We start from the raw sequence: 144,179 nt of genomic DNA on the forward strand, positions 1-144,179 counted from the left end.
TAGATGGGGGAAACAATACAATTGTCCATTGTTATTTGTGTTTTGCCGTACAGTGAAGTTGTCATGTTAACTTAAAGGGGTTGTCCCGCGCCGAAACGGTTTTTTTTTTTTTCAACCCCCCCCCCCCCCCCGTTCGGCGCGAGACAACCCCGATGCAGGGACGTAAAAAAAAAAACGCTCAGCGCTTACCTTAATCCCGCGCTCCGGTGACTTCTATACTTACCGGCTGAAGATGGCCGCCGGGATCCTCTTCCTCCGTGGACCGCAGCTCTTCTGTGCGGTCCATTGCCGATTCCAGCCTCCTGATTGGCTGGAATCGGCACGTGACGGGGCGGAGCTACACGGATCCGGCATTCTGCACGAGCGGCCCCATTGAAGACAGGAAAAGACCCGGACTGCGCAAGCGCGGCTAATTTGGCCATCGGAGGCCGAAAATTAGTCCGCACCATGGAGACGAGGACGCCAGCAACGGAGCAGGTAAGTATAAAACTTTTGATAACTTCTGTATGGCTCATAATTAATGCACAATGTACATTACAAAGTGCATTAATATGGCCATACAGAAGTGTATAGACCCATTTGCTGCCGCGGGACAACCCCTTTAATTCTGCTTGACAACTTTGAATTTTTTTTATATTTTACAAAATAAAATTTGGCTTTCCACCTTTTATGGTCTCCGATTCATAACTTATTATTTTCCTCAATGGAGCCGTGTGAGGGTTTGTTTTTTGTGAAGCAAGCTGTAGTTTTAATTGGCATGCACAACTTTTTGATGACTTTTTATTCTGCTCTTTTGGGGTGGTAAGGTGACCAAACAAACAGCAATTCTGGCATTGTGTGCTTTACTTATCGGCATTCACCATATGGGGATACATAGCGTGCTATTTCAGTTGTTCAGACTTTATGGGCACAGCGATAGCAATTACGTTTATTTATATTCTCTGCATAACAAATGTAAAAAGGGGTGGGTGGGGTTTGTAACCATTTTGTTTGTTTTTTTAAGCACTATTTTGTAAATATTACATGTATATGTCTTAATCCCAGAGAAGTGGAACATGCAATCAGTTGTATAATACACTGCAATACCTTTGTATTGCAATATATTATGCCTGTCAGCTAGCGGGTGATTGGGTAATAAAGGGAACCACCTCCCTCTGTCTCTGCTTAGATATTGCAGTCGCTCTTGACACTAGTATCTGTGGGCTAACCCTTTCCAATCCAATTTGTATCCTGGTTTTCCTAGGGGGCTTCCTCTTTTTCTGCAATTATACAACAGCGCTATCTGCTGGCCAAAGCCAGTACTGCATGAGGTGATACATTGGGTAGGCTCGAACAGCAGAGAGGCTGGCAATATACAGTAAGAGAACCCCGACGGACGTCTTTTAACATCAGAGCTGTGCAGCCTTAAATCATAATGTCTTAACAGGTCAGACAGTGGATTGGAAAGGGTTAAATGGCCAGGATCAAGCAGGGGTTAGCAGGTGCTGACTGTAATATGCAGTTACCTATGGAGCATGCTCCACTCCTGAGCTCACTCCACATACTTCCCTTCGATATGATGTACATGTTGGGAAGGTGATAAGAGAAGCTCCTTATTAGGTCATATGGACGTCCGTTCATTTGAATGGCCTACATGTAATACTAGTTTTCCCTTTTTTATTTATTTTTTGGTCATACGGTTTTACCTGGGGAACATTGGATCTTGGTGAAATAACCCCTTTAACAAGCAGTTAACCATGTTATTATCCTCCAAAAAGACTACATTAAAGCCAGTCAAACGTAGACCAAAGTTTGCATCTTTTACCCTGATTCTCCAAAGTAAATAGTTCCATTTTGGATTCCCTCTGAATGTCGTATTTGACTAATCAAATGGAACCCTGGGACTGTAAAACAGAGCGTAAAATAAAACAGTCTGAACCCTGAGTGAGTATCGTTGCTTCACAGCCGCATAAAATCCTGACCGCTGATTGCTCAGTGTAAATAGCAGCTGTTCACTACTGAACCACCGCAGTGTTAAGTGAATGGAGAGGGGCGTGGGAGAGTAAGAAGTGAAATCTCTGTTAACAAAATTGTAGATCAATGTATCAGTTAATTATTCTATATTGCATTGTAGACTAGAAAGATATAGCCTGCTGCTAGTATAAGTAGTGAAAGGGTTAAATGAAACCCTTCTATAGGCCTGCATGTCTTCTGAGGAAGAAAGATTAGAAGATAAGACAGTCTATTAAATCACCCATGTATGTTTATAGAATGACATATACAGGGAAAAGTGACTAGACTGTAGGGCGCCTTCCCATGCCTTCCTTTCTCCTGAATTTATGACGGTCTTATTGTATGTAATAGATACACTAAGGGAGGTGTAACTTATGTTTTAGCCTATTATGTATCCTTATTAATCTTGGAGGTATATACTTTTGCTGTGATGTCATTTATGATATATATTAGCTTGACCACCTTAGAATAAATTAGAAATCATCTGATACCGCACAGGCTGGTGTGATGTGTATTTCTCCTGGACCCAGACTTCTGCACGGGATCTGGGATCGTCTTCTCTTTGATAAACACATAAATTCTCCTTACATTTTTGGTCCTTCGAGCCGGAAAGACTCACTGCAGAGGGAGAGGACAGCCTGGCTGTGAAAAGGTGGGTCTGAAGTACTCTCCGATCATTAAAAGACCTCCGTCTTGCTTAGACGTCATTAGAGGCCAGTCGGGCATCCTGTCTGAAACAGTGACGTTTTTCCGAACTAGCCGGAGAATTTGGAAGCCTCCCAGATAACGTGTAGTAAGTATAACAATGGTTAAACTTCTCTTCTCTCTTCCTCTTCTTCTGTATACTTTAGTGTTAGTAGAATTTACAATGTGTATTGTAAATGAGAGGCAAGTATAGACGAATGGGTTGTCAAGGGACAATAGCAGTAGTCTATGTGAAATGTGTAAGGTAAATGAGAAGTATAGACGAATGGGTTGCCAAAGGGGCAATAGCAGTAGTCTATGTGAGACCATAGCCATTGTGAGAAGGCTACAGGAAAGAATTAACTCCGTGCGACACGTAAAAAGTGGTTAGATGACGTCATGGGACACAGGGGTGTCCAGGAACTTTACTTCTTATCTTTCTATTACTTTTTCTTTGATATTGTGTTATAGAGTAACTAAGAATATGAAGAGGGCGGCCGCCTACTAACATAATGTACTATTTGTATTGCTGTCTTATATTGCATGAAGCGAATGTGTGAGTGATTGAGATGAGTGGAATAAATAAATAAATTAAGAGTTCCTAGTTGTAAAGAATTATGTGATAAAATACGGATTATCCGCTGCTGAAGTCTGGTTAAAAGAAGCCCCAAACTGTCACGCCCATATAAAAATAGACCCCCGACAGTTTGATGAACAATAGAATGAAAAATAGAGAGAGCAGATAGAAGAATTCTATGGCCAGATTGGAGTTCTGTAGAAGGAAATTAGAATGGGAGGGGAGGAGATGGTAGACCCCTTCCATAGTATAATCAGGGGGAATGACAGATGATCCTAATGCTGCATATAATCAGCCATTAAGGAACACGTTAGTAAGTACAGTAAAGAAGGAAATAGGAGGTTATATAATGAGATACATGGTTACCCTGAGGATGGGATCCTTGCAGGATGTTTTGCAGAATATGCAAAACATGCAGAAAAGTGTTACAAAGAAAAGGGTGAGAAAGTGAGGTTTTTATATGGGGAGAAGAATGTGATATGATGGTTCAAGAAAGTCAGAGAGGTCATTGGACAGCGAGAGGATGTGAAAGTAGAGACAGAAGAAGAAGCAGAGGTGGGATGCAGCTCGGGGATTTAAATGTGTGTTGGAATTATGGGAAGTCTAGTGATTTTGCCCGAGAGTGCCCTGAGAAACAATGTTCTCAGGCACATTGGGGAAAAATGACTAGGAGGGGTCGATGTACAACACTTGGAGGATCTCATGGCAATTTCCACTGCCTGAGATAGATCTCCAGGTGAATGGGCGGATGATTACTTTCCTGGTGGGCTAAGGAGCCACCAGGACATTAATACATCCCAATATGTAGCCAATGTTAAATGTAGTAATAGTCATATCATGGTAAGAGGGGTTAATGGCAGGACCCACAGGGAATCCCTCTCGGAACCAGTTTTAACAGACCTAGAGACAAATAAGCCTGTGAATGTCAGATTATATAGTCCCGAATATGTCCAGTAAATGTGTTGTAATGAGATATTATGATAAAATTAGGTATACCTTCACCAGAGTACCTCAGGGCTGCTGTGAATCTCCAACAATTTTCTCCCATGCTATGTCAGCACACTTAGCCCAGTTCCAGCCTCTTAGAGGTAGTCAGCTACTACTGTATGTTGGTAGCCAGCAGCAGACAGTGGAGAGAATTGTGGGGGGGACACAGTCGTACTCTTGAGGTTTATTTATGAGCAAGGCCATAAAGTAAACATGTAGAAACTCCAATACGGTCAGCAAACGGTTAAATATTTGGGGTATAACCTGTCAGATGAAGGTAGGCAAGCAATTCTGGAGGTCCCAAAACTATGAGCAAATGATGTCCTCTTGGGGAATGACAATGTTACGTGTGCTGCTGAGATAAGTTGTTCTATTGTGTTTCCAGCAGCACAGCACTCACAGGGTTAATGATTGAGCTGGCTGGGTGTTGTGCTGTCTGCTAGCCAATCCCCTGGTCAGCCTGTATGGCCCCTCAGGTGAGCAGTCATGAATGCTTGTCTGGCGAGGTTTGCAGTGTGATCTGGTTTATGTCCGTTTGTACGTTTATATTCTGTCAGTTTTGTGTTAGTTTGCTGTGTGTCCTGCTATCTGTGTCCTGTCCGGTTGCAGCGTGCGGTGTGAACGGTGTCCGGTTCTGCTGGACTCCTGGTTAGTGTAGGGACTAGCAGTATAACCAGGAGCCGTGAAGTGGCCTGCTAGTTTCAACATATTGTACAACATGTCAACCAATACCTGGTATTTATATTCAGCTTCCAATCTGTTACTAGTGGTTGCATGTTGTGTGCAGTGTATTCTGGGTCTGTCATGTGGCATGTGAATGCATCCTGTTCTGGTGTGTGGCTCTTAGGATCAGCTAGGGCCCAGATCCGAAGACCGCTGGGCTGCCCTTATTAGGGCAATGTCCCCGCTTAGGTAGGGCCACTGTCATCCTCCCTTGTAGCACAGGGTCAGTTGCCTGAAACCGGTGTGAGTCCCGTGTGACCCTGGTGATACCCGTGTGCGTCCCCTTTGGTCATGATCATGTGGGTTCCGTGTTTTGCCTGCCCACACGATCGTAACAGACAAACTTCTGCAGCTCCTGGATCCCAAATTCTGCATCTCTGACAGCTTCTTACGAGACTCTGGTGGGCACATCAGTCTGGGGGGCTGCTGAACTACAGCAAGCCCTTTGTGCTAACTGTTGACTCAGGAGATGGATATATCACCTCTGTGTTAACTCAGGAACACGGTGGGAAGCAGACCGCTGGCATACTACTCTGCAGACTAGATCCAGTGGCCGAACGCTCCCACCCTGTGTACAAGCGGTAGTCAGACCTTCTGCCACTATAGTGCTGTCCCCCCACACACTGAGTACCGCATACAGTTATACTCACATCTTAGTCCTTCTAGACATCCCCCTGCAGGACACTACTGCTCTCACAGCCACACCTGATAACCTAGGGATGTACTACGCTCCATCCATCTACCTTACTGCCTATTTCTTCAGACGGTCCTCCATACAACTGTCTAGGAGAGATGGCACATGAGGTGTTACTCAGACCAGATCTGCAGGAGGTATCTCTTGTGGATGCTGAATACACTCTTTGTAGATGGACTGTACATCTCCGTAGAGAAAAAAAAAACAAAACAAAAAAAAAACAATCTTACCTAAATCGTTCTTCAGATGTGCAGCAGTTTTGAGCCATGGCCTGCGTCATGTCTCAACAGGGGGGATGGTAGCACTCATATGGACAGTATTCACAGCCTAGGGGTTTACAAACTACTCTAAATTTTTTTTTCTGTTTTGTATTATTTGTGCTAAACAATGCAGAAGGGAGTATAAGACCAGCAGGGGACCCGATCCTACACATGGGGGATGCTGGGAGAGCGCGGAGTGTAACTTCTATAGAAGGAGTGACGAGCGCCATACTGGTAGATCTGCTCCCTGACCTACTGACTGCAATCCCTGCTACCCATCATAAACCGCTCCTGCAGTCACACAGTTTCTGCCGTCACACGGCTAAATGTCTGACCATTGTCTATGTGTATAGCATCTCTCACTCTCTACTTCGCCATACCGTGCACATCTCCACCCCACCATACCGTGCACATCTCCACCTTCCCATACCGCGCACATCTCCAGCCCCTTTACCTCCTGTACCCCCCATTACTTGTAGTATGTAAGCTCGTTGGAGCAGGACCCTCACCCCTACTGTTCGCATCAGCTGATTACTATGCAACCGTGGTTCTGTAATGTTTGTCTTTCTGTATCCCCCCTGTCTATGTAAGCGCTGCGGGATATGTTGGCATTATACACAAAGATTATTATAGATGTGTGTCAGATGAGGGACTTGTTGGCATTGCACACAAAGGGGTAAGGCGTGGCTAGATGCTTGCCCGGCTTGATAGTACTCCTAGTCAGGCCACGTCCCTGGCGGCCATCTTAGTGCCAGTCATGGCCTGCAGCCATTTTAGTACCTGCTGTAATACCTTCAGCCGCCGCCCAGGTGCCATCTTGGCTCCTTACATCCCATAGCTGTACCTTCTACCTGGCATCCCAATGCTTGCACTTGTAGTACACAACACCAGTGATTAGTGCCTTCTCTGAACTGCATAGGAATAGTCAGAAGCCTCCATCACTGTCTTCTGTGTGTTGATGATATGTTGTCTACCTTATTAAGTGTGAGCTATAAGATAGGGTCAGTATGATACTGCAGGATAGCGAGGAATATGTACGGTCTCCTTCAGATAAGTGTCAGGTAGTGAGGGAACGGGGTGCTATGGGTGACTGTAGTGAGGCGACAGGTTGCTATGGGTGACGGTAGTGAGGCGACAGGTTGCTATGGGTGACGGTATTGCTGACAAGGATCAGGGATAGTAGGCAGCAGGACAGAAGGGATGATTACATGATGCAGACAGTCCTGGGATCAGACAGTGAGGGAATGGAGGTTTACAGTAGTATTAGATGAAGATGACAACGGCCTGAGTGCTGCTCTGTGTGCTGGGGTCAGCTCACAAATGGTTACATCATCTGTTACACTGGAATGCTTTTTCACCCCCACCTTTCAGCTTTAGAGTTCCGTGAGAAGAAGGGAGGGGGAGTGTGACTGACTAGCAATGCTCTGCTTGCTTGATATGAATAGACCTGTAATGAAGATGATCAGGAATGAAGTTTAGTATAAACCTGTGTGAATAGGGAACGTCCATTCTTGCTGTTATTTGTGTACATGTCCGTTCTGTGATTGGTTTGCAGTGATTTTGATTGTTAAATGGTGTTTTCAATGTGATAATGTCATTAAGAGAAAAATAATAATGAAGTTGTTGATAATGTGAGAGCTGAGTGTCCCTATTACGGGAAGGATAGCACAAGGATGCTGCAGTTATCTGTAGGAGTCCAGACACAGCTAAAGCTCTGTTTATCTTACTCCATCACCTCTCCCTGATAAGAGAAATTCCTGAGGGGGGGTGTTAAGGTTGGAGGATCAAGCGACTGCAGATGATTGGAGTAGTAGTAGTTGTGTGAATCTTAATGTTATGCAGTAAATATTGTGTATAGATAATGTTAATAATTATATGAGGTAGAAAGACTTGATCCCACGATAGATAAAAGTTAATGACAAGTCTTCAAGCTGTGATGAACGTAAAATGTGTGATTAAGCTTCTTAACTGTACCTACACCCCACAGATAAGTGATCCATGTTATACATTGAGTTTGCTGTTTCCACCTGTGAGCAGGGACCAAATACCTGCTGTTGCCTCTGATCCTGGGGTTATACTTGCTTCGCGCTACCTGGTAATGAGACTAAGGCAGACTACGGGAGACTGCCTGAGGGATGCTGTGCGGAGAGGAGAACCGTAAGGGCACGCTGTCTCTGGGATATAGCCTGAGCTACAGAAAGCACGCACAGACGTGTGATGGTTGTGTGGTGACCGGGCCTAGAAAAGGTGCCAGGTACAGCCCCTAACGGGATTGTGCTTGGTACAACTGATAATGCCTATGCACCTCATGACCTCCTAGGGCAACAGCAAGGGCCGTGTCTGGAGAACTAGGAACGCCTTCCCCAAAAGTTCCTCTGACCCATCGGGGTCCCAAGGGGGGTACCGGACGAGTATGGGGCGAGAAATCAGATGGCTGCAGGGGGTTTGAGTCTCTTCTCGTATGGTGGGTAACAGTGAATAAAGATGTAGACTGGATTATATATATATTATAACCAACAGAGATTTGTTAATTATACAAGAGATGCAATCAGGGGCCTAGAGGAACAACTAGGACACACCTTACACTTATTGCATGGCAAAATAGAATGACTCTTGTTATATGTTACTAGCAGAGTTTGTAAAATGATTGGAGGACATTGTTGTACTATCATTCCTAATAACACTGCACCAATGCATAATAAAATGACCTAGCTGATAACTCTGGCATAGACGATCCATTCAGGGACTGGTTGAAAGCTTGTTCGGACATTGGTCACAAGTCATATACTCCACGTTAGTCTCTATGTCAGTATGTGCCTCCATTCTAGTACTCTGTGGTTGCTGCTGTATTCCGTGTATCCGAGGACTGTTACAAAACCTTATTAACACTTCCATCACCAAAACGATGTTCCAAAATATACAAGATGACGAAGAACAAGATGGCTTACTGGGTCAGGTGACCACCTCTGTCTGACAAGTGATGGGTAAAAGCAAGCGCCATTTTACTTTGATGATTTTAAAGTGTGACATTTTGATTCCAGTGTGTCCTGATTGTACCGGAGGATTGCGCTAAATAACTGATTGACACTTCAATGAGTAAGATTTTATATCATGATGGACAATCATTTACATATGAAGAAAGAAGCATCAATTGGATAATAAATCAAGGCCAAGCTTCTCTTGGAGGCGGGCCTAATTGTGGGTACAATTGGTGGAAGAACTTTATAAAGATATATTTGCATCAATGAAATATTTTTATATGAAATAATTACATACTTAGTTTTGAAGTGTGAACCCGGATCTTCTGGCAATAAAGTTTTGGGCCTGATGAAGCCAGGGGGTCTGTGGTAGAGTCATTTTATATGTGTATTTACTATTATTATGAGTTGATGTATTGATCTAAAGTGGGGAATGTTAAGAAAATTGTAGATCAATGTATCAGTTAATTATTCTATATTGCATTGTAGACTAGAAAGATATAGCCTGCTGCTAGTATAAGTAGTGAAAGGGTTAAACGAAACCCTTCTATAGGCCTGCATGTCTTCTGAGGAAGAAAGATTAGAAGATAAGACAGTCTATTAAATCACCCATGTATGTTTATAGAATAACATATACAGGGAAAAGTGACTAGACTGTAGGGCGCCTTCCCATGCCTTCCTTTCTCCTGAATTTATGACGGTCTTATTGTATGTAATAGATACACTAAGGGAGGTGTAACTTATGTTTTAGCCTATTATGTATCCTTATTAATCTTGGAGGTATATACTTTTGCTGTGATGTCATTTATGATATATATTAGCTTGACCACCTTAGAATAAATTAGAAATCATCTGATACCGCACAGGCTGGTGTGATGTGTATTTCTCCTGGGCCCAGACTTCTGCACGGGATCTGGGATCGTCTTCTCTTTGATAAACACATAAATTCTCCTTACAATCTCCTGCCACCCCGCTGTGAAGCAACGATACTCGCTGCTGTGCAAAAGGACGGGAGCTAGTACATGCGGGGACGAGTGTCGGGCATCGTTTGCCCAACAGTCGTTCCGTCTAAATGGGGCTTAATGCAAAGCTAATGTAAATCTATGTATCCACATGGCCTTCGTTTTTTTTTATGCATAATGACTTTTGTTCTCTCCTCTGTGTTGGTATTTTTTTTCTTTTGGGCAAATACAGATCAGTATTTGTCCAGTAAAAACTGAAGCCAATGACCGTAAATACTGCTGACCTACTCCTGCTGATGGAGGGTTGTAATGCCATCTGTAACACAGATCCATATTATGGATGTGTTACAAATCTAACAGCCGATTTCTGATGAGAATATTGTTGTCACTGAGCAGAGCTTTCAGATCAATACATTTCAGCTCAGTCCCCTTATATGACTGCCCAGTGAACTCCAAGCCCACCGTGAAGCAAAGACTTCAATCAATTAATTAAAATGTATACTGAATCTTCTTCCACAAGACTCGGCTCCTTCTCTCTCTGCCAGATATCATGTTTGTTCCCTTTACAGTTAAGAAAGGAAAGCAGAAAAGAACACAAACGAACAGGTTAAAATGTCTGAAATTCAAAAAAGGGACATCAGTCGGTGTTTTCTGTATTACAATGGTGTACAACCCAATATAATTTCTTAGAGCTTATTCCTATGGTCGTGTTGACAAGCTTAAAAAGCGGTTGCAAATCACATCGGCCAGCACCCAGACAGTCTAGTATTTGGGGATCTGTTATAAATTGAATAGGCTCTTTTAATCTGTTAAAAAAATGGACCCGAATAGCACACACTGTCCTGCCCACGGGAGAAAATGGTATTTGCGATTAGCCTATTTGGCTATTGTAGGTCTGGATATGGCAGGCCTTTTACAAAAATATTATGAGCAGCAGGGGCGTAACTAAACGCAGAGGTGTAACTTGCAGCTCCTGGGCCTCAATGCAAAACCTGTAACAGGGCCCCTAACTGTAATTCTTTATTCATAGTACTGGGCTCCCTATATGAAGAGAAGAGGCCTTATGGGCTCCTGGGCCCGGGTGCAACCGCATCCCCTATAGTTATGCCAGTAATGAGCAGAAATGACATTCAGCGCTTCTCATTTCTGAGAAATAACACACAAACTCAGAAAATGGGTGTAACAATTTAAATTTTAGCAAAATTAGCCAGTAATGACTTAAACCAGTAAAGAGGAGAGGGGTTATAGTTGTTAAACTGTTAGGCATGTGGACTGATTGGACCTGGCACTTTATTAATAGGACTTTCTTCGAGTAAACAGATGTACAATGTCCAAAGACAGATTTACCTTTATACAAAAACATGGAATAGTAGTTATAAAACATTTTATTGAAGTCCCCATAGGTCGCCTAGTACTGGATGATGGCTGTTATACAGAGCCACTTCATACAGCTCTTTTTCAGGCTGTGTAAAAAAACACCATGAATTGAAATGTTCATGGTGTTTTTTGTTTTTTTTTATAACATTTTGTACGGGCTTTTCTGGGCCATACGTAGAGTTCAGAGCGTTTTTGAAAAAAAAATCCCACTGACCTCAAAAATGTAACAAAAACACCCAAAACGCTGTGTGTATGTAGGATTTTCAGTATTTTACTGTAGACTTTAAATGTAACATCTGGCTGCAGGGTCTTTAAGCTAAAAGAAAAAAAAATCAAATGCCACAAAAAATGCAGCAAACGCCGTTTGTGAATCCAGGCTTCTACTGCTAGCATTTTATTAAGCTGTTTGAGACTGTTAAATGCATTCAGTAACACAGGAAAGCCTTCCTACTTCTTGTAAAGGCTGAATAAGAAGATTGCCCATGTGTTGCCCGCACTAAGTGTTTCTCTTCTCCACATCTCTGAAAAATATACGTAATAAATCATTGTTTTAAATTGTAAAAATTGTCAGTTTTTGATCTCTCATGCACCTTTTCATCGACCGGGAAGTGCAAACGTTAGTTCTTCTTAAGCCAAACAATACTTCTGTCCGATGTGTAGAAAGGAGGTCCAGTGTCACGAATTCAGGGTTGGAGATTCGTGGTTTTCAGAGTCAGCATCTGCAATATGAAAAAAAGATTAGTAAGAACCCCAAACTAAATCTTACATTCTTAAAGAGGCCCTGTCACCTACTTGTAGCCCCATAAGTAGATCATCTACTTGCAGCCTGTAGGCTTAGTTTATAGGACTAAAAGTGTTATACCTACCTCCCCATCGTTCCCCCAGTGTGATCCCTGGAAGCCGCCGCTACAGTGCATTGAGCGGAGTTGATAAGTAGTCCACCCATTAATTACAATGAGGGGGGGGGGGGGACTATTTAGCATGGGGGTGGGGGACTATTTAGCGCACCACTCAATGCGCTGTGCTTTCAGCAATCACATTGGGGAAACGACAGGGAAGGCAAGTAGAACACCTTACATCCCTGAGCTCAGAGGTTCACCTAATTTCAATCTATACGCTTAACCTACAAGGCTAAAAGTAAGTGACAGATGCCCTTTAAAAGGTGTCTCAGGACAAGCACTTTAATAACAGTAATAATCACTGTAGGTCTGGCTTTGGAAACCTCTAGCTGGGGTCAGCTAAAAACAATGGGTTGCATCCATACTTGTGTGAATGCAGCCTAACGCAGACAAGTACAAGGTCGTTATGTAAGGTTTAAATAAAGAGGTTTTCCTGGAGTTTGATGTTCAAGTCTATCCATTAATATCAGATTAGTAGGGGGTCTGACTCTTTGACCCCTTACCAATCAGCGTATTGTGGGAACTGCAGTGCTTTGCTGAACACTAACATCTCCTTAGCTGTTTACCAACCACAGCTCTGCTGTACCGCAGACTGCTACTGCAGCTGGTTGGAGGAATTATCCCATCAATGAATAAACTGCAAAGCGCCACCTACTGGATGGTAGTTAATCATCTTTTTATACAGATTCTTGAAAAACCTTGAAACAGTTGTTTGAACATGAGTCTTCTGCTTTGGCTTACAGTCCTGGTCATGTTCCAAGGCCTTTTTAAAAGCTCAGATAGGGTAGCTACTATCCAATAAAAGGTGCTGTGAGAGTAATTATTCCAATGTTGATTTGCATAGCTTTTTCCCAGAGAGCATTGCATGGCCTATATAGACCTTCTTACATCCTCCTGGTGTTCTCCACAAGGAGAAACACTACTCCTCTGGACTCATATTAATGGCCTCTTACCCAGCCAATGAAAACTCTACTGCACACTGATGAGGGATTAAAAACGCCCAAACAGCTGTTTGTACATGAGTATTCTGGATTGGTTTGCATCCCTAGTCATGGTGCTCTCCACAATGAGAACCACTATGGCCAACAGACTCCACTTCAACGGAATAGAGCTGCAGTATGATGCTGTGACTTGTAAACAATGGAGACATGGTTATTGGTGATGGTGGCAGGAGGCAGACAAAGCGATCTGATATTGATGACTTATCATAAGGATAGCCCATCAATATCAAAAAACAGGAACCCCCCTTTGAACTTATTTATTTTATGAACATTAATACAAATGTATACATACCACATAATTCCTTATCTCTTGTACTTGGAAAAGCATTATTTAACTTTTCCATGATGTCTTCCAAGTGTAAGCTGACGTCCCTAGTTCCACGGTCTACATCATCTGGAGAGAATTATACAGGGAGATTATAGTAGGCATAGAAATGTTTTAAAGAAGTTTACATCAGAGATATGCAGTGCTACTAAAAGATGTCTCTCAAAGACAACCCATTGTCCATAGGCCCTATTAACCCTTTCCAATCTGCTGTCTGACGTCTAAAGACATTCTGATTGAAGGCTGTACAGCTCTGAAGTCGGAAGACATCCAGCAGGGTATTCTGACTGTATACTACTGGCCACTCTGTTTTCGGGGGCCTCTCCAGTATGTCACATACTGCAGTACTGGCTCTAGCCAGTAGATGGCGCCATTGTATAATGGCAGAAAGAGAAGGCCCCCTAGGAAACCTTGAATCCAAAATTGGATTGCAAAGGGTTAAACCAGCAAAAAATATTCTATTGAAACAGCCCTCCAGAAGTGATCCTAAGAACTACTGTGGCTGTTTATTTTTATAGAATTTATTTATCTAATTACAAACCAGTGCCTAACATACTCGAGAGGGAGGGTCACTGAGGTAGTGCAACATGTGAGTGACCTGGAAGATCGCCAAAACCTCATGCAAGCTACACTCGCTGAAGTGACCTCCTGTCTTTACAGACTCCACCTAAAGATGGAAGACCCAGAGAACAGGCTTCACATGTAACTTGCGATTTGTGGGGACCCTCGAGAGTAGAGAGGTAGAACCTCTCTACATTCCTGGAACACCTTATAACACCATTTCATTGCAACCCATTTTCAGGCGATATTGTGGTTGACAGAGCTCACCGAATTTCACCTAATTTGCATTAGAAGGGGCTCCTCCCAGGACTTTCAGAGCATAATTCTCGAATCACAAGGTTCTGCGTGTTGCCTTTGAACAAGGAACCCTGCAAATCTCCACAGAAAAGCCCAATTTTGAGATGTTAAGACACATCTGCTAACAGTAAACCTAAAATACACAATCCTATAACCTTCTAGAATACTTGTGGTAGAGGGCAGCCAAGTCAGATTCTATGATTTCCCAGAAGAGGTTTCCATTTGTCTAGACTCTCAAGTAGCCTGCTCACCTCCCAAGGATTAAAACTGACATATTGATGACCAGCTATTACAACACAAAAATGTTTACTGCAATCATCATATTCCCCAGTCGTCTCCACGACAGCACCAATTGAGAGATTGCCTCCTCCTGATAGGAAAGGAACATACTGAGAGGTTAAAAGCTCCCCCCCCTTCCCCACTTTCCTCAGTGTCTTCCTGTCCTGCCAGGAGGCAGGATCTCTGAGAGGGGCTGGTGGAGAAGCCAGCCAAAGCAGATCGGGCGGATCGGAGGGCAGTGGGTCAGCCTGCCCTCCCTTCCCAGCCAGACGACTCCCGGGACGCCACATGGGGTGGTAGCCCCCGGGCCAGGTTCCTCCCGCGGCGGCCCATGGGGGGTACAAAGCGGGAGCCTCAGCCCCCCTCCTCCTCCTATAGTCACAGCGTGGCGCTCCAGGAAGCCCTTTGACAACGGGGGGCGGGGTGTCGCGTCACGTGTCCAGCGTGGTGACTTCATCACGCTCGCATCAGGAGACGCATGGAGGGGGCGGGGCTTAGTGCAGGAGCGCAAAAAATTCAAAATAAGGAACCTGAGAGAAGCCAGAAGGTGTACCAGCACTACAGGTCGCAGGGTGTCTGCAGCACCGGTATAGTAATGAGTGCTCCAACCCCAGAGACAGCTGAAACCTCAGCCTCAGCGGCCGTAAGTAGCCAGTGCGGCAAAAAATACAAATGCAAAAATCCAGTGTATTGTGTATGGAAAATTGCATATTTACCAGCAAAAATGCTCTTTTGTCAGGGGGATAAAAAAGATGCCGCCCCCCCCCCCCCCGAACAAAACTCAAAAAAATGCGTGGAGTGCGGGACAAGACTGCCAGCTACGTACCAGGGGCCTCTATGCAAAGCGTACGTAGCTAGGCTAGTCAAAGAGGAATCAGGAGGACGTTAGAAAGCTGGTGAAAGAAGAGGTTCGATCAGCCCTAACGGCGGCCGAGGAGTCCTCAGATGAGGAGGACTACAAAAAGTACCTATTTCATCAGGACAACTTAACGGAACTGATTAAGTCGGTCAGGGCTACCCTAAAAATGGAAGAGCCCAGGGAACCACGCACCCTGCAGGATGAGATATTCGGGGGACTAGGGGAGAGGCGTAAGCATACCTTCCCTGTCCACAAAAACATCACTAGAATTATTCAAAAAAATCGTGGGAGGCAGCGGCAAACATACTCAGGCCAGGTAACGCAGCCACTTGCGTGGCGCTGAGTCTGGTAGTATGGCTAGAACAGCTGGAGCTACATTTAACTAATAAAACACCAAGCGAACAGATCCTAAACTCGCTCCCTATCCTGCAGATGGCAACAAATTTCCTAGCAGATGCAGCAGCCGAAACAGTCAAGCTCTCGGCAAAAGCTACAGTCCGATCTAACTCAGCCAGACAGGTGTTATGGCTGAAGTCGTGGTCAGGCGACCTAGCCTCTAAAAATAAGCTATGCGCCCTCCCGTTCTACGGCCAGTTTCTGTTCGGACCGGACTTAGACAAGATCCTGGAGAAGGCGGCCGACAGAAAGAGGGGGTTCCCGGAAGAAAAGCCACAGAGAGGGAAGACCTTCTTCCGTGCCCCAGTGCAACAGCCCGAGACCTACCGAGGCAAGAGCAAGACGGGACGTTGGAATCACCCTAAGGGGGGCAGAGGAAGGAATATCTTCTTTAACCCCCACCAGGGGGAGCCAAAAAGCAGAGACCCTGACGCCATCCCCGTAGGGGCAAAGCTGGGGAGCTATGCGGATCAATGGGCCGCGATTTGCGAAGGCACATGGATCCCAAAGATCTTACAGCAGGGATACCAGATAGGACTGGTGTCCCTCCTCAGAAGGAAATTCGTTACCACAGAAGGTTCAGGGGAACAGTTACACCTACTAAGGCGAAGTGTTCGGGAGCTACAACAACTAAACGCAATATCCCCCGTACCTCGAAACGAGGAAACCCAGGGCCATTATTCCAGGCTCTTCCTAGTAAGAATACCCTGCGGGAAACAGCGGATGATAGTGAATCTGAAGCCTCTGAATGCCTGCGTCAGATACAGGAAATTCAAAATGGAGTCCCTCTCCTCAGCAATAAAGTTGATTCCCAGAGGGGCCTACAGGGCATCCATCCATCTAAAAGACGCTTATTTCCATGTGCCGATCCACAAGGGGTCCCAGAAATACCTAAGGTTCGCAGTGGATATGGGCAAAGGAATAGAGCACCATCAATTCAGATGCCTGCCTTTCGGGATTTCCTCAGCACCCAGGATTTTCACCAAAATTATGGCAGAGGTAGCCGCCTACCTGAGGAAGAAGTCGATCCTAATAATACCCTACCGGGATGATATTTTGATAATAGCAGAGTCCAGGGAGCTCCTAACAAAATACCAGGAGATAGTGCTAGAACTTCTCCAGTCCCTAGGATGGGTCATAAACTGGGAAAAATCCAGCTTAAACCCCGGCAAGGAAAAAACGTTTCTGGGCATAGCGCTCAACTCAGAATCTCAATGCTCCTGCCTGCCCAAGGAAAAAATCCGACGGCTGGTCAAAATCTTCCTACGGAGTCAATCATGCACAATTCGGGAAGCCATGTCTCTCCTGGGAAGCCTGATGTCATGCATTCCAGGAGTAGCATGGGCCCAGGCTCACACCAGAGCTCTGCAAGCCTCAGTCCTATCCACGTGAGACAAAAAACAGTCCTCTCTAGGGGCAAGAATGTACATCCCAAACACAGTAAAAACATCCCTGCGTTGGTGGACATCCCCAGCGAACCTGCGGAGAGGGGTCCACTGGATACAGAACCTGACCACGCACATCACAACGGACGCAAGCGCTTGGGGATGGGGAGCGCATGTGGGGGACCAGTTCCTTCGGGCCTATGGCCACAGAGGATAAGAGACCAATACTAAAATTACAGGGAACTACAGGCCGTATGGCAGGTCCTACAGCAGTTAGGAAACTCGCTACAGAACCAGCACATAAAGATATTGCCGGACAATACCACCGCGGTCACCCATATTCGGCACTAGGGGAGCACAAGGTCTTCCGCCCTGCAAAACATCGCGCAAAACATTTTTCCGCTGGGCAGCGGGCCAGATCCTTTCAATCACGGCAACACATTTGAAGGGGACACTAAATCAAAAAGTGGATTTTCTCAGCAGGAGGCAGTTAGACCCAGGAGAGTGGTCTCTCTCCCAGGAAGCATTCCGAATCCTGACCAACCGGTGGGGGACCCCACAATTAGAGCTATTCGCAACCAGGGAGAATGCCAAAGTAAGCAACTTCTTCTCCCTCCGGCCAGGAGATCGTCCTACAGCAATAGACGCCCTAGGCCAGGACTAGGGAGAGGGGCTGGCGTACGCCTTTCCTCCGATATAGCTGATCCCCAGGGTCTTACAACATTTCAGAACCCAGGTATGCACACTAATCCTAGTGACCCCCTTCTGGCCCAAGAGAAGTTGGTTCGGTCTCCTAACAACACTGAGCATCCAGGACCCAGTCACCTTTCCTACCTGGACAGACCTGCTATCACAGGGGCCACTGAACCACCCGGGCATAGACAAGCTCCATTTAACAGCATGGCTCTTGAGGAATCCTCACTAAGAGGGAAGGGGTTCTCAGAGAGAGTGGTCGAAACACTAATGTCCAGCAGGAAAAAGACGACCCACCTTATCTACCAGAAGGTTTGGAGAAGGCTTTTCTCATGGAGACAGGGAAGGGATTCCCGGGATTCCATCCCGGATATCCCTCTGATATTAGAGTTCTTGCAGGAGGGTCTAGAAATGGGCCTCTCTCCAAGTACCCTGAGAGTCCAGATCGCAGCCCTTAGCGCTATATGCGACACGAAGTTCGCAGAAAACAGATGGGTCAGCAGGTTCCTGACAGCAGCAGCTGGACTGCGACCCAGGCCCATAAATGTTTGCCCAGACTGGAACCTTAATTCGGCCCTAAAAGCCATGACAACGGAACCATTCGAGCCGATCAAAGCATTACCGATAAAAATGCTTAGGATCAAGACTATTTTCCTAGTAGACATCACCTCCGCAAGGCGAGTTAGCGCATTGCAGGCCCTGTCCATTCGCCACCCGTTCCTGAAAATCTCGGACTCCAAATTAGTATTTAAAATGGACACTGCCTTCATGCCGAAAGTAGTATCACATTTTCATAGGTCACAAGACATAATAATTCCCTCCTTCTTCAGTAAGCCTAAAAACGAAGAAGAAAAAACCCTAAGCTGCCTGGACGTTAGGAGAGCAGTTCTAGGCTACATAGACGCGACAAGCCACTGGAGACGGGACGACAATCTGTTCGTCCAGTTCAGTGGCCCAAACAAAGGGAGCAAAGCAGCAAAAAGCTCCATAGCCAGGTGGATCCGCCTAGCCATCATAGAGTCCTATAAGGCCCTCGGGAAGGAAATCCCCTTAGCTCTTAAAGCCCATTCTACAAGGGCAGTAGCATCCTCATGGGCCGAACATAGCTCAGCTTCCGTCGAGCAGATATGCAAAGCCGCAGTCTGGAAGAAACCCCACACGTTCATTAAACACTATAGGGTAAAAGTGCAGCAAGACGAGGACATGGCCTTCGGCCGCAAAGTCCTCTCGGCAGCAATCCCACCCTAGAAAAAGACTTTAGTTGGTACCTCTCAATCGGTGCTGTCGTGGAGACGACTGGGGAAAAATAGATTATACCTACCCAATAATCAGGTTTCCAGTAGTCTCCACGACAGCACACGTACCTCCCCCCCCCTAAATTGATAGAAAAGAAATTATAGAATATAATTTTCCAAAATAAAGAAATAAATTAAAAAAAAAAAAAAATTATTTAAGCTCCTACCCCGGCAATTTGTTAGAATCCACTGAGGAAAGTGGGGAAGGGGGGGAGCTTTTAACCTCTCAGTATGTTCCTGTCCCACCAGGAGGAGGCAATCTCTCAATTGGTGCTGTCGTGGAGACTACTGGAAACCCGATTATCGGGTAGGTATAATCTATTTTTTTGCCATGCCTTGTGCCTCCTTTACAATTCATGGACTTTCATAAGGCAAAGGCGTCCCCTTAAAGTTTTTATGCACATTTCATCTGATTTCCACAAGCAGCAATTGAACTGATAAATTCAACTTCCTTCCCTTTTAGCGAAGAGGGCTTGCTATTCGTAAAACGTGTTTGCAAAATGCCTGTGTTGATTAACCACTACAGATAGTCCCCTACTTGCGAACAGGTTCCGTTCCAGGAACCTGTTTGCAAGTCCATTTTGTTCGCAAGTCCGAACAAATGCTTGTATGGAGCAGGATCGCGGGTGGATCCCGCTCCATACAACGTCGGGTGCCGGCTGTTCTTACAGCGGGCACCCGCCGGTAGCAGTTCCGACTAGCCGCGCCACTTGTCGGAACTGTTAACACTTTAAATACCACTCTGACAGCGGTATTTAAAGTGTTAACAGTTCTGATGATCAGCGCGGCTCGTCGGAACTGCTGCTGCCGGGTGCCCGCTGTAAGAAACAGCCTGCACCCGACGTTCAGGGGGCCCATACAGCGTCCCATGATGAGATCGCGGGATGCTGTGCGGTTGCTAGGCAGCCGGGGACCTCCTGAAAGGATATCCTTGATTAGGCGCTCTGCATAGACAGCCCTAGGGCCTTTCAGAAGGCCCCCGGCTGCCTAGTAACCGCGCAGTGTCCCGCGATCTGACCGGACAGGCTTCTATCAGGCTTGATAGAAGCCTGCCCGGTCCCTGCACAGTATGATGTAATGTCATAGCATTACATCATACTGTGCAGAACAGATTGTTCGCATCTTGCGAAATTCGTAACTCGAATGTTCGCAAGTCGAGGACTATCTATATTCTTTTTCAGGTTTTAAGTTGGAGTGAAATGCCTCTGCAAGTTCAGAGTGGCAGGAAATGTTGTTTTTTCTAATGCCATGTGCCTATATGCATAGCCTTAAATGTGTTTGCTATGCTACCTGAGCTTGTACAGTCAATGTTTCTCCCTTTGGACATGGCTAAGACAGATCTTATGTTCATTACCTGAAATGCGAGAGGGCATAATTACTTGAGATCTAATAGGTTTGATGTCATATGTCTGCAAGAGGCTTAAATGGTTGCAGAGACCTTGGATCGGTTAAGAGTACCACTCTACCTTCATTTATAATAATAATCTTTATTTATATAGCCCCAAACATATTCCGCAGTGCTTACAAAAATGGGGATACAGAAAGACAAAAGTAGAAAAATACAAAAACCACGGTTACATTCAGTAATCAGTTGATGGAAACAATAGGGGTGAGGGTCCTGCTCCAACGAGCTTACATACTACAGATAATGGGGTGATACAGAAGGTAAAGGGGCTGGAGATGTGCACGGTATGGCGAGGTGGAGAGTGTGGGGTGCTATACACATAGACAATGGTCAGGCTAGTGGCTAGCAGGAATTGCAGTTGGTAGGACAGGGAGCATGTTATCAGGCAGAGTACAGAGGGGTTTGGTTTAGGAGATGTGGTATACCTCCCTAAAGAGGTGCGTTTTTAGAGTTTTGTGAATCAGTGATTGCAGTTTTGGGTAGCACATTCTAGAGGACTGGTGCTGCTCTGGAGAAGTCCTGGAGGCGGGAATTAGAGGTTCAAATTAAAGTGGCACTCAGTCTGATTTCGTTAGCAGAGCGGAGGGCCCAGGCTGGGTGGTGGATTGAGATGAGGGAGCAATGTAGGGTGGCGCGGTGCTATGGAGAGCTTTATGGATGAGGGTAGTGAGTTTAAATCGAATTCTGTATTTGACGGGCAGCCAGTACAGTGACCGACACAGGGCAGAAGCGTCCAAGTAGCGGCTGGACAGGAAGATGAGCCTGGCTGCCGCATTCAGGATGGATTGGAGGGGGAAGAGTCTGGAGCAGAAGAAGCCGATCAGCAGCGAGTTGCAATAATCGAGGCGAGAGTGGATGAGGGCAAGAGTGAGCATTTTTAGCATGTCCACGGTGAGGAAGGGGCGGATTCTTGCGATGTTCTTGAGGTGCAGCTGACATGTTCGGGCCACAGATTGTATGTTGGGGGTAAAGGAGAGATCAGAGTCGAGTATGACCCCGAGGCAGCGGGCATGCTGTCTGAGAGTTATGGTGCTGCTACACACTGAGAGGAAGGTGTCAGGATGAGGTCGGTTAGTAGAGTGCAGGAACACCAGTATTTATAATACTAGAGGGGTCCTGATCCTCGTTGGCAAATCAGTATCTTTTGAACAGTTATCAACTGATAAAGCTGTCCATTATATTTTGATTCACACTGAGTTTTGGGTCACTATTAATTTTGGGATATATGTGTGCCTCCCTCATTCCACTGCAGTATGCTGCAATCTGTTAGATTTATGCCATCTTGTCAGGGTGTACCTGTGGATAGGAGACTTCAACAGTATATGTCAACTTCTTTCTCAGTGCTGTTCCCCTCCTCGCCCACTACTCTTGAGGCTTTTGCGGAAGATTTGGGTCTGGAGGATGAATGAAGACTTATTTACCCTACTAAAAGAGCTTACTCATGTTTCTCTACCTCCCACGATTCCATGAGCTGCACAGATCTTATCTTGCGGACAGCATTATATTGCTTTTCATGGCATCTGCCTCACACTTATCACATTCTATTTCCCTACTAACAATTACAGTTGCCTGGGGTATACACCGTCCTTTCTCCTTTTGTAAACTTAGCCCCTCATGGTTCTCACAATCCCTTCCCCATGTAGTAAAATAACAAATGGTGATATACTCGCCACTTCTGCTATGCCCCCGGGCTGGCGCTCGGTCACCCACTATGGTTTCTACAGCTGCAGTCCTACCCGTCACAGGGGCTGGAGCCAATAACAGAACTCGGCAATCGATCACTGAGCTTTAAATGGACACTGGAGTGTGAGATTGAGTGCCAGCGAGAGGCACAGCGGGAGTGGGGAGAGGTGAGTATATCACCATATGTTATTCTAATGCATGAGGAAGGGGTTTCCAGAGTTCTTATAACTCAGACGATCCCAATAAAGGATATTGGGAGCAGATTCACAAATTTCTATATGAGGCTATGGGAGTTGTCATGCTGGATGACCCTAAACTTTGTCTTCTATTTGTTAAACATTTTTCTTTCCGTATGACAGGGATATAAAAAGCCTAAATATCCCTGTTAAAATGCCATATTTTTGTCATGTTAAAAAATCTGACAAAGTTGAATCATTTCAGATTTCTTTCCACCTTCAATGTAACCTATTATCTGTACAATTTCAGCATGGGAAGTAAAGGCAAGAAAACAAACTGAAATTACTTAGGGTGGAAAAATATAAATAAGAAAACTAAAAAAATATGGTGGCATAAGTGGGAGCACCCTCTTATATTTAGGGGTGTGGTTGTGTTCAGAATTAGCCAATCACATTGAAACTCATGTTGAATAGTAGTCAGTACTCTGCTGCCATGTAAAGTGAATCTGATTTACCCCATATTAAGGTCAGCTTTTCTAGTAGGATTTTCTTGACAAGCCATGGCCCGTAAAGAGCTTACAGCACATCAAAGGGATCTGATTGCTGGAAGGTATCAGTCAGGAGAAGGGGACCAAAACATTTCCAAGGTATCGCATATAACATGGAACACAGTGAAGGTGTCATCAAGAAGTGGATTTAATTAGGCCCAACAGTGATATTACCACAAACTGGGCGTCCCTTAAAAATCGATGAAAAGACCAAAAGAAAAGAGGCCTACAGCAACAGTAAAGGATATGCATGAGTTTCTGGTTGTGCAGTGCATGTGACTGCCAATTCCCATATTCTTAGTATGTCTGGGCTGTGGGGTAGGGGGGCAAGAAGGAAGCCTTTGCTAACAAAAAAACCCATCAAAGCCCAGTTGTGTTTTGCCAAAACTTACATCGTTTGCCAAAAGTATATGGGGCATTATGTTTTGGAATTATGGCCAAAGACTTCAACCTTGGTCACATCATACCATAAGGTATGTTCGGCACAAAGCCAACACTGCGCATCACCAAAAGAGCACCATACCCGCAGTAAAGATGGTGGAGGCAGCATTATGCTTTGGAGTAGTTTTTCTCTCTGCTGGAACCGTAGCTTTAATCAAGGTGGAGGAAATTATGAAAAGTTCCAAATATCAGTCCGTTTTGGCACAAAACCTTCAGGCCTCCGCAAAAAAAAAAAGGTGAAGATAGAGAGGAATTTCACCTTTCGGCACGACAACGACCCAAAGCATGCCTCTAAATGAACAAAAGAATGGCTTCACCAGAAGATACATGTTTTATAATGGCCCAGCAAAAGCCCACACCTGAATACCATTGAAGATTTGTGGGTTGACTTGAAGAGGGCGCTACACATGAGATTCCCTCATAATCTGACAGATTCAGAGCGCTTTTGCAAGGAAGAGTGGGCAAAGATTGCCAAGTCAAGATGTGCCATGCTGATAGACCCCTACCCAAAAAGACTGAATGCCATCATAGGGTACATGAACAAAATATTAGTTTTAGGAAGTGCATATTTATGAAACCACATTTTTTTAGTTTGTTTTTCAATGGAATTGTACAGATAATGCGTCAAATTGAAGGTGCAAATAAATCGGAAATGATTCATCTTTGTCAGATTTTTTAACATTATAAAAACATGGCATTTTAACAGGGGTGTGTAGACTTTTTATATCCACTGTATAATCGAAACTAGAGATGAGCGAGCACATCTTCTCGAGTAACTGCTTACTGGTCCGAGCAGGCTTGGGGGGGGGGGGGCGGCAGAGGGTAGCAAGGGGCAGAGAGAGAGATCTCTCTCACTCTCCCCTCCGCCACCCCCCGCTCAGCAGTTACTCGAGAAGAGCGATGCTCACTCGAGTAGCTGCTTACTGGTCCGAGCAGGCTCGGGAGGCGGCGGTGGGTAGTGGAGGGGGAGATAGATCTGATAACTGCTTTATCCGAGCGTGCTCGCTCATCTCTAATCGAAACCCTTTACCATGTATAGAATCTCTATGGAATGAAATCCATGGAAGGAAAAATAAGGAAATACTTTTAGAGGTTTGGTATAAGGCGCCAATTTTAAACACACAAAAACTTTACTGCTGTGGCAAACAGATGAAGCAGCAGAACACAATGAGGTAGTCATTATGGGCAACTTCAGAAAGGGAACATGTTTCTCCCAATAATTAAAAGGTAATTCCTACTTCCTGACTGTTAGAGAACCCAACTAGAATCAGGGCTCTTTTGGACTTTATATTTACCAACAATCCGGACAGAACAACAAAGCTACAGCTCCGGGTACACCTAGGAAACTGTCACCATTCTGTGTGAATGGAGTGGAGCTTTTATGTCAAGCACAGCCGCTATGAAAAGTATGGCACCAAGCCTGGTATGCAGTGAAGTGCTCACCCAAGTGCCACAGCCACTTCAAAAGGCAAATCTGCAGGGGTACCTACAGGGGAATCCCCACCATTTTGATAGATATTTTAGTCCCACTTTAAGGAGGCATCCCAGACAAGTTCTGCTCATCTACTACGGTAGCTTATGTTAGTCTAATCATTTTTGTAATATACTTGCATAAAAAAAATATATTGTTGCTTTCCCACTGTAAATCACATTTGAAGTGGCTGCCACTAGGGGTCTCCCTTCCAGCTTCTCTGCAATGTACCCTCTGTTAGGTACAGAGCATACTTCATAACAAGGACACAGGGACTTATCCATAGCAGCAGAGGGAGAGGCTATCTTCACAGGTAGCTCCCCTGCACTTGCAGGCTGCAGCATGACAGATCTGCAGACACTGCGATAATAATCTCCACAAACTCTATATTTCCTACTGTTATAGCGTGTGGGTGTACTAACCTTTTGGCCAGAATGTCTTTAAATGCCTGAATTGTCCTGGGAAACAGATAGGTGTGTATTCAGATACTGCCTCCCTACTGATTGGACCACAGGCTGTGCAATGCAGCATAGGAAATGAGGGCAAAGAAGTGCAGCTCACTACTGCAGTTGCAGATCTAAATGTCTTATTACTCAAAAGTCATTTTTGTAATACTTTCTTTATTGAAAGGATTTTCAAACATTTAACAAACTGGAGAGGTAACCCCTTAACGCCATAGGATGTAAAGTTACATCATGTGGATGGTGCGAGATCTATGTAGATTGCGGCATGTAAAGGGTTCAAAGAGGGAAGGCGCTCCCTCGATGACTACATTGTGGAGATCCAATGACATCACGTAGGGCCGACAGGTTGCCATGGCAACAGCACACTAGATACAGGCGTCCTCGCTTGTCATTGCCTGTGATCGCTATTACAATAGAATCATAGATAAAATCATAGAATGGTAGAGTTGGAAGAAACCTCCAGGGTCATCTGGTCCAAAACCCTGCTCAGTGCAGGATCACTAAATCATCCCAATAAAATCATAGAATAGTAGAGTTGGAAGCCCTGCAATTCCTTATAATAGCGATCATAGCTGCTACGGTATAGGTCCCTTATAGCGACATAATGAGTGTAAAAAAAAAAAAAGGTTTAAAAACCCATTTTTTGCTAATTTTCCCCTATTTGTATGAAAAAAGTTAAAAATGTAAGAACAACCCCACATATTTGGCATCATCATGTCTGTAATGATCTGTACTATAATTTGAGCACACGTTTTATCCTGCACAGCAAAAACCGTAATAAAAATGAAAGGCAAAATGCTTGTTTGTTTTACCTCCCAAAAAGCACAATAAAAGTGAATAAAAAAGCCATATGTACCCCAAAATGGTACCAATAAAACCTTCAGCTCGTGATGCAAAAAGCAAGACCTCACAGAGCTCCGTCCATGGAAAAATAAAAAAGTTAATGGCCAAAATAGGCCATGTCCTTAAGGGGTTAAAGGGAACCCGTCACCTCTGAACAGCACCTTAAACTAAGTTATAGTCACAGCATCCTGTGGGATACATGTTTATACTCACCCGCTCCCCCATCCCATGGGGTCTGCCAGTGAGGGCAGTGCATGGTCTGACAATCTGCCTCTTTTCAGACCACCGTCCGATCATTTACGCCAAGTCTGTAGAATCATTGTACATTGTGCCATGTGCCGGCGTGGGGGGTGGCAGGAACTGTATTTAGGGTGGATGGCGACATATCTCAATATCTCTGCTAGGAGTGGTGAGGGTGCGGCGACAGCGGGACGAAAAAAGCATAAAATACATTTATATCTATGAAAAGCTTATTGCCTTCTATAATTGCGTGTTCATGCGGGGCGGATTTACTGTGGAATGTCTGTAGCAGATCCGCAGCTGGAAGGCTGCATCTAAACCCGCAACTATGTCACTTTTCACAGGGGTTTTGTGCAGATTTTTTGGCACATCTTGGGTGCCAACGTGTGACCTTTTTGGTCTTTGTATGCCGCAAAGTGGGTAACGATGCGGCGTGGGACTGGGGGCAGGAAGGTGGGGGTTATACAATAGCGAGCAGAGGTAGTGGAGGGGGGAGGAGTTAGGACAGGAAGTAGAAGGAGTGAGAGCGGGAAAAAGAACACAAACGGCCTAGGAGGGGAAGAAGAAGGACGCAAGGAACAAAGCAGACGAACTGAGGAAGAAATCCAGAGCAGCAGCAAGAGAAAGAACAAAGTAAAGCATCAGTAGCAAAGAAGACAAGAGTTGGGAAAGAAAGAAGCCGTCGGAAGACAAAAGAAGGGCAGAAGAGTCGGGTGGAAGACGCAAGCAGCGGGATAAAGAAGGGAGAAGATGGAAGACCTACGTTCCAGGATTCAAGCAGCGGTGATGCAGGACGGCACCGGATGGCTGGAAGAGGTGCTGGCAAGCTGCAAGACGATCGCCGAAGCCAGGAGGCCAGTCGGGCAGGAGGAGCAGCTGCGGAGGCCAGGAGAAGAGCCAGCAACTACCGAAGATACGCCCCGAGGGAGACCACGCCGACGAAAGCAGCCCCCCGCGAGGCTAAGCCCAAGCCCAGCGCCGAAGAGGGGAGGAGGAAGAAGCAGCCTGGGCAGCGCAGGCCCGAGGAGGGACGGAGGAGCAAGACGGAAGTCGGCGCCGGAACCACGAGGTACGGCGGGAGAGCAAGCAGCAGAGACACATGGGACACTTACCGCCGGGAGTCCGGAGCAAAGGCACGGCGTTCGGCAGTCACAGCGGACTCCGATCAACAGCAGCATCGCGCAGCCGGGCGCAAGGATCGTGAGCATCAGCGAGGTGAGCGCGGCAGGAGCAGTGGAGAGGCGCAGGGGGGCGCGCGGTCAGGCCGCACGTCCTCTCAAGATGGCGGCGCAGCGCAGGCGGGGGCACAGACAGCGTTGGCGGCGCAGCGCAGAGGGAGCACATGTGGCAGAGGGGAGGGGGGAGGGAGGACAGAAGACATGAGGGGGAGAACGGAGCACAGGGGCCCACGCAACCCCCCCCCCCCCCGACATACAGCCAGGGGAGCTCCAGCCTCTCCGACAGTAGCAGGGAGTGGGTAGGCAGCACACGTCACCATCCAGGGGAGGCAAGGGGTACAGGGACAGCGTGCCGCATGAAGGGAAATAGGCCAGGTAGGGGGATACACAGCCCTCACGGTGGATCGGGTAGGCGACACCCAGACCCATGGCACAGCACTTCAGCCCCCCCACTCAGCACATAGCCACATTACAGGGCCGTCAGCCCCCCTCCACCGGGTACCAGCGCCCAACAGCCCAGAGCAGCCAGCATAGGCTTTGTTATATTAACCCACACTACATCCCCCCTGTAGCAGAGCCCGTAGTTTACCCCCCCCCCCCACACACACATAGTCAGGCTACACGTAGGAGCTCTAAAAAACAGGGCCAGGGGGCCAGGCAGAGGCAGAAAGAGCGAGCCAGACAGTTGAGGCAGGATAGAGAGTTTCAAGCTCAGCTAGAATTGTCAAGTGTAGGGCGTAGTGCTGGCAGCAGGGCGCGCGAGTCAAGTGAGGAAGTAGGGAGCAGCGGCCAGGAGGAGTATTACATGCGACAGGATCAGCCACGGAGGCCGGACCCGCAGTCATCCCTTTATCAGAAGGTCCGGGAACGGCGTAGGTGGCAGGAGCACGCGCAGGATCGGTCAGGGCTGGACCAGCCTGGCATGTCTCAGTCAGATAGCGCAAGGAGGGCTCTGCAGTCGAGTAGTCGGCAGCCCGCGTTCGATATGGGCCGGAACCGAGTGAGCAGTACAGCAAGGGCATCACCCTTGGCGACGCCGGAGGTCCGTCCAATTGATGAGTCTACCCAATGCAATGTTTGGAAAAATGTTTCGGATCCCGCATCGGGTGCGGAGAAGGATGATTTAGTATCGGTTCTGAAGTCGCTGCTGAGCAAGATTGATCCAAAAATGGGGCTTTCAGTGTCCTGTGTGGCTCCAGGGGGCGCAGACTGGGAGGACTCCCCTTTCCCATCTTAGCTCCCCCTTATCTATGAAATAAAGAACACGACAACCTGCTGGCGTTTTACGTGGGTAGGCCACAGCTTTATTTCATTTTCTTTTTTACTCCACTTTATACCCATCTTCCATGCCGCTTAACTGCTTTATTAAATTTTAAACTTTTAACGTGAAAACAACCAGGCATAAGAAAGCCCCATGATGGGCCTGTACAGCCCTTCCATCCATTGCTGGCATGGAAAAAAAAATTACCGCCACCAAGGATGCAGCATATCCCTATGCTGCACTCCGCCCCCCACATGCCAGCCACAACGCCTCCTCTACCCCGTCCTGCAGCCCTGACAAAAACGTGTCGGTGCCAATATCACTAAGGTGAACACCGTCACCCCTGAACATACCTATCTCTCTCTTTTCTAACTCCCAGTGTCTAACTGACACCCCCCCAATTGACTGAACAAATTTAGACATCTTAAAATTAACGTTCTTCCTCGCTCTTTCTATCGCCTCCATATTCCTCACTTCCCTCCAGAACCTTCTGGCCACAATATCTGACCAGACTATAATAACGTCGTTAAAGAACTTTTTAAACCGGTATAAATCCTCTTTCATTAACGTCAGCAACTCTCCCACTTTAACTTTCCCCAGATCGTTTCCACCCGCGTGGATTACCAAGATCACTCTATCTGGTGACCGCCTGCTGATTTGCAGCACCTCTTGGAGCAGCCCGGTCCATTTCAAACCTCGTACACCGTGCCATTGCACGCATACGTCTTTTTGTCCCAAATGGGGACCCACCGGCCTTGCTCTGGCCCTCTTTTCGGCCCAAAAAATGTAGGAGTGGCCTACCACCCACACTGTCCAATTTGAACCTGTAAAACAAATCAAGAAAAGAACAGGGGAAGAAATGTCCCCAACATCAACATCATAACCAATTTTACAGTACTCTCAAATCCGGCCTTACATAGGACCGGTATGCCTCCGACTTCCACCTACCCACCCTTTTTACCTCCTCACTTCGCAACCCGCAGGCAAAAGCCGACGTGGCCGCCCCAATTCTAAACGAATGAGACCCAAAATCGTTTGGCGCAAAACCCAGGTTTTTAAGGCATGACCGCATTATCGCCGTGAACTGGTACCTTGTTACCGGAAATCCCGTTGCGTGTACCAATAGCGGGCCGCCACCGCTGTGGCATACCATCACGTCTCTAACTAACCTTACTGGGCACCACTCTGTCCCCAGCGCACGAATCCGCAACCATTCCCCCGCTCCGTATATGTCCGTTTTCGATTTACGTATACAAATTTTAATATCGTCGTCCCCGAGCGAAACATCCGAAAATTGAAGACCTCACGGATTATTTTTACTCGCCGATACTAATTCGCCCAACCGCAACGCCGCAAAAAAGGCCAAGGAAAATGCAGCTCTAAAAAGCGCCGTTTCTTCTACGTTCGCACATACTGATCCCATTATCTTCATCATTGCGCAAAGCAGCTCGAAAGTGATCGGGCGTCTCCCATCCCGAGAAAATTTCTCTTTCTTCCAACCTTTCAGTATTTGCGTAAAAACAAACTCCTTTGTCACGTCGCGACTCCCGTGCAGGCGTAACAAAAATGCTATTGCCGAAACATGTTTCCTCGCCGCATCCGCCGACGCTCCCCGCCCGCGCAGGTTCGCCAATGTGTCTAAAGTAACCGCTCTAGCCTGTTCCGTATTCGGAAAACCACCCCTGGCGACCTCAAACCACTGCTTCCAAATCGCATTGTAGCGCCGCCATGTGGCTTCGGATACCGACTTACGGACCAGATTCAGGAGCTCCTTTCTATTATTTGCCATAAGAAAGCAGGGCAACATACCCCCTCGACGTCCGCCGTCGGGTGAAGCTCCCTGAATTTCGACATCTGGAATCGAGAAAGAGCGTCAGCTTTGTTATTTAAATGTCCTGGTACATGGCTCGCTTTGAACTTTATGTTATGCTGTAAACAATCCAAAATCAAATGGCGTAAAGCCGCCAACACCAATTTGCACGCTGAGGACTGTTTATTTACCGCTCTCACCACCGTCTGGTTATCCGACCAAAAACATATACTTCTATTAGCCAACACCGGGCCCCATAGTTCAATGGCGACCATGATGGGAAAAATTTCCAACAGTGCTATGTTTCTCGTCCATCCTCTCTCGACCCAGGCTTCCGGCCACAAGGCGTTGCACCACCTGTTACCAAAAATCACACCAAAACCGCAGGCTCCGGCTGTATCTGATACCAGTCCTAGCTCCTCACTGTCGACTTCTTCCCTTTGGCATATTACCTGCCCATTGAAAGTTTCGAGAAAAACCTTCCATATGTGCAGGTCCGCCTTCATTTCCTTTGTCACCCTGACAAAATGATGAGGCTCCTTTGCCCCTTTCGTCGCCAAAGACAATCGCCTCGAAAAGGCGCGTCCCATGGGTATGACCCGACACGCGAAATTTAATAGGCCCAGCAGCACCTGCATTTGATGCAGTGTAACTTTCCGTGATGTACTAACGGTCTCTATCATCTGCCGCAGCCGCGCAATCTTTTCCTCTGGTAGCCGAAACACCATATCCTTAGTATCGATCTCGATACCTAAGAACTCCAAAGCTGTCACTGGCCCTACTGTCTTCTCCGCGGACAGGGGGACGCCTGCTCTTTCCATCAGCCTCTGAAAAGATGCCAATAGAAAACCGCATACGCTTGACTCTGGGGGCCCTACGAACAAAAAATCGTCCAGATAGTGTAAAACCGAAGGGATGCCCGTCTCGAATCGAAGTATCCATTCCAAAAATGAACTGAAAACCTCAAAATAATAGCACGAAATAGAGCATCCCATCGGCAAACACATGTCCACGAAATAGCAACCTTCCAATCTACACCCCAACAGATGAAAACAATCAGTGTGTACCGGAAGCAACCTGAAAGCTGATTCAATGTCCGCCTTCGCTAACATTGCGCCAGCTCCCGCCCGACGGACTAGATACACCGCCCGGTCGAAAGACGCATACGACACTGCCGCTTGCTCTTTCGAAATCCCGTCGTTGACCGAATCTCCCGCCGGAAAAGATAAATGATGGATAAGCCGGAACTTGCCCGGTTCCTTCTTCGGGACCAGCCCCAAAGGTGAAACCCGCAAGTTCCCGAATGGGGGTTCCCGAAATGGGCCCGCCATCCGACCCAATTCCACCTCTTTCAGTAACTTCTCCATCACTAACTCTTTGTTTTCTCGAGCCGATTTTAGATTGTCGCAGAGCCTAAGGGAAAATGACGGGTTGTGCGGTATTTGGAAACCTTCCGTAAAGCCTGATCTAATTAGTCTTGACTCCTGCGTCCTGTGGTACCGGACGAGCCACCGCTCCAGGTACCTGACGTTCACTGGGGTTCGCTCCTGCGCTGGGCACCCCTGGTGTAGCTGCTGTCCTCTGTCGCCTAAAACACCGTACCGCGGAGTGTGCTCCTCCGCACACTGAGCACTCGTGCCGAAACTTACACGATGCGTAGAATCGGCAATGACCTTCGTTGAAGGCCCAGCACGATCCGGAGGGTTTTGGTGCCGCAGGTGCCTGCTGTCCACTGGCGCCTGCAGCGGTCCCCTGAAAAAACGGCTTTATCGGTTTTTGTGAAAGAATAAGCTGGATCCACACATCCGTTGCTTTCGTGGCCCAGCTTATGTTCTTCATTCCGGAAATACGACGACGAAAATCCTCGTCGTACCTCCACCACGCCGACCCTCCGTGCAGTTTATACGCACTATGAATGGTGTTCATATACACCAATAATTCGGGACCCTTCTGTGGACTGTGTTGACAAGCTACGTGTGCCAACATTAAAAACGCCTGTAGCCAATTACCAAATGTTTTGGCTACTTTCGCTTTTCTGTCGGTCCCACGTTCCGAAAACCGCTCCTTGTCGACCGCAATATGTTCCACCGACAGTAGTGACCATATGTCAACATATGTCCCATTTTTAATTTTCTCCGTTAATTCTTCCGTCAAGCCCACCCCGAGCGGGGCTACCCCGCAGAAAAGTGTATCTGCGAACCTCAAACCGTCACCGACCAACTCTTCGCCCCTACGACTCGCCCCTTGCGAGCTCTCGGGTGCGTGAGCCAAACCTTTACCAACCTCATAACGATTTACCAGCGCTTTAAGCGCCCCCATAAATTCTTCATCACACAACTCTTCGCCCCTACGACTCGCCCCTTGCGAGCTCTCGGGTGCGTGAGCAAAACCTTTTTCAATTCCAGAACGATTTACCAGCGCTTTAAGCGCACCCATAAAATCTTCGTTGTACTTATCACCAGATGTTACCGATACATCCCAAACATTCTTGTAGTGTGACTCACCCGCCTTGTTCCTCCCTGGTTCCGCCAAGAGGAAGCTCGGGCCGGGTGGCATTGATGCACGATCCCGCCTCTGGCCTGCGTGTCGTTCCGTGCCCAAATCATGGGTGACACCACGGCTCCTCTGGCTCTGCGCACTGGATGCCCTACCGGCCGAAGATGCCATATTGTGCCTGCTACTGCGGGGAGCGTACCTATTATCTGCGGAAGAAGCCGGCGAGAGAGATGAAGTATCGCGTGAAGCCCGAGCGTCCCGCTCCCGGCCGCTGCGCCTATCGTAAGCAACCGCCGCTCCTGCCCTTCTCTGTGCGTCCATTAAAGGGGCCTTCCTTTTCCGACCCTCATCCTCTGGAGACACTGAAGAGCTCGTAGCTACCCGCGCTCTTCTGCCTGCCCTAAACCGTTGCGCCCCTTTTTCGCTTCTGCGCCCCCCCACCCCGCCATACTTACCTTGCCCTGCTGCTTGTTCCTCCCTGGCGCGCCAACTTGCTCGCTCCCTTGCCGAGCTGCCCGGTGAGCGCCCGCTTGTGTGCCGCTCGTGTCGGGCGCTCTGCCATCCGCCGGCTGCCCCTAATGCCACTGTTGCCTGCTGCTGCACAAAACGCCCCCGCCCCTCCCCCCCCTCTCCTCTTCAGGCGGAGGGGCTGTTGCCAACGCCGCAAGCCCACTTCTCCTGTAAACTATGCTGCCTGCACTGTCTCCACTATCCCTACCCTCCCTTCTATTTAGCCTCCTAACGCCTCTCTTTGACATCCGCCCCCCCCTTTCCCTCCCGCTACCTCCGCTTAGCTCTCCCTCCCCCCCGCTAAGCTCCTCCGGGCTGAACAGGGACTCGCTCCCGTAGCCCCTTGTGGCCTCCTTCCGCAGTGCAGGCCTCCCGCCGGTACTACTTCCGGCTCGTAGATCCCTCCGCCTGCTGAGGGAGACACGTGTCCCGCTCTCCCTCTCCTTCGCCATGACCTCCTGCACCGCCACGGGGTTCCCCTTGCCCGCGCTGGACTTACCCGACCTTGGCACCGCTCCTCCGCTCCTGGTGAGTACCACTCCGACTTCCGCTCCGCTCTCGTCCCCACTCCTGCGCTCCCCAGACCTGTATGCCTCTGCCTGGCGCTGCGACCGCGCCGCTCCACTCCTGCTCGCTCCCGCTGCTCTTGGGCTGCTTCTGCCCCCTTTCTTCGGCGCTGGGCTGGGGCTTAACCTTGCCGGTGGTTGCCTTCTTCTTTGCGGCCTCCCACGTGGTTCCGTGCCGCCGCACTCCGCCGGTGGCTCTTCCTCCATTCTCGTCTCCGGTAACGCCGCCGCCGCTGCTGCCGCCGTCCGGAACTCTTCGGCCATCTTCATGAGCCACTGGGGACCCTGGCTGGCCACAGCTTCCCGAATTTGCTGGGTGAGATGCTCCATCTTCAGTCTTGCTTGCAGACCTCTCCTGGTGCGACTTCACTCTTCTTTCTCCTTCTGAGCACTGACTCCTCCTCTTCCTCCTTTCTCTCTCCTATCCCTCTAACCCTTCCCTTGGTCGCTTCCTTCCTCTCCATCTAGCTAGCCCCGCCTCCCAGTCCCCCACAGCTTCGTTATACACTTTGCTGTTTCTCAGGCCCGCCTGTGGGAAATGTCGGTGCTTGCTCGGCAGCGGGTACAGAAAGTGATCCAACGGATGGTTTACAGTACGCTGATTCGTTGTTTTGTGGTGTTGCCCCTTTAGGGGTGGGTCTGCCCGATGACGTGGTTGATAAAATTAAAAATGGTGTGTATATTGATATATGGTCCTTGCTTTCAGCGGACCATGTGATGGTGGATAAAGAGCGGTCAGAGCGAGGTGCTGATAAAAAAACCGAAGATCGCAAAAACTTTTGGAAACTGGCTACAAGCCTTTTTGGTTCTGGTGCATGTGACATGTCAGCATCAGCCACAGAAAGCTCCGGAAATGATGGTATATTTGAATACCATCTATAGCGCGTACCGATTGCACGGAGGTGCAGCGTGGTGGCGCTATGATGAAGATTTTAGGCGTCGGGTGTCGGGGACGCAGACAAGTTGGGCCTCAAAGGCCACTGATGTATGGATTCAGCTGATCCTAGCACAGCGTCCAGCCAGGACTTCCTTTCCCGGGGGAGCCGCGGGAGGGGCATCTCAACCACCCGTGGCATCTCCAAGGCCGAATGGCTCCTGTTGGTTGTACAATGAGGGCCTTTGTCGATTCTATGCCACCTGCAAGTTCCGGCACGAATGCTCGGTATGCGGGGGGCAACATGCGGCAATTCGCTGTTTCCGTAAACAAAGGACGGTACCCGCGGTGGGTAGCACCGGCGGAAATGCAAACCCCAGTGAGAAGCCAGTACCTAGATCCGTGGTTAAACATGTACCACAGGAAACAGGAAGCAGAAATCCTTAGGTCAGGATTTCGGGAAGGCTTCAAAATTCCGTATGCGCATCAGCCTGCCACTATGTTATGCCCCAATTTGAAGTCGGCAAGAGACGATATCGAGTTGGTAAGGGAGAAGGTCCAAAAAGAAGTGGAGTTGGGCCGGATGGCCGGCCCTTTCAGTGATCCTCCTTTCGAGAACTTGCGAGTGTCTCCTTTGGGTCTGGTACCTAAAAAAGAAACCGGGAAGTTCCTCTTGATACATCATTTATCTTTTCCGACGGGGGGATCGGTCAATGATGGCATCTCAAAAGAGGAGGCAGCGGTAGCCTACACGTTGTTCGATTGCGCTGTTCGGTTAGTAAGGTCGGCCGGTAGATTTGCCCAATTGGCAAAAACGGATATCGAATCGGCGTTCCGCCTGCTTCTGGTTCATCCGGAGTGTTTTCATCTTTTGGGATGTAGAATTGAGGATCAGTTTTTCGTCGACATGTGCTTGCCGATGGAATGCTCGATCTCATGCTATTTTTTTGAGTTATTTAGTTCTTTCCTTGAGTGGATGTTAAAGTATGAGACGGGCATCACATCGGTGATCCATTATTTGGACGATTTTTTGTTCGTCGGTTCAAAGACATCGGGCGATTGCGGGTTCCTAATGACGTATTTTAAGAGGCTAATGCGATTAGCGGGGGTCCCATTGTCCGAAGAAAAGACGATGGGCCCAGTTACATGCCTAACGTTTTTGGGGATAGAAATCGATTCGGTGGATATGGTTTTCAGGTTGCCGGCGGACAAAGTGGCAAGGCTGCGGCAAACGGTCGGCGAAGTGTAAAAAAGCGACGTTGTGGCAGGTTCAAGTTTTGTTGGGTCTTTTAAATTTTGCCTGCAAAGTGATCCCCATGGGGCGGCCGTTTGCCAGGAGACTATCATTGGCGACTGTGGGGGTCCGCGAACCACACCATTTCATACGCGTGACGGCGGGCATGAAGGCAGATTTGCATGTATGGACGGTATTCCTGCATTCTTTCAACGGGCAGGTTGTATGCCCGAGGGAAGATGTGGAAGGAACCGACATCAGCTTGTTCGCCGATGCGGCCGGTTCGGGCGGTTTTGGCGTGATTTTCAACAACCATTGGTGCAGGGAGCCTTGGCCAAGGTCATGGAGAGAAAAACGGTGGACGAAGAACATAACGCTGTTGGAGTTTTTCCCGGTGGTGGTAGCGATCGAGTTATGGGGATCAGAGTTACGAGATCGGAGAGTGTGTTTTTGGTCGGATAATGCGGCGGTTGTGCAAACGATAAACAAACAATCGTCTGCCTCCCCGCCGGTTTTGGCCTTGTTGAGGCACGTGGTACTAAGATGTTTACAGGGCAATATGTATTTGCGTGCAAAACATGTCCCGGGTTGTGACAACAGAGCGGCTGACGCACTCTCTCGTTCGCAGATGGAGCTGTTCAGGGAGCGGCACCCGCAGGCGGATGCCGAGGGGGTACGCTGCCCGCCTTCCTTATGGAAGCTGGCAGAGGAGAGTTGTTGAAGCTGGTGGAGTCATCTGTGGCGGTTACAACGTGGAGAAATTACAATTCAGTTTGGTTATCATGGTTAAAGTTTGCTGGTGGAAAAGTGGTAGGAGGTGAAAGGGCAAGGTCGGCGACCTTGGATATGCTGGCGGAGTTGCGAGAAAAACGGTTGTCGGTAGGAGCGGCAAAGAAGCATCTATCGGGAGTGGCGTTTTTGTTAAAACTACACGGGAAACTAGATGTGACTAAGGAATTCGTGTTCCAACAGATAATTCGGGGTTGGAAAAAAGAAAAGGTCCAGACGGATACGCGCCGACCAATTACTTTTTCAGTACTGATGAGCTTGTTGTCAGTTTTGGAGGCGGTATGTGCGGATGAATACGAAACGCTGTTGTTTAGAACGGCCTTTTCGTTGGCGTTTTTTGCGGCCCTACGGATCGGCAAGATGGTCCCGGCAAGTAGAGTTAAGTCGGGTGGCCTACGGGTAAACGACGTTATTGCTAGGGGACCGGCCATACGGATAGGCATAAGGAAGTCAAAAACGGATGTTTATGGGAGAGGTGACTGGCTCACCATTAACCAATTAGGGGCACAATGGTGCCCGGTGGAGGTAACTAGCGAGTATATAAAAAAGCGCCCCCAGAGCGGACAATTTTTAGTGCATGCATCGGGGTCCCCGCTCACACGTTTCCAATTTTCAGCAGTTTTACGTTCGGCATTGAAGAAGTGCGGTTTGGAGCCGGCAGAATTCGGGACACATTCATTTAGGATTGGGGCCGCGACAACGGCGGAAGCCCACGGTATGACGGGAGACGGCTTAAAACGGTTGGGGCGATGGAAATCGCAAGCGTACAAGTCATACGTACGACCGGACCGTACGGTAGAAGTGGCTTTGGTGACGGATTGATGTGCACGGATAAAAAGCTTAGTGTTACGTAGGTTTGTTTCTTGCAATTTGTGGGTATTTGCTATGTCTATTTTGTTTCAGCATCTGACCAATGGCATGTTTGGATCATCGGCCACTCATTCATCTATTGGGCGGAGAGGAGAGCGGCCACTCAACCTATGGGAAGGAATCTGGGTCTGAGTGGCGCACTTGTAAACTGGATTGGTGTGCGGGGGCTTCAATGGCCCAGGATTTTACAATTTGTTCTAAAAATCAGCAGGTGGACCCCCCCGAGAGTTATACTGGTCGTTCACGCCGGGGGGAACGACTTAGGAAAAACAAAAATGAACGAATTGCTAGTACTGATGAAACAAGACATGATGCGGTTTCGAGACTGTTTCCAGGATTGTGTTCTTGTATGGTCGGATATAGTGGCCAGGAGATGCTGGAGGGGTGCCAGAGATGTGGATGCGATCGAACGGGTGAGAAGATTGATAAATCTAAGGATGTCCAGGTTCGTGCAATCATTGGGTGTAGTGGCAGTTCGCCATTGGGAGCTCGAGGACAAAGAAAAAGGAGCACTTAGGTATGATGGAGTGCACCTTAACGATGTCAGTTTGGACACCTTTTTGTCAGGACTTCAGGACGGAGTGGAGATGGCATTGGCTAGGGTTGGCGTGGTGGGGCGGGATGCGCCATAGGAATACGGCGCATACCGCGTGCCGGGAGCTTCCCATGCGGGCTACGGCTTAGAGGAGGGTTTGCAAGCCCTAGGTAACAAGGGGCTTACGAACGTCCTGTGGCCGTTACGGCGTTAAAAGTTCAACAGTTTACGGCATGGGAAAGCGTTAGGAATTTAGACTGAGGAAATTAGGTTAAATTAAAGGTTATAATATATGTTTAAAAATGTTAATAAAGCTGTGGCCAACCCACGTTTTCAGCAAGAAGTTGTAAGTATTTGTTTATTATAAGATATGTTTATTATATGGTAAGTGAGCGTACATTTAGGATTAGGATGCCCCCAGTCTTGTATGCTGCAAAGTGGGTAACGATGCGGCGTGGGACTGGGGGCAGGAAGGTGGGGGTTATACAATAGCGAGCAGAGGTAGTGGAGGGGGGAGGAGTTAGGACAGGAAGTAGAAGGAGTGAGAGCGGGAAAAAGAACACAAACAGCCTAGGAGGGGAAGAAGAAGGACGCAAGGAACAAAGCAGACGCCCACCCACCCGCCCGGGTAAGGGGCAGGGTGCAAGGATGCAAGGTGTTATAAGGACTGTTACGGAAGTTGTCACAGCTGGTGAATGTAGGCCGGGAGCTTCCCATGCGGGCTACGGCTTAGAGGAGGGTTTTCAACCCCTAGGTAACAAGGGGCTTACAAACGTCCTGTGGCCGTTACGGCGTTAAAAGTTCAACAGTTTACGGCATGGGAAAACGTTAGGAATTTAGACTGAGGAAATTAGGTTAAATTAAAGGTTATAATATATGTTTAAAAATGTTAATAAAGCTGTGGCCAACCCACGTTTTCAGCAAGAAGTTGTAAGTATTTGTTTATTATAAGATATGTTTATTATATGGTAAGTGAGCGTACATTTAGGATTAGGATGCCCCCAGTCCTAAAGGGTCATTTACACAAGACGATTATTGCTCAAAATCCGCTCAAAAAATGAAATTGAACGATCATCGTCCCTTGTAGATACAATAAAATCATTTACTATTCTTTTACTTCTTATCCAGCATATAAAACATCGCTGGATCACGAGTTTCTCACTAAGTGTAAATGCTTACCGCTCAGTACTTCACATAGAATGATACGTGCACTTTATATCAGATTGTAAGCTGTTAGGATTAGGACATGTACTGTATATTAGATTGTGAGCTATTAGGGCCAGGGAGTGTAAGGTATATTAGGTTAGACTCTTAAGAGAAAAAACAGCAGTAGAATGTATGATAAGCTCTGTGACATCATTTAACTTGTGATGTTATGACACCATCATTGGCGCAGAATGTGAAAGTTCTAAACCGGAACAATCTGGTGTCACTTCAGCATAACAGCCTGACGAGGACGGGTCCTGGTAAGTAATTCCTCACTTAGTGCTGAGGCCTTGTTCACACATCATGTAGCCCGGGGGCGAGGGGTGAAGTTCAGAACGGCACTATTTTATCTCACAAAAATCTCAGCACAGACACCTGTATGACGTGTTACTGGCTGTGATTATCAGGACAAAACTTTAAAAACATATTTTAAAGAAATGATCTTCGACCTGATTTTATGGATAATGTGCGCATCTGGGCACCGTGAAGTTTGCCTATCCAAAGAGAACAAAATGCGCCATGTGTGAACCCGGACTCACATGGGTTTCTTATAAAGCAATAGTATAAAGAGGCAAAGGGTGGAGGGAGGTCGCCGGAAGCCGGGGCCTGGGGGCCGAGGGAGGTCGCCTGAAGCCGGGGCCTGGGGGCCGAGGGAGGTCGCCTGAAGCCGGGGCCTGGGGGCCGAGGGAGGTCGCCTGAAGCCGGGGCCTGGGGGCCGAGGGAGGTCGCCTGAAGCCGGGGCCTGGGGGCCGAGGGAGGTCGCCTGAAGCCGGGGCCTGGGGGCCGAGGGAGGTCGCCTGAAGCCGGGGCCTGGGGGCCGAGGGAGGTCGCCTGAAGCCGGGGCCTGGGGGCCGAGGGAGGTCGCCTGAAGCCGGGGCCTGGGGGCCGAGGGAGGTCGCCTGAAGCCGGGGCCTGGGGGCCGAGGGAGGTCGCCTGAAGCCGGGGCCTGGGGGCCGAGGGAGGTCGCCTGAAGCCGGGGCCTGGGGGCCGAGGGAGGTCGCCTGAAGCCGGGGCCTGGGGGCCGAGGGAGGTCGCCTGAAGCCGGGGCCTGGGGGCCGAGGGAGGTCGCCTGAAGCCGGGGCCTGGGGGCCGAGGGAGGTCGCCTGAAGCCGGGGCCTGGGGGCCGAGGGAGGTCGCCTGAAGCCGGGGCCTGGGGGCCGAGGGAGGTCGCCTGAAGCCGGGGCCTGGGGGCCGAGGGAGGTCGCCTGAAGCCGGGGCCTGGGGGCCGAGGGAGGTCGCCTGAAGCCGGGGCCTGGGGGCCGAGGGAGGTCGCCTGAAGCCGGGGCCTGGGGGCCGAGGGAGGTCGCCTGAAGCCGGGGCCTGGGGACCCAGGGGGGTTGCCGGAAGTCGGGCCTGGGGGCCCAGGGGGGTCCCCTGAAGCTGGGCCTAAAGGTCCCATGGGGGTCCCCTGATGCCGGGGCCTAAAGGGCCTAGGGGGGTCCCCTGAAACCGGGGCCTAAAGGGCCCAGGGGGGTCCCCTGAAACCGGGGCCTAAAGGGCCCAGGGGGTCCCCTGAAACCGGGGCCTAAAGGGCCCAGGGGGGTCCCTGAAGCCGGGACCTAAAGGGCCCAGGGGGGTCCCCTGAAGCCAAAGCCTAAAGGGCCGAGGGGGGTCCCCTGAAGCCGGGGCCTAAAGGGCCGAGGGGGGTCCCCTGAAGCCGGGGCCTAAAGGGCCGAGGGGGGTCCCCTGAAGCCGGGGCCTAAAGGGCCGAGGGGGGTCCCCTGAAGCCGGGGCCTAAAGGGCCGAGGGGGGTCCCCTGAAGCCGGGGCCTAAAGGGCCGAGGGGGGTCCCCTGAAGCCGGGGCCTAAAGGGCCGAGGGGGGTCCTCTGAAGCCGGGGCTAAAGGGCCGAGGGGCGTTCCCTGAAGCTGGGGCCTGAGGGCCAAGCGAGGCTTCCTGAAGAAGAAGGCAATATGCAGCAGGACAGCTTAGATCCAGAGCAATAGCCGATCGCCACATTTGGGGTCAGGAAGGAATTTTTTCCCCCCTGAGGTAGAACTCTCCAGGGGGTTTTTCGCCTTCCTCTGGATCTTTGGGTCCGGCGACTCTCATGTCAGGACATTGGTGGACTGGTCAGAATGACTGCAGCAAGTTCTGTGGTCTCCAGCTGTCCTAACCCGAGAGTCACTGTGATCATAGTGTAATTTATTAAAAGGCCGGTAATATTTAATTACAATGTTGCTTATTACTCTTCAAATAAAACAGAATTCTAATCGTCTACTTGGTGGTATTTGACTTTTGTCTGGATTTCTCCTTACACAGCAACCAATATTGCTTCAGCCCAATACTCAAGAAGTTGTCTTATCCTCCATATAATATAGTGTATCATGTACCAAAGACATGGCGACAGCTGCTGCAGGGCAGCAATTATAGGCGCTCCATATAGAGATCTGAGAACCTATAACTCCACCTACAGTGATGTCATCATGTCAGCTCCTATCTCCAGGTACGCGTGTTATGGGGTTCAGTCTCTGATGGGGGCGCTAACATGGTCTGTGTCCTCACGTCTACACAACAGACTGCCTGAAAAAGGCTGAAGACTGCGACAAGAAGAGCAACTGAGTACAAAAGAAACGGGAAACGGGGTCTTGTATAAAAATAGGAGACAGAATAAAGAGGTGTCATTCGTAGGGGTGCAAAAACTAGTCATAGTGACCCAATAAAGCATGGAAGGGAGCGCCTCTCAGCAAGGACTGGTATTAGGAAGTAATCGCACACATTTACTAAGCATGCTTTTACACTGAACGATTGGTTCAGTGTAAATACGGCCCAGGATTGAACAATGAATGATCATTCAATCGCTTATCGATCATTGTATGCAAGTATAAAAATCACTGTTGACTCGTTTGCTAGACGTTCAGTTCAAACAGCGCCTGTTCCGCCGTTCTCATTTACTGGTGCAGCGAACTGAACGACTGAAAATCCTGCTTAAAAAAAACAAAAAATACACATTTAGGGCTCAGTCAGATGGGCATTTTTTGCTGCGCATGTTTTTTGCGTTTGCAATTCGCATCTATATACAACTAATGCTTTTCAATGGTAGCGGTCACACGTGGTCACATGATCTTTTTATGCGCGAATAAACGCATGTAAAAAAAACAACCTGACTGAGCTCTTATCTTCATGTTTAAACTGATCGCCCAAGTGAATGAGCAAACTGTAAAAGCACCCAAAAATGGGTAGATTGTATGCTATTCTACAGAAAGAGGATAGTTGGAGTGATTTGCGTACGCCTCATAATAAATATGACACATTTGGTTGTCTGTTTCTGGATTTTTTAAATCCCCATAAGTAATTAGTGTTCATATCACGAGGCGAGGTGCACAATACCGGATTTGTGTATATCTGGCATATAATATGTCTGTCTCATCCATTACAATGTAGTGTGTCTGCGACTATTGCACGGTGCAGTCTGTCTCTCTCCAGCTGTAGTAAGAGGAGGCCGGAGCAGCGGTTGAGCCTCATCCATATCACAATTCACACAGCTCTTTGGATGCACCTCTCACCAGCTTGTTATGTTCCTGCAGGCCGTATCTAGCCGACTGAACGAGGAGGGGAAAGCGAACATATGAACAGACATCATATACATCGAAACATAAACCGAAAGTGCAAACAACAACAGCAGCTGTCAAAATACTTACTAAATGTACTAATACACAAGCAGATTGTAATAGGAATAAGTACGAGGTATTGGTTTGTATTTTGGCCAAAACACGTAAGCTCACAAGCCCACGTCAAGAGTTCTCGTCTTGGGAGTCCATACTCTCACAAGGCAACCCTGCCTACAAAGCTATGCGATCGCCCCAATAAGGATGGCTCCACTCTGGAACCGAGGGAAACCTGGCTCGCCCTAGATGATAACGGTCAGGAACACCAGGCAAGTACTTAACACACAACAAACGTCTGCAGACGTATAGACTAAGGGGAATTCAAACATAGGATATCATTCACATAATGCGCCACCTACAGACAGACAAGACAAAGCCCTAGCATTCACCTACCAATTGAGAAAAGGGAATGAACTGGACATGGTTCGGGCATATGCCCACCAACGGACAGGCAGGACAAACAAACATGGAACAGGCGTCCAACTACCAATGGATGGGTGGATGAGACAGGACAATGTTTAGACAAGGGACATCAGACAAAAAACGAACAGAAACGCATGCATGCAGAATAGAAACTAGACGGACAGAACAAGACAGAAACAACACCATGCATCCTAACACCCAGGATTATTTAGGATATGTAAAGGTATATATCATGACCAGCAACCTCTAGTGAGCTTGGCTGCTATTTACGTGCACAGACCCATGGTGATTGGCTGGCTGGAGCAATCCACACACAGCCAACCAAATCAACCACACCTACATAGTACTACAGGTCCCAGGAGCACAATGTGACACAGCTGTTATACATCACCAGGACTTTACCAGAGTCTCTGGGATTCTTTCTGTAGTGGTTACATCTTCTACTAATCCTGTGTTACATTTTGTATTATACTCCAGAGCTGCACTCACTATTCTGCTGGTGGAGTCACTGTTTACATACATTACTTATCCTGTACTGATCCTGCGTTATAGCCTCTATTATACTACAGAGCTGCACTCACTATTCTGCTGGTGGAGTCACTGTGTGCATACATTACTTATCCTGTACTGATTCTGCGTTATATCCTCTATTATACTACAGAGCTGCACTCACTATTCTGCTGGTGGAGTCACTGTTTACATACATTACTTATCCTGTACTGATTCTGCGTTATATCCTCTATTATACTACAGAGCTGCACTCACTATTCTGCTGGTGGAGTCACCGTTTACATACATTACTTATCCTGTACTGATCCTGCGTTATATCCTGTAGATCTTTTATTATAAAAGTATAAAACACAACAATAAAAGCAAACTGTAACAATAGTAAATAATAATAATACAACCGTATACAGAGATAAGGCCCTTCACCCAGAGTCCATGGTCCACAAACAAAAGAAAACCCCATGTCTGGACTCCCCTCCCCCCTGCCGTACACTCGCACACACACTCGAAACAAAACACAATATACCTAAAAGAAGAGCATCCAGCTATCCAGAAGATAAAACTAAAACTAAAACTCCAGGTCCAGCCGTACCGCACTGAAACCCCATCATAAACAAAATTAGGCAATAACGTAAACATAACATATATATATACCAATAATTAACTAAATATGAAAATAAAGACCAAGCCAACCGGCATACAAAAATAACTAAAGAAATTGTTTTTCAATTTTATTTTTTTTTTTTTTGGGTCCCCAGTGCAGCTCGGGGGCCATGCCTGCTCCACCAGTCCGTGCCCAGAGTTCTTAAGTTCAGGACGTGCCAAGCCACACCGGGGGTTTTTTTTTTTGGTTTTTTTTTATAATATATAAACTGTACAACACTCTGCTGATCCGACTTTGCAGCCAAACCAGCGCCCCCCGTCACATACACAAATTTCTCCTGCACCAAATTCTTTTTTTTCCCTTTTTTTGTCTTGATTTTCACATCCTCTTCTGGTAAATCATCACCAAACTTAAGGCCGCTCATATTGGGGGGGGATTCCAACAGCCTTATCTGCTGCATTATTAAAGCGCCCCCATCGCTTTTATCTTCCTCTGGATCTGAATCCCCGGAGGTTAGAGGCAGCGCAACCTGCTCCGGCCGGAGGCTGCTGGTGGTTGTAGTGCCACTCTGGGTCTGCTCTCCTGAGCAGACAGGCTGCTCCCTCAGGCTATCCTCAAAGGCATCCTCGTCAGTACAGTCACCACCGCTGTCTCCATCGCTGGAGTGATCAGCCTTCTTGTGACCACTGTGTCCTGACGCCATTTTGGAAAATCTATCACCGTTAAGTAACTTTTCCCTAAAGGGACCACTTTGCTCTAGAATCCTGTCCCTCTCTTCCTTGCAGCTCTGTATGCAATCTTTACAGTCCTGTATAGTCTTGCTTATTACATCTTTCTTGCCTTTAGCAGCGGTCTGGTCCTTTAGCGACCTGGCCGACCGCAGCTTCTCCTTCTGCAGGAGGATTTCTCTCCCCGCACGCTCATAGTCCGCCATGCTAGTGGCCAGACGGGAGGCCAGCTCTACCACCGACTCCCCTTTCCTGCGATCACTCCACTGCGGCTTACCTCCTTTGCTGAGCGTTTGGCTGCGAGTTTGACTGCGGGTCATCATTTAGCTTCCGGCGCTGTCAGATGCAGCTGCACCAACCTGCTGGGCCATGTCACTGCGCCTGCGACCCGGACCCTCTCTCTTCGCAGCTTTACTAGCTGCTCCGGCTTTCCTGGTTGTTGCTGCTGAAACCACGTATGCCGCCAGCGCCGCTGATGGTGTTGTCGCTGCCTTCTCAGCATTCCCCCCCTCCGACCGAAGCCGGGGGGGGGGGAATTGCGTGACTCCATAGAACAAGAAGCCCAGATGAGTGCACTGATCCTGGGATCCAAAACAGGCTTCCAGCTGGGACTGCAGCCACACCCTGGTTCTCTGAGGAGCTCCAACAAACCACACCTTACTCCAGAGATGCACTCACTATTCTGCTGGTGAAGTCACCGTTTACATACATTACTTCAGGCCCATTTAGACGGAACGAATGTCGGGCAAACAATGCCAGAAACATGTCCCCGCACATACTAGCTCCCATGCACCTGCACGGGAGCTATTATCGCTGGCTCACAGCGGGCGGCAGGAACAGATTTCTCTCCTTGCGCTCCCCCGCCTCTCTCCATTGCCTTAACATACCGGCCGTTCAGTACTGAACGGCTGCTATTTACACTGAGCGATCAGCTCATCATCCATCGTTTATGCTGCATAAACGATCGCTGATCGCTCAGTGCAAATAGCAGCTGTTCAGTACTGAATGGCCGCTATGTTAAGGCAATGGAGAGGGGCGGGGGAGCGCGAGGAGAAATAAAAAACTCCTCCTGCCGTCCCGCTGTGAGTCAGCGATACTAGCTCCCGTGCAGCAGCACAAGAGCTAGTATGTGCAGTGTCGAGTGCCGGGCATCGTTTGCCAGACACTCGTCCCGTCTAAATGGAGATTTATCCTGTACTGGTCCTCTATTATACTCCAGAGCTGCACTCACTATTCTGCTGGTGGAGTCACTGTGTACATACATTACTTAGGGCTTATTCACATGAGCGTTTTGCATTCTGTTTTTGTATTACATGGATAGCAGAACAGATTTAAAACTGAAACCTTTTTTAACGGATCCGGTAGACAGATGTGCAAAAATAAAAAGAACAGTAAAGTAAAAGCATCATACAATAGAGCATTACACATAAAAAATAATATTCTGCTAACCTTTTTATTCCTTATCTTCTCATCATAAAGCTGACCTGAAGAATATTTCAAAGATGGCGCTGCCGGTGTAGTTCCCATGATGCACTGCTCTCTCTCCTCCTCAGCGTGCACGCTCCCTATGACGCCGGTGACATGACTAGAAGAATCGTGTCATTATGGGAGACACGCTGTGATGGGGAGAGCGATATCAGGCTGTGAGTGACGGTCAGATATAGCTCTCTCAGTCCATGCGAGTCCCTTTACTGCTTTCAATGCAGCCGGCAGCCGCCTGGCCCCATTCAAAACAATGGGAGAGCAGTGCGATCTCCTGCTAGAGCTGTGACAGCTGTAGAAGGAGATTCCTTCATCTCCCTGGCATGTCTGGATACTGTGACAATGATGTGACAGTGCTGTCACAGTGTCCAGTAAAGAGGGGACATGCCAGGGAGATGAAGGAATCTCCTGCTACAGCAGTCAAAGCAGTAGCAGGAGATCGCGATCTTTATCATTACTTTCAATGGCAGAGGATCACCCGTCCCCCCCACAAGTACAGTGACGACACCCCCCACCCATCCCCCCACAAGTACAGTGATGGCACCCTACGAGTACAGTGATGGCACCTCCTGCCCCTCGCCCCACAGTGCACTGACAGCGCCCCTCCCCCCACACAGTACACTGACAGCGCCCCTCCCCCCAAAAGTATAGTGACAGCACACTCTGCCCTTTCCCCCCACAAGTACAGTAACGGCCCCCTACGCCGCTCTACCCACAAGTACGGTGACGGCCCCCTGCCCCTCCCCCCACAAGTACAGTGACGGCCCCCTCCCCTCCCCCCACAAGTACAGTGACAGCCCCCCCGCCCCTACCCCCACAAGTACAGTGACGGCCCCCCACCCCTCTCCCCACAATTACAGTGACGGCACCCCCGCCCCTCCCCCCACAGGTACAGTGGCGGCACCCCCCACAAGTACAGTGACGGCGCCCCCAACAAGTACAGTGACAGCGACCCCACAAGTACAGTGAGAGCACACCCCACCCCTGCCCCCACAATACACTGACAGCACCCTCCACCCCTCCCACCCACAAGTACAGTGACCCCTTTATATAGATAACACAGGACCCACCATTCACAATAGTTACAGCTCACCTCCTCCCCTCCCTGCACAAGCAGGATTACACAGAGGTGACACCTATATGTAGAGAACACATGAGCCACCATTTACAATATTCACAGCTCACCTCCTCTCCTTCCTACACAGGCAGGATTACACCAGGTGTGATAAATTACTGTGACAGCCCCCCGCCCACCCCATGTGCCCAATTACTGTGACAAAACCCCCCTCTTTCCCCAGCAACAAGGCTATGTGATAACATCCCCCCATCCTCAGCGACAAGTCTATGTGACAGCACCCCCACTCCTCAGCAACAAGTCTATGTGACAGCACCCTCCCCAGCGACAAGTCTATGTGACAGCACCCCACAGTTTCAAGTCTATGTGACAGCAGACTTAGGGCAGTGGACTTAGTCTTCATGAGTTGTGAACCTTTAACCCTTTGCAATCCAATTTTGGATTTAGGGTTTCCTAGGGGGCTTTCTCTTTCTGCCATTATACAATGGCGCCACCTGTTGGCTAGAGCCAGTACTGCGGTATGGGACATGCTGGAAAGGCCCCCCGACAACAGAGCGGCCAGTAATATATAGTAAGAATACCTTGTTGGACGTCTTATGACATCACAGCTGTACAGCCTTCAATCAGAATGCCTTTAGATGTCAGACAGAGGATTGGAAAGGGTTAAAAGGAAACCGATCAATGCTAAGCAAAAGTTGACTTTGATCATTCTTGCCTTCATTGAATGCCACAATAGAATCTTGATCATTTTCAAGCTTTGTATTCTTAAAGAAATCTCTATTTGCAACAAGTTTATAAATATTATATACACCCAGCAGGGAAAATATGATGAAACATCATTCGCAAGGCACTTTTATGAAAACAGAAACCCCATTAATGAACTAAACTGGTAGAATGTAGAAGCCAGTATATAAGGAGCAAGGATGGATCCACGAGAGGAAGGGGGAGAGAAAACGGTGCTGAAATTTTTTACAAAATCTGTGACAAAGTACTCTGGATTTGTAGCAGATTACCCCCTCTGCAGGGCACACAAGGCACCATGGCCTAAAATCGGAATATTTCATGTTGTAAACCACAATCTCTAGCATTGTACTGTGCTTTATTGCAAATATCTGTTGCATCTGAATGTGGCCTTCCATCTTTGATCGTCTGATTGTAGATAAACATTTAATCTCAAATGAAAATGGAATTATACCTTATACATCTGTATTTTACCTGCAGCTTCAGTATCCGGGGTTCCCCTCTTATCATCTGTAGGACACTTGTTCTCCGAGATGGAAGAAGTCTTACCATCATCTGCGTTAGGCTAGAAAACACATAAATCACAGTTACAAACACACAAGACAAACACAAGCAACACTGAGGTTCCTATTTGAACCCCTCAGACAGGGGAGCCGGTCAACTCATTTCTAACTAATAACCGACAAAGTCAATGGCAGGAATTCATTATTCTAAAACATAAGCGACTTTATAAACTTTACACAACTTAAAGGGGTTGTCTCATGGCAAGCATCAAAATTTAACATTACCCCATTCCCCCTGTCACCCCCCCCTGGCATAAAATAGCAAATTAAAGCGGTTTTTAAACCGCTTGCTACTCACCGATCCGACGAAATAAGGAGTTTAAAAAATCTTCTCCCTAAGATGGGCGCCGGTCCTTTCCCAGGGATGCACTGCGGTTTTCTCCCATTTTGCACCGCGGGTCTTCTCCCATGGTGCACCATGGGCTCTGTGCATTCCATTGCCGATTCCAGCCTCTTGATTGGCTGGAATCGGCACACGTGACGGGGCGGAGCTACAATGACGACGCGGTGACCAGCTCTCCGGCACGAGCGGCCCCATTCACCAGCCAGAAGACCGCACAGCGCAAGCGCGTCTAAAAAAGCAAGAAGCCAGCGAAATTAGACGGAGCCATGGAGACGGGGACGGTAGCAATGGAGCAGGTAAGTGAATAACTTCTGTATGGCTCATATTTAATGCACGATGTATATTACAAAGTACATTAATATGGCCATACAGAAGTGTATAACCCCACTTGCTTTCGCGAGACAACCCCTTTAAGTTGGCTTCCAAAGAAGGAAACGTGGCTTTTCAGGAGGTGCCCCTCCCCCCTCCCCAACCTGGATTGCCAGATTTAAGTACAATTTATAATTGAAATTAATGTAAATTACACCAGAAATTGACTTCAACTTGTAGATGGTGTAGATTTCTTTTCAGGAGCATGCCCAGCTGCAATGCATCTAATGTAGGAAGAGGCATGTGCTATTAGGTGCATCTTGCGCCTATAAGTATGATATTAAATAAATTCCTCCATTGTTCATAAATTAGATTAGTTTTTTTGTCATATGAACTGAACTCCTCAACTATTAGAGAAATGGAATGAGATGTAGTGATCCCAGTCTGCAGATTCCCGTTTGCTATTGTGTATAGCACTCTCCATTGAAGTCTATGGGAGTTACAAAATGAGCTGAGCATTTGTTCTCCCAATAGGCAGTGATCCCAGAGGGGGGTCCAGCAGCTATGTTAGGTTTGCTGCAGATTGGTGCAGTGGATTTCACATCACAAATCCACAGTAAATTACCCTACAATACATGTGGGTGGAATTTCTGAAATGCCATTCATATACAGTGGAAAAAAATTTGTATTACAATGAGGATGCCGTGGATTTTCAGTTCACAGAATGCTCATTCTGTTGCAATTTCACCCTTTCAGTGTATAGATCTGAAAACGGCTATGAGTCCGCAGCAGAATCCAGATGTATGCAGATTTTGCTGTGAAATCCCATCATATTCTCCATGGATTTGTCTCGAGCTCCACAGCGGAAATATCCTGGATTAAGCCTGTATATTTGTACCCTTCTTGCATTGCTAAATTAGGCCTTAATCACATGGGCATATTTTGCATTAGCATTTTGTAAACCAAAACCAGCAGCGGGTCCAAAATACGGAAGAAATGCTAATTCTCCCATTATAGATTCTCTTGGTAAGTTCCACTCCAGTATTTTACATCAGTATTTTGTGAGCCCAAACCAGATGTGTTAATAAGCCCTTAGGCTTGTAAAACAATGATAAACTCTACACATTGAATAATCTGGTGTTGGTCATAAGACATAGCTGCAGGCCAAATGGTTGTTTAGGAGAGATGCATGTCAGCTAGAGATGAGCGAACGTACTCGTTTAGGGCAATTACTTGATCGAGCATCGCCTTTTTCAAGTAACTGCCTACTCGGGTGAAAAGATTCGGGTGGGGCTGGGGGGCGGCGTGGTGGAGCGGGGGGTAACAGTGGGGAACAGGGGGGAGCTCTCTCACCCCCCCCCCCCACTCCCCTCTGCAACCCCCCGCTCACCCCCGGCGCCCCCGAATCTTTTCGCCCGATTAGGCAGTTACTCGAAAAAAAGCCATGCTCGATCGAGTAATTGCCCTAAACGAGCACGTTCACTCATCTCTAATGTCAGCCAATCTCCCCATATAAATACTTGGCATGTTTACTTTTAAAGGAATGTATAATCTACATGTTTTACTAATGAAAACCGGATACTGATGATTATTATTTATTTTGTGATTGTAGAACTTTTATTCTATTATTTGTATAGGATTATAAGGACAGCCATATTGCCTGAGCTTCTAGTCACATTCAGAGATATACGAGGGTGGATCAATAAGTAATTCCTTTGTGTTTGTAACTTTTTATCCATTTAATTGACTGTGAATGGCCATTAATGATGCTATATGGGTGTCCTTACTCTACTAATGGATGCTTTCCTTTTCTAGCTGAGTGATAAGAACTATGGATCTGAGGCGAATGTAAAAAATTGTCATGGAATTTCGGGTGAAAGAGGGGTGTTCCCCTTAAGGAAATGCAGCTGTTGTGGAATATTCCGTCCTGTGTGACCGGTCCCTAAGGGTAGCTTTAAGAGATTTTCTTTTTTTTTTTTTTAAATCAATTTTATTTGGATTTTATTATATAAGATGAACACAGTCACACAACAAGGAGCCAAATTAAATACAGATCAGCATTGAATAACATAAATTAGCTCCTGGCTGCGCGCCAACAGATCGCATTGGGTAAACTGAAGTTACATTGAAAGGGGGGGCTGGGAAACTTACACTCTAAGTTAGATCCTTGTGTAAGCCCCGCAAAGGAATGCAGTCATTATGAGAAGAAAAAATATAGAACAAACATTTGCATAACAATATCCTAAACACTGGGTGGGGGGGGGGGGAGTAGGAAAGTACTGGGGGAGGAGAAGGGGGGAAGGAGTGGGTATCCTTTTATATCAGCGGGGTGTCATTGAGAAGAATAGAAGAGAAGAAAAAGAGGGACTCACCGTCCTAGAAGGGGGAAAGGATGGGAGACCTCAGCTCACCGGGTCCAGACGTCCGAGTCACTTATGGCTTTCCATGGGTACCACGTCAGCAAGAATTTATCATATGTGTTATTGGACCAACTATCCAGTTCCTCTAGGTTGTAAGGGAGGTCTGTCCTGTCCTTCCATTGTTTCAGTGTGGGTGGTGTGTTTTGTTGCCAGAGAGGGGGAATTAAGGCTTTAGCGATATCAATCAGAGATGCGAGCAACTTGTTCTTCAGCGGGTGAAAGGACTTGGAGGGTCTCCATAGAAAGACTATGTCCGGGGTGAGGGTGAAGTCAGGGGAGATTCTCTGGAGAATCTCTTCTACGTCTCTCCAGAAAGGCATGATGGACGGGCACGCCCACCAAATATGGAGCTAAGAGCCTACGTCGCTTTTGCACCTCCAGCAGAGGCTCTGGGTGGCCAACTTGTGGTCAGAAAGCCACTGAGGGGTCCTGTACCACCTGGCTAATAACTTATAATGGGATTCTTGGGCCAGGATACAAGGCGACCGCCCGAAGGAAGTTTTGAGTATCAAGGAGGACTCGGCTGGGGTGAGCGTGATGCCTAGCTCTTTCTCCCACGAGGATAGGTATGCCGGTTTATAGTCGGAGGGAGGGGTGATGAAGTTTTTGCGGAGGAACGCAATTTTTCTTAGAGAGGGTTTGTTTTCCAGGAAAGTTTTTTCAAAGGTCGATACCGGTCTGGAGGCTTGGTAAGAGTTGAAGAATTCCTCAACAGTGTTTTTAATTTGGGCTTTGTGTAAGAAGGAGAGGTTATTGGCAAAGCCCAATGCCTGAACAATGGAATCCGGGGGAAGGTGTGCTAAAGACTAAGTGTGAAATTGTCAAGGATCCGGATCTCTTCCAGATCGCGGCGGAGCAAGGATCAGAGGGAAGTTTTAATAACCTGCCTATGGAACGTAGAGGGAGGATGGGCGAGGGGTCCGGCGCTAGTATGGGTCTCAGCTTGTTCCACACCTCGCAGGGGCCTCTGAGCAGGGGATTAAAGCCTCGGCCCCTGAGGTGAGTCACTGCAGGGAACCAAAGTTCCCCTCCAGAGAGTCCCCGTCACATCCTTCCGCAAGGATCCGGGGTAGTCTGTCTTTAGCAGGTTTAACTAGACCTATCCAGTATCCCAGCTGGGAGGCCTGGTAGAAATCGTAGAGATTAGGAAGGTCGATCCCGCCCTCTGCCCTCCTCTTTATCAGCAGGCTATGGGCCAGTCTCGGCCCCCTCCGCCTCCACACGAACCCCGAGAAGGCAGCGCTGAGACATTTGAAAAAGCTTTTTGGTAAGTAAATGGGAAGCATTCGTATTTTGTAAATTATGATTGGCAAGATGTATGATTTAATGATGTTTTTCCTGCCAAACCATGAGGCAAAGGGAACATCATATGACCTCAGCAAGTTTTTCACTTGACCAATCAAGGGGGCAAAGTTAGCATTGTATAAGTCTTCTGCTTTCCTTGTGAGTTTGATACCTAAGTAGTCGATAGAGGCGTTTGACCAAGAAAAGGGAGAATTTGTTCGGAGTGCGTCGTAACGGGCCAAGGGAATGGAGATATTCAAAATTGTTGATTTTGAAAAATTAATTTTAAAATTGGAGACCAAACCAAACTCCTCAAGTTGCTCCGTAAGTCTCGGTATCCCCTCCTCTGGATTTGTAATTAGGAACACAATATCATCTGCATAAGCTGCTGAAGATAGAGAATTGCTCCCGCAGTTTAAGCCACTTATGGCTGGGTCCTGTCTGATTTTTAGCAAGAGAGGTTCAAGAGCCAATATAAAGAGGGCTGGAGAAAGAGGGCAGCCTTGACGTGTGCCATTTCTTATATCGAAGGGAGGGGAGAGGACCTCATTTATCTTGAGTCGAGCGTACGGCTGCGAGGAAGAAAATGGACGTAATAAATTCTCTGGGAAAGTTAAAATGTTGCAGGACTCCCTCCATGTAGCTCCAATCTACCCTATCAAAGGCCTTTTTGGCATCTGTGCCTACTAGGGCCAAGGCTATGTTATGAGATTGGGCGTATCGGGCAGCGTGCAAAAGTCTGAGGCAATTGTCTCTCCCCTCCCTTCCCCTAAAGAAGCCCGCCTGTTCCTCTCCGATCAGGATTGGCATGTATGCGCCCAGTCTCTCTGCGAGCAGTTTGGCCCACAGCTTTGCATCCAGGTTGATCAGAGAAATCGGGCGATAACTACCACACAGCTCAGGATCCTTGTTCTCCTTGTGGATCAAGGTAATGTGAGCTTCTAAAGACTGCTTTGGAAGGGGGGTTCCCTTCAGCAGGTCGTTGAAGAGATCCACGAGTCTGGGTGCTAGGGTGGCTTGGAAAGTCTTGTAGTAATGTATGGTTAAACCATCTGGGCCTGGGCTTTTGTTTGGAGGGCATGATGCTATCAGTTTTTGTATTTCAGATAGGGTGACCGGAGAGGTCAGAGCGGAAGTCTCTGCGGAGCTCAACTTAGGGAGATTTATCTGCTGTAGAAACTGGTCTATCAGTAGAGTGGAGTCTTTTTGTCCCTCCGGGGTGGAGTTAGCTTTTAAGTTATAGAGCTTAGAGTAAAACACCCGAAACTCTCTTGCTATGTCAGACGAGGCGGACACCGAGACCCCTTTTTCGGTTTTTATTGATTTGATTAAATTTTTTGTCTTTGTCTTTTTGATAATGGACGACATATATTTGCTCCCTCTATTCCCTTGAGCGAAGAAAATATGTTTTAGGTGGAGCTGTTTTTTATTGAATCTGGAATCTAGACAACGTCTCAGGTCTGTCCTAAGAGCGGCTAGGTTTTCGAGATTCAGTTTGGTTTGAGAGAGTTTGGTTATTTGGCTATCTCTATCAACTTCTCATCTATCTCTTTTTGGATGCGTTTTTTAATACGAGTTCCAAGAGAGATCAGCTGGCCCCGGATGAAGGCTTTGTGAGCCTCCCAAGTTATTGGGATCGAGGTGTCGCCATTACTATTTAACTGGAAATATTCCTCAAGTGATTTATTTAGATGATCTCTGTCTTCAAGAGATTCTAATATGGACGGATTCAATCTCCATCTCCACTCCCTTGGCACACCGTGGGGGGATCGAAGGACCAAATGAATCGGAGCATGGTCCGAAATTGTTATTGTGTCTATTTCTGCCTTCTCGAGGGTCGCGAGGAGAGCGGAGGAGACAAAGAGGTAGTCCAACCTCTGGAACGAGGAATGGACCAGTGAGTAGTAGGAAAAGTCCTTCGTCGAGGGGTGAAGAAGACGCCAGGCGTCAACCACACCCAGGTCGAGCAGGCACCTCCCTAGTTTCTTTAATTTGGTTTGTGAAATTTGTGAGCGGCCCGAGGATGAGTCAAGAAGCGGATTTAAGGTGACATTGAAGTCCCCCGTGATCACTAGATGGCCCACAGCAAAGTGTTTCAAGGTCTCTAGTTGAGGTACAGGCCACTGAGTCTGATTTGAATTTGGGGAGTAGAAATTGGCTAATGTAACTTTAATATTATTTAGCGTTCCTTTTAAAAATAAGACCCTCCCTTCTTCATCACTATATTGAGTTTCTACCGTGAATTGAATATTTTTGTGTATGTAGATAGAGACTCCCTTTGACGCCTATGAAGGGTGGGTGCTGTGGTAAGCTTGGGCGAAGTGTTTGCCTGGCAAATTAAAGGTTCTGTCTCCCTTAAAATGGGATTCCTGGATAAAAAGAATTTTCGTGCCTTACCTTTTGGTGAGGAGCGAGACATTATGTCTTTTGGAAGGCGAATTTAGTCCTCTCACGTTGAAGGAAGTGAGCCGGAGGTCCCCCATCAGATCCTTCCTGTCCAGAAGAGAGAGCAGAAAAAGAAAAGAAGAACAGAAGTTAAACTAGCAGCACAGCACCTCAGTACTGATGGTCGGTAACAATTTGCGGCACCCGGCGATAGAAATAGTAGTTTAGGAGGTAAAAGGATAGAAGAAGGGGGGGGATGTACAGAGTTATGGGGAGGCGGGTAGCGGAGGAAAGGATAGGAAGGCTGAAGGGAATGGGGAGGTGGAAGGTAAATCGAGTAGGTATAAGCGCAGATGATTAGGTCTGCTAACTATTACCAGTAGTACCTTGGGGGGAGATGGGGTACTTGTGATCCCAAATCCCCTCACCAAGATGAGGGCGTACTACTGGGGGGGTGTAGAGCCAGTGACTCAAACGGAATCAAAAAAGCTCAACACAGCCTGGTCTGACAGGCACCCTCATGGGCCCCTTAGGCTGATCATGGGGTATGCAAATAATTATATATTAACGTAACGGCAATGCATTGTTACTTAAGTTCTTGAAATAGGTTTGAAAAAACAGGAACATGGATACGGAACATCTGACATGAAACGCAAGAGCCTCCCTATGGGAGCGAGAGCTCGGGCTGGATTTAATTGCATCCTAACGGGTAAGCGGAACTCGCAACCGAGTCTCTCAGACTCTTCCGATTTGTGAGGCAGCGAGTTTCAGTCGTAGAAGTCATTAGACTCGCCTACTGGCCTGCATCGGCTATGGAGGCCCTCCTCCCATGTCCATGGGGCCACCAGGTGGGAACGCTCAGACAGAGGCCTCCTTTGCTGCCAGTTCTCAAGAAAAGTCTTCTTTTGATTTTTTCTTTTTCCCTCTGGGGGATTTAGTGTTACCGGCGGCTTGACCATCCTCCGGTATCTCCAACGGGTGAAAGTGGGGGAGGTCCGGTAGTGGTTGCAAGCGGGGAAGGGAGATAGGTTCGATTTCTAGTAGCAGCCAGACTTTTTCTAGATCTTCCTGTGAGTGAACGTTGATTCTCTTGCTCTTATATGAGAAACCAAGACCAAACGGGAAAAGCCAGGCATATTTTATATTTCTCTCCCTGAGAGCCTCCAAGAGGGGGCGTAGAAGGCGGCGCTTGGCTAGTGTAGTAGGTGCTAAGTCCTAAAATATAAGAAGGGATGTGTCTGCGTAGGGGACTGACCTACGGGCTCTGGCAGCTTTCAGTAGGGCGAGGGTGTCTGGGAAGGAGAGGAGCTTGCAGATTATATCCCTCGGCGGCTCTGCATCGCTTGGCGGGGGTCTCAATGCCCTGTGTATTCTTTCAATCGCTATGGGGGCGGCTCTCTCAGCACCTAATAGAGACACAAAGATTTCTTTGGCGACTTTGTATAGAGAGTCTCCTGTGAAGGCTTCAGGAAGACCTTTGATACGCAAATTGTTGCGCCTGTTTCTGTTCTCAAGGTCTTCTTGTAACAGTAAAGCTCTGTTTAGATGTGCCTGCTGCTCTTTCAATACTTGCTCTAACTGTTGTGCATGAGAGATAACCGCCGAGGAGGAGGACTCCAGATCTTCCAGTCTGTGCCCCATCTGCTTAAACTCCTCTTTAATCTCTGCAAGGTCTGTGCTGATGGGGCGCAGGGCTTGAGAAATCAGGTTCCTCATGAACCCTTTTGAGATAAATTCACAATCTTCCCCATCTGAGGAAGCTCCCTCCTCCTCCCCCTTACTATGAGATGAGATGAGCTCCCGGGCCGGCGCCATCTTGGAGGGCGGCCGCGGTGAGTGAGCGCTCTTCTCCCTGAAGAAGCGCTGCATATCGGGCTGCACTTTTGCCGGGCGGGGGGTCCCTTGATGTTCCGTGCTCCTGTCTCTTGTTGTTTTCCCCATAATTGCGTCTGATGGCTGCTGTAGGGAGGCCTGAGTGGTGCTGCTTAGACGGAGCGCTTCCCTCACACGGCCATCTTGCTCAGCGTCCAGGCCACGCCCCCGCTTTAAGAGATTCTCTGACCCATGTTAATCTTTCTCTGCTAATATCCACTTCTTTTAAATTCCAGAATTCTAAACATTTCACTTGTTATTTATATGACAAAAATTGTGAATGTAAAGGGATATTCTTATCTCAGACTTTTATGGCATATCCACAGGATGTCATAAAATTCTGATAGATGTGGGTCCCTCCTCTGGGATGTTCACCTATGTCAAGATGAGGCCTCCCCGGCCCAGCTTATGGTTGTTGGAAGTAGACTGTAGTACAGAAACAACTTAGTTGGCCATCTAAGGCGGTCTGCACATGGGCAGGTGGGACCCTGCATGCAGGATTCCCGGTGAGGAGTTTGACCCGGTGCCCGGCCGGTGACGCCAACGTACCTCTCCGCAGTCTTCTCCTCTGCTGCTGATGTGCCGGCCAACGTTCCATCGCTATGGCGATGATGCGGCTGCCGCGAGCATTCTGCAATGATGATTGCAGAATGGTCACAGGATGGACGGCTTCCATTGACTTTAATGTAATCCAGCCATGTGGAGCCCGTACAAAATTTCAGCATGCCGCGATTTCTCGCCCGCGAGCGGAAAAATCGCAATAGCTTTCCGCTCGTGGGCAGGAAATCGCGTATTGCCATAGCATGCTATGGGCTGAATTTGCTGCAGAATCCGGAGAAGCAAATCTGCTCTGGATTTCGCAATGCAACTCTGTCCGTGTGCAAGAGGCCTTACACTATTATTTATCCTGTGCGGGTGGCCTTACGCTATTATTTATCCATGTGCAGGAGGCCTTACGCTATTATTTATCCGTGTGCAGGAGGCCTTACGCTATTATTTATCCGTGTGCAGGAGGCCTTACGCTATTATTTATCCGTGTGCAGGAGGCCTTACGCTATTATTTATCCGTGCGCAGGAAGCCTTACGCTATTATTTATCCGTGTGCAGGAGGCCATATGCTATTATTTATCCGTGTGCAGGAGACCTTACGCTATTATTTATCCATGTGCAGGAGGCCTTACGCTATTATTTATCCATGTGCAGGAGGCCTTACACTATTATTTATCCTATGCAGGAGGCCTTACACTATTATTTATCTGTGTGCAGGAGGCCTTACGCTATTATTTATCCGTGTGCAGGAGGCCTTATGCTATTATTTATCCGTGTGCAGGAGGTCTTACGCTATTATTTATCCGTGTGCAGGAGGCCTTATGCTATTATTTATCCGTGTGCAGGAGGCCTTACGCTATTATTTATCCGTGTGCAGGAGGCCTTACGCTATTATTTATCCATGTGCAGGAAGCCTTACGCTATTATTTATCCATGTGCAGGAGGCCTTACGCTATTATTTATCCGTGTGCAGGAGGCCTTACACTATTATTTATCCTGTGCAGGAGGCCTTACACTATTATTTATCTGTGTGCAGGAGGTCTTACGCTATTATTTATCCTGTGCAGGAGGCCTTACACTATTATTTATCTGTGTGCAGGAGGCCTTACGCTATTATTTATCCGTGTGCAGGAGGTCTTACGCTATTATTTATCCGTGTGCAGGAGGCCTTATGCTATTATTTATCCGTGTGCAGGAGGTCTTACGCTATTATTTATCCGTGTGCAGGAGGCCTTATGCTATTATTTATCCGTGTGCAGGAGGTCTTACGCTATTATTTATCCATGTGCAGGAGGCCTTATGCTATTATTTATCCGTGTGCAGGAGGCCTTACGCTATTATTTATCCGTGTGCAGGAGGCCTTACGCTATTATTTATCCATGTGCAGGAAGCCTTACGCTATAATTTATCCATGTGCAGGAGGCCTTACGCTATTATTTATTCGTGTGCAGGAGACCTTACGCTATTATTTATCCATGTGCAGGAGGCCTTACGCTATTATTTATCCGTGTGCAGGAGGCCTTACGCTATTATTTATCCGTGTGTAGGAGGCCTTACGCTATTATTTATCCGTGTGCAGGAGGCCTTACGCTATTATTTATTTATTTATCCGTGTGCAGGAGGTCTTACGCTATTATTTATCCGTGTGCAGGAGGCCTTACGCTATTATTTATTTTAAAGCACCAATAATTCTGGGAGCTGTATACATACATTATAAATGAAAAATAACAGGAACAATAAACAAACTGACACAGGGGGAGTGAGGACCCTGCCCACGAGGACTTGCAATCTTCCGGAACTTTCAAAGAAATAATTAGTAGTTATGGAAACAGAATAGCACAGCGAGTTACAGAAACAGTGAAGCTACTTCCATAACTCTCCTTCAGTTCTTTGGGGATATGGGAACAGAATATGACAGCCCACTCGGCTGTTTTCCGACCACCCTGGCTATCATGTACAGAGGAGTATTGCCATCTCGCTCATCATTGGTTAAGATGAGAATACCCCTTTAATAGCAGTCTGTTTTCTCCATACCTGTAACAAAAGCTCCCTGAGCAATTGCAGCTGGGATTCAAGTTGCTTGTTGTGATCCTCCAGTATCTGCATACGAGTCTCTAAACGATTTTTGTGATGCCGCAGTATCCGTGCTTCACTTAACAATTCTTCACTCTGTATGTCACCACTGCCGCTGCCCCCAGAATCAGGCGACACTTCCCCGTATAAAGCCGCCTCTCCTACTTCTGCATGCTGCCATTTTAGTCGCTTTAATTCTCCCTGAAGAATTCTGTAAAGAATGTTGTTGAATGCTGTAATCATTGTTTGGTCAAATGGATGCGAATACTTAAAGGGGTTCTGTCATTACAATCTGTATTTTTTTTCTACAGTAAATCCGCCCTGCCGGCACAGGCTGTGGTAAATAACACATACAAAACGTTTTTTTCAGTAGTAGTACTTACCTGGGCTCCATTTTTTACCTCCATGGTCTGTTTACATCTTCAGCCCCTCCTGCTAGAAGGTCATCTCCCAGCACCCCTTGCTGTGCTGACCACTTCCGCCCATCCAGTGATCCAGTGCAGTGATTGGAGCTGTGCAGTCCTGCCTGCAGTCCACCAAAATCTGCTAGTGTTTCTCCCTGCCCTCTGTCCCTGAACACCCAACACTTCCCAAGGGCTTCCAGATCTTCCTTACAATCTTTGGCTGAATTTACATAAGTGAGCACTATTTCAGTCCAAGTAACTCAGACCAACTTTTCGCAAGGCAAATATGCAAGTGCATATATATATATATATACAAATATACATACATACATACATACATATACTCACACACACATAGATATATGTATGTATATGCTTGTATATACACAAGCAGAGAGATGGGTAGCCGCAGAGATGCAGATAGAGATACACACACACTAGATATTTATAAAACACATATATATGAGTACACATACATACATATATGCTGTCCTTGTCTGCAGGGGGGGAGAATGGAAGAGCCAGGAGCAGGAACTGAGCTCCCGCCCCCTCACCACTATTTGCAATGGGAGGGGAGGAGCGGCACGACTTAGCTCCGCCCCCGTCTCGCCCCCTCCTATTGCAAATAGTGCAGAGGGGCGGAGAGGAGGCAGAGAGGGGGCGGGAGCTCAGTTCCTGCTCCTGGCTCTTCCATCCCCCCCCCCCCCTGCAGACAAGGATCTGCCCTGCTGATGCTCTGCTCTCCGTCCCTTGTTGTCATGCTCCCCTGCGGTGCTGTAGCCTCCGCTATTGGTCCACTGCTCCGGCTGTGTCGTTCCCCCGCTGTGAGCCTCCGCTGTTGTACCGCTGCTCTGCCTTCTCCCCTGATGCTCTGGCGCTGAAGGACCCCCACTCTGAAGCTCCTGTGTCGCAGGAGCCTTTGCTGCTGGCCCGCTGTTCTGCCTTGTCCCTTGATGCTCCTCTGCGCTGCTGCTGCTGTGCCTTCAGGTACCCCCCTATCACTGCGCCCAGCCAATGAGGAAGTGGGGGCGTCACCTGGCTGTCAAGCAGCCCAACAGTGGTGTACACCCACTACTTCCCATGGCGAAAGGGACACCAGCCGTGCATACCGCACTTCCTGCCTGGGCAATGAACGCTACGTCAGTAGTGACGTATGCGTACATTGACCTGCAGGAAGCAGAATGTAGCGCAATGTACGTTACATCACCGGATCCAGCTAAATCAGGCAGCTGCAGGTCACGTGACACAGGCTGCTAGACGATCCAGGAGAAGATTTGGGAGGAGAAGAGGAGAGGTAAGGTTGCCTGGGGAGCAATAGGTAAGTATATAGTTTTTTGTTTTTAATGACAGAACCCCTTTAAGTATACCTAATTTACAATTGCTGTTTAGTTGCAATGCAATTATATAGTTAATAGTGCTGGAAAAAAGACACCAAAAAACATCAAGTCCGAGCGATAATCCTACATGCTGAGCCAGAGGAAAGCTAAATATTCTCAGTTGCCCAATATTTGTGGCTAAACAACTTCTTTCTAACTCCAAATACGGCAATCAGAATAAATCCCTGGATCGACCTCCCACCTTCAGAAAACTGGTGATTTTTTTACTTTCAAGAAAATAAAGCATCCAAGCCTTCTTCAACTTGTTTAATGAATGCAGACCTAAACTGAAAAAGAGCAGAGGGCTTCCTTGGGTCAACTTTGCTGTTGGCTGCCAGTTCTACTGTAGGGATGGGCTGCATCTCCATGGGGAGAATAAGGTCGCGCTTGGGGAGAAGATGGCTAGAAGTTTGGAGGAGTGTTAAAACTAGAGACTGGTAGGAGGGTAACCAGAGTGATAGAGGGAAGACCATGTAGACAGTGAGCTGGGGCTAGGTAATGAAACTGAGAGATCACAGTGGTATGTTGAATCTATATATTGTATATAAAGCCCTTCACAGATCTAGATTAAAAAATGATAAATTTTATTAATGAATTATTAAAAACATGGACCAACATAAAGACACTAACAGACGCAAAACGACAGGACAAAAGTGAAATGTCAACCCTCATATGAGGGCCGCTAGTGGCAACTAATCCTCCGATGATGCTCAGGGACGGAGATTCAAGTGCTCCAGCTTAGTGGAACTAAGCGGGGACGAAGGAGTTAACTGCGGGACATTTAAAAAGTGGTTCTGGCCAGAAGCGTCTTTTAAATGCCCTGTTGTAAGCAGCGGGGAATCTGTCCCGTGCGCATGAGTTTCCATTAACTTTTGCTCCTATAGGAGTCAATGGAAACTCCTGCAAAACACGCAGCTATGTCCTATCTTTTTTAGGTGCGAGCTGTTTTGCGCTTCAAATTCCGCGCATATGAACGCTTCTATAGGAACCCATTGGTTCTTTTACAAGCGTGCATTATGCGCGTGCAAAACACATGCTCATCTGAATAAGCCCTTAATGAGTGACATGACGTTAATTTAGTTTTAAAGGGGTTGTCCCGCGGCAGCAAGTGGGTCTATACACTTCTGTATGGCCATATTAATGCACTTTGTAATGTACATTGTGCATTAATTATGAGCCATACAGAAGTTATAAAAAGTTTTTTACTTACCTGCTCCGTTGCTAGCGTCCTCGTTCCCATGGAGCCGACTAATTTTCGCCCTCCGATGGCCAAATTAGCCGCGCTTGCGCAGTCCGGGTCTTCTGCTCTCTTCAATGGAGCCGCTCGTGCAGAATGCCGGCTCCGTGTAGCTCCGCCCCGTCACGTGCCGATTCCAGCCAATCAGGAGGCTGGAATCGGCAATGGACCGCACAGAAGAGCTGCGGTCCACGGAGGGAGCAGACCCCGGCGGCCATCTTCAGCAGGTAAGTATGAAGACGCCGGACCGCCGGGATTCAGGTAAGCGCTGAGCGGTTTGTTTTTTTAACCCCTGCATCGGGGTTGTCTCGCGCCGAACGGGGGGGGGGGGGGGGGGGGGGTTAAAAAAAAAACAAAAAAAACGTTTCGGCGCGGGACAACCCCTTTAAGGACTAGTCATTTTTTTTTCTTCTATATTTAAGCGGTCATAACTCCGAGCTGGAGTACCTTTTTGCCATCCTCTTTACCAGTTTCTGGCATAGATTATAGTAAATGTGATGGACAGCATGCCTTTGCCCCCTAAAGCAGGGGGAGGGGGGGGGGGGGGGCGCAGTCTATATGCCAAAAAGTCATAGTTTTGACACGTGTCAAAATTGTGACTTTTTTGCACCAAACCCCATTGTATTTTATGGAGCAAGTTGTTATCTATATAGGAACCATGTTTGGCTTCCTCTAAAAAAAAATAAAAAAAAATAAAATTATATATATACACACTGCAGATTAAGAATCCGCAGCATGTCTGTTTATGTTGCAGATGTGCAGAGGATTTTTGCCATAGAGATCAATGAAGAACATACATACCCAACACCAAGATCCGCAAATACACTTTTGTTGTGGACTTTGAAGTGTTTCTGCCCCGGAAATGCAGAGAATCTGCTTGGAAATCTGCGTTTGTTGATGTTTGACAATAAAGTCTGCCAGTGTGAACCACTACTGCCATATTGCAAAAAGGCAACACATTCCGCTGCAGAAAATCGGCATGCAAAGAAAACGCTATTGCATATAGAATCGGCAGAAAAGCTAAAGAATATCTGCAGCTCAGACATCCTCTGTGAAGGTTCCTATAGCTTGTTACAATTATTTAGACATTTTTATAGTTTTTGTTTTTTTATATTTACTACTTTTCAATAAAGAAAATACTTTTATATAAAAAAAGTTTTGTTTTTGTGCCACAGCTTTCCAAGACCCATAATAATTATATGCTTCCACCGACTAAAGTAAATGAAGGTTTGCTGTTTGTATTAGGACTAGAGATGAGCGAGCATACTCGTCCGAGCTTGATACTCGTTCGAGTATTAGGGTGTTCGAGATGCTCGTTACTCGTGACGAGTACCACGCGATGTTCGAGTCACTTTCATTTTCTTCCCTGAGAAATTTGCGTGCTTTTCTGGCCAATAGAAAGACAGGGAAGGCATTACAACTTCCCCCTGCGACGTTCAAGCCCTATACCACCCCCCTGCAGTGAGTGGCTGGCGAGATTAGGTGTCACCCGAGTATTAAAATCTGCCCTCCCGCGGCTCGCCACAGATGCCTTCTGACATAAATCAGGGAAAGTGCTGCTGCTGGTGCTGCTGCTATAGGGAGAGCGTTAGGAGTTATTTTAGGCTTCAAGAACCCCAACGGTCCTTCTTAGGCCATAGAAATCGCAGATCGCACCTGTGTGCGAGCTGCGATTCCTGTTCTCTTCTCTATATGCGCTCAATGGGGCCGGCGGCAGCAGCGCTGACCCCATTGAGAACATATAGAAGACAAATCATTCTTCTCTGCCACAACTGTAACAGCTGTGGCAGAGAAGAACGATGTTTGCCCATTGAATTCAATGGAGCCGGCAATACAGCAGGTTCCACTGAAAGCAATGGGCTGCCGGCGAGCGCGAGATGAATTGTCGGGAAGGGCTTAAACATATAAGCCCTTCCCTGCAATTCATCCAGAAATGTGTTACAATAAAAATATATACCGTATATACCGGCGTATAAGGCGACGGGGCGTATAAGACGACCCCCCAACTGTCACCTTATACGCTGGGAATACAGAGGAGCAAAGAATAAAAATCATTACTCACTTCTCCTGGCGTTCTGCGGTGCTGCTGCAGGCTGTCGCTCCCTCCTGGTCCCCGGCAGAGCAATGAACAGCTCTTCTAGCATTGTTTGTTATGGTGTTTTCTGTGAGGGATTAAAAAAAAAACATATTCTCTTTACAGTACTGGTCTTTTTTTTTTTAAAGAAGGGAAAGTTTTTTAACTTTTCTGTGAAACCACTTAGATGCTGCACTCAGCATTGCATGGCATCTGAAGGGTTAAACAGCTTGGTTGAGTAAATACAGTAATTAAACACAGAGAAATGTTTAGATGAGCAAGTGCTCACCCCATATATGCCAATCAGAGGCCAAGTGCGCTTTGTGATTGATAAAGGGCCCTGAACAAAGGTCCATGTCACCTCTCTCCCTGGGATGATCCAAAGCCATGCAGGAACAGAGGGAGAATTTATTAGGGTACGTTTACATGGGCGAGTGCAACATCAGTCCGAAAAACCTGGAACAATATTGCACTTGCAAATCCGCAATTATTATGCAAGTGTGATGCAATTTTTGCGCATCACACTTGCATGAAAGCCACATATATATTTTTTTTCATACTGTGGAGAATGGATAATTCTTCAACAGAATTGCCCAAAAATAAGACTTGCTCCAATTCTTCACTTGCAATGCTTCTCGCAGCGCTGCGAAAGCAAAATCCCACGTGTATATGCACCCATTAAAAACAATGGGTTCTTTTCCCCTGGGATTTCTGTGCATCTCGCAAGACACAGAAATTGTGCTGGAAAATCACCTGTGTAAATGCACCCTTAGGCTCCATTCACACGGGGCAGTTCGGCTGCAACAAAAAATGCACCAAAAAGTGCATTTGCAAAACTGAGTGCGTTTTTTGCCACAGTTTACTACAAACACAGTAAAAACACACATGGTTTTGCCAATGCACTTTTTGGTGCGGCTTTTATTGCAACTGAAATGTGCCATGTAAATGCAGCCTTAGGGCTTGTGCACACGAGGGTATATATATCGGCTGCCGTTTTCATTTGGAGTAAGGCCTTTTTTTTTTTTAGCCAAACTTTTGTATCTACTAACATTGGTTGCCTCTGATAACACCGGCATGTGACGGCCCAGGTGACCTTGCTGCTGAACCCATGTGATCTCCTGCTCGGCATCTCCTCCTCCTGCTACTGCTAGTGCAGCCCACCCTTCTCCATCATCGGCGATGGGTAATACACTGGTACAGTACAATACTGTACAATTGCACTCCAATGTAACAGCACAGAGAACACAGTGATAACGCTGAGGACAGATAATGATGTCACTTGCAGTCCTATGTAATGCCACAGAGAACAGAGTGATAACACTGAGGACAGATAATGATGTCACCTGCAGTCCTATGTAACAGCACAGAGAACACAGTAATAATGCTGAGTACAGATGATGTACTGTAGTACAGCAGATGTCACTTGCAGTCCTATGTAACAGCACAGAGAACACAGTGATAACGCTGAGGACAGATAATGATGTCACCTGCAATCCTATGGCCTGTATCGGCAGTCTATGTATGAAGAATGATCGCGCGGCAATCTCCCTCCATACATCGTGGGCACGGGCTGTTTCTTACAGCCCACACCTAGCGGCAACAGGTGTGATAAACTGCACTGCTCATCGGAGCAGTTAATCAATTCTGACAGCAGCATTTAAATCCCCCACACATCGTCCCGTACGGCCCCCACGATGAAATCACAGGGAGTTGTGCGGGTATCATGGCAGCCTCAGGCCTTCTGAAAGGCCCCAGGGCTGTCATGGCAGAGTGCCTATCAATGTAAATCCAATTAATTTGTTCAAGACATTCCAAAAAACACACCAAACCACATTTTTCTAAAGCATTTAGCGCTGCTTTTTCAGCACTAAACGCTATACAACGCTCCCATTCATTTCAATGGGGCTGTTCACACAAGCGTTTTCGGCCCTGCGTCACCAATTGAAATGAATGGGCAGTGGTTTCAGCGCTGCTAAAAACATGGCGCGACTTGATACCATGTTTTTGGCAGCGCTAAACGCCCTAGATACACTGCCTGAGAGAAAAGAAAAAAAATCAATATACTCACCTAGTGGGTGCCATAGGTGTCTCGGGGGCTCCATGCAGGCTGCTGGGCACTTGTCAAGCCATCAGAGCATCTTGCTAGTGACGGGGGATAGAAATTCCCTGCCTCCAGCAAGAGATTACTCTGATTGGCTGAGTCAGCTGAGTGACAGCTAACTCAGTCAATCACAGACAGAGCTGGATGCATCAATCATAGCCATACATCCATCAGTGGCTGTGATTGGAGCAATTCATAAATGGCTGTGAAATTAGCACCGAGGTCACGTGGGCTGGCAGCGAATCTAGAAGCAAGCGATGGAAGAAGAGGCAAGATTCTGCGATGAAGAATCATCGAAACTGGAAATCGGTGAAAGACGAAGACGACAAAAGTAGAGGTATGACTGTATTAATAATAAAGGAATCTAAGCAATAAAACAAAAATACATATTTGGTATCATTGTGTGATTTGGTATGATCCATAAACCTCAGATCTATCAAAGTAATGCATTATTTACCCGGTGAACGTTGTCAGTAGAGATGAGTGAGCACGCTCGTTTAAGGCTGATGCTCAAGTAACTGCTTACTCAACTGAGCACCATGCGGGGGGGGGGGGGGGGCGCAGTGGTGAGCGGCAGGGAGAGAGAGATCCCTGCTTACTCGAAAAGACTGCATCAGCCTTACACGAGCGTGCTCGCTCATCTCTAGTTGTCAGAAAAAAAAAAAAGAACGCAAGAAATGCTCTTTTTTGTTTACCCCGTCCAAGAAAAAATGCAATAAAAAGCGATCAAAAAGTGTCAACGCAAACTACAGGACATCCTGCAAAAAATGAGCATCACACAACTATGTCAACAAAAAAATAAAAAAGCTATTGGGCGCAGAAGATGGCGGCAGAGGATATTTTTAAAAAATTAAATATCTTTGAAAAAAAAATACAAGTAGTACAGCAAAAACCAGAACTATGCAAGTTTGGTATCATAGTAATCGTACTGACCCATAGAATAAAGTTATCATGTCATTATTGTTGCAGTTTGTGCACCATAGAAATAGGACGTACCGAAAGATGGCAGAATTAATTTTTTTTTTCATTTCTCTCCAATTAGAATTTTTTAAAAGTTTTTCAGTACGTTATATGGTAGATTAAATAACACCAATGAAAAATACAACTCGGCCCACAAAAAACAAGCCCTTAGATTAGACAGTGACGGCGAGGGATAAATAAAGGGGTTATTAAAAGGGGGGAAGGAAAAAACAGAAATAGAAAAAACTAAAAAGCTTTGTCACTAAGGGGTTAACAGTTACCACACCTACTTTACATTGCAATCATTTAAATTTATTTTTTAATAGGGGTCTGTAGAAAAGCACAGTGCCAGTCATTAAAACGTTAATTATGGGTGACTTCAAGTGGATGAGGCCTTGGTGATAAACATCTGCAGTCACCATGGCAACTGTGCTGATGTCATCCACAGCTAGGCCTACGTCATAAAGAGCCTACACAAGAAAACTCCATGCCGGCAGGGAACACGGCCAGATGCAGCGTGGTGCTTGGTGTGTCTGGAGACCTGGAGCTTCACCATCTGTGAGGGAGGAGGGGATGCCCGCCTAGCCAGCCAGATCAGCCATATTTACCTAGCCAGCCCGATCAGCCATAACTGCGCAGCCAGCCAGATCATGTCTATTATCCCTAGCGATCCATGGGGTGACAGATGCTGCAGCCAGATCTCCGTCATATCCAGTATCCGCTGCCCGGAGAGGTCACATTTGGATATCTCCATTAGGCATCACACGGGGCCTCTGCTTTGCCCTCGCCTTGTTTACTAATAACCATCATATGTAATGTTCTGTTATAGGATGTATGACTGTAAGTATGATAAAATGTATCAATTCTGATAAAAGATGCTGTTACATATTGGCATTAACCCCCTAAGCCCGGAGGGAGGGCCGTCCTCCAGCCATGGCTCCCCAGAGGTTTCCTCCACAGGGGGTTTTTCCTCTCCTGAGTGCTGGACGATGACTCTTCGTGAGTCGGAGGTGCGCCATTTTCAGTGTCTACTTATAGCAATTGGTCTGAATTTACATTTGAGACACTGAATAAAAATATAATGTTATTTCAAATAAAATGTTGTCAATTTAACATCAAATGAAAGAGTCTTGTGTATTTGTTTCACAATCTTTGGTTCGGGTGAGGCTGTTTGGGACTCAAGATCCATCACATATGACACAATGATGAAGCCAGACATTGGTGGGGGCATTTTTAATCCAGATATATCTCCTGGTCACCAGCACCACCACTGGCTGTAGATCTCAACTCAAAGCTTCTAAGGACCAGCGGTACAGGTTCTGAGATGTCTACTTGCTTGTGAGATCATGAACAGGGACAATACCGTTAACACCATTGTAGAACACGGCTCTGGTGTTTTTCATGCTGCATGCACTTCCCACCTACCCTCCAACGAACCACAACTCAATATAAAATGTCTTCTCCTACGGGGTCCCCTCCCGACACTCATGAAGCCAGACCACACAAAGCTGTCATCCCGGGCTGCCGGGACCCCCCCCCCCCCCCCCCAGCAATGCGATTGGTACTATCTGATAGCACCGATCACATTAAAGTGAAAAAAAGCTTTAAAAAAGTTAAAGATTCAACTGCCCTCATGGATCAGATCCATAAGGGCAGTTGAGATTACTCACCCACGTCCTCCGTACTGTACCCCGCTGTCCTGGTCCTCCAGGACCTGACACTGGCCTTCTGCATATGCACGCCAGGCGTCATTACATCAGCTGCATGCGCAGAAGGCCGGGAACCCCATCAAATTTAAAATCTTTTGGTTCTGGGCTCCTGAAGGTAGCAGAGGTCACCGGGGACTGCCGTGATCACGGAAAAGTGGAAAAAAAAGTTTTAAAAAGTTAAAGTTGCACCTCCTCCCCTCATGGATCCGATCCATGAGGGGAGATGAAAATACTCACCCCCCTCTTCCATGATGTCCTCCGGCGATTGGGGCCTGCCGTGGGCTTCTGCACATGTGCCAATGTGGCGTGCATGCGCAAAAGGCTGAAGAACCCGTCAAATTCAAAGATATCCGAGTGCCGGGAGATGTCACCGAGGACTGCTATATGCGGTTTCTGGTCACATGATCACCACGGAAAGTTAAAAATTGTAAAAAAAAGTTTAAAAAGATAATCCTTCAAGATTGATCCTCCATGGACCCTTCTGGCTTCTGTGCATGCGCCCACCGGCAAAATGCCAGACACATTCGCAGGAGTCAGGGAGCCCAGGAAATTTCAAATCTCCTTGCTCTTGGCAACCAACAATCGCCGAGTGCCTGGAGCAGTGACTGGTGGCCTCATTCAGTGGTCACTTGATAAAAAAAGTAACGGTCTACTATTAGGACAGACTCACACTACTAGATAGAAATTGCAGATTCCACATGCGTTTGATCAGTGGTATTACGCAGATCAATCAAATGCATTGAATTTTACAATTCCGCTCAAATTAGTGAGTATGCAGTTATGCACAGTACATGGCCGTACGCAGCGCCACGGCCGGGCTCACAACTGGGGTCCGCTGCGGGCCTCCATAAGTGGATTCCACATACAACCATGTAAGTCCGGCATTATTCGGACCGCTACCTGTAATACGTAATTTACAAGAAAATCCAGGAACGCTCGCCTTCCTGCAGTTCCAGGAGCAGCTTGTTGAGCGCCTTCTGTGTGAGACCACCGCACCTCAGCAAGCTTACGAAGTCTCACAGAGCGCCACTTTTTACACCCCATCCCTGCCACTGGGGTCAGGAAATACACCCCAAAAAAGCATGGGAGCAGGAGGGATACCCGGTTTTATTGCCACATGTTCCCATCCCAACCAGTCTCCGTAATTACCCGTCTTCGGACATACCACGCAGTTTACATTATTACTTTTATCTAAGATTTAGGGAGTGGCAAAAAATGGAGATGGGGGATTATTTTTAGGGAGTCAATTTTTTTTCTGCACAAGTGGGCAACGGGCCTAGAATTTATTCAGTTGTGCCCTGAAATCCATCAGGTGTTCTCTCCATTAAAGGCCTAGCCATGTGTCCTATAAGTAGATTGGGGCTGCAGTCAGTATGTTTCTGAACACAGGACAAGCAGGGGTATCTATTTTGGGACGCAGGTCTCCATTCATATGTGTGCTGTACAAACAAAACTGTTTTTAAAACGACACAATTGCCAAAAAAAAAAAAACGTAATTATTTCCTTCTGCTTTGCTTAAATTCATTGAAAAACTGTTATGTCAAAATACGCAGTACACCCCTAGAGGAATTCGTTAAGGGGTCTTGTTTTCAAATTGGGGTCATTTGTGGGGCTTTTTTATTGTTTTGGCCGCTCAAGAACTCTACAAGTGGGCAATGGGGCCTGGAATTTATTCGGTTGTACCCTAAAATCTAACGAGTGTTTTCTCCATTATAGGCCAAGTCATGTGTCCTGTAAGTAGATTAGGGCCACAATGGGTATGTTTCTGCACACAGGACAAACAGGGGTATCCATTTTGGGGTACAAGTCTTCATTTATATGTGTGCTGTACAAAAAAACTCTTTTTAAATTGACACAATTGCCAAAAAATTGAAAATTGTAATTTTTTCCTTCCTTTCCTTCCCCAATATTGTGGGGTCAAAATATGCAGTAAACGCCTTGATGAAGTCGTTAAGGGGTCTAGTTTTCAAAATTGGGTTATTTATTCAGTTGTGCCCTGAAATCCATCAGGTGTTCTCTCCATTAAAGGCCTAGCCATGTGTCCTATAAGTAGATTGGGGCTGCAGTCAGTATGTTTCTGAACACAGGACAAGCAGGGGTATCTATTTTGGGACGCAGGTCTCCATTCATATGTGTGCCTTTGGCCACTTGACTGCTTCTGCGCCGTGAATTCCACTAGCTGAGTCATACGCACCTACGTCACAGTGCAGACGTGCGCAAAATTGTTTGCTGGCTCTGCTGTGCGTTCCGTTACATCACCGCCATCATCCCGCCAGAGGGAAACAGTATACATAATATACGCTGCCTACAATATCTGTCTGCTGTACCAGCTCTGCATTTAAAAAAATAGAAGCAAAATACTTAGGGGCTACTAGTGGCCTTTGGCCACTTGACTGCTTCTGCGCCGTGAATTCCACTAGCTGAGTCATACGCACCTACGTCACAGTGCAGACGTGCGCAAAATTGTTTGCTGGCTCTGCTGTGCGTTCCGTTACATCACCGCCGTCATCCTGCCAGAGGGAAACAGTATGCATAATATACGCTGCCAACAGTATCTGTCTGCTGTACCAGCTCTGCATGTAAAAAAAAAAAAAGCAAAATACTTAGGGCCTAGTAGTGGCCTTTGGCCACTTGACTGCTTCTGCGCTGTGAATTCCACTAGCTGAGTCATACGCACCTACGTCACAGTGCAAGCATGTGCAAAATTGTTTGCTGGCTCTGCTGTGCGTTCCGTTACATCACCGCCGTCATCCTACAAGAGGGAAACAGTATACATAATATATGCTGCCTACAGTATCTGTCTGCTGTACCAGCTCTGCATTTAAAATAGGGCCTACTAGTGGCCTTTGGCCACTTGAGTGCTTCTGCGCTGTGAATTCCACTAGCTGAGTCATACGCACCTACGTCACAGTGCAGGCGTGCGCAAAATTGTTTGCAGGCTCTGCTGTGCGTTCCGTTACATCACCGCTGTCTTCCCGCCAGAGGGAAACAGTATACATAATATACGCTGCCTACAGTATCTGTCTGCTGTACCAGCTCTGCATTTAAAAAAAATAGAAGCAAAATACTTGGGGCCTACTAGTGGCCTTTGGCCAGTTGACTGTTTCTGTGCTGTGAATTCCACTAGCTGAGTCATACGCACCTACGTCACAGTGCAGGCGTGCGCAAAATTGTTAGCAGGCTCTGCTGTGCGTTCCGTTACATCACCGCTGTCTTCCCGCAAGAGGGAAACAGTATACATAATATACGCTGCCTACAGTATCTGTCTGCTGTACCGCTCTGCATTTAAAAAAATAGAAGAAAATTACTTAGGGCCTACTAGTGGCCTTTGGCCACTTGACTGTTTCTGTGCTGTGAATTCCACTAGCTGAGTCATACGCACCTACGTCACAGTGCAGGCGTGCGCAAAATTGTTTGCTGGCTCTGCTGTGCGTTCCGTTACATCACCGACATCATCCCGCCAGAGGGAAACAGTATACATAATATACGCTGCCTACAATATCTGTCTGCTGTATCAGCTCTGCATTTAAAAAAATAGAAGCAAAATACTTAGGGCCTACTAGTGGCCTTTGGCCACTTGACTGCTTCTGCGCCGTGAATTCCACTAGCTGAGTCATACGCACCTACGTCACAGTGCAGACGTGCGCAAAATTGTTTGCTGGCTCTGCTGTGCGTTCCGTTACATCACCGCCGTCATCCTGCCAGAGGGAAACAGTATGCATAATATACGCTGCCTACAGTATCTGTCTGCTGTACCAGCTCTGCATTTAAAAAAAAAAAAGCAAAATACTTAGGGCCTAGTAGTGGCCTTTGGCCACTTGACTGCTTCTGCGCTGTGAATTCCACTAGCTGAGTCATAGGCACCTACGTCACAGTGCAGGCATGTGCAAAATTGTTTGCTGGCTCTGCTGTGCGTTCCGTTACATCACCGCCGTCATCCCACAAGAGGGAAACAGTATACATAATATATGCTGCCTACAGTATCTGTCTGCTGTTTCAGCTCTGCATTTAAAATAGGGCCTACTCGTGGCCTTTGGCCACTTGAGTGCTTCTGCGCTGTGAATTCCACTAGCTGAGTCATACGCACCTACGTCACAGTGCAGACGTGCGCAAAATTGTTTGCTGGCTCTGCTGTGCGTTCCGTTACATCACCGCCGTCATCACGCCAGAGGGAAACAGTATACATAATATACGCTGCCTACAGTATCTGTCTGCTGTACCAGCTCTGCATTTAAAAAAATAGAAGCAAAATACTTAGGGCCTACTAGTGGCCTTTGGCCACTTGACTGCTTCTGCGCTGTGAATTCCACTAGCTGAGTCATACGCACCTACGTCACAGTGCAGGCATGCGCAAAATTGTTTGCAGGCTCTGCTGTGCGTTCCGTTACATCACCGCCGTCATCCCGCCAGAGGGATACAGTATACATAATATACGCTGCCTACAGTATCTGTCTGCTGTACCAGCTCTGCATTTAAAAAAAAAAGCAAAATACTTAGGGCCTACTAGTGACCTTTGGCCACTTGACTGCTTCTGCGTGGTGAATTCCACTAGCTGAGTAATACGCACCTACGTCACAGTGCAGGCGTGTGCAAAATTGTTTGCTGCCTCTGCTGTGCGTTCCGTTACATCACCGCCGTCATCCCGCCAGAGGGAAACAGTATACATAATATATGCTGCCTACAGTATCTGTCTGCTGTACCAGCTCTGCATTTAAAATAGGGCCTACTTGTGGCCTTTGGCCACTTGACTGCTTCTGCGCCGTGAATTCCACTAGCTGAGTCATACGCACCTACGTCACAGTGCAGACGTGCGCAAAATTGTTTGCTGGCTCTGCTGTTCGTTCCCTTACATCACCGACATCATCCCGCTAGAGGGAAACAGTATACATAATATACGCTGCCTACAGTATCTGTCTGCTGTACCAGTTCTGCATTTAAAAAAATAGAAGCAAAATACTTAGGGCCTACTCGTGGCCTTTGGCCACTTGACTGCTTCTGCGCCGTGAATTCCACTAGCTGAGTCATACGCACCTACGTCACAGTGCAGGCATGTGCAAAATTGTTTGCTGGCTCTGCTGTGCGTTCCGTTACATCACCGCCGTCATCCCACAAGAGGGAAACAGTATACATAATATATGCTGCCTACAGTATCTGTCTGCTGTTTCAGCTCTGCATTTAAAATAGGGCCTACTCGTGGCCTTTGGCCACTTGAGTGCTTCTGCGCTGTGAATTCCACTAGCTGAGTCATACGCACCTACGTCACAGTGCAGACGTGCGCAAAATTGTTTGCTGGCTCTGCTGTGCGTTCCGTTACATCACCGCCGTCATCACGCCAGAGGGAAACAGTATACATAATATACGCTGCCTACAGTATCTGTCTGCTGTACCAGCTCTGCATTTAAAAAAATAGAAGCAAAATACTTAGGGCCTACTAGTGGCCTTTGGCCACTTGACTGCTTCTGCGCTGTGAATTCCACTAGCTGAGTCATACGCACCTACGTCACAGTGCAGGCATGCGCAAAATTGTTTGCAGGCTCTGCTGTGCGTTCCGTTACATCACCGCCGTCATCCCGCCAGAGGGATACAGTATACATAATATACGCTGCCTACAGTATCTGTCTGCTGTACCAGCTCTGCATTTAAAAAAAAAAGCAAAATACTTAGGGCCTACTAGTGACCTTTGGCCACTTGACTGCTTCTGCGTGGTGAATTCCACTAGCTGAGTAATACGCACCTACGTCACAGTGCAGGCGTGTGCAAAATTGTTTGCTGCCTCTGCTGTGCGTTCCGTTACATCACCGCCGTCATCCCGCCAGAGGGAAACAGTATACATAATATATGCTGCCTACAGTATCTGTCTGCTGTACCAGCTCTGCATTTAAAATAGGGCCTACTTGTGGCCTTTGGCCACTTGACTGCTTCTGCGCCGTGAATTCCACTAGCTGAGTCATACGCACCTACGTCACAGTGCAGACGTGCGCAAAATTGTTTGCTGGCTCTGCTGTTCGTTCCCTTACATCACCGACATCATCCCGCTAGAGGGAAACAGTATACATAATATACGCTGCCTACAGTATCTGTCTGCTGTACCAGTTCTGCATTTAAAAAAATAGAAGCAAAATACTTAGGGCCTACTCGTGGCCTTTGGCCACTTGACTGCTTCTGCGCCGTGAATTCCACTAGCTGAGTCATACGCACCTACGTCACAGTGCAGGCATGTGCAAAATTGTTTGCTGGCTCTGCTGTGCGTTCCGTTACATCACCGCCGTCATCCCACAAGAGGGAAACAGTATACATAATATATGCTGCCTACAGTATCTGTCTGCTGTTTCAGCTCTGCATTTAAAATAGGGCCTACTCGTGGCCTTTGGCCACTTGAGTGCTTCTGCGCTGTGAATTCCACTAGCTGAGTCATACGCACCTACGTCACAGTGCAGACGTGCGCAAAATTGTTTGCTGGCTCTGCTGTGCGTTCCGTTACATCACCGCCGTCATCACGCCAGAGGGAAACAGTATACATAATATACGCTGCCTACAGTATCTGTCTGCTGTACCAGCTCTGCATTTAAAAAAATAGAAGCAAAATACTTAGGGCCTACTAGTGGCCTTTGGCCACTTGACTGCTTCTGCGCTGTGAATTCCACTAGCTGAGTCATACGCACCTACGTCACAGTGCAGGCATGCGCAAAATTGTTTGCAGGCTCTGCTGTGCGTTCCGTTACATCACCGCCGTCATCCCGCCAGAGGGATACAGTATACATAATATACGCTGCCTACAGTATCTGTCTGCTGTACCAGCTCTGCATTTAAAAAAAAAAGCAAAATACTTAGGGCCTACTAGTGACCTTTGGCCACTTGACTGCTTCTGCGCTGTGAATTCCACTAGCTGAGTAATACGCACCTACGTCACAGTGCAGGCGTGTGCAAAATTGTTTGCTGCCTCTGCTGTGCGTTCCGTTACATCACCGCCGTCATCCCGCCAGAGGGAAACAGTATACATAATATATGCTGCCTACAGTATCTGTCTGCTGTACCAGCTCTGCATTTAAAATAGGGCCTACTTGTGGCCTTTGGCCACTTGACTGCTTCTGCGCCGTGAATTCCACTAGCTGAGTCATACGCACCTACGTCACAGTGCAGACGTGCGCAAAATTGTTTGCTGGCTCTGCTGTTCGTTCCCTTACATCACCGCCATCATCCCGCTAGAGGGAAACAGTATACATAATATACGCTGCCTACAGTATCTGTCTGCTGTACCAGTTCTGCATTTAAAAAAATAGAAGCAAAATACTTAGGGCCTACTCGTGGCCTTTGGCCACTTGACTGCTTCTGCGCCGTGAATTCCACTAGCTGAGTCATACGCACCTACGTCACAGTGCAGGCATGCACAAAATTGTTTGCAGGCTCTGCTGTGCGTTCCGTTACATCACCGCCGTCATCCCGCCAGAGGGAAACAGTATACATAATATATGCTGCCTACAGTATCTGTCTGCTGTACCAGCTCTGCATTTTAAAAAATAGAAGCAAAATACTTAGGGCCTACTAGTGGCCTTTGGCCACTTGACTGTTTCTGTGCTGTGAATTCCACTAGCTGAGTCATACGCACCTACGTCACAGTGCAGGCGTGCGCAAAATTGTTTGCTGGCTCTGCTGTGCATTCCGTTACATCACCGCCGTCATCCCACCAGAGGGAAACAGTATGCATAATATACGCTGTCTACAGTATCTGTCTGCTGTACCAGCTCTGCATTTAAAAAAATAGAACCAAAATACTTAGGGCCTACTAGTGGCCTTTGGCCACTTGACTGCTTCTGCGCCGTGAATTCCACTAGCTGAGTCATACGCACCTACGTCACAGTGCAGACGTGCGCAAAATTGTTTGCTGGCTCTGCTGTTCGTTCCGTTACATCGCCGCCATCATCCCGCCAGAGGGAAACCGTATACATAATATACGCTGCCTACAGTATCTGTCTGCTGTACCAGTTCTGCACTTAAAAAAATAGAAGCAAAATACTTAGGGCCTACTAGTGGCCTTTGGCCACTTGACTGCTTCTGCGCCGTGAATTCCACTAGCTGAGTCATACGCACCTACGTCACAGTGCAGGTATGCAGAAAATTGTTTGCAGGCTCTGCTGTGCGTTCCGTTACATCACCGCCGTCATCCCGCCAGAGGGAAACAGTATACATAATATATGCTGCCTACAGTATCTGTCTGCTGTACCAGCTCTGCATTTAAAAAAATAGAACCAAAATACTTAGGGCCTACTAGTGGCCTTTGGCCACTTGACTGCTTCTGCGCCGTGAATTCCACTAGCTGAGTAATACGCACCTACGTCACAGTGCAGGCGTGTGCAAAATTGTTTGCTGCCTCTGCTGTGCGTTCCGTTACATCACCACCGTCATCCCGCCAGAGGGAAACAGTATACATAATATATGCTGCCTACAGTATCTGTCTGCTGTACCAGCTCTGCATTTAAAATAGGGCCTTCTTGTGGCCTTTGGCCACTTGACTGCTTCTGCGCCGTGAATTCCACTAGCTGAGTCATACGCACCTACGTCACAGTGCAGACGTGCGCAAAATTGTTTGCTGGCTCTGCTGTTCGTTCCCTTACATCACCGACATCATCCCGCTAGAGGGAAACAGTATACATAATATACGCTGCCTACAGTATCTGTCTGCTGTACCAGTTCTGCATTTAAAAAAATAGAAGCAAAACACTTAGGGCCTACTCGTGGCCTTTGGCCACTTGACTGCTTCTGCGCCGTGAATTCCACTAGCTGAGTCATACGCACCTACGTCACAGTGCAGGCATGTGCAAAATTGTTTGCTGGCTCTGCTGTGCGTTCCGTTACATCACCGCCGTCATCCCACAAGAGGGAAACAGTATACATAATATATGCTGCCTACAGTATCTGTCTGCTGTTTCAGCTCTGCATTTAAAATAGGGCCTACTCGTGGCCTTTGGCCACTTGAGTGCTTCTGCGCTGTGAATTCCACTAGCTGAGTCATACGCACCTACGTCACAGTGCAGACGTGCGCAAAATTGTTTGCTGGCTCTGCTGTGCGTTCCGTTACATCACCGCCGTCATCACGCCAGAGGGAAACAGTATACATAATATACGCTGCCTACAGTATCTGTCTGCTGTACCAGCTCTGCATTTAAAAAAATAGAAGCAAAATACTTAGGGCCTACTAGTGGCCTTTGGCCACTTGACTGCTTCTGCGCTGTGAATTCCACTAGCTGAGTCATACGCACCTACGTCACAGTGCAGGCATGCGCAAAATTGTTTGCAGGCTCTGCTGTGCGTTCCGTTACATCACCGCCGTCATCCCGCCAGAGGGATACAGTATACATAATATACGCTGCCTACAGTATCTGTCTGCTGTACCAGCTCTGCATTTAAAAAAAAAAGCAAAATACTTAGGGCCTACTAGTGACCTTTGGCCACTTGACTGCTTCTGCGCTGTGAATTCCACTAGCTGAGTAATACGCACCTACGTCACAGTGCAGGCGTGTGCAAAATTGTTTGCTGCCTCTGCTGTGCGTTCCGTTACATCACCGCCGTCATCCCGCCAGAGGGAAACAGTATACATAATATATGCTGCCTACAGTATCTGTCTGCTGTACCAGCTCTGCATTTAAAATAGGGCCTACTTGTGGCCTTTGGCCACTTGACTGCTTCTGCGCCGTGAATTCCACTAGCTGAGTCATACGCACCTACGTCACAGTGCAGACGTGCGCAAAATTGTTTGCTGGCTCTGCTGTTCGTTCCCTTACATCACCGCCATCATCCCGCTAGAGGGAAACAGTATACATAATATACGCTGCCTACAGTATCTGTCTGCTGTACCAGTTCTGCATTTAAAAAAATAGAAGCAAAATACTTAGGGCCTACTCGTGGCCTTTGGCCACTTGACTGCTTCTGCGCCGTGAATTCCACTAGCTGAGTCATACGCACCTACGTCACAGTGCAGGCATGCACAAAATTGTTTGCAGGCTCTGCTGTGCGTTCCGTTACATCACCGCCGTCATCCCGCCAGAGGGAAACAGTATACATAATATATGCTGCCTACAGTATCTGTCTGCTGTTTCAGCTCTGCATTTAAAATAGGGCCTACTCGTGGCCTTTGGCCACTTGAGTGCTTCTGCGCTGTGAATTCCACTAGCTGAGTCATACGCACCTACGTCACAGTGCAGACGTGCGCAAAATTGTTTGCTGGCTCTGCTGTGCGTTCCGTTACATCACCGCCGTCATCACGCCAGAGGGAAACAGTATACATAATATACGCTGCCTACAGTATCTGTCTGCTGTACCAGCTCTGCATTTAAAAAAATAGAAGCAAAATACTTAGGGCCTACTAGTGGCCTTTGGCCACTTGACTGCTTCTGCGCTGTGAATTCCACTAGCTGAGTCATACGCACCTACGTCACAGTGCAGGCATGCGCAAAATTGTTTGCAGGCTCTGCTGTGCGTTCCGTTACATCACCGCCGTCATCCCGCCAGAGGGATACAGTATACATAATATACGCTGCCTACAGTATCTGTCTGCTGTACCAGCTCTGCATTTAAAAAAAAAAGCAAAATACTTAGGGCCTACTAGTGACCTTTGGCCACTTGACTGCTTCTGCGCTGTGAATTCCACTAGCTGAGTAATACGCACCTACGTCACAGTGCAGGCGTGTGCAAAATTGTTTGCTGCCTCTGCTGTGCGTTCCGTTACATCACCGCCGTCATCCCGCCAGAGGGAAACAGTATACATAATATATGCTGCCTACAGTATCTGTCTGCTGTACCAGCTCTGCATTTAAAATAGGGCCTACTTGTGGCCTTTGGCCACTTGACTGCTTCTGCGCCGTGAATTCCACTAGCTGAGTCATACGCACCTACGTCACAGTGCAGACGTGCGCAAAATTGTTTGCTGGCTCTGCTGTTCGTTCCCTTACATCACCGCCATCATCCCGCTAGAGGGAAACAGTATACATAATATACGCTGCCTACAGTATCTGTCTGCTGTACCAGTTCTGCATTTAAAAAAATAGAAGCAAAATACTTAGGGCCTACTCGTGGCCTTTGGCCACTTGACTGCTTCTGCGCCGTGAATTCCACTAGCTGAGTCATACGCACCTACGTCACAGTGCAGGCATGCACAAAATTGTTTGCAGGCTCTGCTGTGCGTTCCGTTACATCACCGCCGTCATCCCGCCAGAGGGAAACAGTATACATAATATATGCTGCCTACAGTATCTGTCTGCTGTACCAGCTCTGCATTTTAAAAAATAGAAGCAAAATACTTAGGGCCTACTAGTGGCCTTTGGCCACTTGACTGTTTCTGTGCTGTGAATTCCACTAGCTGAGTCATACGCACCTACGTCACAGTGCAGGCGTGCGCAAAATTGTTTGCTGGCTCTGCTGTGCATTCCGTTACATCACCGCCGTCATCCCACCAGAGGGAAACAGTATGCATAATATACGCTGTCTACAGTATCTGTCTGCTGTACCAGCTCTGCATTTAAAAAAATAGAACCAAAATACTTAGGGCCTACTAGTGGCCTTTGGCCACTTGACTGCTTCTGCGCCGTGAATTCCACTAGCTGAGTCATACGCACCTACGTCACAGTGCAGACGTGCGCAAAATTGTTTGCTGGCTCTGCTGTTCGTTCCGTTACATCGCCGCCATCATCCCGCCAGAGGGAAACCGTATACATAATATACGCTGCCTACAGTATCTGTCTGCTGTACCAGTTCTGCACTTAAAAAAATAGAAGCAAAATACTTAGGGCCTACTAGTGGCCTTTGGCCACTTGACTGCTTCTGCGCCGTGAATTCCACTAGCTGAGTCATACGCACCTACGTCACAGTGCAGGTATGCAGAAAATTGTTTGCAGGCTCTGCTGTGCGTTCCGTTACATCACCGCCGTCATCCCGCCAGAGGGAAACAGTATACATAATATATGCTGCCTACAGTATCTGTCTGCTGTACCAGCTCTGCATTTAAAAAAATAGAACCAAAATACTTAGGGCCTACTAGTGGCCTTTGGCCACTTGACTGCTTCTGCGCCGTGAATTCCACTAGCTGAGTAATACGCACCTACGTCACAGTGCAGGCGTGTGCAAAATTGTTTGCTGCCTCTGCTGTGCGTTCCGTTACATCACCACCGTCATCCCGCCAGAGGGAAACAGTATACATAATATATGCTGCCTACAGTATCTGTCTGCTGTACCAGCTCTGCATTTAAAATAGGGCCTTCTTGTGGCCTTTGGCCACTTGACTGCTTCTGCGCCGTGAATTCCACTAGCTGAGTCATACGCACCTACGTCACAGTGCAGACGTGCGCAAAATTGTTTGCTGGCTCTGCTGTTCGTTCCCTTACATCACCGACATCATCCCGCTAGAGGGAAACAGTATACATAATATACGCTGCCTACAGTATCTGTCTGCTGTACCAGTTCTGCATTTAAAAAAATAGAAGCAAAACACTTAGGGCCTACTCGTGGCCTTTGGCCACTTGACTGCTTCTGCGCCGTGAATTCCACTAGCTGAGTCATACGCACCTACGTCACAGTGCAGGCATGTGCAAAATTGTTTGCTGGCTCTGCTGTGCGTTCCGTTACATCACCGCCGTCATCCCACAAGAGGGAAACAGTATACATAATATATGCTGCCTACAGTATCTGTCTGCTGTTTCAGCTCTGCATTTAAAATAGGGCCTACTCGTGGCCTTTGGCCACTTGAGTGCTTCTGCGCTGTGAATTCCACTAGCTGAGTCATACGCACCTACGTCACAGTGCAGACGTGCGCAAAATTGTTTGCTGGCTCTGCTGTGCGTTCCGTTACATCACCGCCGTCATCACGCCAGAGGGAAACAGTATACATAATATACGCTGCCTACAGTATCTGTCTGCTGTACCAGCTCTGCATTTAAAAAAATAGAAGCAAAATACTTAGGGCCTACTAGTGGCCTTTGGCCACTTGACTGCTTCTGCGCTGTGAATTCCACTAGCTGAGTCATACGCACCTACGTCACAGTGCAGGCATGCGCAAAATTGTTTGCAGGCTCTGCTGTGCGTTCCGTTACATCACCGCCGTCATCCCGCCAGAGGGATACAGTATACATAATATACGCTGCCTACAGTATCTGTCTGCTGTACCAGCTCTGCATTTAAAAAAAAAAGCAAAATACTTAGGGCCTACTAGTGACCTTTGGCCACTTGACTGCTTCTGCGCTGTGAATTCCACTAGCTGAGTAATACGCACCTACGTCACAGTGCAGGCGTGTGCAAAATTGTTTGCTGCCTCTGCTGTGCGTTCCGTTACATCACCGCCGTCATCCCGCCAGAGGGAAACAGTATACATAATATATGCTGCCTACAGTATCTGTCTGCTGTACCAGCTCTGCATTTAAAATAGGGCCTACTTGTGGCCTTTGGCCACTTGACTGCTTCTGCGCCGTGAATTCCACTAGCTGAGTCATACGCACCTACGTCACAGTGCAGACGTGCGCAAAATTGTTTGCTGGCTCTGCTGTTCGTTCCCTTACATCACCGCCATCATCCCGCTAGAGGGAAACAGTATACATAATATACGCTGCCTACAGTATCTGTCTGCTGTACCAGTTCTGCATTTAAAAAAATAGAAGCAAAATACTTAGGGCCTACTCGTGGCCTTTGGCCACTTGACTGCTTCTGCGCCGTGAATTCCACTAGCTGAGTCATACGCACCTACGTCACAGTGCAGGCATGCACAAAATTGTTTGCAGGCTCTGCTGTGCGTTCCGTTACATCACCGCCGTCATCCCGCCAGAGGGAAACAGTATACATAATATATGCTGCCTACAGTATCTGTCTGCTGTACCAGCTCTGCATTTTAAAAAATAGAAGCAAAATACTTAGGGCCTACTAGTGGCCTTTGGCCACTTGACTGTTTCTGTGCTGTGAATTCCACTAGCTGAGTCATACGCAGCTACGTCACAGTGCAGGCGTGCGCAAAATTGTTTGCTGGCTCTGCTGTGCATTCCGTTACATCACCGCCGTCATCCCACCAGAGGGAAACAGTATGCATAATATACGCTGTCTACAGTATCTGTCTGCTGTACCAGCTCTGCATTTAAAAAAATAGAACCAAAATACTTAGGGCCTACTAGTGGCCTTTGGCCACTTGACTGCTTCTGCGCCGTGAATTCCACTAGCTGAGTCATACGCACCTACGTCACAGTGCAGACGTGCGCAAAATTGTTTGCTGGCTCTGCTGTTCGTTCCGTTACATCACCGCCATCATCCCGCCAGAGGGAAACCGTATACATAATATACGCTGCCTACAGTATCTGTCTGCTGTACCAGTTCTGCACTTAAAAAAATAGAAGCAAAATACTTAGGGGCTACTAGTGGCCTTTGGCCACTTGACTGCTTCTGCGCCGTGAATTCCACTAGCTGAGTCATACGCACCTACGTCACAGTGCAGGTATGCAGAAAATTGTTTGCAGGCTCTGCTGTGCGTTCCGTTACATCACCGCCGTCATCCCGCCAGAGGGAAACAGTATACATAATATATGCTGCCTACAGTATCTGTCTGCTGTACCAGCTCTGCATTTAAAAAAATAGAACCAAAATACTTAGGGCCTACTAGTGGCCTTTGGCCACTTGACTGCTTCTGCGCCGTGAATTCCACTAGCTGAGTCATACGCACCTACGTCACAGTGCAGGCGTGCGCAAAATTGTTTGCTGGCTCTGCTGTTCGTTCCGTTACATCACCGCCATCATCCCGCCAGAGGGAAACAGTATACATAATATACGCTGCCTACAGTATCTGTCTGCTGTACCAGTTCTGCACTTAAAAAAATAGAAGCAAAATACTTAGGGCCTACTAGTGGCCTTTGGCCACTTGACTGCTTCTGCGCCGTGAATTCCACTAGCTGAGTCATACGCACCTACGTCACAGTGCAGGTATGCAGAAAATTGTTTGCAGGCTCTGCTGTGCGTTCCGTTACATCACCGCCGTCATCCCGCCAGAGGGAAACAGTATACATAATATATGCTGCCTACAGGATCTGTCTGCTGTACCAGCTCTGCATTTTAAAAAATAGAAGCAAAATACTTGGGGCCTACTAGTGGCCTTTGGCCACTTGACTGCTTCTGCGCCGTGAATTCCACTAGCTGAGTCATACGCACCTACGTCACAGTGCAGGCGTGCGCAAAATTGTTTGCTGGCTCTGCTGTGCGTTCCGTTACATCACCGACATCATCCCGCCAGAGGGAAACAGTATACATAATATACGCTGCCTACAATATCTGTCTGCTGTATCAGCTCTGCATTTAAAAAAATAGAAGCAAAATACTTAGGGCCTACTAGTGGCCTTTGGCCACTTGACTGCTTCTGCGCTGTGAATTCCACTAGCTGAGTCATACGCACCTACGTCACAGTGCAGGCGTGCGTAAAATTGTTTGCTGGCTCTGCTGTCTCCGTTACATCACCGCCGTCATCCCGCCAGAGGGAAACCGTATACATAATATACGCTGCCTACAATATCTGTCTGCTGTATCAGCTCTGCATTTAAAAAAATAGAAGCAAAATACTTAGGGCCTACTAGTGGCCTTTGGCCACTTGACTGCTTCTGCGCTGTGAATTCCACTAGCTGAGTCATACGCACCTACGTCACAGTGCTGCCGTGCACAAAATTGTTTGCTGGCTCTGCTGTGCGTTCCGTTACATCACCGCCGTCATCCCGCCAGAGGGAAACGGTATACATAATATACGCTGCCTACAGTATCTGTCTGCTGTACCAGCTCTGCATTTAAAAAAATAGAGGCAAAATACTTAGGGCCTACTAGTGGCCTTTGGCCACTTGACTGCTTCTGCGCTGTGAATTCCACTAGCTGAGTCAAACGCACCTACGTCACAGTGCAGGCGTGCGCAAAATTGTTTGCTGGCTCTGCTGTGCGTTCCGTTACATCACCGCCGTCATCCTGCCAGAGGGAAACAGTATACATAATATACGCTGCCTACAGTATCTGTCTGCCGTACCAGCTCTGTATTTAAAAAAATAGAAGCAAAATACTTAGGGCCTACTATTGGACTTTGGCCACTTGACTGCTTCTGCGCTGTGAATTCCACTAGCTGAGTCATACGCACCTACGTCACAGTGCAGGCGTGCGTAAAATTGTTTGCTGGCTCTGCTGTGCCTTCCGTTACATCACCGCCGTCATCCCGCCAGAGGGAAACAGTATACATAATATACGCTGCCTACAGTATCTGTCTGCTGTACCAGCTCTGCATTTAAAAAAATAGAAGCAAAATACTTGGGGCCTACTAGTGGCCTTTGGCCACTTGACTGCTTCTGCGCTGTGAATTCCACTAGCTGAGTCATACGCACCTACGTCACAGTGCAGGCGTGCGCAAAATTGTTTGCTGGCTCTGCTGTGCGTTCCGTTACATCACCGCCGTCATCCCGCCAGAGGGAAACAGTATACATAATATACGCTGCCTACAATATCTGTCTGCTGTATCAGCTCTGCATTTAAAAAAATAGAAGCAAAATACTTAGGGCCTACTAGTGGCCTTTGGCCACTTGACTGCTTCTGCGCTGTGAATTCCACTAGCTGAGTCATACGCACCTACGTCACAGTGCAGGCGTGCGTAAAATTGTTTGCTGGCTCTGCTGTCTCCGTTACATCACCGCCGTCATCCCGCCAGAGGGAAACCGTATACATAATATACGCTGCCTATAATATCTGTCTGCTGTATCAGCTCTGCATTTAAAAAAATAGAAGCAAAATACTTAGAGCCTACTAGTGGCCTTTGGCCACTTGACTGCTTCTGCGCTGTGAATTCCACTAGCTGAGTCATACGCACCTACGTCACAGTGCAGGCGTGCACAAAATTGTTTGCTGGCTCTGCTGTGCGTTCCGTTACATCACCGCCGTCATCCCGCCAGAGGGAAACGGTATACATAATATACGCTGCCTACAGTATCTGTCTGCTGTACCAGCTCTGCATTTAAAAAAATAGAGGCAAAATACTTAGGGCCTACTAGTGGACTTTGGCCACTTGACTGCTTCTGCGCTGTGAATTCCACTAGCTGAGTCATACGCACCTACGTCACAGTGCAGGCGTGCGCAAAATTGTTTGCTGGCTCTGCTGTGCATTCCGTTACATCACCGCCGTCATCCCGCCAGAGGGAAACAGTATACATAATATACGCTGCCTACAGTATCTGTCTGCTGTACCAGCTCTGCATTTAAAAAAATAGAAGCAAAATACTTGGGGCCTACTAGTGGCCTTTGGCCACTTGACTGCTTCTGCGCTGTGAATTCCACTAGCTGAGTCATACGCACCTACGTCACAGTGCAGGCGTGCGCAAAATTGTTTGCTGGCTCTGCTGTGCGTTCCGTTACATCACCGCCGTCATCCCGCCAGAGGGAAACAGTATACATAATATACGCTGCCTACAATATCTGTCTGCTGTATCAGCTCTGCATTTAAAAAAATAGAAGCAAAATACTTAGGGCCTACTAGTGGCCTTTGGCCACTTGACTGCTTCTGCGCTGTGAATTCCACTAGCTGAGTCATACGCACCTACGTCACAGTGCAGGCGTGCGTAAAATTGTTTGCTGGCTCTGCTGTCTCCGTTACATCACCGCCGTCATCCCGCCAGAGGGAAACCGTATACATAATATACGCTGCCTATAATATCTGTCTGCTGTATCAGCTCTGCATTTAAAAAAATAGAAGCAAAATACTTAGGGCCTACTAGTGGCCTTTGGCCACTTGACTGCTTCTGCGCTGTGAATTCCACTAGCTGAGTCATACGCACCTACGTCACAGTGCAGGCGTGCACAAAATTGTTTGCTGGCTCTGCTGTGCGTTCCGTTACATCACCGCCGTCATCCCGCCAGAGGGAAACGGTATACATAATATACGCTGCCTACAGTATCTGTCTGCTGTACCAGCTCTGCATTTAAAAAAATAGAGGCAAAATACTTAGGGCCTACTAGTGGACTTTGGCCACTTGACTGCTTCTGCGCTGTGAATTCCACTAGCTGAGTCATACGCACCTACGTCACAGTGCAGGCGTGCGCAAAATTGTTTGCTGGCTCTGCTGTGCATTCCGTTACATCACCGCCGTCATCCCGCCAGAGGGAAACAGTATACATAATATACGCTGCCTACAGTATCTGTCTGCTGTACCAGCTCTGCATTTAAAAAAATAGAAGCAAAATACTTGGGGCCTACTAGTGGCCTTTGGCCACTTGACTGCTTCTGCGCTGTGAATTCCACTAGCTGAGTCATACGCACCTACGTCACAGTGCAGGCGTGCGCAAAATTGTTTGCTGGCTCTGCTGTGCGTTCCGTTACATCACCGACATCATCCCGCCAGAGGGAAACAGTATACATAATATACGCTGCCTACAATATCTGTCTGCTGTATCAGCTCTGCATTTAAAAAAATAGAAGCAAAATACTTAGGGCCTACTAGTGGCCTTTGGCCACTTGACTGCTTCTGCGCTGTGAATTCCACTAGCTGAGTCATACGCACCTACGTCACAGTGCAGGCGTGCGTAAAATTGTTTGCTGGCTCTGCTGTCTCCGTTACATCACCGCCGTCATCCCGCCAGAGGGAAACCGTATACATAATATACGCTGCCTATAATATCTGTCTGCTGTATCAGCTCTGCATTTAAAAAAATAGAAGCAAAATACTTAGGGCCTACTAGTGGCCTTTGGCCACTTGACTGCTTCTGCGCTGTGAATTCCACTAGCTGAGTCATACGCACCTACGTCACAGTGCTGGCGTGCACAAAATTGTTTGCTGGCTCTGCTGTGCGTTCCGTTACATTACCGCCGTCATCCCGCCAGAGGGAAACGGTATACATAATATACGCTGCCTACAGTATCTGTCTGCTGTACCAGCTCTGCATTTAAAAAAATAGAAGCAAAATACTTGGGGCCTACTAGTGGCCTTTGGCCACTTGACTGCTTCTGCGCTGTGAATTCCACTAGCTGAGTCATACGCACCTACGTCACAGTGCAGGCGTGCGCAAAATTGTTTGCTGGCTCTGCTGTGCGTTCCGTTACATCACCGACATCATCCCGCCAGAGGGAAACAGTATACATAATATACGCTGCCTACAATATCTGTCTGCTGTATCAGCTCTGCATTTAAAAAAATAGAAGCAAAATACTTAGGGCCTACTAGTGGCCTTTGGCCACTTGACTGCTTCTGCGCTGTGAATTCCACTAGCTGAGTCATACGCACCTACGTCACAGTGCAGGCGTGCGTAAAATTGTTTGCTGGCTCTGCTGTCTCCGTTACATCACCGCCGTCATCCCGCCAGAGGGAAACCGTATACATAATATACGCTGCCTATAATATCTGTCTGCTGTATCAGCTCTGCATTTAAAAAAATAGAAGCAAAATACTTAGGGCCTACTAGTGGCCTTTGGCCACTTGACTGCTTCTGCGCTGTGAATTCCACTAGCTGAGTCATACGCACCTACGTCACAGTGCTGGCGTGCACAAAATTGTTTGCTGGCTCTGCTGTGCGTTCCGTTACATCACCGCCGTCATCCCGCCAGAGGGAAACGGTATACATAATATACGCTGCCTACAGTATCTGTCTGCTGTACCAGCTCTGCATTTAAAAAAATAGAGGCAAAATACTTAGGGCCTACTAGTGGCCTTTGGCCACTTGACTGCTTCTGCGCTGTGAATTCCACTAGCTGAGTCAAACGCACCTACGTCACAGTGCAGGCGTGCGCAAAATTGTTTGCTGGCTCTGCTGTGCGTTCCGTTACATCACCGCCGTCATCCCGCCAGAGGGAAACAGTATACATAATATACGCTGCCTACAGTATCTGTCTGCCGTACCAGCTCTGCATTTAAAAAAATAGAAGCAAAATACTTAGGGCCTACTAGTGGACTTTGGCCACTTGACTGCTTCTGCGCTGTGAATTCCACTAGCTGAGTCATACGCACCTACGTCACAGTGCAGGCGTGCGTAAAATTGTTTGCTGGCTCTGCTGTGCATTCCGTTACATCACCGCCGTCATCCCGCCAGAGGGAAACAGTATACATAATATACGCTGCCTACAGTATCTGTCTGCTGTACCAGCTCTGCATTTAAAAAAATAGAAGCAAAATACTTGGGGCCTACTAGTGGCCTTTGGCCACTTGACTGCTTCTGCGCTGTGAGTTCCACTAGCTGAGTCATACGCACCTACGTCACAGTGCAGGCGTGCGCAAAATTGTTTGCTGGCTCTGCTGTGCGTTCTGTTACATCACCGCCATTATCCCGCCACAGGTAAACAGTATACATAATATACGCTGCCTACAGTATCTGTCGGCTGTACCAGCTCTGCATTTAAAAAAATAGAGGCAAAATACTTAGGGCCTACTAGTGGCCTTTGGCCACTTGACTGCTTCTGCGCTGTGAATTCCAGTAGCTGAGTCAAACGCACCTACGTCACAGTGCAGGCGTGCGCAAAATTGTTTGCTGGCTCTGCTGTGCGTTCCGTTACATCACCCCGTCATCCCGCCAGAGGGAAACAGTATGCATAATATACGCTGCCTACAGTATCTGTCTGCTGTACCAGCTCTGCATTTAAAAAAATAGAAGCAAAATACTTAGGGCCTACTAGTGTCCTTTGGCCACTTGACTGCTTCTGCACTGTGAATTCCACTAGCTGAGTCATACGCACCTACGTCACAGTGCAGGCGTGCACAAAATTGTTTGCTGGCTCTGCTGTGCGTTCCGTAAGTGAAGTAAGCCTCCAACCACAGGCCAATAAGCGGCACATTTAATTACAGCGTTCTGTTTCTGCTCTACTCGTAATACACCATGCTGAGGGGTAGGGGTAGGCCTAGAGGACGTGGACGCGGGCGAGGACGCGGAGGCCCAAGTCAGGGTGTGGGCACAAGCCGAGCTCCTGATCCAGGTGTATCGCAGCTGACTGCTGCGGGATTAGGAGAGAGGCAAATTTCAGGGGTCCCCAGATTCATCTCAAAATTAATGGGTCCACACGGTAGACCTTTATTAGAAAATGAGCAGTGTTAGCAGGTCCTGTCGTGGCTGGCAGAAATGGCATCCAGCAATCTATCGACCACATAGACTTCTACGCCGTCCACTAATGCAACTCTGAATCCTCTGGCTGCTGCTCCTCCTTCCTCCCAGCCTCCTCACTCCATTACAATGACACATTCTGAGGAGCAGGCAGACTCCCAGGAACTGTTCTTGGGCCCCTGCCCAGAATGGGCAGCAATGGTTCCTCTCCCACCACAGGAGTTTGTCGTGACCGATGCCCAACCTTTGGAAAGTTCTCGGGGTACGGGGGATGAGGCTGGGGACTTCCGGCAACTGTCTCAAGAGCTTTCAGTGGGTGAGGAGGACGATGACGATGAGACACAGTTGTCTATCAGTGAGGTAGTAGTAAGGGCAGTAAGTCCGAGGGAGGAGCGCACAGAGGATTCGGAGGAAGAGCAGCAGGACGATGAGGTGACTGACCCCACCTGGTTTGCTAAGCCTACTGAGGACAGGTCTTCAGAGGGGGAGACAAGTGCAGCAGCAGGGCAGGTTGGAAGAGGCAGTGCGGTGTCCAGGGGTAGAGGCAGGGCCAGACCGAATAATCCACCAACTGTTTCCCAAAGCGCCCCCTTGCGCCATGCTACCCTGCAGAGGCCGAGGTGCTCAAAAGTCTGGCAGTTTTTCACTGAGAGTGCAGACGACCGACGAACAGTGGTGTGCAACCTTTGTCGCGCCAAGATCAGCCGGGGAGCCACCACCAGCAGCCTTATCACCACCAGCATGCGCAGACATATGATGGCCAAGCACCCCACAAGGTGGGACGAAGGCCGTTCACCACCTCCGGTTTGCACTGCTGCCTCTCCCCCTGTGCCCCAACCTGCCTCTGAGATCCAACCCCCCCTCTCAGGACACAGGCACTACGGTCTCCTGGCCTGCACCCACATCCTCACCTCCGCTGTCCTCGGCCCCATCCACCAATGTCTCTCAGCGCACCGTCCAGCCGTCGCTAGCACAAGTGTTGGAGCGCAAGCGCAAGTACGCCGCCACGCACCCGCACGCTGAAGCGTTAAACGTGCACATAGCCAAATTTATCAGCCTGGAGATGCTGCCGTATAGGGTTGTGGAAACGGAGGCTTTCAAAGGTATGATGGCGGCGGCCCCGCGCTACTCAGTTCCCAGTCGCCACTACTTTTCCCGATGTGCCGTCCCAGCCCTGCACGACCACGTCTCCCGCAACATTGTACGCGCCCTCACCAACGCGGTTACTGCCAAGGTCCACTTAACAACGGACACGTGGACAAGCACAGGCGGGCAGGGCTACTATATCTCCCTGACGGCCCATTGGGTGAATTTAGTGGAGGCTGGGACAGAGTCAGAGCCGGGGACCGCTCACGTCCTACCCACCCACAGAATTGCGGGCCCCAGCTCGGTGGTGGTATCTGCGGCGATGTATGCTTCCTCCACTAAACCACCCTCCTCCTCCTCCTCCTCCTACGCAACCTCTGTCTCGCAATCAAGATGTGTCAGCAGCAGCACGTCACCAGCAGTCGGAGTCGCGCGGCGTGGCAGCACAGCGGTGGGCAAGCGTCAGCAGGCCGTGCTGAAACTACTCAGCTTAGGAGAGAAGAGGCACACGGCCCACGAACTGCTGCAGGGTCTGACAGAGCAGACCGACCGCTGGCTTGCGCCGCTGAGCTTCCAACCGGGCATGGTCCTGTGTGACAACGGCCGTAACCTGGTGGCGGCTCTGCAGCTCGGCAGCCTCACGCACGTGCCATGCCTGGCCCACATCTTTAATTTGGTGGTTCAGCGCTTTCTGAAAAGCTACCCACGCTTCTCAGACCTGCTCGGAAAGGTGCGCCGGCTCTGCGCACATTTCCGCAAGTCCCACACTGACGCTGCCACCCTGCAACATCGGTTTCATCTGCCAGTGCACCGACTGCTGTGCGATGTGCCCACAAGGTGGAACTCTACGCTCAACATGTTGGCCAGGCTCTATGAGCAGCGTAGAGCTATAGTGGAATACCAACTCTAACATGGGCGGCGCAGTGGGAGTCAGCCTCCTCAATTCTTTACAGAAGAGTGGGCCTGGTTGGCAGACATCTGCCAGGTCCTTGGAAACTTTGAGGAGTCCACCCAGATAGTGAGCGGCGATGCTGCAATCATTAGCGTCACCATTCCTCTGCTATGCCTCTTGAGAAGTTCCCTGCAAAGCATAAAGGCAGACGCTTTGCGCTCGGAAACAGAGGCGGGGGAAGACAGTATGTCGCTGGATAGTCAGAGCACCCTCCTGTCTATATCTCAGCGCGTTCAGGAGGAGGAGGAGGAGCATGAGGAGGATGAGGAGGAGGGGGAAGAGACAGCTTGGCCCACTGCTGGGGGTACCCATGCTGCTTGCCTGTCATCCTTTCAGTGTGTATGGCCTGAGGAGGAGGAGGAGGAGGAGGAGGAGGAGGGGGATCCTGAAAGTGATCTTCCTAGTGAGGACAGCCCTGTGTTGCATACAGGTACTCTGGCACACATGGCTGACTTCATGTTAGGATGCCTTTCTCGCGACCCTCGCTTTACATGCATTCTGGCCACTACGGATTACTGGGTGTACACACTGCTCGACCCACGGTATAAGGAGAACCTTTCCACGCTCATATCCGAAGAGGAAAGGGGTTCGAGAGTGATGCTATACCACAGGACCCTGGCGGACAAACTGATGGTAAAATTCCCATCCAACAGCGCTAGTGGCCGAAGGCACAGTTCCAAGGGCCAGGTAGCAGGGGAGGCACGGAGATCAGGCAGCATGTACAGCACAGGCAGGGGAACACTCTCTAAGGCCTTTGACAGCTTTCTGGCTCCCCAGCAAGACTGTGTCACCGCTCCCCAGTCAAGGCTGAGTTGGCGGTAGCACTATAAAAGGATGGTGAGGGAGTACGTAGCCGATCGCACGACCGTCCTCCGTGACGCCTCTGCCCCCTACATCTACTGGGTGTCGAAGCTGGACACGTGGCCTGAACTCGCGCTGTATGCCCTGGAGGTGCTTGCTTGTCCTGCGGCTAGCATCTTGTCAGAGAGGGTATTTAGTGCGGCTGGGGGAATCATCACAGATAAGCGTACCCGCCTGTCAACCGACAGTGCCGACAGGCTTACACTCATCAAGATGAACAAAGCCTGGATTTCCCCAGACTTCTCTTCTCCACCAGAGGACAGCAGCGATACCTAAACAATACGTAGGCTGCACCCGCGGATGGAAGCATTGTTCTCTATCACCATCAAAAACGTGGACCTTTTAGCTTCATCAATCTGTGTATAATATTCATCCTCCTCCTCCTGCTCCCCCTCCTGAAACCTGATGTAATCACGACGAACGGGCAATTTTTCTTAGGCCCACAAGGCTCAGTCATATAATTTTTGTAAACAATTTTTATACGTTTCAATGCTCATTAAAGCATTGAAACTTGCACCTGAACCAATTTTTAACTGGGCTGCCTCCAGGCCTAGTTACTAATTAAGCCACATTAACCAAAGCGATTAATGGGTTTCACCTGCCCTCTTGGTTGGGCATGGGCAATTTTTCTGACGTACATTAGTACTGTTGGTACACCAATTTTTTGGGGCCCTCGCCTACAGTGTAATCCAATTAATTTTTTGCCCACCTGCATTAAAGCTGACATTACATCAGCTGTGCTGGGCACTGCAATGGGATATATTTATGTACCGCCGGTGGCTTCCTGGCACCCACCCATGCAGTCGGTCCACAGGGAGTCGTAACTGCATGTGTCCACTTCTAAAGAACCCCAGTCTGACTGGGGCATGCAGTGTGGGCCTAATCCCACCTGCATTAAACATGACATTACCTCAGCTGTGCTGGGCACTGCAATGGGATATATTTATGTACCACCGGTGGGTTCCAGGGAGCCACCCATGCTGTCGGTCCACACGGAGTTGTAACTGCATGTGTCCACTTCTAAAGAACCCCGCATGCAGTGTGGGCCGAAGCCCACCTGCATTAAACATGACATTACCTCAGCTGTGATGGGCAATGCAATGGGATATATTTATGTACCGCCGGTGGCTTCCTGGCACCCACCCATGCTGTCGGTCCACACGGAGTTGTAACTGCATGTGTCCACTTCTAAAGAACCCCAGTCTGACTGGGGCATGCAGTGTGGGCCGAAGCCCACCTGCATAAAAACATGACATTACCTCAGCTATGATGGACACTGCAATGGGATATATTTATGTACCGCCGGTGGGTTCCAGGGAGCCACCCATGCTGTCGGTCCACACGGAGTTGTAACTGCATGTGTCCACTTCTAAAGAACCCCAGTCTGACTGGGGCATGCAGTGTGGGCCGAAGCCCACCTGCATTAAACATGACATTACCTCAGCTGTGATGGGCAATGCAATGGATATATTTATGTACCGCCGGTGGCTTCCTGGCACCCACCCATGCTGTCGGTCCACAGGGACTTCCCAATAGGGAGTTGTACCTGCCTGTGTCTATGAATTAAAAACCCCGGTCAGGTTGGGGCATGCAGTGTGGGCCGAAGCCCACCTGCATTAAACATGACATTACCTCAGCTATGATGGGCAATGCAATGGGATATATTTATGTACCGCCGGTGGCTTCCTGGCACCCACCCATGCTGTCGGTCCACACGGAGTTGCAACTGCATGTGTCCACTTCTAAAGAACCCCAGTCTGACTGGGGCATGCAGTGTAGGCCGAAGCCCACCTGCATTAAACATGACATTACCTCAGCTGTGATGGGCACTGCAATGGGATATATTTATGTACCGCCGGTGGGTTCCAGGGAGCCACCCATGCTGTCGGTCCACACGGAGTTGTAACTGCATGTGTCCACTTCTAAAGAACCCCAGTCTGACTGGGGCATGCAGTGTGGGCCGAAGCCCACCTGCATTAAACATGACATTACCTCAGCTGTGATGGGCAATGCAATGGATATATTTATGTACCGCCGGTGGCTTCCTGGCACCCACCCATGCTGTCGGTCCACAGGGACTTCCCAATAGGGAGTTGTACCTGCCTGTGTCTATGAATTTAAAACCCCGGTCAGGTTGGGGCATGCAGTGTGGGCCGAAGCCCACCTGCATTTAATCTGACGTTAGCACTGCTGTCCAGGGCACTGCAATGGGATACATTTATGTACAGCGGGTGGGTTCTAGGGAGCCACCCATGCTGTGGGTGCACACAGAATTCCCATTGCGGAGTTGTACCTGCCTGTGACTATTTATAAAAAAACGCGGTCTGACTGGGGCATGCAGACACCTTGACAGAATGAGTAGTGTGTTGCACATAGGTTCCCCATTGCTATGCCCACGTGTGCAGCTCCTGATGGCGGTGGCACAGGATTAAATTTCTCATTGCTTCTGTACAGCATTGTGGGCTATCGCCCCGCCCCTTTTAAAGAGGGTCACTGCCTAGCCGTGCCAACCCTCTGCAGTCTGTGCCTGCGGTTCCTCCTCATGGCAGATGCACTTATAAATAGACATGAGGGTGGTGTGGCATGAGGGCAGCTGAAGGCTGCGCAGGGAAAATTTGGTGTGCACTGTGGACACTGGGACGTGCAGGGGGGGGTGGGGGGGGTTGGGCAGCATGTAACCCAGGAGAAGTGGCAGCGGAGTGTCATGCAGGCAGTGATTGTGCTTTGTTGGAGGTAGCGTGGTGCTTAGCTAAGGTATGCATTGCTAATGAGGGCTTTTCAGAAGTAAAAGTTGTTGGGAGGGGGGGCCCACTCTTGCCGCTATTGTGGATTAATAGTGGGACCTGGGAACTTGAGATGCAGCCCAACATGTAGCCCATCGCCTGCCCTATCCGTTGCTGTGTCGTTCCCATCACTTTCTTGAATTGCCCAGATTTTCACAAATGGAAACCTTAGCGAGCATCGGCGATATACAAAAAAAGCACGGGTCGCCCATTGACTTCAATGGGGTTCGTTACTCGAAACGAACCCTTGAGCATCGCGAAAATTTCGTCCCAAGTAACGAGCACCCGAGCATTTTGGTGCTCGCTCATCTCTAATCCTGACACCAAACCAGTGGCCACTTTCCAATTCCCATGGTCGCCATGTAAGTATGCACTCAAAATCCAGCTGGCCATCACATACAACTAGGAAAAATAAAACAAGCCAAAAATAAAAACAAATAAAATAAACCATACATATACCTATACGATGTCTCAAGAGTGCCCAGATATCATATATATGGCTGAACATTGCATTCTATTTTAAACCTTTTGGTAACATACTATCTAGCTAAAAGATCCACCATAACTCCTTTTTCTTAAGCAAACTAATTTGATTATTTTCCCTCATAGAACTTGGCACATGGTCAATGACCCTACCATAGGGATGTCAATACCATAGGGATGACAACTCTGATAGTTTAACAGACTATTTCTGTCAGTTGGCTTCACAAAGAAGGTCTGTAGTTAAATCCTCATTCTTCTGCGATACTAAAACATCCAGAAATTTGAATACTATCAAAATAATGTGTCAATGCAAATGTTAACTCTGGATAAACACTATTCATCTCAGATTAAAATGACAAAAGATTCAACAATGAACCCTCCCACATAACAATTATTTAATCAATATATTGCCACCAAGCTTGAACCTCACGCCAGTAAGGTGAAGTGTACACATATTCATCCTCAAAGACTGCCATAGAGATGTTAGCATAGGTCAGAGCCACATCACCAATAATGAAATAATTGTCCTTAAAGGGGTTGTCCCGCGGCGAAATGCAATTTTTTTTTCAACCTACCCCCGCATTCTGCCCCGTTAAAATCAATACCGTTTGTAATTAAAAAAAAAAAAAATCGCTTACCTCCTTCCCAATTCTCGCAGCATCTTCTTTTCTTCTTTTAAAGATGGCCGCCGGTCCTTTCCCAATGATGCACCGCGGTTTTCTCCCATGGTGCACCGCGGGTCTTCTCCCATGGTGCACCATGGGCTCTGTGCGGTCCATTGCCGATTCCAGCCTCCTGATTGGCTGGAATCGGCACACGTGACGGGGCGGAGCTACGCAATGACACGTAGAAGGGGGCAGAGCCAGAACGCCGCTCGTGCCCGGACCGACCAGAAGGGAGAAGACCCTTTTGCGCAAGCGCGTCTAATCGGGCGATTAGACGCTGAAATTAGACAGAGCCATGGAGACGGGGACACCAGCAACGGAGTGAGTAAGTGAATAACTTCTGTATGGCTCATATTTAATGCACGATGTATATTACAAAGTGCATTAATATGGCCATACAGAAGTGTATAACCCCACTTGCTTTCGCGGGACAACCCCTTTAAGGATGAACTCCAGGAATGTAAGGAAGAATTGTGTACACCCCAGCGAGAGGTTCGACCTGGCCACCACACGTTTGCATTGCCTCTAAACCCTAATCATGTATAATAGTGTACAGAGAAACCACACGAAAGGATGTAAAAATGGTCCTATTCATCAGTTTTAGATTATTGATATCTGCAGATGATACAAAACTATGTAAAGTAATTAACCTGCTATCAAGGCAAATAAGATCATGCATAAAAAGATGCATAGGAGCACATGATGAGAACATTTTTCTTTCTCTTTAGAAATCGCTGGTCAGACCACACATGGAATATTGTATACAGTTTTAGGCACTGGTACTCAAGAAGGACATATTAAAGCTTGAGCGGATTCAAAAATGGGCAACTAAAAAAATAAACAAAATGGATGGACTGCAATACCAAGAGAGGTTATCGAAATTTGGGGTTATTTAGTTTAGAAAAATTAGAACTGAGGAGCCACCTAATACCTATGTATAAATATATTAGAAGACAACACAGAGATCTCTCCCATCATCTGTTTGTACAAAGGACTGTGACAGTAGCAAGAGGGCATTCTGGAGGGAGTTCTTTACTGTAACAGCAGTGAGACTCTCAGCCTGAGAACATTGTGATGGCATACTTGATAAAAGATTTTAATCACTTATGACTTCAGAACAGTTGTTGATCCAGGAATTATTTTGATTGCCAGACTTGGAGTCAGGATGGATTTTTTTTCCCTTCAATGGAGAAAATTGGCTTCTACCTCATTGGGGTTTTTTGCCTTCCTCTGGATCAACATTGGGGGTGGAATAGGATGACGTGGATGGACATATGTCTTTTTTGTCCTAGCATACCATCTTGTTACGTGTGCTGCTGGGATCTATAGTTCTAAGCTTCCTAGCAGCACAGCCCTCACAGGGTTAATTGATTGAGCTGGCTGGGTGTGGTACTTCCTGCTAACCAATCTCCTGGGTCTGTGCTCACATATAAACCCAGCTCCTGGTCAGTCTCTATCTGGTGTTGAGGGTGAGCAATCATGAATCCTTGTCTGTTGCAATCTTGTTGTGTGATCTGTGTCTTGCTGGTTCATGTCAGTTTGTTCGTTTATATTCTTTTAGCTTGCTGTGTGACCTGTGTCTGGTGCTGCTGGACTCCTGGTTAGTGTAGGGACTAGTGGTATAGCCAGGAGCCGTGAAGTGGCCCGCTAGCTTTCATTTTTTGTTCAAAATGTCAACTAATACCTGGCATTTATATTCAGCTTATCATCTGTTATTAGTGTTTGCATTGTGGCTGCTGTATGCTGTGTATTATGGCTCTGTGTGTCCTGTTGTTCAGTCCCTGTCATGTGGCATGTGAATGCATCCTGTTCTGGTGCGTGGCTCCTAGGATCAGCTAGGGCCCAGATCTGAAGACCGCTGGGCTGCCCTTGTTAGAGCAATGTCCCCGCTTAGGTAGGGCCATGCCATTCCTCCCCTGTAGGACAGGGTCAGTTTGCCAGGATGAAACCCATGAACTCATCCAGTCCTCTTTGGTCACGATCGTGTGGGCCCCATTCTTAGTTTGCTTACACGATCATAACACATATTACACTGATCTTAGTAAGAAAATCCTCAGTATCCTGTATATAGGATCTCACATTCATGGCATAACTGCAGAGCAACCTATTAAGGAATCAGCAATATTGTTAGATATAGACCCCCTCCCAAAACAACTAAACAATCAGGCAAATTTTGATTCATTTTAAGGAGTGTATACAGTACTAAGGGGGGAGGGTATGGTCAGAAAATGAGCTAATTTCTGATCTATGATCTATCAGCAAAAGCCTCCTCCAGCAGAATATTATTAACTGGTTTGTAAATGCTCAAATGGGCCAGAAAATCTTTGATTTGATTGAATCCATCACCCCCACAGCCGGCTTGATGGTGAAGGATTAGCTGATTGCAACAGGCTATCACGTTCTCCCCCATTCAAGTTATCATATACCGGTTGGAAATGTACATTTTTCTTAAATTTGTCAATATCATCCTGTACAAATTTAATATATGAATCAACAAAATGTTTTCTAGATGTAGGCTGAAAGTTACTTGTTATGCAGACCAACATCATCCAAGTAGAATCCCTCATGGTTATTGGTCTGCACAACTACCTTAGGCCTCAGCAGCTGCTCAGAGTAGAATGCCATTATTCAATTCCTAAAAAAACCTACGCAAATCAAGATTCAGCTGGAATTAATCCACATTAGAAATTGGACAAAAGGAGAAACTTTTTAATTATATTAATATCTGCTTATCAGTCAGAGATTTAGATGATATATTCACCACTAAGTCCCCCTGTTGTTTTTGGGGGTACATTGGGCTCCAAACCTGGTCACACTTTTTTTGAAGCATTTCTTATACGATCATCTATGTTTCTGCCCCCCTCTCCACTGGCAACTACCTCTTTGTCCTTTGCCCAAGTAAATGTTACTTTGTCCTGAAAATAACCATCATTCAATTCTCTAATAGATTCATCCGTGGATTTAGAACCTGCTGTAGAGAAACCAAATTGATTACAAACATTTTTGTAGTGTCTCATTTATCTTCATTTGCCCATATTAAATCCATTTGAATCCTAAAGAGTATATCTGGAATATTGCCAATTAAATATGTGTCCATTATTATAATCTTCCATGTCACAGAACCTCTTTACTCTTAGTCTGTTCATGCCATTCTTTAACTGTTTCAAGACCACATCCATCTTATTCATATAAACATATCAGTTCCAAGGATTCATCATTTGTAACAAATGTCCATCAATCTCCCTCAATTTGCCCTTACACAGTCCAATCTTCAACTGCCATCTTCTCTGTAGGATGTCCACCATCGGTGAGCTTAAAGAGGCACCTTTCCCTATAGATCTAGCTAAAATCATTGAGGCATCCACATCTGTATATGTTATGGTCATGGAAGAGTCCAAAGCACGAATATCTGGACAAACAGAAATCCCAACAGGGTCATGTTCGGATGCACACTGACTTGGATTCTACATCATGCATAGAGAAACAAATATGATGCCAGCAGCACAATTCGGAACACTTCAATAGTGGGGCAACATATGCATAGCCACCTGGAACCAGAATCCATGGATTCAATCTGGAATAATTGAAGAAAAATGTAACAGCATCCAAGGTGCAAAACTAAAAAAGACTTTATTCTTTTAAGAACATAGCAGCAACGTTTAAATCACAGGGTCTTTGTCTAGCATACAGCTACATAAATGGGTCTCATATATAGTTATCCAGGAAAATATTAAACAAGTCACTCGCTATAGAAATCCAGATAAACTTACATCATCATTGGTCAGCCTAAACTATAACTTCCATATCCAACATGGCGCTATCTATCCCAATTGGCACCATGACTTTATAACTGTGCAGCAGCGGGAAATCAATCTCCAAATCCCGCGAGATTATGCTCACCTAGGCATTACAATATCGCGCCAAAACATCAAACTACTGCGTGTGTCACCTATGTGTGAGATCCCAGAAACTGCTCACATGAGGTCAACATAAATAGACCACCGCATTTATCATCATAACTCTACCCTATAGGATTATTATTAAATTGATTTCAATATTATAGTAATTCCCGACCAGTGTGCTTTGAGTATCCAACAGGGGTTCTCTGGTTCCAGGCTGGAATCGATCAGCTTGCATTAAAAGGGTTTTCCAGGCAGTGGCCGCCAGGATACATGGGGGTCGGAGCAGAAGGACTGCCTCGTGTAGTGGTTGGCGCTTGTAATTGCAGGCACAGCTTCTGCTCTGACCCCAGTGTATTCTGGCAGGCACTCCCTGGAAAACCTCTAAGATTTTCCTCCTTTCCCTCCCCTATAGCTCACCGCCGATGTCGACGGCGGACAAGGAAGTCCTGTCCTCTCCTAGCTGCTGTCCTCCAATGGCAGCAAGGGTGCCCTGGGGAAGGCACAGCCTGCAGACATCAGTCACTGAAAATCATTGAAAGGCAGTGTGGTACTCTTCCAGCTCCAGTAAGTGGCCAAAGGGATGTTGTGTCCAGAGGTAACTGATTATCTGTTTGTTAAAAGAAATCAATTACCTCCTGTTGGGGGGGGGGGGGGGGGAGACGTGAGGCTGCACAATGTTGTTTGGGATGGGGTAGTGAAGCCACACAATGTTGCTTGGAGAGAGACATAGTGAGCCCGCACATTGTTGTTGGAGAAGAGGGATTTCGGTGATACCTCATATTATGGCAACATCATAAGAGACAGACACTATGGGGAAATCTGAGGTTGTGGCCCTTCATGGGCATGTAAAGCAGCCAGACACTGTGGTAGCATACAAAAGGAGATGCGGATGTCTGTGGCATGCACTATGGGGCATTGGCGGCCTTGAGTCCAGGTTCCTGTAGAGGTAACTATGAAACACTATTATTCAGGGGTCAATAAGGAGGGGCACTATTACAACTAGGGCCACTGAGAGGGGCACTATTGCTACTAGGGACACTGGGGGGTGCTGTTACTAATGGGCCCACTGAGAGGTGGGGCTATTATTATAGGGGCCACTGGAATATTGAAGGTAAAATCATACGTGATAAGCTATGCCCCATGACCACACACCATTTTTGGTAAGAGTGTCTTGCAGTAATTTTTATTTTCCCAGGGGTGCCTGAAGAATGAAAAAAAAAAACCCCTCAATATAACTGAATTGCAATTTATGCAATCTACTTATATAATAATATATTAGGTCACTTTAATTCTCAAGGAGAACTTGATATTAGTTTCTGCTTAGGGTATGGTTAATATACTTATATCATTAGTACAAGCTATTGATATTTCGACTGACTACTTCATACAAAAGCTCTACTGCATAATAACAGAATGTTCTGCCAACATGAATGTATTACTTCTTTAGTTTGGAAAGGATTAAAAATGCCAGGATTACATTAGCTTGATATTTCACATACACGAGCATGTTTTACTGTCAATAACAGAACTGATAACTTGTATTAAAGAATGGAATAGTAAAGAAACCTACAATGAATGACCACTTTTTTTTTTTTTTAGAAACACAGGTCCTTTTATGATTGTTGGTTCCCTGTATGTAAATCAGACCCAGTATATCACAGAGTACAGTATAAAATCAAGTGACAAGTTTTCCACAAATCCGGTTTAGTGTGAATTCACATTACAATGAGAAAATCCAGCAATATGAGTGACTTCCAATGAGTCCTGGTCATCGGTGCTAGACTAGCCGGGGCCAGGATTTCATACACTGCCAACCTTGTGGAGTTTTCTCATGCAATATTGTAGAGAGCATACTGAGAATGGTGTGATCAAGGAATACATCTAGTGAAAGGAATCTTATGGACATAAAACACTTGTTGACCTCAGTTAGGGCCTAATAGGCTACAATAGATGGTTTTGCTAGGTCTCTGGGTGCCTTAGAAACTCATCGGCATCCCAATCTAGGGGGCTGCTCTAAACTTATAGAAGACAGCTGCAGGCTCTCCTACCTGCTCCATGTAGCGACTGTCACCTCCTCCTTACAGTCAACATACAGCTCCATGCAGGCATTCTCCCTACATGGTACACTACCCTGACACTCCCACATCTCCATAGGTCTAAAGACTAGCTCTAGACTGCCCCTGCTTTAAACTTGTTAACAGCATGCAAAGGGGACATTATGATACAAAGGCATGTCCAGTAGAGCAGATTACCAGTAATGCACATGGTAATTTTGTCAGGGGTCGAACCAGGAACCTCCTGCGCTACAGTCAGTAGCTCTCACTACTGTGCTATCCAGCCTGTGGATAGTTCCTGCCTTCTGATCCTGACTCCGCATCTGTTCCTAATTGCACTTTCTATAAAAGCCTGGCCCTGCCACTCCTTTAGTGCCAGATTATTCTGCTCCACAGCACTGCTTGTTCAAGATCCACTTTGCGTGCTCCTCTACTATTTCTACAAGACCTCCTGATACTGACTTCTGACTACGCTACCCACCTCACCCATATGTACTGCAAACCGAGACCTCCAATTGCTGACTCCTGGCTCTTCATTGACTACTCTCTAGACCTGTGGCTATTATACCTGAGGCTCCAACCCAATGCCTGAAACCACTACAAATTCCTTCTGAAAGGAAAGTTTGATTGCTAAATCAACTAATTCTGAATACCACAGGCACCCACCGGCTGGTCCCTATCAATTAACACAGTGGTCCATTGGGGACCCTCCAAACAGGGCCCCTCAATCAATATTGAATAAAGGAGCTTAAGGGGTTATGTGACCAGTAGAGATGAGCGAGCACCAAAATGCTCGGGTGCTCGTTACTTGGGATGAAATTATCGCGATGCTCGAGGGTTCGTTTCGAGTAACGAACCCCATTGAAGTCAATGGGCGACTCGAGCATTTTTGTATATCGCCGATGCTCGCTAAGGTTTTCATTTGTGAAAATCTGGGCAATTCAAGAAAGTGATGGGAACGACACAGCAACGGATAGGGCAGGCGAGGGGCTACATGTTGGGCTGCATCTCAAGTTCCCAGGTCCCACTATTAAGCCACAATAGCGGCAAGAGTGGGCCCCCCCCCCTCCCAACAATTTTTACTTCTCAAAAGCCCTCATTAGCAATGCATACCTTAGCTAAGCACCACACTACCTCCAACAAAGCACAATCACTGCCTGCATGACACTCCGCTGCCACTTCTCCTGGGTTACATGCTGCCCAACCCCCCCCCTGCACGACCCAGTGTCCACAGTGCACACCAAACTGTCCCTGCCCAGCCTTCAGCTGCCCTCATGCCACGCCACACTCATGTCTATTTATAAGTGCGTCTGCCATGAGGAGGAAACGCAGGCACACACTGCAGAGGGTTGGCACGGCTAGGCAGCGACCCTCTTTAAAAGGGGCGGGGCGATAGCCCACAATGCTGTACAGAAGCAATGAGAAATCCAATCCTGTGCCACCTCCATCTGGAGCTGCACACGTGGGCATAGCAATGGGGAACCTATGTGCCACACACTATTCATTCTGTCAAGGTGTCTGCATGCCCCAGTCAGACCGCGTTTTTTTATAAATAGTCACAGGCAGGTACAACTCCGCAATGGGAATTCCGTGTGCACCCACAGCATGGGTGGCTCCCTGGAACCCACCGGCGGTACATAAATATTTCCCATTGCAGTGCCCAACACAGCTAATGTAACGTCAGCTGTAATGCAGGTGGGCAAAAAATTAATTTGATTACACTGTAGGCAAGGGCCCCCCAAAATTGGTGTACCAACAGTACTGATGTACCTCAGAAAAATTGCCCATGCCCAACCAAGAGGGCAGGTGAAACCCATTAATCACTTTGGTTAATGTGGCTTAATTGGTAACTAGGCCTGGAGGCAGCCCAGTTAAAATAAAAATTGGTTGAGGTGAAAGTTTCAACGCTTTAATGAGCATTGAAACGTATAAAAATTGTTTACAAAAATTATATGACTGAGCCTTGTGGGCCTAAGAAAAATTGCCCGTTCAGCGTGATTACGTCAGGTTTCAGGAGGAGGAGCAGGAGGAGGAGGATGAATATTATACACAGATTGATGAAGCTAAAAGGTCCACGTTTTTGATGGTGATAGAGAACAATGCTTCCATCCGCGGGTGCAGCCTACGTATTGTTTAGGTATCGCTGCTGTCCGCTGGTGGAGAAGAGAAGTCTGGGGAAATCCAGGCTTTGTTCATCTTGATGAGTGTAAGCCTGTCGGCACTGTCGGTTGACAGGCGGGTACGCTTATCTGTGATGATTCCCCCAGCCGCACTAAACACCCTCTCTGACAAGACGCTAGCCGCAGGACAAGCAAGCACCTCCAGGGCATACAGCGTGAGTTCAGGCACGTGTCCAGCTTCGACACCCAGTAGTTGTAGGGGGCAGAGGCGTCACGGAGGACGGTCGTGCGATCGGCTACGTACTCCCTCACCATCCTTTTACAGTGCTCCCGCCGACTCAGCCTTGACTGGGGAGCGGTGACACAGTATTGCTGGGGAGCCAGAAAGCTGTCAAAGGCCTTAGAGAGTGTTTACCTGCCTGTGCTGTACATGCTGCCTGATCTCTGCGCCTCCCCTGCTAAATGGCCCTCGGAACTGCGCCTTCGGCCACTAGTGCTGTCGGATGGGAATTTTACCATCAGTTTGTCCGCCAGGGTCCTGTGGTGTAGCATCACTCTCGAACCCCTTTCCTCTTCGGGTATGAGAGTGGAAAGGTTCTCCTTATACCGTGGGTCGAGCAGTGTGTACACCCAGTAATCCGTAGTGGCCAGAATGCGTGTAACGTGAGGGTCACGAGAAACGCATCCTAACATGAAGTCAGCCATGTGTGCCAGGGTACCTGTACGCAACACATGGCTGTCCTCACTAGGAAGATCACTTTCAGGATTCTCCTCCTCCTCCTCAGGCCATACACGCTGAAAGGATGACAGGCAAGCAGCATGTGTACACTCAGCAGTGGGCCAAGCTGTCTCTTCCCCCTCCTCCTCATCCTCCTCATGCTCCCCCTCCTTCTCCTCAACACGCTGAGATATAGACAGGAGGGTGCTCTGACTATCCAGCGACATACTGTCTTCCCCCGGCTCTGTTTCCGAGCGCAAATTGTCTGCCTTTATGCTTTGCAGGGAACTTCTCAAGAGGCATAGCAGAGGAATGGTGACGCTAATGATTGCAGCATCGCTGCTCACCATCTGGGTAGACTCCTCAAAGTTTCCAAGGACCTGGCAGATGTCTGCCAACCAGGCCCACTCTTCTGTAAAGAATTGAGGAGGCTGACTCCCACTTGCCCGGCCATGTTGGAGTTGGTATTCCACTATAGCTCTACGCTGCTCATAGAGCCTGGCCAACATGTGGAGCGTAGAGTTCCACCGTGTGGGCACGTCGCACAGCAGTCAGCAGTCGGTGCACTGGCAGATGAAACCGATGTTGCAGGGTGCGCAGGGTGGCAGCGTCCGTGTGGGACTTGCGGAAATTTGCGCAGAGCCGGCGCACCTTTCCGAGCAGGTCTGACAAGCGTGGGTAGCTTTGCAGAAAGCGCTGAACCATCAAATTAAAGACGTGGGCCAGGCATGGCACGTGCGTGAGGCTGCCGAGCTGCAGAGCCGCCACCAGGTTACGGCTATTGTCACACACGACCATGCCCGGTTGGAGGCTCAGCGGCGCAAGCCAGCGGTCGGTCTGCTCTGTCAGACCCTGCAGCAGTTCGTGGGCCGTGTTCCTCTTCTCTCCTAAGCTGAGTAGTTTCAGCACGGCCTGCTGACGCTTGCCCACCACTGCGCTGCCATGCCGCGCGACAGCGACTGCTGGCGACGTGCTGCTGCTGACACATCTTGATTGCGAGACAGAGGTTGCGTAGGAGGAGGAGGAGGAGGAGGAGGAGGGTGGTTTAGTGGAGGAAGCATACACCACCGCAGATACCAGCACAGAGCTGGGGCCCGCAATTCTGGGGGTGGGTAGGACGTGAGCGGTCCCAGGCTCTGACTCGGTCCCAGCCTCCACTAACTTTACCCAATGTGCCGTCAGGGAGATATAGTGGCCCTGCCCACCTGTGCTTGTCCACATGTCCGTTGTTAAGTGGACCTTGGCAGTAACCGCGTTGGTGAGGGCGCGTACAATGTTGCGGGAGACATGGTCGTGCAGGGCTGGGACAGCACATCGGGAAAAGTAGTGGCGACTGGGAACTGAGTAGCGCGGGGCCACCGCCGCCATCATACTTTTGAAAGCCTCCATTTCCACAACCCTATACGGCAGCATCTCCAGGCTGATAAATTTGGCTATGTGCACGTTTAACGCTTGAGCGTGCGGGTGCGTGGCGGCGTACTTGCGCTTGCGCTCCAACACTTGCGCTAGCGACGGCTGCACGGTGCGCTGAGAGACATTGGTGGATGGGGCCGAAGACAGCGGAGGTGAGGGTGTGGGTGCAGGCCAGGAGACAGTAGGGCCTGTGTCCTGAGAGGGGGGTTGGATCTCAGTGGCAGGTTGGGGCACAGGGGGAGAGGCAGCGGTGCAAACCGGAGGCGGTGAACGGCCTTCATCCCACCTTGTGGGGTGCTTGGCCATCATATGTCTGCGCATGCAGGTGGTGGTGAGGCTGGTGGTGGTGGCTCCCCGGCTGATCTTGGCGCGACAAAGGTTGCACACCACTGTTCGTCGGTCGTCTGCACTCTCAGTGAATAACTGCCTGACCTTTGAGCACCTCGGCCTCTGCAGGGTGGCATGGCGCGAGGGGGCGCTTTGGGAAACAGTTGGTGGATTATTCGGTCTGGCCCTGCCTCTACCCCTGGACACCGCACTGCCTCTTGCAACCTGCCCTGCTGCTGCCCTTGCCTCCCCCTCTGAAGACTTGTCCTCAGTAGGCGTAGCAAACCAGGTGGGGTCAGTCACCTCATCGTCCTGCTGCTGTTCCTCCGAATCCTCTGTGCGCTCCTCACTTGGACTTACTCCAATTGCTACCTGAGTGATAGACAACTGTGTCTCATCGTCATCGTCCTCCTCACCCACTGAAAGGTCTTGAGAAAGTTGCCAGAAGTCCCCAGCCTCATCCCCTGGACCCCGGGAACTTTCAAAAGGTTGGGCATCGGTCACGACAAACTCCTCCGGTGGGAGAGGAACCATTGCTGGCCATTGTGGGCACGGGCCTGGGAACAGTTCCTGGGAGTCTGCCTGCTCCTCAGAATGTGTCATTGTAATGGAGTGAGGAGGCTGGGAGGAAGGAGGAGCAGCAGCCAGAGGATTCAGAGTTGCAGCAGTGGACGGCGCAGAACTCTGGGTAGACGATAGATTGCTGGATGCACTTTCTGCCATCCATGACAGGACCTGCTCACACTGCTCATTTTCTAATAAAGGTCTACCGCGTGGACCCATTAATTGTGAGATGAATGTGGGGACGCCAGAAACGTGCCTCTCTCCTAATCCCGCAGCAGTCGGCTGCGATACACGTGGATCAGGAGCTCGGCCTGTGCCCACACCCTGACTTGGGCCTCCGCGTCCTCGCCCGCGTCCACGTCCTCTAGGCCTACCCCTACCCCTCAGCATGGTGTATTACCAGTAGAGCAGAAACAGAACGCTGTAATTAAATGTGCCGCTTATTGGCCTGTGGTTGGAGGCTGACTTCGCTTACGGAACGCCAGCAAATAATTTTGCGCAAGCCTGCTGTAACACTTAGCTGGCTGCGTATGAATTAGGAGGACTACTACACCCAGCACAGACCCAGAACACTGAGGACAGTCACAGGCAGCCCAAATAGATTTTTTTCCCCAAATGTTTTTGCAAAGGCCCACTGCCTATATTCAATCAATATATGTCTTCTCTCTCTGCGTCACCGCTACTGGCCCTGGAGTATGTCAAATAACTGCAGAGCGTTGCACTGTGGACTGGAATACAGCGGTGATTTAACAGCCAACACAGAGCCAGCAAATAATTTTGCGCAAGCCTGCTGTAACACTTAGCTGGCTGCGTATGAATGAGGAGGACTACTACACCCAGCACAGACCCAGAACACTGAGGACAGTCACAGGCAGCCCAAATAGATTTTTTTCCCCAAATGTTTTTGCAAAGGCCCACTGCCTATATTAAATCAATATGTCTTCTGTCCCTGCCTCATAATATATGTGTTCTGTCCCTGCCTCACAATATATGTCTTCTGTCCCTGCCTCACCACTACTGGCCCTGCACTATGTCTAATTACTGCAGGGCGCAATGCTCTGCACGGCCAATATACAAAAAAAAAAAAAAGTGCAACACTGCAAAAAGCAGCCTCCACAGTACTGCACACGGTTAGATGTGGCCCTAAGAAGGACCGTTGGGGTTCTTGAAGCCTAAAATACTCCTAACGCTCTCCCTATAGCAACTCCACCAAGACAGCACTTTCCCTAAACTATGTCAGAACAAATCTGTGGCGAGCCGCGGGAGGGGCCGATTTTTATACTCGGGGGACACCTGATCTAGCCAGCCACTCACTGCAGGGGGGTGGTATAGGGCTTGAACGTCACAGGGGGAAGTTGTAATGCCTTCCCTGTCTTTCTATTGGCCAGAAAAGCGCGCTAACGTCTCAGAGATGAAAGTGAAAGTAACTCGAACATCGCATGGTACTCGTCTCGAGTAACGAGCATCTCGAACACGCTAATACTCGAACGAGTATCAAGCTCGGACGAGTACGTTCGCTCATCTCTAGTGACCAGGTTTAGCTGTGCTTGGGTAATTACCATGACATAATTGTATAAACATTTTTATGTTAAACTTCAGTCCAAGGATGATTTACATGGATATTAATTTGCACCAACAAATTAAAAGATTGGAAAACCATTGTAACTGTATCTATACTGCTTGTCTGCAAGAGGTTGTCATTAACTGCTTAGGGCCCTTTTTTTCTATTTTAGTTTTTTTCCTCACCACGTTTAAAGAATCATAACTCTTTTATTTATCCATCAGTGTAGCTGTCTGAGAACTTAATTTTTACAGGACAAATTGTATTTTTCAATGGTACTATTAAGTGTACCATGTAATGAAACAAAATTCCACCATCTTTGGGTGTCTTGTTTCTAAAGTGCATGCACTGCAGGAGGAACTGATATAATTACTTTTTTCTATGGGTCAGTACTAGAGATGAGCGAGCATACTCGTTAAGGACAAATACTCGAGCGAGTATTGTCCTTTTCGAGTATCTGCCTGCTCGTCCGCAAAGATTCAGGTGCCGGTGGGGTGCGTCGGGAAAGAGCGGGGGGGGGGGGGGGGGGAAACGGGGGGAGATCTCTCTCTCCCCCCCCTTCACCCCCCCTGCTCACTCCTGTAACCCACCGCTCACCCCCGCCGGCACCCAAATCTTTGCGGATTAGCAGGCAGATACTCGAAAAGGACGATACTCACTCGAGTATTTGTCCTTAACGAATATGCTCGCTCATCTCTAGTCAGTACGATTACTATGATATGAAAGTTATATAGTTTTTTCAAAAAAAAATATCTTTGGAAAAAGAAACATTATTTTCTTCTGCAATTTTCCAACAGCCATAACTTTTTTTTCATTTTTCCGTCAACAGAATTGTCATTTCTTGCAGGATGTATTGTACTTTTTGATTGCTTTTAATTATACTTTTTCTTGGAGATGGAGTGATCACAAAAAAGTAAAATTCCAGTGGGGGGGGGGGGGGGGGGTTTCTGACGATGTTCACTGTTTGAGGTAAATAATACACTACTTTGATAGATACAACTTTTATTAATGCAGTGATAGCAAATATGTTTTTGATTTAGATTTTTTTAATTACAAATATGACAAAAGCTGTTTTTTAACTTTTCTTAATTTAAATTTTTTAATAATTAATAAAACATTTTATAAAATGAAAGTTCTTTTTTTTTTTTAGCTTCTCCCCCCCATGGGAACAGGAACTTGTGATGGTTTGATAACTCCATCAGTATGATGTAATACCACGGTATTACATTATACCGTAATTTGACAGGCAATGCCAAAGGCTTGATAGACAATCTGCAGTGCCTTACCTGGGGGCTTTCAGAAAGCCTCAGGCTGCCAGGGTAACCTAACAGCACCCCACAATATCATTGCAGGGGGCCGCCTGGGACCCCACACATCATTTAAAAGCCACTGCCAAAGTCACTGAAAGAGGCATTTAAGGGAGTTAACAGCTCTGATCAGCACTATCTACTAAATAACTAACAAATTGATACAAAGGGAGAGAAGACCCTGTCTACAACAGCTTCTAGTCTAAAAGCTACTTCCTTTTTATGGAGAAACATTTTCAGCAGACCTCTCATTATCAGCACAGACTGATGGTTACAATGCAAAGTTACACCTATGTATAGATAACACAGGGTTCACTATTGACAATAGGTGATAGTCACAGCTCACCTCCTCCCACTCGCTGCATAGTGACCTCTGCACAGGTTACAGAGCATGCCTTGAACACTCTGCCATTAAAGTGAATGGGTCAGCTCATGTCCATTGTGTGGATGGCCCATGAGTCTTCTGTAAAGCATATCTCTAAAAGCTGATGTAAAGCATATCTCTGTATAGATAGTCATGTACTGAAAATATAATTAAAAATTCTACAATACAAAATGAAAACAGATTACAAAGTGGAATATATGTCACTATCTGTTTTAATTAGTATAAAAATATGCTTGATACATTCCCTTTAATTATGTTCTTCTTAATCTTTATTCTTACAGTACAATGACTCAGGTTTATGCTTCTTGTTTCTCAATGACAACAGTGTGATTGGATCCTATACAAAGAAATGAGTTCACCTGGTAAAGAAATAAACATCTTGGTGACTATTAAGTAACCTGGCATCAAGTGTGCCAAATACAGCCCTCCTAAGAGATGCTAGCTATAAATAGTGCAGATACACCTAGTGCTACATTTAATTCCATAGAGCGGTGTCAGTATGGAGTTCATTGGAGCAACCACTTTTTTATTGATAGCATGCATCGTCTTCATTCTCTTAAGCATAACACAAGCCAGAAAAGGGAAGAGCAAAGGTAAATTTCCACCAGGACCAACACCATTGCCCATCCTGGGAAATATTCTTCAACTCAATGGAAAAGAAGTGTTTAAGTCACTCAAGAAAGTAAGTTTCTATAATTCTATACTATGCATAGTATAAAAACATATTTTAAAATATTTAATTAAGAAGTTAAAAACTGTAGAGGTATAGAACTATAGAATGAAACTATATGATGATAAAGAAAAAGGAAATGGAGGGCTCTTGCAGACATTGAATGATACCATGCAATAATGTTACTGATAAGCAAGGCTACTTACAGTATTAACCACATATAGATAAAAAGCTGCATATGACAAATAGGGATTCCTATCTGACAGACAATAAAGGTAACTATGGAGGTTGCAAAGGTTGTGTTTACAACAGGGTCTTTATCTCCAAATGATGAGACTAATAGAGTAAATAACATTTCATAGTTTGGTGCCCAGGAGTTTCTAATTACTCACTGCCTGAGATGTCTGCAAGAAAAATTTACTTTGGCAGCAGGAAATATTTGAGGTTTCGAATAGACAAGAGATAAACATTGCCTAGAACCTATGTTCTCAACCTGTGGTATATGTAGTCAAGGCACCCCATATCTGTCTGTAAGGGGTGTTCACACTGTCCTTAGGCTGCAATTTTAATTAGTAACAATGTGTATGGTCATAACCAAGTTGATACATAAATGGATTGTCCCACCAAAGCAAGTTATCTGCTATGCACAGGATAGGGGACAGCTTGTTGCCCCTTGAGGGTCTGACCGCTGGGAACCACACCAAACCTGAGAACTGAGTCTCGGCGCATCCTGAAGTGTGGGCAAGCAGAAATAGATTGACCGTCCTACTGAAGTTAATAAAATGGTGGTGTGCATGTGCAACCTCAACTGTCCAAACTTCAGGATGCACTGAGGTTCCGTTCTTGGGATTGGTGGAGGTCCCTGAGAGTTGGACCGCCACTGATCAGCAACTCATCTCCTATCCTTTGGGTAGGGAATAATTTGCTTTGATGGATTAACCATTTTAATTTGTTTGAGTTAAGGGTTCTTGACTGAAGAACATTGAGAATGTATGGCCTAGTTAGTCTTGATGCAATAGTCCATCAATTTTAACCATTCTTGATTCAATAATTGCCATTAATTGCTTGATTAATTATAAATTTCAATACATTTGTTTATATAAGCATCATAAATCCTGACATAGTATCAGCCATTAATAACATTTGGGGTAAGGTATTCCATAGTTTGCTACTCTACCTTTAAAAAAGCCTAGTCTAAATTGATGTCTCAATTGTCTTTTCTTTTCTCCACAAATAATTAATGTTCCCTGGTCTTTTGTAAAGAATAAATCCTGTGCCAGTTCTTTGTCTTGCCTGCATATACACACACACATTATATTAATTTTTGCTCAAAGAGATTTAACTTTTAACATGTATAGCTGCCTGGACACTATTTAAATTGATCTTTTAATTAACTGTAAGCAGGGCTTAATTTTGGAGTAGGGATTATCGTCAAAAATCCTGGAAAATCGCACTAGGTCTAATTTTCAGAGTAGGTCTTATTTTCAGGAAGATAGGGTTAATATATATATTAACCCCATCTTCCTGAAAATAAGACCTACTCTGAAAATTAATAAGATAATTTTTAAGGCCTCTTTTTTCAAAATGAAGAAGCTTGATTTTTATAGCCTCTCGTTATAAGAGAGACCTTCTATTCCACTTAATAAACAAATTGCGCTCTTTCAACTAGCTACAGCTCTCCTATATAATTTTACAATGTGGAGCCCAAAACTGAATCTTACAGAAATAATTTATGAGGGGTAATATTTCACTGGGGTCATGGGTTTTAATATTTCTTGTTATACACACTAAAATTGTATTTGCTGCCCGACATATTTCTGCTTTATTTTAAATCCCTTCTACAAGAATAAATAAAGAGATTAAAAAGAATTTGACCTAAGGGTTCCTTTACACAGGATGATTAAGCGACCGAGAGTCATTCTTTCACACAGGAGCAATGACTGCTCAGTGAATGGAAGCAGTGTGGCTGGGGATCGCTTCCACCTGCCTGCCTGCCTTCATTCACAGTAAACAGGCAGTCATTCATAAATGCTAGTCATTTCATTTGTATGCCTGCACAAGCTGAATGGCAAACGATAAATGGATGAATTTACACTAAACAATTACCATATTCCCACGATCCAGTGACAATCTGAACAAAAATTGTTTCATGTAAAAGGACCCTAACACACATCCTTGTGATACCCAACTACTGACTTTAGCTTATTTTGAATACATACCAAGGATTCTTTGTATTCTGTCCCATATGTTACTATGTTAGGGCTGTTGTGTGATACAGTGTCAAATATTTTTGCAAAGTCTAGATATATCAGCCATATGATCAATATCCAGATTTACTTACCACCTCATAGAAGCCAAGCATGCCGGTGAGAAACAACATGTAAGGATACGATGTCAGGTCCGCTTTAAGGTGTTATAGCAATTTTTTTATAAATCAAACTGGAACAAATGTGATTAAAATATAAAAGGCAGATGTTGGATTACTTGCTTGATGGTTACAAAACCAATATTTGCTATGTTCATAAAGTCTGTTTCAAAAAGGTTCTAAGAATTATCAACTAAATAAATTAATCCACCATATCGAGCGTTACATTACTGTAATGCAGCTTAGTCTAATAAAGAGTAGCCGCACCCACTACACTAGAATAAATGTTTAGAATGCAAATTCTAATCCGCATTTCTTGTTTTGATCATCTTTAAAATTAGAATATCAAATTAACAGAAATGTAGTGTTACTTTTACATTTTGGTGGCTATATTTTGGGTTTAAGGGTTCAAAGGAAAACATGCTTTACACTTGTTATTCCAGGTGTAAGGTAGATAAGGGTCCCACTGTGGCATTGTTGCTCAAGGGTGCATATCTACAGCCAACCCTCATTACAAGTTGAAAACACATATGCTGGATTACTACTTTGCGGGTTATAAAGTCATATTTACCTTGTTCCTTGATGACTATTTCAGAAAGATCCCTAGAATTATTAACACAATAAGATTTAATGCCCCATATCAAGCATTACATCACTGTAATACAACTAAAACTGATGAAGAGCAGCTGCACCCACTGCACTATAATAAATGTTTACAATGCAAGTTCTTATCTGCATTTCTTGTTGGATCCTCTTTAAAATTATCAAAGTTAAAGAAATGTAATGTAACATTACATATTTTGGTGGCTACTTTTTGGGTTTAAGGATGCTAAGGAAATCTACTGCATGTAAACATACTGTCATGCCAGGAAATAGAGTAGACATGGTTCCCATTGTGACATTATTGCTCAAGAGTAGAGATGAGCGAGCGTACTCGTCCGAGCTTGATACTCGTTCGAGTATTAGCGTGTTCGAGATGCTCGTTACTCGAGACGAGTACCACGCGATGTTCGAGTTACTTTCACTTTCATCTCTGAGACGTTAGCGCGCTTTTCTGGCCAATAGAAAGACAGGGTAGGCATTACAACTTCCCCCTGCGACGTTCAAGCCCTATACCACCCCCCTGCAGTGAGTGGCTGGCGAGATCAGGTGTCACCCGAGTATTAAAATCTGCACGCCCGCGGCTCGCCACAGATGCATTCTGACAGAGATCAGGGACAGTGCTGCTGATGCCGGAGCTGCTATAGGGAGAGCGTTAGGAGTTATTTTAGGCTTCAAGAACCCCAACGGTCCTTCTTAGGCCATAGTCAGAAATCGCAGATCGCACCTATCTGCGATCTGCGATTCCTGTTCTCTTCTCTATATGCTCTCAGTGGGGCCGGCGGCAGCAGCGCCGACCCCATTGAGAATATATAGAAGACAAATCATTCTTCTCTGCCACAGCTGTATGGGCTTAAATATATAAGCTCTTCCCTGCAATTCATCCAGAAATGTGTTAAAATTAAAAAAAATTATATACTTACCTTGTCCCGGCAGACGGAGTTCAGCCGCGGCGGCCGGCAGTGGGTGTGAAGGGGGTGTGAGAGTCAGACCTGCCTCTGATTGGCTCAGCGCTGAGCCAATCAGGGGGCAGGTCTGACTCACACCCCCTTCACACCCACTGTAGGCCGGCCGCGCTGAACTCCGTCTGCCGGGACAAGGTAAGTATATACCATATATACTGGCATATAAGACGACTTTTGAACCCCGAAAAATCTGCTCTGAAGTCGGGGGTCGTCTTATACGCTGGTAATACAAAAAAAAGAAAGTGTCAAAAAAAATCATTACTCACCTCCCCCGCCATTCTGCGGCGCTGCTGCAGGCTGTCGCTCCCTCCTGGTCCCTGGCAGAGCATTGCTTTCTGGACGCAGGGCTTGAAATCCCCGCCTCCAGAAAGCTACTGTGATTAGCTAACACACGCCGTCAGCCAATCACAGCCATTCAATGACATCATTGAATGGCTGTGATTGGCTGAAGGCACATGTGTTTTCTGGAGGCGGGGATTTCAAGCCCCGCGTCCAGAAAGCAATGCTCTGCCGGGGACCAGGAGGGAGCGACATCCTGCAGCAGCGCCGCAGAACGCCGGGGGAGGTGAGTAATGATTTTTTTTTTTGCTCCGCTGTATTCCCGGCGTATAAGGTGACAGTTGGGGGGTCGTCTTATACGCCCCGTCGCCTTATACGCCGGTATATACGGTATATTTTTTTTATTTTTACACATTTCTGGCTGAATTGCAGGGAAGGGCTTCTATATTTAAGCCCTTCCCGACAATTCATCCTGCGCACGCCGGCAGCCCATTGGTTTCAGTGGAACCGGCTATAAGCATGTAACCCAGGAGAAGTGGCAGCGGAGTGTCATGCAGGCAGTGTGTTAAGAAAATTGTAGATCAATGTATCAGTTAATTATTCTATATTGCATTGTAGACTAGGAATATATAGCATGATACTAGTATAAGTAGTGAAGGGGTTAAACGAAACCCTTCTATAGGCTTGCATGTCTTCTGAGGTAGACAGACGAGATAAGACAGTCTCAGACCACCCATGTATGTATGTTTACAGATGAGGCCCACAGGAAATAGGACAGACTTATAGATATGCTTTGCATTCCTTTTCCCTGAGCTCATAACGGTTTTATTGTATGTAATAGATACACCTTAGGAGGTGTAACTTATGTTAATCATTTTAGTTTCAGCCTATTATGTATTCTTATTAATTTTGGAGGTATATACTTTTGCTGTGATGTCATTTATGGTACATAAACTTCGCACACCTTAGAATAAATTAGAAATCATCTGATACCGCACAGGCTGGTGTGATTTGTATTTCTCCTGGGTCCAGACTTCTGCACGAGATCTGGGATCGTCTTCTCTTTGATAAACACATAAATTCTCCTTACACAGTGATTGTGCTTTGTTGGAGGTAGTTTGGTGCTTAGCTAAGGTATGCATTGCTAATGAGGACCTTTCAGAAGTAAAAGTTGTTGGGAGGGGGGGGGGCACTCTTGCCGCTATTGTGGCTTAATAGTGGGACCTGTGAACTTGAGATGCAGCCCAACATGTAGCCCCTCGCCTGCCCTATCCGTTGCTGTGTCGTTCCCATCACTTTCTTGAATTGCCCAGATTTTCACAAATGAAAACCTTAACGAGCATCGGCGATATACAAAAATGCTCGGGTCGCCCATTGACTTCAATGGGGTTCGTTACTCGAAACGAACCCTCGAGCATCGCGATAATTTCGTCCCGAGTAACGAGCACCCGAGCATTTTGGTGCTCGCTCATCTCTACTCAAGAGCCAACATCTGCAGCCAACCCTCAGTGCAAATTAAAAATTCTAACACTTAGCATGAAATTATTATTTTCCACAGCCAATCCAAAGAGAGGGACATAAACAAGTTAGCAGAAGATATCTATTTTTTCTGCAGCCTCCTATCAAAAATCTTAGTTGTATGATCATAGTATCTATGGTATAACTCATATATGCTAAACAGTTAGTTCATAGTAGAATACATTGACCTAGTTATCTTGACCTGTTTTGCTTGCCTCTCCACTAGCTGGGTGAAAAGTATGGACCAGTATATACTATCCATATGGGCACAGATCCTGTTGTGGTACTGTGCAGCTATGATGCAGTAAAAGAGGCTCTCATTGACAATGCAGAAGACTTTGGTGCCAGGGGGCATATGCCACTTCTGGATAGGATAAGTAATGGCGGGCACGGTAAGTACCAGTATTGGACTCTACTTACATCAACACTAACTTAATACGCTGCAGTGACTTACTAATAAGAAATACAGGAACATGAGGTGTGATTAAGTTGATCTTAAACAAGTTGAGGTGGCCACCTTCACCTCAAAATAGCAGGAAAAGAGAACAAGCCAATCAATCCATCAATACCACACAGCACATCCTGTATGGATATATACAGTTTCAGAGACAATACTACTTCACAATCACCATACCAATTGGAATGTACCACAATTTTTTCTCCTTTGATGTATACTTGATCTATTCTTTTTTTTTAACTTATAAACAGCACTCCATCCATTGACTAAAGATTGTGTTCATTCAAAATGCTGTGAATGTGGATTTTCTGCCAAAAACAGTAGCAAATCACATCATAAGAAATAAAGAATATCTTTACCTGGCACAGTTACTGTGGGTACTGTGTGTTGGTGCTGCATTGACAGTGGCATTCGCTATCATGTAGTCCTGCAGTCATGGATAGTGTAGATCAGTGATGGGCAACCTTTTGAGCTCGGTGTGTCAAAATTCACCAAAAAACTGAGCATGACTCGGGAGGTGTGTCACTTTGAGAAAAAAATCCATAAAACCCATAGCACAGGCTCTCGCCTCTCCCAGCCTCCGCCTCACTTATCTCAGTAATGATGTGCCCCCAGCAGCGACAGCACCCCCCACAGCGGCCCGCCAGCAGCGACACCGGCCCCGAGCAGCGACAGCGCCCCCACAGTGGCCCCCAGCAGTGACAGCGCCCCCACAGTGGCCCCCAGCAGCGACAGCGCCCCCACAGTGTCCCCCAGCAGCGACAGCGCCCCCACAGCGACCCCCAGCAGCGACAGCGCCCCCCACAGCGGCCCCCAGCAGCGACAGCGCCCCCACAGCGGCCCCCAGCAGCGACAGCGCCCCCACAGCGGCCCCAGCAGCGACAGCGCCCCCACAGCAGCCCCCAGCAGTGACAGCGCCCACCACAGCGGCCCCCAGCAGCGACAGCTCCCCCCACAGCGGCCCCCAGCAGAAACAGCGCCCCCACAGCGGCCCCCAGGAGGAACAGTGGCCCCCAGCAGCGACAGCGGCCCCCAGGCATTACCTGCCCCCCACACAGCGGCCCCCCAGGCATTACCTGCCCCCCCACACAGTGGCCCCCAGGCATTACCTGCCCCCCCACAGCGGCCCCCCAGGCATTACCTGCCCCCCCCCCACACAGTGGCCCCCAGGCATTACCTGCCCCCCCCACAGCGGCCCCCAGGCATTTCCTGCCCCCCCCCCACAGCGGCCCCCAGGCATTACCTGCCCCCCCCACAGCGGCCCCCAGGCATTACCTGCCCCCCCACACAGCGGCCCCCAGGCATTACCTGCCCCCCCACACAGCGGCCCCCAGGCATTACCTGCCCCCCCCCACACAGCGGCCCCCAGGCATTACCTGCCTCCCACACAGCGGCCCCCAGGCATTACCTGCCTCCCACACAGCGGCCCCCAGGCATTTCCTGCCCCCCACACAGCGGCCCCCAGGCATTTCCTGCCCCCCACACAGCGGCCCCCAGGCATTACATGCCCCACACACAGATGCCCCCCCCAGCGGTGACTGCCCCTTCACAGCGGACTCCCCCCGACCCATGTACTTACCTTCTGGATGCTCCGCTCCTCCTGTGCCCGGCACCCTCCAGCAGCTATGATCTCCCGTACACACTGTGACGTCAGTGTGTTGCAGGACGCCTTCTCCCCCGGACGCTCCCGCGGAACCAACAGGTAAGAGACGTTGGAGGGACAGGGGGAGGAGGATCCTGGTGCACACTGACATCACAGTGTGCGCAGGGATCAGCGCTGTTAGTAGTGCTGGTTAATGAATACCGGCAGGGGAGCCGCGGCCCCTGCCGGTATTCATTAACGGGGGAGCGGCCGCGTGTCAGCGACTATGGCTACGCGTGTCAGTGCTGACACGCGTGTCATAGGTTCGCCATCACGGGTGTAGATACTTACTGTACTTGAAAAATGTGGCCGTGAAGTGGAAATGTGGTGTATAGATTTATGCATTAGCAGATCAAAAGAGGTGATCAATCTTTTCTCTTAACTAAACACATTCCTATCTTCTAAACTCATGTTAGATATTTATAGTATCTTCAAAAACCATGCCATAAATATCACGTGGATGACCTCCCTCTTGGAATTCCAGCTATCAAGAGAACAGTTGGCGTCCAGACCCCATTCCACCAGCTGAGGAAGCTAGCAGATGCTACATCCAGGCCGAGATTGAATGGAGAAATTAACTCATGTTTGGGGCTCTTTCCATGCAAGTCAACGAGTATTATAGAAAAAACTGAACAAGCTCAGCTCAACTGTTTACACAACGCCCATAAATTTTATTAGAGAGTCGCAAGGCCACCTTTTTGTTCAACCTCTATAAGGGCATGGGGTAAATAGGCTGTAGTACCAGAGCTGGATATGCTACAAAATGCTTAAGAAGGAAAATTTCCATTAATCACTTCTGTACAGTTTTCGCCATTGTCAAGGGTTTTCTTACTAGCCATTCTACATATTTTTTCAGGGGTGGTAGGAAGTAATGGTGAACGCTGGAAACAGCTACGTCGCTTCTCTCTTATGACATTAAGGAACTTTGGAATGGGTAAAAGAAGTATTGAACAGAGAATTCAAGAAGAGGCCCAGTTTCTTATAGAAGAATTCCGAAAGAGCCAAGGTGAGAACTATATAAAAATATATGTCATTAGAGAAAATATGCTCAAAGGCTGCTTCTATCCTCAGCAGATTTTATTGACATGAAAAAATAATAGACATACAATACCTGAAACTACCCACATTAAAAAAAACTTGAAATATTGCAGTTTTCATGCTGACCACTACAGCAGACAAAATAATCTGATATATCCTATTTTCTTTATTTCACTTGTCAGTTTTGCTGTGTAGACTAGAATAGAATGAGCAGAGATGTTTCATTATCATTATACAGCTCTCCTGTTATTACCTGTCTTCTGGGGAATGAAGCTCTACTTGTAATGTGAATTTTAGGCTATAGTGTGTGACCTGGATACCTGTTGAAGCCAAGTATAGCAGACAATGAGTTGGACATGGTAGGGTTCAACAAAATGGGCCTTTACTCACATTGAGGCAGTCAGCATAGTGGTTACAGTCTCTCAATGAGAGCAACAGTATTAGTAGTTACACTTCTTTAGAGACACACACAGTTTGCATATATAGCAGCAGAGTCTCCTAGCACTTTACTCGCACTGCAGCTGCTGGTAATAACAGTAACAAACCTATTTTAAAGCCTCTGTTTAAATTTCTGTTTGGTTTTTTTTTTTTGTGCACAGTCTCTATTGCGTGTTTTATGTAGATCATTCAAGGACTCTCTGAGAATTGGTCCACAACCACTTACAGGTTTTCTTCTGGGTATGGCTCACCAGCAAACAAGATTTGGACTATTATTTGGACTAATGGACTAAATCTCAAGGCCATTCCTGTGGGCAATACAGTATGTCCAATTCTATAGTCTTAGAGCCTTCTTCTTTAAGCTCACAATAGCCTTCGTTATGGGGCTGTGTGTCTATATTTTAATGTTTGCATATGTGTGTCCAAGACCTAGCCAGGATGCTCATCCAACACCCTAAAGTTACAGCATATAAAACATAAATTTATAGTATAAAATAACATATATTTATACCTCCTCCAACAACCAGTGAAAAAAGTGCACATTAGGACATCATCATGGGATACAAAGAGTGTGGCTAAGAGTGGGGCTGAGGGGGCTTGGCCTGTCCTGAAAATTTGTCATGGTGCTCTACCTGCATAGCTATAGTTATCACACTTTTCATTGCTCAAATGTTGGGAAGTATGGTCAGTTATTCACAGTTCAAGTATGCAGTGCTGAATAATTGGAGTACTGACAGTCCACATCATTTTCCAACCCTCTTACATACTCACTTCCTGGAGACTGTATCTCTGTCAATTAACTAGTTACTCATAGCAGCTACCAATAATCAGACACATACTCTGCTAAATATCCTAAAACAAATCCTGATACAGTTGTCTACTCTTGCTTAACAGCTCAGCCATTGGATCCAACATTCTATTTTGCCAAAGCTGTTTCAAATGTCATCTGTTCGGTAGTATTTGGAGATCGATTTGAGTATGAGGACAAAGAGTTTCTGAAGCTTCTGAGTTTTCTAAATGAAGTTTTTAAAGGATTTAGCTCTGTTTGGGGACAGGTAGGAAAGTATGTTTATTGTCAAGAAATCTCTCAATGCCAGGTGCTAAATGTCTACATGCTATGACTTTGCTGCACTAATTTATTTCAGATGTACAATGTGTATCCTAATGTTATGGGAAAGATCCCAGGACCTCATCAAAAAATGTTTAATGCCATTGATGGTATTCAGGGATTTATTACTAAACGTGTGAAAATGCATAAAGAGTCTTTGGATCCCAATGATCCTAGAGATTTCATTGACTGCTTTCTCATTAAGATGGAACAGGTAAGTTACACAGAGAATTAGCTAGGAGTGTACTGGTGGGGCATCTGCCTCAAGTTCTGAATATCAGTGATGTGGGGGAAGGGGCATCAACAAGCCACTGTGCCTTGGCCAAGAAATTTAGGCAATATACACACTTATAGACAAATCATGTTGGGCACTTACCAGGCCAGACCCTTCCTCCTAGCTATGCTTATCCTTCAATAAGTGTATCTATAATAGAGATCCAACTGAACAAGGGAAAACAAACAGTATGGCACAATACTACATAGTAACATAGTGTGTTAGGTTAAATGAATACAATGTCCATCTAGTTCAGCCTGTTTCAATCCCTTCCTTGTTGGTCCAGAGGAATATTATTCTACTTTTCCCAAATATTAAAGGGCCACTCTGATGAAAAAACGTTTTTCCATCTCTGCCCCCTCACTTGATTGCCAGCACACTCTGAAAGCCTCCTGTGTGTATTCCAGCCACTTCCCTACAGTATATAAACCATATCAGCCACCATCTTGATGCAGAAAGATTTTTATTCCACTTTCACATCTATCCCATGATGCATCAGCACTAGAGATGAGTGAGCATACTCGTCCGCGCTTGATGCTCGTTCGAGTATTAGGGTGCTCGAGATGCTCGTTACTCGAGACGAGCACCACGCGGTACTCGTCTCGATTAAACGAGCACTGACCATTGAATTCAATGGAGCCAGCAATACAGCCGGCTCCATTGAAAGCAATGGGCTGCCGGCGATTGCGGGATGAATTGTCGGGAAGGGCTTAAATATATAAGCCCTTCCCTGCAATTCATCCAGGAATGTGTAAAAATAAAAAAATATATACTCACCTTGTCCCGGCAGAACGATGTTAGCCCATTGAATTCAATGGAGCCGGCAATACAGCCGGCTCCATTGAAAGCAATGGGCTGCCGGCGATTGCAGGACGAATTGTCGGGAAGGGCTTAAATATATAAGCCCTTCCCTGCAATTCATCCAGAAATGTGTAAAAATAAAAAATATATATATACTCCCCTTGTCCCAGCAGACGGGGTTCAGCGCAGCCGGCCTGCAGTGGGTGTGAAGGGGGTGTGAGTCAGACATGCTCCTGATTGGCTCAGCGCTGAGCCAATCAGAGGCAGATCTCACTCACACCCATTCATTAATGGGTGAGTGAGTGTTGCCTCTGATTGGCTCAGCGCAGCTCTCAGCTGAATGACAGCAGTTCAGCACCACAGTGCAGGGGACAGCAGAAGACGCGGCTGTGCCTCGGCAGCTGAAGGGAGGTATCTATTTTTTTTTGTTTTTTAAATCACTTTTAATTCATTTCCTGGGAATGGCTTATATGTAAAACCCTTCCCTGAAAAAGAATTCAGGTGTGCCAGCGGACCATTGTCTTCAATGGAGTTGCCGGCAGCAGCAGCGGCTCCATTGAAGAGAATGCCTGCATTTTTATTCTTTTACACTAAAATCTTTCTTTTTCAGGTAAGGGCTTATATTTTTTCAAGCCCTTCCCGAAAATTCATCCCGCGCTCGCCGGCAGCCCATTGCTTTCAATGGAGCCGGCTGTATTGCCGGCTCCATTGAATTCAATGGGCTAACATCGTTCTGCTCTGCCACAGCTGTGTCAGAGGAGAACGATCTTTATCCTGACAGTGGGGGGGGGGGGGGGGTCTCACTCTTGCCATTTCTGTGTTTTTTACATGACTTTGGTGATTTGCAAAAATTTTCACAAATGAAAACCTTAGCGGAGCACCAGTCATATACAAAAATGCTCGAGTCACCCATTGACTTCAATGGGGTTCATTACTCGAAACGAACTCTCAAGTATCACTGAAAGTTCGACTCGAGTAACGAGCATCCAAGCATTTTGGTGCTCGCTCATCTCTAATCAGCACATCTATACCATTTATTTCTGCAGGGAGACAATTTAATTATCATTTGTGCCCATAGTCTTCTAAACAAGCTACAGACCATAAGTATACAATCAAGAGGATGAGCTGTGATCTTCTCTATTATACTTGTGTGACAGGAGCTGTGTGATCATTATCAATAACTGTGACAGAAATGGCTGTGCCCCTCTGCAGCCAAGTCCTGTGTAACAGCATCGCACAGACTGAGAAATTGACTAGAAAATGAGCATATAACTTCAAGCAGATCTGAGCTGGTCAGAACTAAGAGTGCATGCATGACCATCTGAAGAAAGAGGCTTGGAGTTTCAGACACCAAGAAATAGCTAAGCAAGGGAACACCAACTCACTTATAGACACTGGGGGATAGCTATATAATGAATGAATTTTAAAAAAATCACCAGAGTGGCCTTTAAAACCTTACTTTATGCATTAACATTCAATACTATTTCCAAAGGAACAAAACATACCGGGGACCGAGTTTCACATGGAAGGAATTGTCAACACCACATTCGATTTGTTTGGTGCTGGGACAGAAACTGTTAGCACAACACTACGTTATGGACTAATGATTCTCCTGAAGCATCCGGATGTTGAAGGTTGGTAGAGTGCCTGAAATACTTGAAAGGGTGTGGCTAAACTAGATTTCATGATTTTGATTAAAATCAAAATCATGATTTATTAAAATAGCGAATTACCCAGTTGCAATCATGTGTCATTTGCACTCCAGTTGGTGATCTCAACAGTGTTATAAATGTGAGTATGACTCAAGTGTAAAGTTGCCAGGTAGTCCTGACCTCTAATTAGGCCTACTGTAGATCCAAAATTTTTCAAAGATTCCCAAAGTAACAATTCAAAATTATTTTACTATTGGAACCATCTTCCTACATAAATAATTATTAGTATATCAACCCAAACATTGAGAAATTACTCACTTCACACTTTAAATTTCCCACCTGCTCATACCATAATAACAATAACAAGGACCAATTTTCACATTTGCAGTAAATCTTTCTGATTTCCATTAATCTGACTCCTCAGTGGTATAGAATATTGGCATGAAAACTTTGATAGGTGCATTGGCCAAGTTACCCGAATATTACTACAACAAATGCTTTCCATCTCTACAGAACGCATCCATCAAGAGATTGATAAAGTCATTGGAAGGAACAGGGCTCCATGTATAGAAGATCGATCTCACATGCCATACATGGATGCAGTAATTCATGAAATTCAAAGATTTATTGACCTCATACCAATGGGAATCCCACACAAAGTAACCCGTGACCTGAAGTTTCGAGAATTTTTTATTCCAAAGGTAAAACTGCTGTCCTCTATGTTCAATAGTAGAAATTAGCTGACATGGATAAGAAACAACTATAATACACCTCTACAGCACAGGTTGATTCTCTTGCTAGGAAACCCAAATATTCCTCAATAACTTTAATTTTTGTATGGTTTACTATGAACATTGTTTTGTATTTACCTGATATGTTGTAAAACAAGATCTGCCTAGAGCATATGATGGAAATGGGCCCTCCAGCATCCAGATCCTTTTGTATGTGAGTCTGCATATTGGGGAAGACATCTGCTAATGTGAAATCAGTAATGGCAGCAACCTCTCAGTATGTTGCATCTTTGAGGGTGTCAACAATAAACAATTATGTACATGTTTCTCTAAATCCATGGAAGCAACTCCCTGGGGCATGGAATAAGAAATGCCAGTTTCTTGCAAAAGTCTTCTTAAAGATTTTCTTGGTAATGCCAGTAATCGATCCTTCACATCCTGCAACATGTGATAAGACATCTTCTGGCCTCCTGCATGTTGAGTCAAGACCTTTCCAGTTGTCTCAAATTGTTTCACCAATTTGTGAATACAGGATTTTGATGGTATACTACCCTCACCATGCTTATCCTGAAATCCCCCTTGACATTGTTTAAAGGAACACGTTCTCCAGTGTTCATGGACAATGAGCACATGTTGTTCAACTGAGTACATGTTTGTGACACACTGAATCAAACACTTGGGATTACTTACCCTGGTAAAAAGACGGTTATGCGGCGATCAAATAGCTATGTATAAAAACATTAGGGGACAATACAAGGATGTCTCCCATGATCTGTTTATACCCAGAACTGCGATGGTAACAAGAGGGCATCCTCTACGTCTAGAAGAACAAAGGTTTCATCACCTACACAGAAGGGGGTTCTTTACTGTAAGAGCAGTCAGACTGTGGAACTCTCTGCCTGAGGACGTGGTGATGGCAAAATTGGTAGAGGAGTTTAAGAGGAGACTAGATGTCTTTCTAGAACTCTATGATATTACAGGATATAGACATTAGGTGACCAGTGTGGTTGTTGATCTCAAATGTTGATCCAGGCATTACTCTGGCTGCCATTATGGAGTCGGGAAGGTTGCCTTCCTCTGGACTAACAAGGAAAGGGTTGAAATAGGCTGAACTAGATGGACATTGTCTTCATTCAGTCTAACATACTATGTTACTATGTTATGTTGTTTGGTGGTTGTGTCTCAAAATAACAAGTATAGTCCACTTTATTGAGAAGTGTGATGGTTTGATAGACATATGGGGTGATTTATGAAACTAGACAAAGGAAAGGTGAATAAGATCAAATTTAAACTATACCCTTTACTAAGATAAGACTAAAATAAATGATGGCTTAATAATTTACAATAAATTTATCAAAAACAAGCATATTAGGAAAGGACATTGATAATTGTCACATGTGTAACGCCATAGCACATGTATGGGGAAAGTTAATCTATAACGCAGCCATAAGAAAGTAACCTATGGCAAAACATACTTCTGTGATGATAAAAGTGATAAAAAGTATGATAATAAAGACTCATCCATATATCTAGAGACAATTTTTCATGGATATTGCTGGCTGTCAACAGGAGCTTTCTCTTAAGCATGAGCTTAAAGGGAATGGACAAACTGACTCTGAATATCGGTAGTAACTAAATCATCCTATGCAGTAACATGCGGGACAATCGCCATGAAAAGAGCAGCTTCATGGATACCCTGAAAACTAGAAAACCTTGTTATAGCCCTATTCAGAATATATAAGCAGGGAATACTAACATGGACAATAATGAGAGAAAGAGAAATGCACAGTTAATGGTAGAAGGTCCAAATGCATTTCATCCTACCCACGGACTCATCAGGGGAACCAATAGAGGAAAAAATCAGTACTAAAGCACTGAGTCACAGAATTTTTTTTTTTGTAATATTTTTTAATTCCTTATGAAATATATGCAGCATGACCATAAATTTCACATAATCACTGCACAGCACTTAACATAAAGTGACAATAAAAAAAACCACAATTATGCAGCACATGGTAGATATAAACCATAAGTCTAATAATAAATAGTCATGCATCAACCAACACAGCAAACCTGCATAAATGTGATAGTATTTAAAAAGCTAATAGGGAATGTTTGGGTTTCCGAGCCAGATAATAACCCTGTTTAATGATCTTAAATGGGTATGAAGAAATGCTTGCAGTTATCACTTTATATCTCATTGCATTGTTATTCCTAGGGCACAACCATCTTCCCATTGCTCAGTTCTGTTCTACGAGATCCAAAACAGTTTAAATACCCAAATCATTTCAATCCGGGTCATTTTTTGGATGATAAAGGCAAGTTCAGTCGGAATGATGGATTCATGCCATTCTCGTCAGGTAAGTGCTTGAAATAAGAGTGCTACCACCAACAAGTCTGGCAGCGTAACAAATTTTTTGAGCTTTTGACATTTGTGGCTATGTCTAATTTTGTTAGACATGTGCACAGTGATTTAGGCAACATTGAAATGAACAACAAAGTAAGAGGAAAATAATTGAAATTTCCTAGCTTATTTAGGAGTTGTTTGATAAAAAAAATTTCAAACATCCTTTTTGATCATTTACAATTAATAGAGAAGAAATCCTCTTTCGTAGCCTCCAACTAGAGTTGCTACAAAGTACATCTCTTGGTCTGGAGGACCCAGCATGTTTGTCCACTACATTCATAGACCACTGGCACCATGTAATGCTTCATTTCCTCTGCGGCACTGCTCCAAGGAAATTAAACATTTGTTTCCAGGCAAATGAAAGACAATTTCTGGAAGTTCCAGCAGTGGATTCCCTATGATCCCATTATGTGGATGTGGCCCCCCTAACACAAAGAAATTACCTAAAGTAGACAACCCCGTTAAGCTTTTAGGCTACATTTATTTTGCTCTAATGTAAATTACCTACTCATACACTTACATACAAAACAGACTTTTAAAGAAATATATTGACTTAAGTTTTTGGAACCTTTTCTAATTTCTTAATTGCTCTTTTGAAAACCACATATTTAATATCATGAGACTGAAGTCTGCTGTCTTTAGAACAGAAATTTAGACCGCTTTTATTTGGGTAAAATAATCCTATGATCAAAATCCAATCCAACATTAAATCCTATTATTCCAGTTTAGTGCATCTAATCCAGATTTAGTGAAGTGTGAGAAAGAACATTCAACAAGTTCACCTGAAATTTTATAGTTCACATCAAAACCTGTAGCTGAAAAAAGTACCTAAAATGTAAAATCTTCCTCAGAAACCACTTGCTAAGATAGGGCCAACAAGTAATTAGGAAGTTGTAAAAGTTGGAAAAAGCTGAACCGAATTTATCCTCTATTTCCTTGTCTTCTAGAACAGCCTCCTTTCAATTCTGCCCTAGGCGACCACCAAATCTGCCTAAACATAATCTCTCCCCATCTATCCATTTTTTTTACTATGCCACATTATTCATTTTAGAGTTTGGATCTAACATATTGAGCAGTACAAACAACAAGTTAGCTAAATTCCAGATTCCAAAGAAGAGAGGTGGCATCTCTTTGCCAAATATGAAGAAATATAATTGGTATGCATAACTAGATATACAAGTGACTGGATTAATGGCAATACAAACTATGCAAATAATGACATAGATCAGGAATTATTTTTTTTCTTATACTTTGACAAATCTTATATTTGCAAGCACACAGAATATCCCTATTCATCATAGCAACATAATCTTATTCAATGACACAAGTAAATTTATAGAAAAGTATAAGGCTTCTTTTCACACTTTCTCCTAATATGATGATTTTTTTAAGGGGGGGGGGGGGGGGGTGGACACCCAGCCCTAATTAAACATATTCATAATAGAGTAATTTTAAGATAGCAAGAAAATGAACTGTAATCTTTAACTAATGTAATTCACTGCATGACAGGAAGTACACATTGTCCTACCAAAAAAAAATTGGACACTTGAGCAATAATCAAAAGTATAGGGCAGCACAAGTGGCTCAGTGGTTAGCTCTGTTGCCTTAGATAGACTCATGAGTTGTTTATTTGAGAGTTTAAAAAATTGATAATGTGATTAAGTTTTAGGTGCTTGTTCAGAGATTGGGTTGGAGGGATTAGATAAGGATCAGATATCATGTTAATTGTTAGGCCTCATGTCCACAGGGAAAATCAGGCCCACTACGGATTCTTCCCTTCGCCCTTTACTGACCTATTCTTTTACCCTCTAGGAAAACGTATCTGTCTTGGAGAAGGCCTTGCAAGAATGGAGCTCTTCCTGTTTTTCACCACCATTTTGCAGAACTTCAGCCTTCGGTCACCTGTGAACACAGAAGAAATAGACCTAACACCTTTAATGAGTGGATTTGGAAATTTTCCTCGTTATTACCAGTTGGCCTTCATCCCGCGTTGATTCATTTAAAATGTTCTTAAATTTTTATCTCTGCTTTTTCCATGCATATGAATGAAATTTCTCAAGGTTGGAAGCTAAACGTTTTTTTGCCAAAAGCTGCTATGTGGTGAATCTATCAAATGCTAAAAAACTACTAACATTTAGTAGACAACTAAAGTGAAGTGAAAATCGTTAAATGAAAATGTATAAAATATTAATATAATAGTCTAAAAATAATAGTAATATAATGGCGAGCAATTCTCTTAACTGAAAGTAGTAGTTTTTATTTAAATAAAAAATAGAATTATTAAATAATAAATTAGAAATGTAACAAAGTTTAACTTGACTTTTAACAGATTAAGAAAGTGTTCTATACCATGGATTTTGTTCTTTCAATAGCTTTTCAATGACTTTTATTGTGTTAATATAACAATAGCTTTAAAATTGCTTATAACTTGTTGCAGAAAGATATCACACTCAAGTTTAAACTTTTCTAAGTCTGTACATTGTGTATTAAAGTAAATGCACTATGGTGCCCGTGTAAATAACTCAGTATATAGGTTAAGATAAGAAATATCTTAAGCTCAAATTTAGTTTTAATTTACACAGGCATACATACTATGCATCAATGTTGTACAGATGTCTAAATATAATAAAATATCACTAATAGCTGTCTATTGGCTTTATCACAAACTTTATTTAAGCTGTATTACAGTATCTTAAGGTGGTGTATAAGGGTCCATAATACAGAACCATAGTAACTACATGGACGGCCATTCAGAAGGATTCCCATGTGCATGAGTCCAGAAATTTTCTGCACAACGTTTTTTTTAAATTTAAGAATAAGATGGCCTTCTAATACATGTGTTTATAAATACTACATTTCTTCCTATATTGCTTACCGACCTAAGCACTGATTCATGTAAACTTTTCAGGCCTATGCATGGCCCCCTCACCATGTGCAATGTACTGACACCCATACATTGCACAGAGAGGGTGACTCTTTTGTGGCTTTATCACATACAGGCACAGTGGCAACACATTCTCTGTGAAATGTATGGGCGTATACGCAACTACGCTCACCGCTACGGAGCGTAGTTGTGTATGCACTAGTTTGTTTTTTTTTCAGTCTATTCAAACTCTGTGCTATATGCGAGAAAAATATGGCAAGTGCTATGTTTTCTCAGGCGTAGTTTTAACGCCCGAGAACCCCGCTAGTGCAAAAGAAACAATTAAAATCCATGGTTTTTTTTGTCCCATTACGCGGCTGTGATTATCACAACTGCACAACGAGACAAAACAAAACCATTGATTTCAATGGTTTTGTTTCCACTATCAGGATTCTCGTGCTTAATAGTACGGGTGAGAAAAGCCTTAAATGGCTGAAACATAATGTGTTAACTTAGAGTGGCTTCACATCTGCACTGGGTAGCAGCTTGGGCCTGGCAGTTTGAGATTGTGAACAATATGAGCGGTAGTTATTACTTGGACCTCTTGTTGTCATGTCACGACAGTAATCTGCTCTCCCTCTCATCTAGCTGCGACTCCAATTTCATGACAAGATGGTAAAAGTTTGTGATGCCAGAGAGACAATGATGTTACTATGTTGGTCTCGGTAGTTGGAGGGGGTAGTAGAACAAAGGTACATTGTGGTGCTGGTACCTCGTTAGATAGAATCAGTCCAGCAGACAGGTAAACAGTAAAAACATCCAATTCTCTTTTATTGTTATCATCAGGACTAGTGTAGCTCCCAAATATGCGCTGCCTAAATTGCTTCACATCAATTACACAGAAATGCAATAGACATACATTACTTTTCCTACCTTGGAAGTTATCCTATCCCAAGCTATGTATCCAGACTCTCTCTCTTCTACTTGGGCCTGGGGACATTGGTTCTTGACTCTTTACTATGTAACCTCTCACTGTGAATAATTTATTTTCTGCGTATTCGCAAGTTACTCTCTGGCTTATTGTCCTGAGGTGCTTGACTTGGGTTAACCAGCTTTTGGACACTCTCTAGAGATGCTTTTTGATACCCACTCAGATAATTACTACTCCAAGAAGATAGAAGTTAGATTGGCTGGGTCTTTTATTACCTCTCCCCTTCTAGAAGCTTCTGGTAGCTTCTAGCTTAGCCCTTCCTCAGCCAAACTAGGCTGACCTATTACAGAGCAGACTGGCTAGAATAGTGGATTTCCCAGTGTCTGGGGCCCTGGGAAATTACCTAAACCCATTTGTGAACTAATTAAATTAACTCCCTCCTGTTTAATAGGGGAAGAAATCAAATAACCTACAACAAAACCTCTTTAATATCATTAAAAAACTATTTCATACACAGTATACCAGTTTGCAGTGCCCATTATGGGTCACTACATACCCCCCTTTTTAAACTAAGCTGTCCTCGGCAATCAACACTAAGGTCTTCAAGATCATTGAACATTACCAGCACATCTTTCCAGAAAATTCCACCATTTATTGTAGATATACCCTTTTATTTAATTGAGTGGCATACTCAGTGACTACTAGTCTTACCATGCAAAATATAGGTTTCAAAAAAAGTTGTAAGCCAGGACAGAACCCTGCATCTCAGCAGGCCTGACATTTCTTTTTCAACATTAAATAAGTGGTGAGCCAGGGCCTCACATTTGCCATAAAACCCATACATTAATTCTTCTCCCCATGTACTTAACATCTGAATCTTTATTCAGTTTCTTAAGTAGTGCTAGTGAGTATACTCAGGATGCTATCATTTTGGGCCAGTTTAAGGTAGAAATATAGGAAGAGTGAAACTTGATATAAATACACGTACACGTCTAATGAAATATTTATAACAGTACTTTGGCCACCAAATACAAAAGGGTAAAAAAAATTACAGCTGAGACTGCTTTGACTTAAATGCACCAGGCAAGACACCGTGAATCTGGGTAGACAGCCGATCTGTTGGTTACTGTCTAAGAAGTGCATAGGCTGCCACAGAAAACAAGAGTCTGTTAAGATGGTGACAGCTGTGGTTGTGAATAAGAGCAGAGGAGTTCATGTTCTTACCAGCAATGCTGCGATAGAGTATATTACACTGCAAGATGCTGTTATTCTCCACCTTACAGTCTGTAAAATGTGGCTTATTTCTCCCACAGTGCCTAACTTTTTCAGTTGAGGAATGGAAACAGCAGAGGGACAGAAGACTGACAGGCAAAGTCAGCCACTAGATGGAGTGTATATGTATGCAAAAAGGGAACCTGTTATCAAATATAAGCACCATAAACATAGTTTATGGGCTTATATGACAGGGGCTGAGGACTCTGAGATTGTGTTTTTGATACTTTCCAGGCTCCCTGTTCCATCGTAGTCAGATTGGAAGCCAGCAGTCAGACTAATCTCTGCAGACAGTAGGCACACATGCACTGTTCTATATGGGAGTGTACATATACTGACTGCACAGAAGAGTCCAATGTATGTACAGGGAGCCAGGTAAGTAGGAAAAGCACATCCCTTGGGGTTCTCAGTCTAAAAACCAATAAACTTAGTTTATGTTGCTTATGCATGATGAGAAGTTTCCTTTAAAGGGGGTTGTAACAAAATATAAAGTTATTCCCTAATCACAGATGCTTGGCAATCTCCAGTGCTGTCAGTGAAATAAATTGAGTGGTATGTATATATGACTTCATTCATGCGACTATTGTCAGGACCTCTTTCTTGGAAGCGATGGGGATCCTAGCAGACGGACCTCCTAAATCCTAAAATTATACCCTGTGGATAGGAAATAATTTTTATCTTTTGGTACAACTCCTTTAAAAGGAACCTGTCATCAGTTTTTCGGCCATTAAATTACCAGCATACTCCTTTTGCACTTTATCATTGCTTTGTTTTGTGCATTGCTATGTTTTTGTGAAAAACCGATTCAGCCACAAAACTTGCTTTTATAATGTCCCACCCAGGAGTGCACAAGATGCAGCCCAGAGGCCACATGTGGCCCACAATGCTATTCTATGTGTAATGACTAGAGATGAGCAAACGTACTTGTCTGAGCTTGATACTCGTTCGAGTATTAGCGTGTTCGAGATGCTCGTTACTCGTAACGAGTACCACGCGATGTTCGAGTTACTTTCACTTTCATCTCTGAGACATTAGCGCGCTTTTCTGGCCAATAGAAAGACAGGGAAAGCATTACAACTTCCCCCTGCAACGTTCAAGCCCTATACCACCCCCCTGCAGTGAGTGGCTGGCGAGATCAGGTGTCACCTGAGTATAAAAATCGGCCCCTCCCGCGGCTCGCCACAGATTTATTCTGACGTAGATTAGGGAAAGTGCTCTTGGTGCCGGAGCTGCTATATGGAGAGTGTTAGGAGTATTTTAGGCTTCAAGAACCCCAACGGTCCTTCTTAGGGCCACATCTAACCGTGTGCAGTAGTGTGGAGGCTGCTTTTTGCAGTGTTGCACTTTTTTTTTTTTTTTTGTATATCGGCCGTGCAGAGCATTGCGCCCTGCAGTAATTATACATACTCCAGGGCCAGTAGTGGTGGTGAGGCAGGGACAGAAGACATTTATTTATTGAATATAGGCAGTGGGCCTTTCCAAAAGCATTTGGGAAAAAAAACTATTTGGGCTGCCTGTGACTGTCCTCAGTGTACTGGGTCTGTGCTGGGTGCAGTTGTCCTCCTAATTCATACGCAGCCAGCTAAGTGTTACAGCAGGCTTGCGCAAAATTATTTCCTGGCTCTGTGTTGGCTGTTACATCACCGCTGTATTCCAGTCCACAGTGCAACAGTCTGCAGTTATTTTACATACTCCAGGACCAGTAGTGGTGAGGCAGGGACAGAAGACATATATTTATTGAATATAGGCAGTGGGCCTTTCCAAAAACATTTGGGAAAAAAAATCTATTTGGGATGCCTGTGACTGTCCTCAGTGTACTGGGTCTGTGCTGGGTGTAGTTGTCCTCCTAATTCATACGCAGCCAGCTAAGTGTTACAGCAGGCTTGCGCAAAATTATTTCCTGGCTCTGCTGTGCGTTCGGTAAGCGAAGTCAGCCTCCAACCACAGGCCAATAAGCGGCACATTTAATTACAGCGTTATGTTTCTGCACTACTGGTAATACACCATGCTGAGGCGTAGGGGTAGGCCTAGAGGACGTGGACGCGGGTGAGGACGCGGAGGCCCAAGTCAGGGTGTGGGCATAGGCCGAGCCAGTGCGGTGGCCAGGGGTAGAGGCAGGGCCAGACCGAATAATCCACCAACTGTTTCTCAAAGCGCCCCCTCGTGCCATGCCACCCTGCAGAGGTCAAGGTGCTCTACGGTGTGGCAGTTTTTCACAGAGACGCCTGACGACCGACGAACAGTGGTGTGCAACCTTTGTCGCGCCAAGATCAGCTGGGGAGCCACCACCACCAGCATGCGCAGGCATATGATGGCCAAGCACCCCACAAGGTGGGACGAAGGCCGTTCACCGCCTCCGGTTTGCACCACTGCCTCTTCCCCTGTGCCCCAACCTGCCACTGAGATCCAACCCCCCTCTGAGGACACAGGCACTACCGTCTCCTGGCCTGCACCCACACCCTCACCTCCGCTGTCCTCGGCCCCATCCAGCAATGCCTGTCATCCTTTCAGCGTGTATGGCCTGAGGAGGAGGAGGAGGAGGATCCTGAAAGTGATCTTCCTAGTAAGGACAGCCATGTGTTGTGTACAGGTACCCTGGCACACATGACTGACTTCATGTTAGGATGCCTTTCTCGTGACCCCCGCGTTACACGCATTCTGGCCACTACGGATTACTGGGTGTACACACTGCTCGACCCACGGTATAAGGAGAACCTTTCCACTCTCATTCCCGAAGAGGAAAGGGGTTCGAGAATGATGCTATACCACAGGGTGCTGGTGGACAAACTGATGGTAAACTTCCCATCCGACAGCGCTAGTGGCAGAAGGCGCAGTTCTGAGGGCCAGGTAGCAGGGGAGGTGCAGAGATCAGGCAGCATGTACAGCACAGGCAGGGGAACACTCTCCAAGGCCTTTGCCAGCTTTATGGCTCCCCAGCAAGACGGTGTCACCGCTCCCCAGTCAAGGCTGAGTTGGCGGGAGCACTGTAAAAGGATGGTGAGGGAGTACATAGCCGATCGCACGACCGTCCTCGGTGACGCCTCTGCCCCCTACAACTACTGTGTGTCGAAGCTGGACACGTGGCCTGAACTTGCGCTGTATGCCCTGGAGGTGCTTGCTTGTCCTGCGGCTAGCGTCTTGTCAGAGAGGGTGTTTAGTGCGGCTGGGGGCATCATCACGGATAAGCATACCCGCCTGTCAACTGACAGTGCCGACAGGCTTACACTCATAAAGATGAACAAAGCCTGGATTTCCCCAGACTTCTCTTCTTCACCAGAGGACAGCAGCGATACCTAAGCAATACGTAGGCTGCACCCGCGGATGGAAGCATTGTTCTCTATCACCATCAAAAACGTGGACCTTTTAGCTTTATCAATTTGTGTATAATATTCCTCCTGCTCCTCCTGCTCCTCTCCTGAAACCTCACGTAATCACGCCGAAGGGCAATTTTTCTTAGGCCCACAAGGCTCAGTCATATAATTTTTCTAAAAATTTTTTATACGTTTCAATGCTCATTAAAGCGTTGAAACTTGCACCTGAACCAATTTTTATTTTAACTGGGCTGCCTCCAGGCCTAGTTACCAATTAAGCCACATTAACCAAAGCGATTAATGGGTTTCTCCTGCCCTCTTGGTTGGGCATGGGCAATTTTTCTGAGGTACATTAGTACTGTTGGTACACCAATTTTTGGGGGCTCTCGCCTACAGTGTAACCAAATTAATTTTTTGCCCACCTGCATTACAGCGGAAGCTACATCAGCTGTGCTGGACACTGCAATGGGATATATTTATGTACCGCCGGTGGGTTCCGGGGAGCCACCCATGCTGTCGGTCCACACGGAGTTGTAACTACATGTGTCCACTTCTAAAGAACCCCAGTCTGACTGGGGCATGCAGTGTGGGCCGAAGCCCACCTGCATTAAACATGACATTACCTCAGCTGTGATGGGCAATGCAATGGGATATATTTATGTGCCGCCGGTGGCTTCCTGGCACCCACCCATGCTGTCGGTCCACAGGGACTTCACAATAGGGAGTTGTACCTGCCTGTGTCTATGAATTAAAAAGCCCGGTCAGGTTGGGGCATGCAGTGTGGGCCGAAGCCCACCTGCATTTAATCTGACGTTAGCTCTGCTGTCCAGGGCACTGCAATGGGATACATTTATGTACAGCCGGTGGGTTCCAGGGAGCCACCCATGCTGTGGGTGCACACGGAATTCCCATTGCGGAGTTGTACCTGCCTGTGACTATTTATAAAAAACCGCAGTCTGACTGGGGCATGCAGACACCTTGACAGAATGAATAGTGTGTGGCACATAGGTTCCCCATTGCTATGCCCACGTGTGCAGTTCCTGATGGTGGTGGCACAGGATTAAATTTCTCATTGCTTCTGTACAGCATTGTGGGCTATCGCCCCGCCCCTTTTAAAGAGGGCCGCTGCCTAGCCATGCCAACCCTCTGCAGTGTGTGCCTGCGGTTCCTCCTCATGGCAGACGCACTTAATAATAGACATGAGGGTGGCGTGGCATGAGGGCAGCTGAAGGCTGCGCAGGGACAATTTGGTGTGCGCTGTGGACACTGGGTCATGCAGGGGGGGGGGGGGGGGGGTTGGGCAGCATGTAACCCAGGAGAAGTGGCAGCGGAGTGTCATGCAGGCAGTTATTGTGCCTTGTTGGAGGTAGTGTGGTGCTTAGCTAAGGTATGCATTGCTAATGAGGGCTTTTCAGAAGTAAAAGTTGTTGGGGGGGTGGGCCCACTCTTGCCGCTATTATGGCTTAATAGTGGGACCTGGAAACTTGAGATGCAGCCCAACATGTAGCCCCTCGCCTGCCCTATCCGTTGCTGTGTCGTTCCCATCACTTTCTTGAATTGCCCCGATTTTCACAAATGGAAACCTTAGCGAGCATCGGCGATATACAAAAATGCTCGAGTCGCCCATAGACTTCAATGGGGTTCGTTACTCGAAACGAGCCCTCGAGCATCGCGATAATTTCGTCCTGAGTAACGAGCACCCGAGCATTTTGGTGCTCGCTCATCTCTAGTAATGATCCAAAAGAGTCCTATAAAAGTGCCTTTGCCATTATTTACATTAATCCATATTCTGCCCATAACAAAATGTCTGATTCCAGTGATAATGAGCAAACTAGTTGTGCTGGGTCCTGCACTACTGCTCTACCTCCCATTATGCCACTTACCATGCTTTACTATTGGTGGTGGTGGTATGGTGGTGAATTAAATAAGGTCTGCGAATTTAAGCACAGAATGAAGGTTATGTATCACTTATGTACCATTACAAATTAGAAAAATTGGAGCTGCAGCGAGGGAAGTTAAATTGTGGCCCAAGAAACAAAAGAAAACAGTGGTTTAAATATTTGAAAGACTTCAAAGCATCTTTGAAATCCGAATGACCTCTGGAGTGAAGAAACAATTCTGCAATAAAAATCGTAAGATAGACAGGTCCCTGAGAGAATATGCCCTTTTTCTACAGGAAAGCATGAAAGCAGTGATACATGCAGACCCAAGAGAAGAAGCTACAGTAGATCAAATGCTGCATGAGCAATTTATACAAGGGGCAGCAAGTGAAGATCTGAGGAGACAATTTAAAATGCTATCAGTGCAAAACACAGACACTTCTTCTTTGACTTCAAGGAATTGACCATCAGGGTGTTAGGGCAAGAAACTGAGAACAATATAAAAGAAATCTATGAAACCACCTTCCATCTCATGGGAGACAAACCCCAAGTCAAGCCTTCAAAAAATGGCCTTGCGTTGCAAGAAGGTCAGTCTCAGGCAGGTACGGTTCATCAGCTGAGTGAGATGCCGAAATGGCTCATAATGTGTCCACATCATGCCAGATAATAGAAGAGCTAGAAGCCAAATCTCACACATGCTGATACAACATCTCTCTGTCTCTCTGACATGGTGATACAACCACTAGAACAAGAGTTAAATATCATTGCCACCAATGGGTAAGTTGTACTCTTCGTAGGATACTGGAAGATGACTGTGCATGCAGGAAGAGCAGAACTGCTACGACAAAGAATTTTGGCTGCTGATTATTAGAGATTGGCGAGCATGCTCGTCCGAGCTTGATGCTCGTTTGCGCATTAGCATACTCGGAGGTACTTGTTATTCGAGCAAGCACCACGCGGTGCTCGAGAAAATTTCACCCTCTCCTCCCCACATGTTTTGTGGCTTTTTTTAGCCAATGAACATGCAGGGAAGGCTTTGGAACCTCCTGCTATGATGTGCCAACCCTGTGCACGTCTATAGCAGTGGCTGGCTGGCCAGATCAGGTGACCAACAAGCATAAAAACTCAGGTCACCTGATGCTCACCTCACACAGAGGCTGGATTAGCTGATGGACAGAGCTGCTGTGAATAAGGGAGAGTGGAAGGTTAGAAGGAGCATTTAGGCAGGGATCTATTTTCAAAGAACCCAACAGTCCTTTTTAGGACAACTCCACTTTTGTGCATCAGCAGTTTGGCTGGCTGGGACCAGTAGTGCGCAAAAAGTATTCACAAGCATCCTGGCTGTATACTGCATACTGTTACCGGTTCTATGCAGAATACTGCTACTGATGTACACAGACTAGATAGGAAGTAACAAAACTCCTCTCATTTTTCATTTTTCTATTTTTTTTTGGCTTAAAGCGTATGGCAAATCCCCCTGTGTGTGTCCTGTCGATCCACACTATGTAACAACTCTATACGCAGTTTACAGTGTCTATTTTGGGCTTAAAGCATACGCCAAATTAACCCCTGTGTGTGTCCTGTCGATCCACACTATCTAACAAGACTATACGCAGTTTACAGTGTCTATTTTGGGCTTAAAGTGTACGTCAAATCCCCCTGTGTGTCCTGTCGATCCACACTATCTAACAAGACTATACGGAGTTTACAGTGTATATTTTGGGCTTAAAGCATACGCCAAATCCCCCTGTGTGTGTCCTGTCGATCCACACTATCTAACAAGACTATATGCAGTTTATAGTGTATATTTTGGGCTTAAAGCGTATGCAAAATACCTCGCAGTATGCGTAGCATTTTGACGCAATGCATTATATAACATGATGAAGACTAGGGGTAAGGGACGAGGACGTGGACGTGGATGTGGGCATCTGAATGAGGGTGTGGGGAGAGGCCGAGGTCCTGGGCAGGGTGAAACAGTGCCTCCTGCTGAGGGAGAACACCGCGTATGTATGCTCTCTAACGTCATCTCACAGTTTGCAGGTCCACTCACGCTAGCCAAGGAGCTGGACCTGGGAATCCTCACGCTGATCCTCCTTCCTCCCAGCCTGGTCACTCAAGGAAAATGAGAGATTCAGAACAGGCATACTCACAGGAACAGTTCTCGGGTCCCTTTCCTGAGTTGGAAAAAATGGTTCATGAGCCACCTGAGGAGTTTGTCGTGACCGATGCCTAAAATTTGTACCTTTCACAGTCTCAGGGTAATGAGGGTGGGGACTTCCAAGTAGTGTCTCAAGAGGTATTTGTTGAGGATGATGATGAGACACAGTTGTCTGTCAGTGAGGTTGTTGCTAGGGCAGTAAGTCTGAGGGAAGAGCAGACTGAGGATTCAGAGGAAGAGCTGGTAGATGATGAAATGACTGAACCAACCTGGGTTGGTAAGCCTACTGAAGACAGGGCTTCAGAAGGGGAGGCAAGTGCAGCACCAGAACAGGTTGGAAGAGGCAGTGTGGTGGCCAGAGGGAGAAGCAGATCCAGAGCAAGTAATCCCCCAACTGTTCCCACAGCACCTGCTCATGGCAAGCTCCCAGACAGTGGGCTAGGTGTTCGAATATCTGGAGTTTTTTTTTTTTTAAACATTAGATTTTTTTATTAATTTTAACAAACATACAAGTTATTGGTACATAGTAGCATAAGAGATTTGCACATAATCAACGAATATTTAGTATCAGATTCAGACTGTGCTATTTGTGTTAGTATTTTGATTAAGTTACTTTACTACAACAATTGGTAACATTCCACAACTTTACAATCAAAATATGTAACTGGTATGGTAACCACTCTGTGCTATATAGGGTAGTACTCTATTGAGATTTTATTGCACATTCTTATATTGTGGTTATGGTATAGTCATGTACTATTTTCTATAACTTACACTTAGCGTAATCGTTGTGTTCCTCTGACAACCTGTATTCCACACATATTTTGCAACGAACATATAACATATAAACAAACTCAGTAACAAGGCTTCACGCAACTGTGTGATTCAACTGTTACTTTTTTAAGGATATTCTCCAAGTCTCCCAGGTCTCATTAAATTTTTTGGTGTTCTTATTCCGGAACGCCAACCATTTTTCAAAAATATATTGTTCGTCCATACGTCTTTTAAATTCTTCTATGTCTGGGGGTAATGGATTTTTCCAGTGTCTTGCTATTATGGATTTGGCGGTCATTAGGGAGTGAGCAAGTACATATCTTATCTGTTTAGGAAACGTTTCCAAGCCCATCAGCAATATATACATTTTGGCGTCTTTAGGTATGTAGCACTTCAATGTGCTTTGTAAGAACATGGTTATGTTTTCCCAATATACTTTTAGTGTTGGGCAGGACCAAAAAATGTGTGATAATGTGCCTTTTTGGCCGCAGCCTCTCCAGCACAAACCATCTCCCAGGTTCGATCTATTGTATAAAAGTGATGGGTTGTAGTACCATCTTAGGTTAATTTTGGTTTGTACTTCTAGTATGTTAAGTCCCATAGTGGATTTTGTCATTAACGTATTCGAGCTGGACCATTGATCCAGAGGTATCTTTTCTTTGAGTTCTAGTTCCCAGTTCGACATGTATGTTTTTTTTGTCATTGCTTTGTTGTTGGTTAGTATGTCATAATAGTCTCTTGTCTCCGATTTACCTTCGAGAGGGTTTGTGAGAATTTTCTTAATGATTGTGGTCGGGAGTTTTACTTTGTGTAAGGGTTTCTCTCTTAAGAGAGAGCAGATTCTAAAGTATGTAAATTTTTCGCTCTGCGGGAGGCCATAGACAGTACTTATTTCTGTAAAGCTTTTAATTTCTCTCTTGGATGTTAAGTCCTCTACGTATCTGACTCCTCTAACGCTCCACGGTTTCATATCACAGTTAGGTAAAAATAGATTGAGTGTCTCGATAGGTATGCGAGGAAATTCCGTTTCATCGGATATGCTTATTTTTTTAGTAAGTTCTTTCCATGTTTGGATCGCGGCTTGTAATGTAGGGGGAATGTTTTTAAGTTGGGTGTCTATGCTTTTTGGGAATATTAAACCGTCTATTGAAGTAGCAA

The 144,179-nt window shown here is 46.7% G+C and overlaps 2 protein-coding genes across 2 annotated transcripts; one reads left to right on the forward strand and one right to left on the reverse strand.

Annotated features, from left to right (window-relative positions):
• Nucleotides 1-11,456: 11,456 nt before the first annotated feature.
• LOC136579741 (dystrophin-related protein 2-like) lies at nucleotides 11,457-65,910 on the reverse strand. The gene is made up of 5 exons (XM_066579801.1): nucleotides 65,868-65,910; nucleotides 60,750-60,999; nucleotides 49,465-49,555; nucleotides 13,427-13,528; nucleotides 11,457-11,953 (listed from the first exon to the last, which is right to left on the reverse strand). The coding sequence occupies exons 2-5, from the start codon at nucleotides 60,819-60,821 to the stop codon at nucleotides 11,910-11,912; spliced, it is 309 nt and encodes a 102-aa protein (XP_066435898.1). The 5' UTR covers nucleotides 60,822-60,999; nucleotides 65,868-65,910; the 3' UTR covers nucleotides 11,457-11,909.
• Nucleotides 65,911-113,386: 47,476 nt separating this feature from the next.
• Nucleotides 113,387-132,117, forward strand: LOC136579742 (cytochrome P450 2A13-like). Its single transcript, XM_066579803.1, has 9 exons — nucleotides 113,387-113,569; nucleotides 119,511-119,676; nucleotides 122,240-122,389; nucleotides 123,754-123,914; nucleotides 124,005-124,181; nucleotides 126,535-126,676; nucleotides 127,208-127,395; nucleotides 129,644-129,785; nucleotides 131,645-132,117. The coding sequence occupies exons 1-9, from the start codon at nucleotides 113,387-113,389 to the stop codon at nucleotides 131,824-131,826; spliced, it is 1,491 nt and encodes a 496-aa protein (XP_066435900.1). The 3' UTR covers nucleotides 131,827-132,117.
• Nucleotides 132,118-144,179: the final 12,062 nt, after the last annotated feature.

This window comes from Eleutherodactylus coqui, chromosome 10, assembly GCF_035609145.1.
Source record: "Eleutherodactylus coqui strain aEleCoq1 chromosome 10, aEleCoq1.hap1, whole genome shotgun sequence".
Taxonomy (NCBI): domain Eukaryota; kingdom Metazoa; phylum Chordata; class Amphibia; order Anura; family Eleutherodactylidae; genus Eleutherodactylus; species Eleutherodactylus coqui.

Coding starts and splice junctions, on each gene's coding strand:
- LOC136579741 (XM_066579801.1), bottom strand. CDS start 60,821: ATGCAGATACTGGAGGATCACAACAAGCAACTTGAATCCCAGCTGCAA. Junction 49,556..60,749: donor TCAGGGAGCTTTTGTTACAG/GTATGGAGAAAA, acceptor TGTGTTTTCTAG/CCTAACGCAGATGATGGTAA. Junction 13,529..49,464: donor CCCGGATACTGAAGCTGCAG/GTAAAATACAGA, acceptor AATTCTCTCCAG/ATGATGTAGACCGTGGAACT.
- LOC136579742 (XM_066579803.1), top strand. CDS start 113,387: ATGGAGTTCATTGGAGCAACCACTTTTTTATTGATAGCATGCATCGTC. Junction 124,182..126,534: donor TTCTCATTAAGATGGAACAG/GTAAGTTACACA, acceptor CTATTTCCAAAG/GAACAAAACATACCGGGGAC. Junction 129,786..131,644: donor ATTCATGCCATTCTCGTCAG/GTAAGTGCTTGA, acceptor TTTACCCTCTAG/GAAAACGTATCTGTCTTGGA.